This window comes from Polistes fuscatus, unplaced genomic scaffold (assembly GCF_010416935.1).
Source record: "Polistes fuscatus isolate 324 unplaced genomic scaffold, CU_Pfus_HIC Scaffold10, whole genome shotgun sequence".
In the NCBI taxonomy this organism is placed as follows: Eukaryota; Metazoa; Arthropoda; class Insecta; order Hymenoptera; family Vespidae; genus Polistes; species Polistes fuscatus.
Genome location: NW_025112998.1, coordinates 362,310 through 484,205, shown reverse-complemented (window position 1 = coordinate 484,205; position 121,896 = coordinate 362,310). Strand labels below are relative to the sequence as shown.

Here is a 121,896-nt window from a genome sequence, read left to right as displayed (position 1 = left end):
AAATAACGTTTCAGATTGATAATCGGTGTGTCGATTGACATTGATTCGATTGAATATTCCATGCGATGGATTTACACTGCTTTATAAAATCTCAATTGAAATCAACGTTATTAAGAATATAAAATAATCTCATTAATTCGGGAAAATTAAAAAGAACAAAAGAAAAAAGAGATTACGACGAAATGTTTTCCAAGAGTTATCGGTGAAACAACCATCCAACCAACCAACCAACAAACCAACCGACAGACCGCGAGGAAACACACATATCTAACCGAACACCTACCTAATCCTACCTCATACACGTCCATCGCAATTTTATTTCGATTCCCCCTTTCGCCAAGGCACGCTACCTTTTCCCATCAGGAGGAAGGGCTAGGTCGGAGTGCGCCGTAGCCAGTCGTATAATAAAGGATGCCTGGAAACAATATAAAACAATAAAGGGTTCTTACCATAACCGCGTGGCTGAGTCGGTGCGATATTGTATCTGGTACACCGTGGTGAAGGAAAGAAAGAAAGAAGGAAGGAAGGAAGGAAGGAAGGAAAGAAAAAAAGAAAGAAAGAAAATAAGAGAGAGAGAGAGAGAGAAAGAGAGAACAGCCTGGTCTGGCGAATAGAAAGAGAGTGAAACGAGAGAGACAGAGAAAGAAACTCGAGGTAAGGGAGAAACGAAGGAGGGGAGGCTAGGGGTTAGGGGGGTGTGAAACGAAAGAAGAAGAAGAAGAAAAAGAAGAAGAAGGGTGTACGGGTCAGTTGTCTAATATATGTGATAATAACTTCGAGCCGGGAATCGAAGCCAGCGGCGTGCGAATCTCGGATCTGCATATATGGATTGCCAACCATCTTTCTCTCTCCCTTCCTTCCTTCCTCCCTACCCCCTTCTCTCTTTCCTATTCCTCTTTTTCCTTCGATCTATCTATCTCACTCCTTATTCCTTCCTTACTATCCTACACGAACGTATTTTTCATATTCGTATAGAGGAGGGATAGAACGTACGCGTGCGCGAGCCAATGCGCCAGCCGGGAATTTCAAGATTGAAATTTGAAATATGGAAATAACAGAAAACGATCTCGAGCATTCGCCATGGTAGCACCCCTATTCCACACTCACATCGGCGGGGGCGGGGGCGGGGGCTGCTTTCCAAAAAATGATGCGAGTTGTATCATATATATACGGCGAATAATATTACGTATATTTATACTTAAGTGGTTACAGAGTTACGAGTTTAAAGGAGATCGTGGTCAGAAGATATAAAGAAGAAGAGAAAAAAAACAAGGGGAGAAGAGAAAGAAATGATAGAAGAGAATAGGGGAGGGGGAAAGAAATGAAATAAAATATCTATTATTATTTCATTAGTATTTAAGATACAATACCTGGAGATTACTTTAAAGATCATCTTATTCTTATATTAGATTTGAATAAAAAATAAAATTGTCTGTAATTTTAGACCACACCGTATTATCATTCGCGTTTAAGTATGAAGAAGAAAATAATGATATGTATGTAAATTGTGAGTTGACTACTACTACTACTACTACTACCACTACTACTACTACCATCGTCATCATTTTTCTCTCTCTCTCTCTCTCTCTTTCTCTCTTCAGGTACATGCAAACAGTCTTTGTTTCGAGAGAAGACAGACCCCCGGTTAGAGTCCTGGCCACGGAACATTAACCAAGCACCGAGCATAACAGAAAAGATCGTAATGTTCCGCAGCGGAGGTTAGGTGCATAATGTGACGTAACGTAACATATAATGGCGACGAGAGCGTTCCATTGTATTGCACATAGAGAAAGAACGAAAGAGAGAGAGAGAGAGAGAGAGAGAGAGAGAAGGAGAGACTTGAAAGACCAAACGTGGAAACCATATAGAAAGAAGTACTCGAGGGGATGCCCGAGCTACCCGTTCGGAGAAAAATTTTGTCGAGCGAGCCAGCATTTACGTTACTCTACTTGCTCTCCACGTCCTAACGTTAGCTTCGTACACTTATGAAAATCTCCTTTTTCTCATACTAAAGAATAGACGGTACTATTCTGTTCTGAAAAGAAAAGAAAGAAAAAAGGACAAAAAAAAAACGAAAAAATAAAAAAATGATCGTACCTTTTGCCAGAAAAATATTGATCTCATATTATTTTGTTCACGATTATAATAGTCGACTCTTTTAGAAATATATTATTATAATATACCCTCTTTCCGGACGCGATTGTCCAGAAAATATATTTATTATATTTTGATAATCGTGAATAATTGATTAATTGTCATAGTCAACGTGTATAAAGAAAATTCTTCTTTTAGATAAGAAGAAGAAAGAAGGAACAACAACAATAACAATTATAGTCATTCAAAGTTCGTTTTGGTGCCATTATATTCACCCTTTTGACGAGACGAGAGAGTAATAAAACGATTTAACAAGCGATACTCTGTGGCGAATATTAATGAGAAAATTGCTTCGGCAATTTCAGGAAGAAAGAGAGAGACAGAGAGAGAGAGAGAGATTCAACGAAAGATTTTAAAGAAGCAGGTGGTAGTGGTGGTGGTAGTAGTAGTGAGAGTGCTGGTGGTGGTGGTGGTGGGTGTTCGCGCGCACGTGCCCACTATACCTTCGTAAATCCCATGGTCCGGGGAATATTCAAGTTGAAAGCCCTTACAATCGTGGAAAAGGGTGTAATCGAGTAGAATTCAATCCTTGTCTTTGGTCCCCATAGGCAAACGTTTATTTATTTCTTTTCATTTTTTTTTTCGTTCGGATACTGTCCCCCACCATAAATCAAAAGATTAAGAAAAGATCTTTCATATAAGTGTAGAAAATCGAGATTATTGTAAAATATACTTATATGAGTGGAAAATTTCTTTAATTATAATAGATATTTATATAAACGCGAGTTATTTGAAAACGTATTCAAAATAATAGTCTGATGTATCTATTAATTAGAATTTATTCAACGCATAAACGTGCCCATTAGTCATTCGACGAGAAACATAAATATGCTTTTCTTCCAATGAAGAGAAAAGATCGTGAGATATATTATTATTATTATTATTATTATTATTATTATTATTATTATTAGTAGTAGTAGTAGTAGTAGAAAAGACAGATAAAACGAACTATTGCGCGATCGTTAATAAATTGTACTTATGCAAGAAAACGATACTCATTCGTTTTATCAGTCTTTTAGTAACATAGGTCATTAGAAGGCTGTTGTTCCTAAGCGTTTATAATGTCTTCGAGCTTTGAACGTGGCTTACGTGAAAGAGTTTTCTTGCTTGTTCGCTTGCTACACCGTATCTTAACGAGTAATTATGCTTTCTCGATAGAAAGAGGGGAACGAACGAACGAACGAACGAACGAAAGAGATGGAAAATCAGAAACTAATGAAGAAAGTGAAATATGGTTGTATTAAGGAATGGGTATGATTAACTGAAAAACAACAAACAAAAAATCACAAATAAATATCAAGATAAATCGTTAATTGTGTAATACCTCGATAATATTATTTTCAATTAAAAAAAAAAAAAGAAAAAAAAAGAATTCCCAAAAAATCCTATCTAACGATAGATATTTTTATTTATTTCCTATTATATATCGTTTGATTATATTATATTAGAATTTGTGTCGTGAATACCGAGAATAATGATGCTCGATTTAAGACCAATAGAATAGGTTATACAAAAAGTATTTTATATAGATTCCTTTCGCAATAATATTAATAAAGAGAAAAACTAATTTACATAAGAGATACGAGCAACAAATTATAATCGTGATCTTATCAAACGTATAACGTTATAATAAAATCATTTGTCACACATTAAATACGTTCATTTGAAATGACAAATCAGGAAGAGGAAAGAATAATTGCATATCCCGATATTACCTACTATCCTCGATAATAAAAGAAAAAAGAAAAAAACTTTATCTTTCCACTCCTAAATCCAAAAAAAAAAAAAGAAAAGAAAAGAAAAGAAAAATCGAAGAGTTAAATCCCTCCTCCTCCCTCCTATTTGAATCGTTTGCTACTCGATTACATCATATCGGAATTAAACGGCCGATTTAAGAGTAAGAAAGGGAAAGAGAAAAGAAGAAATCGAAAGGGGCTTCGCGATCGTTTCTCAACGTCAGAAACCAAGAGCCATCGGATTTTCCTGACGGAGGAGAAAATACGAGCTCTTCCAGTTGCTGTTCTTTATCCCCCTTTGTCCCTCTTTTTCCTGAATCCCCTCTCTCATATACGCATGCTATACGCGCGACTTTGAAAAGCGAAGAAAGAGAGAGAGAGAGAGAGAGAGAGAGAGAGAGAGAAAAAGAGAACACAGACCGTTGTCCGGGTATAAAGAAGTTCGTTATCGTGACGTTTAATTATGTATTTATTTTTAAAACCCTTTGTCGAGCCAGAATCCTTTTACCAGAAAAAGAGTTACGCCGATTCTCGGTAACCATTCTCTTTTTCTCCCTCTCTCTCTCTCTTTCTCTCGTTGTCCATTGCTAGCTGACTGCTAATGAATTTTCACCTTTTTTCACCTTATTTGCTCATTAGTGCCTTACCCACGCTTTTGCCCCTCTCCGTTTCTCCCATTCTTTTCCTCCTTCATCTCTCCTAAACTCCCCCACCCCACTCTACCTCCCCACTCCTTTACTTCTCCTTCATCATTCTCTCATTCTTTCTTTTACTTCAGACTACCTCTTATATTTCTTCTTATTTTTTTTACCCTATTTACCCTCCTTCTCCTCCTCCTCCACCTCCTCCTCCTTCTTATTCCCCGTATTTTCTTACGTCAATTTCACTTTTTTTTTTTCAGTACGTATACCAAACTTAATTATTGTCAAAAAGAAGACTAAATACGAATTTTCTAATTAAACTAAACGTCACTTCGATTATATCCTGTGAACCATTTAACACGGTAATAAACAAAGATCGTGTTTTATCATACACAATCGTATCGATAAAATTGATATTATCCGCGAATCAATTATTTTTTAATTAATAGTATTCTACCATAAAACACGAAGAAAGAAAAATAAATGATTATTCATATAAATAAATCAAGATAAAATAACAAATAATAACAAATTGTAGATATGAATCTATGACGGTATGGGTAGAGATAATAAAGTAAGAAGAGAGAGAAAAAAAAGAGAAAGTTAAGGGCGAGGGGGTGGGCTGGGAGTATCAGAGTATAGTCCTCGAACCAAACCCTAACCCTAACCCTAACCCCTTTGATCTCGTTATCTCTCGCGACGCCTACGCGGCAAAGTAACGATGTCGCCGGAGAATCCCATCCGGTCCTATTAAAACGAGCTAGCATTCTACGAAAGAGAGTATACCCTTTCCTCCTCTTTCCCTCCCCCTCTACCCCCCTCTTCACCCATCTCTCTCTCCCATGTAGGATAGATCTCGCAATTACAGACGTCACTCCCCGTCGACGTTTCGACGATACAGATGAGTTGAATGAGAAAGAGAGATGGAGAGAAATAGAGGAAAGGTTGGTGGGGGTGGTTAGAGGGTTTGGGGGTTGGGGGTTGGGGGTTGGGAAAGGGTGGAAAGCCGAAATCCGTTCGATTTCGCTAGTGGCCGGCTGCTGACGATCGATTCTCTCTATCTCTCTCTATTTTACTTCGCGTGTATATCTCTTTCTCTCTCTTTACTGCACGAGTTCTCTCTAATTTCGACATTTTCACCCTGTCCGCTATATTTGTTATATTTTCGCCTCGGATCATTATTACGCGGCACCGCACGCAGTACGAGGGGATTACGGCTTAATCCGGTCTGCTATAAATTGGGCGGAATCGCAGTTCGTATTCTATCTATCTCTCTCTCTCTCTCTCTCTCTCTTTCTCTGTTTATATGTGTGTGTGTGTATTCCTCTCTTTCTCTTTCACGCTTCATAGCTTTCTCTATCGTTCACTCACAATGATTCCTCGCGTTCATTTGTTCATTCGAAAGTCGAAATTTGTAGTTCTCTTCATCGGAAATATTATAAGTATTACAACAAGTGGAACGTAAATAGGTATTACACGGTATGTTATATCCTTATGTCATTAGGATAAATATTTTATCTTACTTTCTATCTATCTTGTTATTAATATTTTATTATAAGAAAAAAGAGAAAAAAACATTGTCGATTATAATATTTAAATAATTTATCATTGCGAGAGTTATTCGAGAGATGATTATATAATATATATTATATTATATATTTGCAATAAATAGGAGAAATACTATTACTAACTTCGACATGTTTGAAAGTGTTTCCGAGAAAACAAGAAAATAAAGAAAAGAAGAAGAGAGGGTTTGAGAGACGAAGAGGGAAGGGAAAAGAAAAAAAATAGAAAAGAAAAGAAAAGAGAAGAGAAGAGAAGAGAAGAGAAGAGAGGAACATCGTCGGAAGGAATGAAGATGATCCAAAAATATCTAACATGTCGTAGCAGAAGGAGAAAGATAGGTAGAAAGAAAATGAGGATAAAGAAGAAGAAGAAGAAGAAGGAGAAGAAGAAGAAGAAGAATTTGGTAGGTCAAGCAAAATGAGAATCGAATCGCAGCAAGCAAGCAAAGAAATATCGTCGGTCAGCGAAGAAAATCCGTATCCTGGCAGTAACGACCAGGATGGACGAAGGAAGAAAGAAAAATAAAGATAGAGAAAGAAAGAGATAGAGATAGATAGATAGATAGATAGAGAGAGAGAGAGAGAGAGAGAGAGAGGGAGAGAGAGTGGGAGAGAAAGATGGAGAGGGTGGTACCCTTAGCTGGTTTCCCTCAGGAGGTTTTATAATGGCGTCCAGTTACTACCGACAGGACCTCGGGCAAGCCCACGGACACGATACGATCCTTCTCCAAAGGACGAAGGCCGATTTAACAAGTGCTCGAATATACGGCTACGAGTGGTCTGAGCATCCTACGAGAAAGAGATTTTTACAATGTACGGAAAGCAAAGAGGGTAAGAGAAAGAAAGAGAGAGAGAGAGGGAGAGGGAGGGAGTGGGAGGGAAGAAAAAATCGCGATAGTAACGATAGTGACGATAAGAATGATACGCGAAAAAAAATGTATGTATCTTTACGTATTTATAATGATTTATGTTTGTTAAAGAAAAAGTGTATAATTACGAGTAAATATTATTACAGCTAATTATTCTGATATACCAATTAATCGAGTGACACGGTTGTTCGTACCAATGTATTTTCATTTATATTTTTAAACTTTTCCCTGTTTTTTTTTTTGTCATTTCAACTTGTCAGTACTACACGTTTCCTTATACTGAAGCAATAAGAAAGATATATAATAATATCTTACAAAGAATGTATAATATTATTTATACTCGATTATTCGTTTTAATGATACATTATACCGAAAGAAAATTGTACACCTAATGTTCATATTAAAATCAAATTGTTTCGATAGTTATTGCATGTCCGATAATAATATGATAATACTAGATCATAGGATACTGTATTATTCAACTGTATTACTGTTACGTATATTATTAACGTAAATTTAAATCGATAGTTGCATTCTCGTTAAAAAATATATATCCTAATAGAGAGAAAAAGAGAGAGAGAGAGAGAGAGAGAGAGATAGAGAGAGAGGGACATACGTATCCCTTACAGAAAAGTTTTTTCCATTTAAGCGTTAAAAGAAAATTCAATCCTTGAATATATTTCACAACCACGAAACTCCCAACGTGTTTCCGTCAAAGAGCTTCCGTTTTATTTGTACTCGCCATCGCCGGAATTAATTCGGTTCTTGTAATTCTCTTGTTTCATCATGATATAATTGGTAACACGATATATTCTCTTCTCTCCCCCTCACGGCCCCTGTCCCCCTTCTCCCTTGAACCACCTACCCATCTGCCTGCCTGCCCACCCACCCACTCTCTCTCTCTCTATCATTCTCTCTCTCTCTCTCTCTCTCTCACTCACACTCTTTCTTTTTGTCTTTGTTTTTCGCGAATACGTTGAGCAGTGTCATTATGAATAAAGAGACGCGTTCGCGTCGGGAGTTAACGATTTTGCGACGTGATATTTTACCGGGCGATATCATAATAATATTAAAATCACGCTCGGCCGGCATACATTTAGCTCTGTTCTTGCAACGATCCAACTTCAAAGAAAAATTTCATATATATATATATATATATATTTTATTTTTGTTATATATCTTTCATTGTATTTTTCGTTTAAATTATTTCGATATATATTTATATGTGTATATGTATTAAATTTCCAAAAGAAACGAGGTAAAATAAATGAATTATCCTACCAAATAATTATTTAGGAAGAATGATTTGTTACACGCGTTTGTTTGAAATATAATTATATTTTTTTTTGTTTTCTCTTATTATTATCCAGTCAAAAAAATTGGCAAAAAGAAAGAAGGGTGAATACAGATTTACGGTGATCCGATGGAGATAAAAAATTCGTAGGAAAAAAAAGGGAGAAGGAGGTAACCGATTTAGACGAATTAGATTGAAATCAAAGTAGGATATTTCTTTTGAGGAATTTGAGTCTAGTATATTGGGTAGTTACTTGAAACGCGGTTAGAAGTTTAACCGAGTCGACGCACATAGCTTTCGTATTTGGCGCGTTTTAAAACAACGAAAGCGGCACCACACGTTCCTCGTCTATTTTCGCTAATTGGGTTCGATTCTTTGAGATTCGGAGTTGCCGTGGTATGCAGCCGAGCTCTTAAATCGAGCTTCTCGAGAAGAAGAGAAAAAAAAAAAAAGAAAATGAAAAGAAAATCAGAGAATGAGACGGAGAGAGAGAGAGAGAGAGAGAGAGAGAGAGAGAGAAAGATTTATTGTACCAAAGACTAACTCGTTTTTAACACACAAAATAAAAAGGTGATAATAATTGTAAGCTTATATTATGTAAAATAAACATTAAACAGAGTATTTTTTTAAAAAATACTGCATTTACATAAAAGCGAGATTTATCTTTAATGAGAATATCCGCGACGGTGGATAATACGTACCTATATTTTTTATTTTCGTAACAAAACAAGAGAAAAAGAAAATAATTAAATAGTTTGAAATAAATGTGTTACAACGTTTTATACGAGAGAATTAAAAAATACATATATTTTTTCTTTCCTTTCTTTTTTTTTTTATCTTTTATTTTTTTAAATCATTCGCATATAACAATATAATTTTTATATAATTACTTTTATCGATTTTTAAACTAATTTCGGCGTTTCTCTTTCTCTTTCTCTTTCTCTTTCTCCTTCTCTTTCTCTTTCCAAATATAAATGGAAAATAACGTAAATAAAAATAAAATTAAAAACTTATTCAATTATTAAATCCATATCGTTTCTTCTTTTATTATTTTTTGTAATAATCAAAACGATATAAAGGAAATAGCCGAAAATGTAAGGATAGATTTAACGAAAATTGATGTAACAATTTAAGGTCGATGAAAAATAAGAAGATGAAGAAAGATAAGACAGGTGGGAAGGGAAGGGAGGGATGAACCAACTCGTTGCTGAGGCAAATCGTACCCATACTTCTCCTTGATATACGAGATGTCAATTTAATTGCATCCACCAAAGTGGCCCTGAGCGACGTGCGAGTTCTCATTCTTTCTCTTTCACCAGACGAGAGATTGAAATTAGAACGAAACCCCCATAGGAAAGCTCGCTTAGATCTCGGAAAATCTTCAAACTTATTTACGTACACAAATGTAAACGAGATAATCGGTAAAACTTTATAAAAAGAAAACAGAAACCAATCACACAACCAAATGGTTACATTTTAACACTAAACTTATCGATGCTTTTAACGCATGCCTATTTTTATCGGAACTTCTTGCACTTATGTAATAAGAATTGTTATAGGTATCATCAAATATAATTATAACTTATACAAAATCTTGTTAAAAAACAAATTGTATAATCGATCATTCGATCAATTGGTTTTACGTTTTAACGTTAGATCGAATGATCCTATTTAAAAATAAAGAAAGTCAATTATTTTTTGTAACAAATGTCAAATAAAAGATCACGATCTCCCGTTTGTCTAAAGCCATCGAACGTTGCCAGACAAAAAAAGAATCATTATCGTTCTTCCGGCAAACCGAGAAAAAGCAGGTATATATTCCACGTTAGAAATAACGCTAAGATAAGAATCAAAAATAAGAATTCCTTGACGTAGAAGGGAGAAAAAAGAAAACATAGAAAGGGAAGACGGGAAGAAAGATAGAAAGAAAGAAAGAAAGAAAGAAAGAAAAAGAACAAAAAAGAAAGAAATAAAGAAAGAGAGAGAGAGAGAGAGAGAAGCAGAGACTGTTCCCCATTAAAGTGTCTCCGCAGGCGTTTAATCACCCAATTAAGAGGATTTTCACGTATGTTAATTAGTCGAAACACATGCAAAACGTTGTGTGTCCCTTCGCGTACCCTTCTCCCCCTCGAACGGTCCTCCCTTTGCCTCTTCAGCCTCCGGTGGTGCTTAAAGCCTTGCGGGAATGAGGGCCTCGATTGCACTCGAGGGCTAAAAAGAGATCAAAAGGAGGCTCCCACCGTCGCAAGAAATACCACATGTACTCCCATACATATGTATGCGAGTTGCGATGGTGGCTACATATGTACGGCCACCTACGCACACGAACGTTCATTTCTCTCTCTCTCTCTCTCTCTCTCTCTCTATCACCTTCTCGTACGCTCACGCGCACAAGGGTTGGAGACGCGTGTTAAACCATCCTCGTTAGTGCTCGACACGCGGAAAGGAAAGCTATCGCAAAGTTGGTAGGAACAAACGGGCTCGGTGCCCGGCCGTCGGTAAGGACATTAATGACCCTGCTCGTCTAGAAAATAATTGGGAGTAAAATCACGTTAAATTAAAAATAATTGGAGGTTCAATTAAATACCGCGACCTGGTCCCTCCGAGTGTATACTACGGAGGCCTATAATACCGGGGGTTAGCCCTTAACGCCAAATTCTTTCTCGAGTCTCGATTAATGTTGTTGTTGTTGTTGTTGTTGTTGTTGTTGGTAGTGGTGGTGTTCACGTAGGTTACTACTGTTCATCTATATAATCCGAATATACTTTATTGTTCCTAAGCTCGATTGTTACAGTCTTGGTATTTCTTTTAATTAGATCAAGTTGCATTTTCAAATTGATTGTTGGAAGCTAACAGAATTATTAATCTCACGCGTTGTCAGGTATGCAAATGATTATCGTAATAATTCTAAGAGACGAGGTATTTTAAAAAAGTTAACATACTCTTTGTATGTTTACTGATAACAATCTTAAAAAAATCCACGTGAAACAATTATTATATATTATATATATATATAGTGAAGAATCTTGGTAAATTATCTCTCGACTTTGATACAATCCGTAGTTAAACGGAAACGATCAGATAATTAAAACTTGACTTGGTTGCTTTGATAAGAGGAGACAAAAAAGTAAAGTTCCAGTGAGAAACGGTGGACACAGAAATATATCAAAGCGTTTGTTGAACTAAAGAAAAATCGACGAGTAGAATAAGAATAAGAATAAGAATAAGAATACAGTAAAGTAGAAAAGAAGAAGCGTGTCTATCTATTCAATTATCACCTCGGCCTCAGACCCCTCGGTGTTGCATATAAGTACAGAACAGGTAATCCCATTTCACGACTTCCGGCCATTCTACCAGCTTTGAGCGACGTGTCCTGTGACGTCATTTCGGCGCACTCATCCACGTCTGTACGGAATACGTTCCCTCCAAACGTGACCATCCAACCATTCAACCATCCCCCATCCCCCTTACCCTTTCCCCTCCCAATCCACCCAATTCTTAAGACGTCATATCGCAATCATTTTGAATACCTAAATTATATAGGTAAATTAACTTCGAACTAACACTTGCGAACTCGTGGAAATAATATCGACTCGCAAGCACTTAGTTGCAGTCGTTAACTCGTCGAGAGTTATGACGCAATTACTTACAGCTTAAGATTTCAAAAGTTCCAGTCCCTCCCGTCCTCCCCATGATTCTCGTTTCCTCTCTCTTTCTTTTTTGATTCTTTCTCTCTCTCTCTCTCTCTTTTCGTTATTTTTCTCTTTCAACAAGTACGAACGTCGGTAATATAAAACGACATGTTCCGTGTCATCGTTCTCTTATTGCGATATATTATTTCGAATATAATTATTTAAAAAGAAAAAAAAATAATTACGATTTGAACGAATTACTCGAAGTTTTTGATTAATGGATGAAACTTGTAACAATCCAAATTTCTTTTTAGCTCATGAATATTTTGTAATTAGGAGGTTGCATGTTGGTAGTAGCATTGCATGAGGTAGCATTTTAAACCTTGCCGTAAGTAATTAAGTGAAACGAAAAAGAAAGAAAGAAAAGGAAAGAAAAAAAAAGGGAAAAAGAATGTTTTATATTAGTACGTTCTCTAGTGGTGAAAAAAAAAAAATAAAATAATAATATTAATTTGAAGTAAGAAGAGAGAAGAATAAAAGAACGAAACATCCGAATTCCAAAAACGAAAAACAACGCGTTGATTTTCATTAAGAAGTCTTATAAACAATTTCCCAAAGAAGGCTTTGATCCGTGAAAAGAGACGACGACGACGACGACGACGACGACTAGGGGAAACCTTTTTTGTTTCTCGAAACGTGCCTTCTTCTTCCGGAGGATTCTCATACCGCGAAAGGAAGTTTCTAAGCTGGTACACGTACAGGAAGAAGAAAACTCGATCCCCAGGTGACTAAGAGACTCATTTGCGTAGCTTTTAATGCTTATAAATCTCTTAGTACCTCTCTCGTACGTTTCAGAATCATCTTTTCCTTCGTACGGTAACAACAACAACGAACAAACAAACAAAAAAATCAAATTTCATTCGTAATCATTACCATCTTTCGAGAGAGAAGTTTGTTGATTTATTTTTATATTAAACGTAACGTACAGTGATAAGAGTTTGAAATTTCGTTCTCGTACGAACACCCATCCTCGTCGTATGCATCACCATAGAGAGGTGGGTGTATCATTGATACTGTTGTGTAGTACCTGGAAAAGGGGGCTCCAATTTCTATCGCTTGGAATTTCGTCACGCGTAATTCTATCCGCGTGTACCGGCAATTGCCGTGTAATGCGCATAATATTGTTGGCCAGGAGCAACTTCGCTACATACGAGTGTACGTGCGTTCTCTCGGATTATTGGACGCTTGCATTATCACTGAATTTCTCTATCGTATATATATATATATGTGTGTGTATATATATATATATATATATATATATATATAGTTAGCAAGAGAGAGAGAGAGAGAGAGAGAGAGGGAAGGTTGGAAGACTGGCTTGTTAATAAACTGAGTACGTGGGTTGCCCGTAGGCATGCATCTGTCCTATAGAATAACAATTGCTCGCAACAATAGGTATTTAATCTTCCGTAATATCCCAATGCGCGTTATGCACTTCGAAATTTGAGGAAAGCAACCGTATTACGATCCGCAAGATTATCCTTCCGATACTACCGATATAAATTCTAAATAATATTTTATCGATCTGAATTTAATTTTGATTGAAGAATCTATTCGTAAGACAAAACGCGGGTATTCATTTGCGATCGTTGTAAACTGTGGATTTTTAGGAACATAATTTTTCGTTAGTGTTGTCTCGAGTTACGTATGGTATCAAGAAAATTATAGGAAAACGTAAGACAACAGGATCGAGTGTGCGTGTCGCGAAAAGGTGTAGAAAAGAATCTCGAGAAGAGAAGAAGAAGAAGAAGAAGAAAAGGTGAAGTAGAAGGAAGGTGAAGATGGCGATGGTGGTGAAGGTGGTGAAGGTGGTGGTGGTGGTGAAGCAGGATGAAGGTAGGTAGATACGTTGCAAAAGATAAGGGGAAGATACGGCTCGGTTTAAGGAAGCGGTTAATTACCAGAAGATGGAAGATTGCCGGGGGCACGGTCTTATGCTTCGCGTATAACCAAAAGAACCGATCCTTTAGCCCGGGATCGCGGATGCTTTCGAGTAATAATCTTACAAGCATTTACGGCCATTACCCTTCTTCTCTTCCACGTATTGATCTACGCTTGATCGAACTACACGCGGGAGACGAAGCAAAATCGAAGCGGGCCCGTTAAAGGTTCAACGCGTGTCTTGACAGAACGCGTTCCTAATCTCTTCTTCTACTAGTACTACTAGTCATATATCCTTTCACTAGCTATTCTAGTAGACACTCGTGGCTTTATTTCGCCTTAAATCGGTCTTATTCTCTTCTAAATGTAAGAGGGATGAAAATTTGTTTCTTCGAAATGAAATTGCTAATATTAAGGTGAAGCAAAAGTTCGTAAGTTTGTAAATGAATATTTTCAAATGAAATTTTACGCACACAAAAACAATCCATTTATGCAGTTTATAACACAATCGATGCAAGAACTTTTGGTTAATATACAACAATATTATAAATTATAATCAATCACGCGAGATAAAGAATTTAGGAATCAATTTAGCAAGTATATGATAAAGATAAAGAACAAGGTAATGGACATTACGAGCTCGCATTGTTCGGCATAATTAATTGAATACAATTCACTTCGATTGGCGAGTGCGCGCGTGTGTGTGTGTGTGTGCGCGCGCGTTCCACGACGTTTCGCCCACGACACGAGGTGGTGCCTTGGCACCCCCGGCACCCTCCCCCTTGGCACACCGACGAACCGAAACTTCCCCGTGATTGTTTTGAAACAAAAGTAAATTTAATTTACCGGCTAATTATCGCCCGCGCAAAGTTCCGAATTAAACTTGTAATTGGCTTTCGCTTGATTCGAAGAAATTGTACTAAGCTCTCTCTCTCTCTCTCTCTCTCTCTTGTTGCGTCTCTTTTCCTCCTCCCACAGTCTCATCCCAGAAACGACTGAGATGTTCCGTGTAATCCAACGTGAACGTGTAACAGTAAATGTATGTTTGTCTCTTTGCGTGTGTATGTGTGTTTAAATGTGGTATACACAGAGAAAGAGAGAGAGAGAGAGAGAGAGAGAGAGAGAGAGAGACGAGCATACAGAAGAGACGTAACAACCTTTCTACATAATTACAGTCACGTGTACGGTTTCCCAATTAAAATCATCTTCGCGTGCTATCCACTTACAGACCGGAGACAGATCGCTTTTCCCTTTATAGATCAACGGTATTCGTCTCTCTCATCGGCTTCCATGTTAACTACCAGTTTCCTCGACAACGAGCATGTCTCGTTCGTTGCTGATTTTAACGTTAAAAGATGATAGAAGACATTTATTTTAAACAAATAATATATATATATTGTGATTAATAATGATAAATCCTTGCTCCAAAAAAAAAAATAGAAAAAATATTATTCAATGAGTAGTATCATCAATCGTGAAAAGGATTAATCATGAGTAGATTACTAATAAGAAAATTTAAAGTTAGGTACTTCTTTCTCACCATTTCACTTTCCCTATCTCTCATTCTGACGTGAACATATTAATTTCGTTAGAACGAGAAACGAATTGCAGTGTCGCATTGCGTTATCGTAATGGACAACGTGGCCCTCTCCTAGGAGAGAGAGACCGAGACTCAGTATAATATACATTCAACCCTGTATTTGTATTCGTAACAGTAATTACCGGAACGCACGGATACATTCTCGGTGGGATTAATCGCGCTGGTATTGATCAACTCTCACAGTGGAAACGTGTAGTTTCGCTTTTACGCGCACGATTCAACTATGCAATGTGAGAAATAGAAAAATAGAAAGGAACGGAAGAAATACGAATGGAAGAGATAGAGAAATAGAAAGAAAAAAAAAATACACGTATACACACACACACATGAAGTCAAAAAGTTAGCTAATTTTTCTTAATCTTCGAGACGACGATGAATATATTATGAAATTCAATCGATGTTATACTTATCGTTCGAGACATATTAATTTAAGAGTAAACTAGGTAGATGGATGAACAATGATGATTCGCAAATAACTGTGTTATCCGAGTCGATGTCAAATATATCAACAACAAAAAAATAAAGGGGGAGAACATTTGATAAAAAGTTTTTTCCTTTTTTCTTTTTCTTCTTTTTAATACAGTCGATCTTGGTCATACAGGGAATAAATAAAAGGGGAGGGAAAAAGAGAAAAATGAAGAAGCCGAGAAAAAAATCGGACAAAGTGACAACGGTATATCGTGTATCGCGTGACTGAGGTCGGCGAGTGAGAAAGAAAGACGAAAAGGGTGAGAGAAAGAGAGAGAGAGAGAGAGAAAGAGAGTGAATGTATATAGAAGGGATGTGGAATTTCAATGGCGCATAAAAATGAGATGTTTAGATGAAAACAAGGAGATAAGGGACACCACACGAGAGGGAACGTACAGCGGTCATTTAAATTGTAATTTTCAGTAGGAGTTCTATGGGAGGGTTCGCGTGTCCGTAATGTATGCGCATCTCAAGATGTTCCGCGTTTGCACGATAGTCTTAGTCCCTGTGTAAGGTACGATGTACGGTTCACAGCATTAGTAGAAGCACACTCGTTGCTTCTCCTTTTTGTTTTAATCGTCTAGGATAGAAAATTTTTCAAACGAACTATAAATTTCTTTCCACTGTCCAAACGACGAATCTTTTCCATTTACAATTTTAATCGAATAAATATTTTCATTCTACAAAAAAATAAATATATATATATATATATATATATTTAAATAAAAATGGGGGGCCATATATTAGTTAGTTTAACATTAATATTAATTATTTACGATTTATCTCGACAAATATATTACCGGAAAAATATTATTAAATTTGAATTCTTTTAACACATCGGGAATATATTTAAAATGAACGTGAGGTGTAATCATTTCTTACGTGGAAAAATGTAAACTACTCCTCGTTCTACCTTAGTAAGGTCGAAAGTAGAGGCTCCCGGTTGTTCGTCTTAAACGAGCGCCCTGCGGTGAGATCGTATCTACAAAATAGAACACCGCAATCGGATAACATCTATTTTCTCCTTCTCTCTCACTCTCTCTCTCTCTCTCTCTCTCTCTCTCTCTCTTTCCCTTTTGAGTAGAATAAGGAAAAACAACAACTAGAGTCTACCAAAGAACGAGGACAACAATACGGAGAAGATACATTTTCTAATTTCTCAAAAAAGCCGTCTTTCTTTCTTTTACTTAAAAATAACAACTTAATGTATAACAACTTGATCTATGTAAACGAGAAAACGATAATACGAAAAAATCCTATAAACGACAATATTACATCGATATTCGAAAATTAATGATTAATGTTGTATTTTTTTTTGTAAAATATATTAAAACGAAATTAAAAAAAAACATTATACCTGCAATATAAATAATAGGTTGTAAAGTTTATCTCCCTCTCTACGAAGGGATTCGACCATGTTAAAAGTACAAAAGAAGACGAGGAGAAATAAGGTAGGAGGGATGAAGTTAAGGTAGAAGAGTTTGAAAGGCAAACACCATTGTACGTACACCACCATCATCCAACTCATTCTCCCGTGGCTGAAGGCACAAATGAAAATCTTGGTAACAGTTTTGCCCCGCGATCGTAAATTCCTCCAAATATTTTATTGTGTGACAATTTTTATGATAATTATCATTATAAATTTGCCAGGTTATTTATGTCACGTCGAGTATAAAGAAGGTATATAACCAATGCCGGGAATGAGGGTTGGTTGATGGTTCAAATAAGAGAGAGAGAGAGAGAGAAGATCCCTACATCATTCCAGAGAAGATTGGAGGATGCGTGAACCATAAGAAACATGATGAAAGAACGAGAGAGATAAAGAGAGAAGAAAAAAAAAAGGGTATTTCAATGAATCTCTCAGATTACCTGCTGAGATATTCATTAAAGCGTTCTCTTTAATGACACCTTCGTCAAGAAAATTTACAAGTCTTTCGTTAGATGATACTGACCAATCATGAATATCTTATCTTTTTTCAAAATAATAATCCGTTTCGTTTTAATATATTATACATATATATTATATATATTTCAAAACTTGTTACTCTATTTTATTCGTATCTTAATTGTAATTTACATCTCGCGTAAGAGTTTCTCGATAAGAATAGAAAAAAGAAGTTCTTATTTTTAATGGGAGCTGAAAAAAAAAAGAAATAAAGAAAATTTCGAATGGCATTGGGATGATAAAATCTGAAATGAACACGGGAAGAAGAAAAATCCGATGAATGAAGAAAGAAAAAGGAAAGATGAGTAAAAAGACGCTCGATAGGTTGGTTGATTCGAGCAAAGTAAAGCCAAAGAAAAAGGGGTGGGTAGGTGGTTGGTTGGTTGGTTGAAGGAAACGTAAATCAAGCGACAGCTCGAGGCACGGGCTCGGACTTTGTGTAAAAGAGAAGGCGGTATAAAGAGTGTAATGAGGAAGAGAACGGAGGCTGCGAAATGATCTCATTAGCACATTCCTAGCAGACCGCCTTCGTCGTCGTGTGTCAAGAACGAAATTCCCTACCCCACCGATATTGTTAGGAACGACTTAACTCCCACATAAATAATCTCCTATTCGCTCGTGGTCTGGTTCTTCTTCTTCTTCTTCTTCTTCTTCCTCTCCTCCTCCTTCTCTTCCTTTTTCCTTTTATCCACCTTCTTCACCTCATCCACCACCTTCGTCTCCCTTTTAACGAAGCGAAGCCACTTCGACGTGTCACGATACGCTTTTAGACACTACGACACGAATATATTTATATATTCCACTGTTCGACATTCCTCATCGGTTTTGTCGAGGAAAAAAAGTAATAGAAGGAAAATAATAATAATACGAGAGAAAAAACTATCAACACGTTTATTTCAACGACTTTTTATTTTCAATTAACGATTCTAAATTGACTAGAGAGGTGTGAATTATCATTTATAATTTATTTCTTTCAAATATAATACGCGATTAACATTTTCTAAAGAAATTTTATAAAAACAACCCATTCGATAATTTATAACACAATAAACGTAAGAAGAACTTTTAATTCATTCTATATAATATGTGTAATATTTTTTTAGAAATCATAGATAAACGCTATACCTACGTGAATTAAAGAATTTGTTTCTTTTTTTATTTATTTCCGATTTCGTATTGATTTTGTTTTCTCTCTCTTTTTTTCTTTGTGCTTTCCCTTTCGACGCAACGAAAAACAATGACATCGGTTGCATCGACTGGACAGCAAACCCGACGGGCAATAAGGTTCTACAAAGCAACAACGCCTTGTCTTTTTCTTTAACGTCTACTCTCTTGGGCTCACCAAGAATGTAATACCAGACCAATTACTTGGGATATCTAGCTCGACCCTGCTCGTATCCGACCCACAGACTCAAATATATTGCACACTAGAGAGCCCAACACTTTACGCTATTCTCATCAGTCCTTTAGAAACTTCGATGACCGATCATTGTAACTCTTAAGTGATTAGATAATTCCCTTCTCCCCTCCTCCCGCCCCCCGCCCCGAAAATACATGTTTTCGTATTCAAAGTCTCGTTAATTTTCATTCGTTTTAATCTCTAACAAAATTATTTTTTTGTACAAAATTTTCCTACCAAGAATCTTTCGCAAATCGTTGCGTAAATAGCTTAGCGAAAGCAACGAGTAAATATTATAAAAGAAATTCATTTTAATATGCGGAAAAATATTTGTTCGGATTTAAGCGAAACATGGCGAAATTAAAATTACAAAAATAAATATATATATATATATATGATATATATTTTTTCGTAACACCACAAGTACATAAACTGGTTGATGAAACATGCAAAATTTTCGTTGAGATTTCGAATGAAACTAACATAAAAAAAGAAAGAAAAAAAAAAAGAAAGAAAGAAAGAACTGTAGATACCATTGAGGCTGTAATTGGACACTTTTTTTTATAAAGTTCTAAATTACATTCAATTAGTAAAAACGTCGTCGCGCGCATTCAAAACCATGCAATGTAATCCGTCTTTAAAAATACTCGTGAATTAATGAAATCTAGTTGGTAAAAAAAAAAAAGAGAAAAAAAAAGGAAGAAAGAAAAAAGAGAGAAAAAGGAATAAGATAAATAAATAAATAAAATATATAAAAAAAGGAAGAAAAAGGAAAAAAGAAATTAAGAAAGGAAAAAAAATTGTATTCCACGTCGACGCATTAGTTTCCATCGTCGATTAATGTTTAGCAATAAGACGTAGACGGTAAGTTGCCTTACGATTCACGCACACACAAACACACTTATCGCATACAAGTAAATAGGACTAAGGGTGGTTCGACAATTTCGTCTTGGAGGGGTACTAATTTCGTAACATCTTCGTCTAATCATCCTAAAGGTCTCGCGGTGTGCACTGTAGTCCATGTGTATTTCTCTTCGTGCTGACACGCACACTTTTACTAAAGATAGAAAGAGATATTGAAACGCAGAAAGACAGAGAGAGAGAGAGAGAGAGAGAGAAACGGAGAAGGAAAATGTGCAACTAGCAAGAGAGCTTTAGTATAATTAAAACAGTACCGAGGAGAACGGAAAAGAGAAAGAGAGAGAGAGAGAGAGAGTTTGCGAGAGGAGACAGATACCGTGCTGATTTCATTAAACGTCTTACCTCGGTGCAACCTGGTTTCTGTTTAGTTCAAGAACCGAGCCTTTCATTTCGTTTTCCAAGCCCTAGAGAGAGAGAGAGAGAAGAGAGAGAGAGAGAGAGAGAGAAACTCACCCAAAGGAATTCAAACTGGAGGGAGAGAGATGATGGGGGGGGGGTGGTAGTACAGTGGTCGCTTGAAATAACGTCCCTGTGGTCTTTTTCGCATGAGTCTCTGAAAGCACGCTGCATTCTATACCCCCCCTCCCTCCACTTACTATTTTCCTTTACTTTACCCCTATTTCTAACATCTATTCTTACTTGTTCTTCTTTTGTATCCTATTTGTTTTATAATTAATATAATACAATTTGTAATTGATTGCAATATTATATTATCTTATTTTATATGCATCAATTATTTATACGAGTTTAAAGGTGGATACCGTTCCATCGAGAAAAGACAGAGGCATGATATTCTCCAATATATGATATCAAATGTCAAACGACGAGGGCGAGCGAGCAAGCATAAATAGGCGAGCATCGGGGTATAAAAGTTTAAGGGTGAACTGTGTGCAGACAGGCAAACTAAGTGGATGTTGTTTCCGAAGACGGAATCTCGTCTCGAGATCTTCATTGTTTAATCTGAATAGGAATACTTCAGGAATATCAAGGTTTGTTGATCGTCCTAGAATTGGGTTTTTGTTTTTAACTTAATTAATAAATAATTTTTTCTTTTTTCTTTTTTTTTCTTTTTTCTTCTTTTTCTTTTCATTTTCAAAGTTCACACCCGTAGCAACAAACAACGTTTGTTATCTTGTTCATACATACTTATTTGTGAAGGAATAAAAAATAGAAAAAATAATAATAAATAAAAAAGATACGATAGTTAAGGTATCAAGGGAGATGTTCGGGGTCGTTAACTCTAGACGGTCTCGTTCTTAATTATCCTAAACAGTATTTGCATACCTTTCTCCTATACACTCACTTTTTTCTAGTAAATTAATGTTTGAAAAGGATAGCTCTCTTCATCCTGCCACGAAGCCACAGACCTCTTTCTCGATCCTTCTCTCTCTCTCTCTTTTGCTTTTCCTCTAGATTCCATCCCTCTTCACGCATCTACCTACCTACCTACTTCCTACCTACCACCCTTCTACACCCTCTCATTTTCTCTATTACATGGGCAAAGATCTTTTTATCTCTCTCTCTCTCTCTCTCTCTCTCTCTCATAGACACGCGAGAAGAAGAAGAAGAAGAATAAGAAGAAAATGACGGCAAGTTGTTGAATCGCGTGTGTTCTCTCTCTCTCTCTCTCTCTCTCTTTCTTACGAAATAAGTCCGCACACACGTAAGAGAGAAACATTAAGCGTTCTATACTCGAGCGCTAGGCGGATTTAATCCTAGCAAATTAATTCCATTTTCTCGGAGCATCGCGCATTCTCTGTGTTTCGTCCTTCATCAGCTCGGCTATGCGCGCGGAGCTACTATTCACCTACCCCCACTACCACCACCATCACCACCACCACCACCCACATCTCCCAACATCCCTACTAACAGCACCCCCCACACCATCATTCCCTCTCCTTATTCTCTCAGAGCGCCCTCTCGTGGGCCACCCAACCCTCTTACGTCCTCTCTCTCTCTCTCTTTCTCTCTCTTTTGATTCTACACCTTACCGAAGCATCCACTTCTCCTTCTCCTTCTCCTTCTTCTCCTCCTCCTACTCAACCTTCTCAACCACCCCCTCTCCACCTTTCCCTCCAACCACCTTCTCTGTCTTTCTCTTCTCTCTTCTCTCTCTCTCTCTCTCTTTCTTTCTCTCTTCCTCCTTCAAAAGCTATACTCGCCCTGGTCTACAAGGAATTGTTAATTGCTCGTGCAGCGCCAATTTGCATAAATCAATTTTAAATCAACCCTCCAGACGTGGAAGAGCAAAACTTCGCGAATGCGCGCTCACGTCCTATGGCCCTGCCGCCCTGCCTGCCTGCCTTGTCTCGTCTACGTCTCTACTACTCGCGTAAAGGAATTCGAAACTGAAAAAACATTACTTTCTTTTCGGATTGGTTGATCGATTGCTATGATTGATATGTTAAGAAACATCGGTAAACATTTTCTCGTTCGTTCGTCTGTTTTATCAGTCTTATATCAAAGAAGATACAATTTTGTTTTCGTTTAATTCGACGAATACAAATTTTATATCTCCCGTGTATATCAAATTTATTAATTAAACAAAATATTAATTAACGAATAAATAAAATGTTATATATTTGAATCTTTGATATGTGTGAATGACTTTGTATAATTCTCTTGCAAAATTGGTCCGAAGAAAATTTGCATACATCTTCTCGCGTTTTCCTGATGTCAACTATTACTCGCCCCCACCCCCCCCACTCGCTCTTCCTCGTACGTACCTATGCAATTTTATTCCTCGCATTAGATTTGCCCATTTGCACTATGGCAGAAATATTTGGACGAGAAATATCGACGTTAATGTTTCTACGCGTATGTTCGCGAAGAGAAGGATTACTAAAAGGGAAGTAGTGCATTTCGTTAAATTTAAATCACCGCATACGGATATTGCAATATAGAAGCACCACCGCTCTCGTCGGTTGTAACTAAAATGTTTTAAAATTTATTTAACTAATGGAAACAAACATTCGCGAAACCAATAACTACTTCACTTTTACATAACTAATAATGTCATTTTTATTGAAAATTTCGTGTATTATTACAACACCGTACCGAAGAACAATCTTTCATCATTAAACGAGATACCATTGTTCTTACAATTGTCTAAAACATTATCTCAACTGTTACATATTTCGATTAATTTCAAAATTCAATTAAACACAATTTTCACAAGTTTATACTAGAATGAAAAGATTTTCCACGTATACAAATAATTAGTTTCATAAATACCAATTGGAGATGAAAATCTCGACTGATTAGAGGAGAATGCTTGATTAAGCATTTTCCTTGCAAATCATTCGCGGAGTTCGTGAATCTAACCTAGACGAGGAAGAAAAGAAGAAAAAAGAAAAAAAAAGAAAACAAAAAAATGAATGGGGGAATTTAAGGGTGGTGGCACGTGAAAGAGAGAGGGGTAGAGAAACAGTGAACGAATGAATGGAAGAGAGAAAGAGTGGTACGTACAACATCGTGTAGGACAAGGGTGAGGGGGAAAGAGGGAGGAAGGGGGGAAGAGGGGGGTGCCCCGGTACCTAGAACAGCAACCCTCGGGCATTGTATCCCGAAGGCCGTTATTCAGAGGAGTCGGCTCGATTTGAGAGCCGCGGCGGCGATGCAGCTGGCATTTAGCAGGCATTCAATTAAATATTGATCCAGCTCCGTTTAGCGCCGGTAAACAATTATACACGCTAATTAATGCTCGCCGTTGTCGGCGCAATCAAACCGTATCGTCGTCCTCGAGAGCGTCGGCCTGAATCCGCTTCGGCACCCTTTCCCCCATCCTCGAACTATCACATCACCTTCCCTCCCCACTCAACCCAATCCCACCCTACTCCTTTATATGGATCATCATCGATCCGACCAATCTCGATCCTAATTAAAAATGAGAAAAAAAGAAGCTCCGACTAAAGTATCGGTGGTTGTACTCGATCGAGAAATGAAACACTACTATGAAGATTAATTTTCTAAATCAAATTTATGCCTTTTTTTCGGATCTTTTTGCAGAAAAGAAAAATTGGATTTGTTTATGTATATATTAATATTGTCTCTTTTAAAAATACATATTCTCGTATCGTACGGATTTTCGTTCTTACGTTTAATAAGCTAGATATTCGATTGGAAAAAAAAAATGAAAGATTCGTTTTAAAATAACAACACATTTTACAAGAGCGCGCGTACGTTTTGTTTCGTAAAAAAACAAAAGAAGAAAAAAGAAGAGAGAGAGAGAGAGAGAGAAGGGGGGAAAAAATTGATTCTGTCGAGTCACTAAATTGATTTGGAAAATGCTAGGTAACGTTATTTATTAAATTGTTTGAATACGTTGAACAAATCTATTTGGAAACCGATAGAAACAATGCGCCGCAACTGAATTTTTTAACGCAATAACTATCTACAAATTTGATCAACCTATTAAAATTCTGAATCTTTCTCTCTCTCTCTCTCTCTCTCTCGACTCGATACATATATTCATGTTATCAACGAAAAAAATCAGGCGAACCTATCGATACAATACTTTTACTTCACGTACGATATCTAAATTTAGAAATATTATTGAAAATTCAATTCTAAGAATCATTAATCTAGGGGAATAAAAATTGGTCGAAATTAGCAGCGTATCATTGATTAATCTCAAATCAAAAAGAAAATGATAGAAAAGTATTTGACGTAACGAAGCTATCACCCTTTAATGTGTCCATGTTTTAACGATGAACTCATCTCAAATGAACGTTATAATATGCTATAGGTATATATATGTATATGTATATATATATATATATATTGATCGAAATATTCAAATCGATAGAAGTGCCGTCAATTGAATCGTTTGCAATCGGTTTCTCGGTTGTCGCGTAGTGGTCTACGGTTAAATTAGGAGTTGGTGTTAGAGAGGGAAAGGTAAAAGGTGGTAAAGACAAAAGGACGAGAGCTACCAACACGCGACTAATATCGTTTCTAAGTACACGCGGCTGTCGATGCCGCACACAACATACAATTTTCCATGGTGGCATTTTGGTCCTGTACACGTTGCTCGGTGTACCTGCACTGTGCTTTAACTATCCCCCCGATCTAAATGCACTCTAATGGACTGCATTAAACAGAGAGGTTGGAGGGAGGGAGAGAGGGAGAGAGAGAGAGGGAAGGGATGGTTGGGGTAGGTAGATCGGGTAGGACTGGATAGCCGAGTGCTTTGAAAGGGTCCCTCACAGGCACGTTGGAAGGAATTTTTAAGCAAATCCAATCCACTACTTCCCATCTCACTGAAAACTTTCCCTAATCTGTGTACGTTCTTCTTCAACATGCTTTATCGCCTGTTTTATAGCTTGATTATTTTTTTCAAAGTCATCTACGTATAAGGATCATTTTATTAATAAACATGGTCAGACTATGGGGGTAATAATTTAATGCGAAGATTTGAAAAGATACCTATTTTGACTGTGTTATCGGATAACACTATCAACATCGTTTGATGTCACAACTTTTTCAAAGTTGGGTTTTTGATATACCGTTGGTAGGTATATGAAGTACAAATTGTGGATGGATAGAAAGAAATAGATAAAAGTTTCATTATTTTAATTATACTCAGAGATGTTTGCGCGTTGGTTATAAATAATTATAAGTATAGTTAGATAGAGAAAGAAAATAGTTTTGTAAATTAATTTGCAGTTTTAGATTATATGCGTCACCCCAAGCGGTCTATGTATTTGTTATTTAATTAATTGCAATAGTACTAGTAACACTTCCTGCCCTTTCTTCGATCATTAAAAAGTGTGCTTAATCGCTTCTCGATTAAACCGTGAGCCTTTCTTTACTCAATGTAGACTCATTATCTCGAAAACGAGGCGAGAAAGAGAATTTAAAAAGTAGCGAAGGAAGGCATGAACAATGAGAAGAAGAAGAAAAAAAGTAAAAAGAAAAAAAGAGAGTGAAAGAGAGAGAGAGAGAGAGAAGCAAAAGGGAAGGGAAGGAAAGGAAAGAGAATTTATTTGAGGAAGGGAGCAAAATTTATATATAACAATGATGAAAAATAGAAAATGTAAAAACTATATGTGAATTCAATATTATCCAATCAAATATAACCAAATAAGTATATACCCTTATTTTTAACATCAAGAATTTAATAAAACAATCGACGTGTCATATACGATAAAGGTTCTAAATCGATTTTAGCGAAAAATAAGCGAGCGTTTTTTGGCACTTCGCGTTTCCGAACGATTTAAATGTAGGTACTATCGGCAATACCAGAATACGAGAATGAATCGGAACGATAGAAGAGTGGAATGAAGAAAGAGAGGGGAAAGAAAAGAGAGAGAGAGAAAGAAAGAGAGAGAGAGAGAGAGAGGGATCGATCGATCGACGTCGTTCCCTGTCCATCTGCCCGATTGGTCCACACTCACTTCTCTACCGCGAGTAAACCAGAGTAAAAAGTCTGTGTCCGAACAATCGGTAAGAATAAAGTTTCACTTGCGTTTCCTAGTGCTACTCAACAACCCCTCGTCGTCCAGTATGATGACGAATCGGAAGGTGAAAAAAAGAAATTCCACAAAGAGTGTGGCTGGGGGAGGAGGGGGAGGGGGGTGGTCTGGATGGAAGAAAAAGTACAAGTAAGAAGAAGAAGAAGAAGAAGAAGAAGAAGGAAGAGTAACAGTGAGACAAAAAGCAAAAGTAAAAAAAAAGAAAGAAGAGAGAGAGAGAGATAAAAGAAGGAAAAAAAGGGAAAGCAAGAAAGAAAAGAAGAAAAAGATAGAAGAAGAATAAGAAGAAGTAAGGATGGCGACGATGGAGAATACTTGGATGGCTGAATGCTACTGATTCCTACCTACTACTACCTTCGCGAAACACTCGAAAATCCCCAAGGCAAATAGTTTTTCTTCGATATCCATCGGCCAGAAACAAACAAGATTCTTTATAGACGGAGCAAAGCACTCTTCTATAAGTATGCCCACCGCGTCTCTCATCTTCTTTTTATTCTCTAGAATCGAATGTATGTACGTATATACGTACGTGTATATATATTTGTGTGAGAATCTGCCATCCTATTTCTGCCTTTGTTTCACTCTTCTAAACCACACACACACATACACACATACATATATACGTACGTATAGCGCTTTTTACAAATTCCTCTTTCTCTCTCTCTCTCTCTCTCTCTCTCCTTCTCTTCGAATCTTTTTTTCTTTCTCTTTTTCACATACACACGTGTTTGTGTATATGTGTAGATATGTGAACGCGTGTACGTATTCGCTCGCGCACGCGTCCCTGCTTGTTTGCACGCGTTCGCAAGAGCTCGCCAAAGTAAAGTAAGCTTTTAGCGGAGTGGCTGATTTATCAATGTATTTATTCCGAGATATTGAATTCATTTAGTTAAGTAGCTACCGAGACGCGGACGCCCACGTTTTCTATAGCTATTTGCACCTACCGCCGACGCGACTCGTTTCATCTCTCTCCTTTTCTCTCTCTCTCTCTTTCTTTCTCTCTCTCTATTACTCTTTACTTCTCTTTCCCTCAACCAGCATTTTTCCCTTTGCATCTTTATCGCACTTGTTCTATCAATCTTTTCCCTCAATATTTATAACGGTTTCTCTTAACACAATTTATGTTTATTTTAACTTTTATCTTTCACTACCACCACCACTCTACTTTTCCCTTTGGTTTTTCTTCTTCTCTTTTTCTTTTTATTATTATTATTATTTCATCTTACTCGTTTTAGTTTGCCGAGCTTATTTTTACGGCCGATAATACAAACACAAAGTGCCTCTTTTTTTTAATAATAATAATAATAATAATAATAATAATAATAATAATAATAATAATAAGCGAAACAACAGAAATAAAGTAAGGAAAAATAATGCCACTTAATTATTCGCTATCTTAATCTTTAAGCGTGTTCCGCGATAGTACCGTGTGCATATCGTAAAGAAAATAAAACTCCTAAAGAAATCCACGGAATTCGTGGAATTTCTTCGTTCGCATAAACAGCCCGATTTGCGGTGTCGTGTGATCCCGTGGGTGAAAGGAAAGAAAGGGAAAGGAAAAAGGGAATGAAAAAAAGAAAAGGGAAAAAAAGACAAAAAAAAAATTAAGAGAGAGAGTGTAAGAAAGAGAGAGAGAGAAAGAGAGAGAAAAGAGAGAGAGACAGTTAACTCTGATTAAAGAAAAATCCGCAACTTGTTGAACGTCTTAAATATTCATCCACCGATGTAGTATCTACTTAATAACCAGCGTTGCCGACATCCCTCGGAACGAAACGCCAACCCCACTCTCTCTTTTTCTCACCCCTTTGCAACGGCAGATCACTGCCACGCAATTCTCTCCCTCTCTTACTCTTACTCACTCTCTCTCACTCTCATTCTCTCTCTCACTCTCTCTCTCTCTTTCTCTCTCTCTTATTCTCTTTCTCTGTTCGTCTCTTGTTCCACCGTATCCCTTCTAAGATCCATCGTCTCAGGACCCCTCTATTCCCCAGGCCGCGACGACGGGCAAATGAAATCCGCTAAAACGTTTTCTTAGCGGTATCGCCCGGGCTAAAAGCTAAAAGCGCTTTTAAATTCCACCAACTTCTTCCTCCTCCCTTATCCCCACCTTTCCATCCCTTTCTTAAACCCCTGCTGCCCCCCTTCACCCCACTACCATCTCTGTCTCGTGTTAACTCACACGACGCCAATCTCGGATCTCGTTCGAGGAATAAATTGCTAACTAAATTGATATAATCGTGATTATTATTATTGTTGTTATTATTATATAATCTTTTAATAATCCATTAATTGTTAAGAATATTTTTCTACGTATTCTTGTATAAAATGTTTCATTTAATGTGACAATGATTTTTCTATTTCTACAAAAGTTATTTATTTATTGTTGCAATAGCATGCAGGTTCATTGTTTTAAAGGAAAATTATTGTAAAGTAATAAATAAAAAGGAAAGAAAGGAAAAAAAAGGAAAGAAAAAAGAAAATAAAAGAAAGTACGAATGAATTCGTATCGTCGATTCATCGGGGGTAAGAAGTTTTGGATTAAAAAGTTCGACAATAACGACGACGACGACGACGACGACGACGAGGAAGAGGAAGAGGAAGAGGAAGAGGAGGTGGAGGAAGAGGAACGCGTCCAAGTTTCCACGAAGCCGTACGTCGATAGATTACTATACGACAGACTCGACCTATTGTAAGATAAAAATAGTTTTTTAATGGCAAACGAATGGAATGCGTTGCTTTTGTTTCTTCGATAATCCAATCGACTAATGCGCACGAATGTACCTTTTTTTTCTTTTCTTTTTTTTTTACGTAAGATCGATACGTGGCTATTTTATAATATCTTACACTTAATCTAATAACACACATTGATATTTATTAAGAGAGAACGATAACGACATATAACGACGTCATAACGAATGCAATAAAACAAAAAGGAACAAGTGACGAGTAGTAGTAGTAGTAGTAGTAGGCAGAACAGGGTAGAACAGGGCAGGGCGAACGAGTAAACAGGCCAACGTGTAACCGAAATAAAGATACAAAAGTGTGACAGAGGTGGTCCTTAACTAGGTATGGTGACAGGAGGTTGGGGTTGGAGGTAAGGTTTCCGATGGTAAAAGAAGTTAAGTGGACGCACCTCCTCTACGGTAAAACAGAACGGTCTCCGAATCGAGCCTGGCAGCGGTCCAGCCTAATGGAGACTCTTAGCGTAATTAAACGTAAACACATTCGAGGCGTCATGCTAATCTGAATGCTTATCGAGGTCCGCCGGTGTTGCCTCAGGGCCGTGTCTACCTGCTGCGTTCGTTCTTGGGAATCGGTCCGTCCGTAACATCCACGATATACTCGAGAATGTATATTGTAGTATGTATCTATAAGTGTGTGAGAGAGTAAGATATATATATATATATATATATATTGTTCAGTGTTCTAGCCTGCTCGTACGAGACTACTACGATAGCTCTTACGACAACAATGCCGACGATTGTTCTCGTGCAAATTGATTCAGTCCACCAACTCTACCACCAGTTCGTTGATTCTGCGTTGCGAGACTCGAAAGAGATATATGCTAACAATAAGAAATAGATAATATTAATTGACACTTTTTCCATTATTTTTTTTTCTTTTTAATAACGTTAATTCATCTTATCATAAGTATATAATTGCATTGATCGAAAATTTATTTTCTAATGCGTGACGATAATTTGGAAAAAAGAAAGATAGAAGAAAAAAGGCCGGGAAAATACAAGAAAAGCATAGGTTTCTCGGAGAGATCAAAAGGTGAGGAAGATCAAGGTGAAACATCGGAAACGGACGTGAAAGGGACACTTAATTGAATGGGTAAAAGTAGAATGAGAGAACAGTTGATTGGAGAAGTGAAAGAAAGATATATATATAGAAATAGAGAGAGAGAGAGAGAGAGAGAGAGAGAGAGAGAGAAAGAGAGAGAGAAAGAAATAAGGTCCGAATCTACGATGCTAATCGAGACTTCCGAGTAGTTTCGATTAGTGCCGGTATCGATAGAAAACAAACCTGTCGTCTCTCTCCATCTCGTTTTCTCTTCTATATTTCTCTCTCTCTCTTTTTCTCGTTCTCTTAAGATCGAGACACGGAACGGCTGTCCAAACAAATGAGAGCTAATGGAAGGTGGAAGGTGGAAGAGAAAGTAACCCCTAAGCTGCCTTCTGTCTTTCTCATTGATCGAATCCATCGATTCAAACTCTCTCCCTCTCTCTCTCTCTCTCTCTCTCTCTTTCGCTTCTATCCTTTTATCCTTAGGTTTAAAATTAAAATTTAAAAAGAAAAAAAAAAAAAGAAAAAATATAAATGTTGATATTTACGTTGGATAATTCAATGAAGATTAGCTTTGAGTTGAAAGTTTCTAACAACTTTTACGTAATATCGTTAACAATAATCGATGGTTATTATTTGGTTTGACTAACAGAATATAGTAGTAGCTAATAGCCCTTCTACGTTTCCTCCCCCCCTACGTTTCTACCCCTACCCCTACCCTTACACTCCTATCACATTGTAAGCTATAAGACCCTAATGGACGTTTTTCATTATGCAGATGCAGCAGGTGAGTTCGTAGGTTTTAAACGCTTTTAAGATCTCAATCGGTTACTCGTTTAATCTCTCGTATCTTGTCTCTCTCTTTCTCTGCTCTCTCTCTCTCTCTCTCTTTGTCTGTTTTTATCTCTCTCGGTTCTATTTTTCAAACGATAAGTATACCCTCTCTCTCGTGCCGTGCTTCAATAAAAATTGAACGTATTTAGAAACGCAATAAGAATAAAATTAAACGTTAAACTATAAAATACCGATCGTTAAGCACGCGAATAAAAAGAAATAATAATAATAATAACAACTAAAAAACGTGATATTTTTTTTAAATCTCGGATCAAGTTATACGTTGAATAAATATTTATTGCGAGAATATTTTTTATACAATTAAGAAACGTATATCGTAGAACCGGGACAAAGAGATGAAGTAATTTATATCCTATAATTTCCATTAATTCCAATTATGAATATTAATAAACTGTTTACCGAGCAAGTGAACAATCTTAAAAGAATATCAATGCATCCAATAAAAATAATTAATCTGTTTAATAATTAATAAAGAAAAATTGTCTCTACTGACCAGAAGTTGGTAATTAACAGTAATGCGAATAGTTATCCGTCAGAGTTTGCGACATAATACGAGTTGTTGGCTAGCGAAACTCAAAATACCGAGAAGAGGGTAGCGGTTTGAGCAAGAGTTTTGTGGAAGGAGAAAAGGGGTGGTGAGGGAGGGAGGTAGGGAGGGGTGGTCGGGGGTGGTAGTAGGGAGTCCGCACTTCTACAAGTCGAGAGGAGCCTTTGACTGGTCGTTGTAATACAACAGCAATTAGCAGTAAACCTGGCCCTTTCTACCCGAGCTTCCACCCCTTCGTTCGCTCGGTTGCCCCCTTCGCTCCCTGTCCCTGTCCCTACTCCTGGCCCTTATCTCACCAACCCCTGTAACACTTCTCCTGGCGCTTGCGTCGTCAACGAGGAGAATCAAGATGAGGAAGAGAAGGAGTAACAGGATGAGGAGAGGTCCTGCTGAGGCCGAGGAATATATGTGAAGAGGTTTAAGCCTTGTTTAACTCTACAATACGCAATTAGCAATTTCTGCACCGGCAAGCAAATAGTTTATATATCTCATTAGACCGCTAGGAGGTTTATATATATATATATGTTGTATATCTACGTCTTGTCATCGTTATCATATTTCGTTTTAATCGTAACGATAATTAAATGTAATACCAACTACTAGTTATTATTTATTTTTCTTTCTTCTTCTTCTTCTTCTTCTTCTTTTTCTTTTTCTTCTTTGTATTTCTTTCTTTCTTTCGCAAAGAAAATATTTTTAAATAAATAAATAAAAAAGAAAGATTAATTTTGGGATGTAGTTAATTGTGAAATAAATAAAAAAGATTATATCGCGGTGATCGCTGTTAAATCAAATAATTCATTCATAAATCAATAATCTTCCATTGTCGAAAATTAAACTACGAGACAAAAGGATTCTTCGGTCAAGAAACTCATTTATTGAAATCCTTAAAAGCTTATAACAATAATCGGAAGAATACCTCGATCCACCTTCCTACTCGATACAAAGTCTCGCTTACAAGAGTACCTATTCACGAGAGTAAAGAGATAAAAAGGAAGATAGAAGAGAAAGCTGAGAGGAAGAAGAGAGAGAGAGAGAGAGAGAGGATAGGGAGAGGGGAAGGGAGATTCATTTAATTTCATAGCTGTTAGGTCGGCGTCACGCGGAATAATGCGGCGTATCGACCCTCCTCCTTATATTCTAATACGAGAACCGAGATGAAAAAAAATTCCTCCTTTTAACGAGCTAATTTTGCTCGTACGCGACGATGCGTGTTAATCGTCTGCAAAAATGCTGCTAATGGATCCTCCTAGTCTCTCTTCGAATTTTGCATTGTCCTTGACAATTTACAATGATCCACATCTAACCGTATTCTATTTTATTTTTTTTCTTCTCTATTTTTCAGGGTAAGGTGGGAGGGGGTATGGGGATCGGCGGTGGTGGCGGCAGCGGCAGTTTTCGAAAGGGGCTTTTGTTAATTAATTTAATAAGGTAAAATAATTAAATTACAAGAATAAAATAATTGAACGAATAATATATGCGTATATAAGCTTTGTAAGTTTAAATATATATATATATATGTATATATTATTATAATATATATTGTTATGTTTTTCAAAAAGCATAAATAAACTTTTACCAAATTCCTATATCGATCGTCTTTCCTTCAGCTTGTTTTAAATAGTAATTTCGGGTCTCCGCGGTTGGATAAATAATGCGAATAAATGAAATAAATGAACGTACGAACGAATGAACAAATAAATAAATAAAATCGTCCAATTTGTAATGTAGCTTTGTGCTCCAATAAAACGTGCACTCCATTTCACCCTTCTATCGTATTCGCAGGGGTAATGTATGTACATATATGCGCGTATACGTGTATATTTTATCGTATCTTACGCGAATACATATTTAAAATCAACGTTGATTATTCTGGTAAAATATCCAGTGTTTAATTTCAATGTATAATTCTTTATTTGCGTAATGGAGTGTTACACTTTCGGCATTTCCGTTATTTTGTTTTGCGAAATTCTTTATCGTTCGCTCGTTTCTCCTTTTTTTTTTCTTTTTTTTTTTTACAAGATAACAAACATCGTTATTGCAAAAAAAAATAACGATAAGTTCATTTTCTCAATCGCATTACTATAATTCGCGAAAGAAAATACGGGAAATAAAAGTAAAATGATAGTTCGGAAAGTTAATCGGAATATATTCTTGATTAAAGAGAAGGTGTATGTGCGCGCGCGTGTGGCTTTTATGGAAATGAAAAGAGCTCGAAAGATATCTCATCGGTTTTTTTCGTTCGTTCGTTTTTTATTTTTTTTTTTTCTGTATTCAATCTGAAAAATGTTTCAACCGTTAGATCTAACCGACGACGTCGTTTTGATCTGACCCAGATCACCATTGATTATGTTGTAATCTAATGTGACAAACATGACTGACTACCACAACATGATGATACCACCATGTCAGCCGCGGTACGGAACGTTTCCCATGAGTTGAGGGGAAAAAAAAAAGAAAGTTGATATTAAATGTTTCCAGTTTTTTATAGATATTTTTTTTTGTTACAAGCCACGCGCTTCTATCCAGCGTTTGTTTATTCTTCTGGCAATAAAAAAAAAAAAGAGAAGTAATAAAAAAATAGGACGAGCGAATAACACTATTAACACTTTATTTATTTTATATTACTTTTTATCGAAATTTCATTTCTCAACGCCTACTACTTTCTCTCGCGTATAACCCATTTGTTTTATTTTTTTTTTATCGCATCTGAAAATACGCGAAAATATAATACATCCGTCCAAATGTCTCTGCATTAATATCTAAATTAAATATTAAATTTAATCTAATATAAATAAAATATTAAATCTCTCTAAAATTAATATTTCACCCACCCATGCGAGGGGAATTAAGAAATAGAAATAAATGGAAATAAATAGAAATAAATAAAAATAAAATAAAATAAAATAAAATAAAATAAATAAAATAAATAAAATAAATGAAATAAAAATAAATAGAAATAAAAAGAAACGGTTGACAGGCGTAGGTTTAATTTGGAAGATCGTAACGAGTGGCCGCCGCCGCCACTGCCGCCACCGCTGCCGCCGTTTCGAAATGGGCTATGTTAAATGTAAATCCAAAGCAATCCTTCGACTCACAAAGGGCATTAGAGATTGCTAGGACTGGGGGATTCGGAAGAAGCGAAGGAATAGAAAATCGAGCAAAATGGGGGGATGGGGGATGGGAGACGGGTCGTTTGGCTATTTACTAAACACAGCAACACGGAACAGGCGCGTCGGTCCATACATCAGTGTCCTTTTTTATCGAACGTTTCTCGGAACGCACTTTTGAAGGTAACGTTTTAAATTCGCCGTCTCAATTTTACTCGAGCCAACCGTAGATATATAAAAAAAAAAAAAGGAAAATAAGCGTGTAAGAAGATTATATATCTCGCGTTTTCTTTGTTGTCTTTTACGTTACGATCTAAATGAAAAAAATGATCGATAAAAAATAAAAATTGTGTATTATAAAAATCTTTGCGAGAACTTATTATTACCACGATTAATCAAATCGATATTATGTTCACCGATAACATTTCTTTTTCTCACGATATCGGCCAAATGAAATACAAAAAAAGATCATAGTATTAGTAGTAGTAGTAGTAAGTAGTAGTCGTAATGGTAGTGGTAGTAGTCGTTGTCGTCGTTAGGAAAGTGGCGATGTAAATAGAAAGCTCTTTAACAGCATAACTTGGTGCACACCGTCTGTGAAAGATGCATGGGGTCGAGAAAAAGAGAAAGAGATGAAGAAAGAGAGAAAGAGAAAGTGAAAGAGTGAGAGAGAAAAGGAGGGCGTCGCCCATACAACATTGCGCACACTTCGCTTCTGTCTTCCTAAGCAGCTCTGACGGATAGCGCCGGAAATAGCGAAAAGGGATGGCCGAGACTCAAGCCGAGCTATCGTCAAAGGTTAGAAGTTTCTACGGTCCGTTTCTCACTCTCTCTCACTCTCTTCCTCTCTCTTTCTTTCTTTCCAAGTCGTCTGGGAATCCGAATACTCGTTAGAATTAGACCTTTTAGAAAACAAGATTGATACTCTGGTAAAGAATGATGATGATATCTATCGGATATAAATTTATATTTGTTAATATTAAACGATCGCGTGTAAACAAAAAGTATCCAATTTGAAATTGATTATTTTTATACGAGACTACCATCGGGATGAAGAAACAAATTTTTTTCTTTTTTTATATTCATTTTTCGCTTTACTATTTTTTCGCGAACATCAGTTAAACTTTCTCTATTCGTTCAGTTTAAATAACACGTTGGGGTGGTAATTACTACCTTAATGGTTATCGTTTTCTTTTACAATTTTTCTATACACGAGTCAACCGAATGTGTTTTTTTTTTTAATCCGAGTTGATTGAGGTGTACACTGCAGTTCTCTCTTTGTATTTTGTTGTGAAATTTTTTTCCTTTTTTTATTTCGTTCATTCGAAGAAAAAAAAATTCTGTCGACATTTTCTACCATGTTTCAATCGAAAGTTAATAACATTAATTTGGATGGTAAAATAAATATAAAAGGTAATCGCGATATGTCAGAACAATTTTGAGAAATGTTTTAGACTTTACGATCACGTTCACGGTGGTGTTGGTTCGTGTCTAAAAGGAGTATCCAAAGTCACGTATTTTCGAATAGTCCAATTAAGCGTGGGTCTTTATACGTTCGTGAAATCGATAAAACCGAAAAAGAAGTTTAAAGTCAGATCATGGAAACAGCTATATTGAAATGGTTTTAAGTTTTAAACGGAACCTCCAGTACAATATGTGCATTTGTACGAATACATTTGTTAAGGATCGGGAAGAAATTATTTAAAATAATTTCGTACGCGGATGCGATCGACGAACTTTTGACGAAAAAATTCTCAGACACTTTTGGACCGTGTTTGCCCATCCAGAAATTTATGACATTTACATTTGATAACGTAATTCGTTAAAAAAGCCGCACACGATGCGCGCGGTATCGTGTGCTCGGGCTCGTGCGTATACGGGTTATTACTTTGAAATTGAAATGCCTAGGAGAGAAATGAAACAAAAAAAAAAGAGAGAGAGAGAAAAAAGATAGGAAAAAAAAGAAAAACAAGAAAATAAAAAATAAAATCAAGTAAACACCGACAAATGAAAATATACGTTCGTGCGTGAGTTAAAGTTACGCCGCGCGTGATGTTTCATGACGTGACCGTGATGTTTAATGAATTTACGAGTTTACAACTGAAAGGTAAAAAGATATATCTAATTTTTCCATAGAATATTATAAGCATGTATCGATCTGCTATTAAAAATCGATCAATTGTTTGAACTTACGTTGCTGTACGATGAAAATGACGAACTGTCTTGAATCTTCTATCTTGAATCATGTAGATGTTATTGCACACAAATTGATAAAAATATTTATTTATTTATATATGACAGTGTTAATTTGTCAAATATCTAACTATTAAGTGAAATAAAGAAACCGAACAGTTGAAATATAAAACAAAGGCAGTATTAAATATTTCAATTAGATAATATATAAATTCACAAGAGGCGAGTAGTTAAAGTATAAAATTGAAATTTGATCCTAAATATAAGAAAAATTATTGTTTAATTTCTTTTCGATACTTTTATATCTTACACTGTTGTAAATTCGGAAATAGAAAATATGTGTTTCTTCGGTTTAAGGCTTATCTAATCTCGAGATAAAGTTTCTCTATTGATTTAAAGGATTAAATTACATTTCTTTAGAAAGCTATAAAAAAGAAAATCAAATAAACGCGAACGATGAATGCTTATTATAGATACTCTTTAAGAATACTTTTAGATTTTAAATATTAATCTCACATTTTAATTATATTCGTCTCTTGTAAATTCACATATAAACTCGTTATTTCCTAAAACTACTATTTTTAGTATATAATACAAATATTTTTATATATTTACTCTATCTTTTCCAAAAACGCTCAATTATATTGTATAAGAATTATTTCCATAATTTACAAGAAGTAAAAAATTTAACAATGGCATATACACGTATCCACATATATATCGCTCATTAACACTACACACACTCGCGCACAAACGCATATCACATTTGTATATGCATAAAACACGCGAGGAGACACGTATACGCGAAATAAATTAATATCGTTTATATTATACATCTTCCAAAGTTCGAAGAAGACTGACTGATGTGAGTGTAAAAGCAGCTGCGCAATATACTCGACAGATACCGAACGTTCACGAAGGTCAATGTGTTTACAAGTTCCACGACGAAATTCTTAATAGAAAAAGAACGACAACATTGGAATATAAAGACCTGCCGAGGAGTGGAGCACGTGTAAATAAAAATTTTAACGATCTAGAGAGTATTATATATAAGCATTATCCTTTTTTATTTCTTCTACTATTTATCTTCTCATTAACGTTGAATACAATTATTATTTCATATCCTTTTCTTTTTAACGATATACTCTAATTATTAATAATTTAATTAATCGTGTTAGATCGTCTTATATACGATGCTCATATATATACACGTATACGTATATAATTTTCCAGCAGCACACAAATACGTACACACATATGTATGGTATACGTATGTATAATAAAATTGATTTAAATTCTTAATGTATTACTGCTGCACATTAAATTATAAATAATCTATTTCTTGATAAATATATCGACCAAAAACAAATCCCGAGTTGGATCGATTCGAACGTGTTCCATACAAAGATCGTAGATACAGGATAGAACGTGGAAAAAGAGGGAAAGTAAAGTCATAGAAAATCGCATACAATTTTCTCCGTATAACGACGACGTATATGTATATATATATATATGTATGCGTGTACGCATATCTATCGTATGTATGCAGATGTGTGCACGAAGCCCATCTGTCTGCCACAGAAAGGACGCGTATTATCCGAGCACTTGTACACCGTGCATTAGCAGGAACAGAGTGCTAATGCAGAAATCTGGTATCGGTTAATTAATAACCGTAAAACTCAAACCTCGCGTGTAGTACGCGCGTTATTCGATTTCCTCGAGATATTCTTCTCGTCCTTTACCTGCAAACATAGTCCATGCAAATGGCATGAAACTCGACGCTGGAAATATCTTTTCTTTTCATTCCCAGTTCTTTTCCTACCCCCGTTTACGAAAAGAGTTCCTTTCTCGTGTCATTTTCGATTCGTGAATTTACCTATTATTACATATACCTTAAGGTATTCTCAACTTTTTATTTTCTTCATTTCTCTCTCTCTTTCTGATACATACGTATATATATATATATACATAACTACATTTTATAAACATATCTGATACGTACTTAAGTATATAATCATTTTTCCTCTCTCTCTCTTTTTTTTTACATCAGTTAATGTCGAATAATAAACGAAAGCGTGTACGCTCGTTAATAACTGCAAAATCGTGGAAAGACAGGCTCCGGTGTTGCGTATACACTCACCGGCATATATATATATATAAAATATGTATATATTAATACATACGAATACACCCTTAATAAGAAAGAACGAGAGAGAAAAAGTGTGGTAGGGGGGGTTGGGAGCGGGGACAAGGGGGAGGGGGACATTGGTCGTACTTGACGACACATTCGCGCGTAGCCCTCGCCTCGAGCTGCGGAGGAGCCTCGCAATTTAACCGGTTCGACATTCGCCTCGAGCTCGTAATTGGCAGGACGAATGAAAGAGCCCCACGACTACGACTACGACGACTACGACGACTACGACGACGATGGTGACGACGACGACGACGACGATGACGACGACGACGACGACGACGACGAGTGGTCGGGATTAACGATGGCGAATGGATCAGAAATTCTCCGCGAAAATAAAGTAGGTAGGTAGTTAGGTGCCTTGGTTATAGTACAGTCCGTTCCCACCACCAGCACCAGCTCCAGTACTACTACCACCACCACCACCACCACCAACTGGGAGAACGTAGGTACGAGCCTTTGTTTGTCGTTCGCTCCAATTACCTCCGGCCTCTCCCGGTAGCTTCATAATTAACTCCCACTCATTTAACAAACTTTACTTTTAATGTTTTAAAAATAGTAATTAGCAGTGGCGGCAAGAGAAGAAGAAGGAAGAGGAAGAGGAAGAGGAGGAGGAGGAAGAGGAGGAGGAGGTGGTGGTGGTGGTGGAGGAAGAGGAGAATGTAGAGAAGGAAAAGAGAGATGGTAAGGTTTAGTGGGGTGAGTGAAGAGAGAAAGAAGAGGCTTGCTGCCGGCGAAGGAGAGAGGGAAAGGGTTGGATGTTGGTGCCGGTACTGGTACTGGTACTGCTGCTGCTGCTGCTGCTGCTGCTGGTTGTGATGGTGGTGCTGGTGGTGGTGGTGGTGGTACTGCTCTGCTGGTGGTAGTGGTACTGGCAGGGGCTGTAGAGGGGGTGTAATTAACTATCATGCAACCCCTTCCCAACAGCAGCAGCCGGCGTAGCAAGGAGGTAATTGGACCGGAGTCTTATACGTGTGGAGCTCATAGTAGAGGGGAGAGAAGAGGCTGCCAGGATAAAGGGTTGCTTAAAATTGCACACAGTGCTGCATTATGGAACCTCTGACGAGCTTCCAGGGAACGACCGTACGGATGGCGGCGTGGAAATCCATTAACTCACCCCACCACACTATCCTTCTACCCCTACCTCCCCCCCACCGCCGCCACCACCACCCACCAACCTCATACTCCCACCTACTCCAGTCGCGAATTAATTGCGATCGTCTAAAGGCGAGTCTTTGTTGTAGTATGCCTCTAAATGACTACTTGCGCGACTTGGTGTTAAGGCTCAATTTTACGAATATGCTCTGAATATATGCTAGGAAGAAACGAGTTTCCTAGCCTTCAATATTCGCACTCGGAACAGGACCTATACGGATTCTTATTTTTACAGACATCTACCTTTTCGATCGAGCACGATCCGCAAATAAATATCTACATTGTCGAAATATCTTTTTGGTAGATCATTACATTTCTTCTTAAAAAAAAAAAGAGAAAAAAAAAAGAATTGGTTTAATTTATGTTACAAAAATATTGTATTTAATAAACGTCAAATTTCTTTTACGAAAAGAACCTTCGTAGTCGTATATCATCAAACGCAACATTCTAACATCTAACCACAATTTCCACGAATAGTACTACTAATGAGAACAGTCATATACTCTATTTCAGAAAACTGGATTTACGATTAGCAGATGCACAGTTTTAAATGAGATCGTGCACTATATTAATCCTTTAGATTTATTAAGAAAGGGAGAGTAGGTACACCTGTACTCGCAAATTATGACGATATAATAGTTCCCAAAATGGCCTTATCAAAGGGATTATGACATTGGTAGAGAGTTCAGACCGTGTTAATCAGGACTTAAAGACCTTCTGCTGGCTGAGGGTACGCGGTGTCGTAAGGGCTTCCCCGTAGGGAAGAGAAACCCCAACGGTGCTGCCAACTAATCAGCACCAAGACACCAATCTGCGTCTCTGTGTATCTATATGGGGTCGTACTGTACGGAATTCATTCTGCCTAAAGACAATTCCTTCCTTCTCCTACTCTCTCTCTCTCTCTCTCTTTCTATGAACTGCGAAGAACATACTTACATGATTAACAACTGGCTTCGTTTTCAAAGGTTCTTCCTTAAGAATATTTTCTAAACCTGGAAATGAACATTTTGTTCACAGCATGACCTGATCTTTTAATATCAACTACTTACACGTATATGCATATATAAAAAAAGAGAAGAGAATATAAAAGAAAAGGAAAAAAAAAGAAGCGCCATTTGTAAAGAGAAAATTGAATGTAAAATACTTTAAATAATTTTAAAACCTTCACAAAAGATTAGTCTGTTCTGAGAAAACCTTTTGGCTTCTTTTCTGTATGCAGATTCAAACTAATTATCCTAATTTAATTACCTAGTACGGACTGCGAGGTAAAAAGAAACGATAATAATTTCATAATTTCGAAAGCCACGTGAATCATTGGATAATGCATTAAAGAAAAGCTAATTAGTCCTGTTCCACGTATGCGTCCTAATTAACTATACTTAATTTATTACCTTCAATTAGCTAAGATAAGCAATAATGCTGTAATAATTTCGATAACGTCGGGAATAATATGAAATATTAAATTTTAGATAAACGTTCGATAGTAAATATAATGCATACATTTTCTCATTATCCTGGTAAACGCAATAATCATTCAAAAATGACGAATAAAATAAGAAAATGCGATATCGAATAACGTAGTAAATGATTGCAATCATTATCAAAGTTAAAAGTACGCACGTAATTAACGTATTAATTAATTCATTCATTCAAATCAATCGTCGAGTCAAGACAGGTAACCTTTTATAAATTTCCAACTGTAAAACTTCAAAGGCAGACGCGGAACGGGATAGACTTTTAAAAGAAAATAGAAAATCCATTGGTGAAAAGTGCATTTCTCAGGTATCTCACGAGAGCACAACGCGAAACATTGGACTTTGATTAGCTTCTTTACAGATTAAGACGCTTAGCCACGTTGTTGAGAGAGAACACCGCCGATTTAGGAGGCATAATTAACGAAATTAATTATCCCCGGAGGCGAAACTAATTTTGCACAACACCCCGCTTGGCCTCCTTCCTCCTCTAGCTCTCCTCCCGTAGGTCCCTTAATCGCGAAAAACCGTGAAATTTAATTAAATTTAGGAAAGCGAAAGTGAACGGAGTAGGGAAGGATGAAAGAGCGAACGAAGGGAAAGGACGCGCGGTGGTCGATGCTAATAACGTTCTTGTCGTGCCGTAAAGGTATTAAACCGCTGATATAACGATATTTTACATTATTACGCGAATCCACAGAGATCGATTTAGGGCTATATAGACGCATACACTGTCATTATTAAGTTATTGACTAAGTTGACACTTCGCGTCTATCTAATACGATATGAACTAAATCAATAAACAATTTTCTTCTTCGAGATAAACGTTTTACCAATCGTTACGAGTAAAAATACGATTCAAATTCGTATATAATTATATCTACAAATTACTTTATATACTTGTGACCAACGAAAGTGTCTTACCCGTGCACGAGGAATCTTATTTCTTCAAAGTACAACAAAATACATTAACATTTATCGTAAGTTCATTCGTACATATTATAAAATATTTCTTTCCACTCGTATGATTTAAACCCATCAAACATATGACGCGCAAATTTTCATTTAACGAATATTATTTTTTTTCATCGATTTTTACTTACAAGTAAAATATATATCTATATGCGATCAGCGCGTATGTACATTTAATCGATTAATATATGATCGTAATAAAAAAAAAAAATTGCAGTTAGGGTTTTATCGTTTCGCACCTTCTATCCCTTTGGTAATAAGTAGAAGAAACATATGCATAAACACACGGACGTATAATAAACACACAAGCAGCGTATTCCCTTTTACAAGCAGATACGCGTGCGCGTGCACACACACACGAACATCCCTCGTAGAGAAAGAGAGAGAGAGAGAGAGAGAGAGAGAGAGATACATGTTGCGCGTCATAAGATTGGACTTCCACGAAGCTGCGTTTCCTAATTAATTAAAGTAATTAAGGCCCGGCCGAGTTATTGCTCGGGCGTCCGTACGATGGCGCATCACGGTCATATTATATAAACCTCGTAACGAAGGTGAAACAGTCTTCGAGTGTACGTATACTTGTGTTTGTTGGTGAACTACTCTCGAAAGAGATGAAAAGAGAGGGAGGGGGTGAGGAGATAAAAAAGCGTTCTTGCGTAAGTATTCTTTTTTGTTACTTTTTTTCTTTTCTTTCGTGCTTCCTTGTATTTTTTGCCCAACCCCTTGCCCCCTGCCCAGTTTCCCACCCCCCCCCATTCCGCTATTTTTTTTACTTCTTTTCCTTTTTTGTTTGCTTGCTTTTCCTATTATCTTTGTGTGCTCGTTATCAAAGAAAAATGATGATACTTATGTGAAGTCATTAAAATTATTACCTATAAAATGGACATAAAGGTATTTGTGCCTCGTATTTAAAAAGTTATTCTCTCCCTCGCTCTCTTTATTTTTCATATCATTTATGTATCGTTTATATATCTCGATATGGTAAAGAATACAGGAACGGTTCGTACCTGTTAAACAAAATTTCAAACCGTATGAACATTATCTGCGCACCGTTAAACACGCTAATACACGGCGCATACGTCAACGATAGTGCCTCTAAACGTTAGCTGAAAATTCTTCGCTTTCCACATTTTTCGACGTGCGTATTTTTTAATCTCCACTTCAACAAAAGCAGCAAACAGTAGGAGGACCGTTGGTAACACTGCCAAGCTATCCATGCTCGTTTCTACTCTCTCTCTCTCTCTCTTTCACTCTCTACACATATATATATCTTTCTCTCTCCATTTTTTTTAAATATTTCTACATTATTATATCCGCTTTTCATTTGTTTTGCCAGTGCAGACCCGCTTAGGCAGATACACGTTCACTCGAGTCGAGTGGGTTTAACAGTTCGGATGGGGAAACAGAGCACAATGTATATAGATATATGAGTAGACGGAATAGCAGAGGGGGGAGAGAGAGTGAGAGCCTGTTCTGGGGTGGGGGGAGTGGGAAGGAAAGAAGTTACGAGTACACATGTACACGTCCGCACATATACACATACCATACGTATACCATACTCTTACATATATATATATATATATGTATATATATGTATACCGGTTGTACGTTCAATATTTGAGAGGATTTAAATTCGGACGTTGGACGTCCGGACGAATTTCAGTTGGACCGTTTAAAGGTACGCTCGCCGACAGAATCTCTTGAATGATTAAAATCCTGCCTTCTCTAAAGAAGCACGCGAGGAAAAAGAGACGGGCCTTATACAAGTCTTATCGAGACTTTCGAGAATTGTCTACGCGCGAGCCTAGCTTAAACTCCGACGAAAAATATCAGCCTAGACGTTTTCCTTTCTAGGGTCGAAATAAAAAAAAAAAGGATACAGGGTCCATTCGTTGTTCGGGATACTGCGACGACAATCTTCGAAGGAAACGATTGTAACATTTTTATTTAAACACACACACACACGCACACACAGGTTGTTTATTTTTAAACCCATTTGTTAGATATGTGTTCTGTTAAATTAAAAATCAAAAGTAACACATACCATCGTATTATTAATATGTGTCCGAGAACCCGAAATTACGGATACCCGTGGTGGCTTCTGTTGAATCGGATCAAGTTGCGATCAGAATAAGTCAGGTGTCAGGGATACCTGACAATTTTTCGATGCATAAATATATTCAGTTAACCGATATTTTGCGACACGATTTATCGACACGGGAATCACGAAATTCAATTTTGAAAATCATTTTCTACGATCTGTTCTTGTATTTAAAGTAACAAACGTGATCTAATGTATTAATTTTTAACCATCGTATCTCGAAATGAAATGAAAAATCGATTACTATTAGAAAATGGATTAAATATGACGATAAACTTTAATGATTTAATAGAATGATTAATTATTGTATCACAGATAATCTGAAAGTATCTAAACTAGTATAGTTCTTTGGTGTATGTAAGCATAGGCGTTTTAAGAAGGTCGAAGTAAAACACGAAGTCATCCAGGTTTGTACAAGACTTAGTCCCATCTCTTGGTGAATGGAGACCCCATTATCGGTAAGGGAGAAGGGGGAAAGACTCTGGCCAACAATGGTCTCCTTTGAGTAATTCGACTCTGTCGACAAATTACAAAACTACACGCTGGCGACGGGGCGCCTTCACGGTGAAAACAATAAACGCTTAAAAGCAAAACTCTCGGGTTAACTTCTCTCTCTTTCTCTCTCTTTCTCTCTCCTTTCTTTTCACGTTTCTGATTCTTCATTCTCTCCATAAGTTCTCGCCTGGCTTGAGGATACACAAGAAGACTATGACAGACGTACTAACAATAACAGAATAGGGAAAAAGTTTTCGTAAAAATTGATCCCCGCAAATATTGACGAATAAGATATTTACGAAAGATTCGAAAGATACGATAGATTGTTTCGTCCCATTTCATTATTCTTCCAATATTTTACTTGCATACGTAACGTAAGATAATTTATTTTTACCTTTAAAATCGAAGAACTTATTTCTATGTATTAGATACGCGTATATGTAGTTGAGAAGTATAGATAAATCGAAAATTTTTTATTTTATCGAAATCACGTCAAGAATTTACCCTGCTATAACTGGGAATAATTTCACAGGTTACTCTATATACAACTCAAGAGAAATTTGATTTCGAAAGAAAACAGAGCAGACATATTGTATTAACCGGAATCGCAATGATATCAGTATCGATTGCACGAAATCAGATAGATGGATAAAGATACTCTTGCGACTCGTTCGTAATTCGAACTCGAATAAACGAATTTCCATCCTGTCGATCAGCCTGGTGCAAACGTCGGGAATAAATATTCACGTTCGCGAAGAATCCGTTATTTTTGTCAATTTTTCAAAACCGAATACGATCAGAAATCCTCACAGATTTATTCACGATCGATAATAATGTTATTTATACTACGGTCTGAGAAGTTAGTGATATCGCGATAATTGAAAAAGAAACGCATGGGCTCCGCCATGTTGTTTCCAACTATTTTCAAACGTATCGCAATGCGATTGAGTTGCATTTATAAGGACGTAAAGTGTAAAATAAGTATAAGCTCGGAGCAATAAGTTTCCGTCTGTTTCGTAGAGAGTAAAAAAAGAGAGAAAAAGAGAAAGAGAGAGAGAGAGAAAAGAAAAGAAAAAAATAACGCAAAAATAACAAACGAGCGGCGCGTGTAAAATCGGTAAACCAATGCGCATCGTCGAAGGTGGCGCCACCACCCGTTCCATTACCGTTTCCGACGTGTCCACATTTTTTTTCTCATTCCTTTTCGAAAAACCAGCCGCGCACACCTAACTATACAAAACCATCTCTCACTCGCCACACCTCCTCTCCTCTCCTCTCCACGAAATCCGCGGCACGCCGGACAAATATAAATAACGGAATGATAATGAATCAAATCGCACGTGAAAAACCAATAAGTTATTGGCAGGCTGGCGCGAATGATTGGACGAAACACAGTGGTATGGCGACGCACGGGTTTCTTTCTCTCTCTCTTTCTCTTTTCTCTTTTTCTCTTGATTCACCAAACGCGTTTGATGCTGCTATTCCGAATAACTGTCCCTCTCTTTCTCTCTTTCTCTCTTTCTCGCGGACGAGCACGATCGGACAACACACACAGTGCATATTTTTCAATTAATTTAAATTACAAAACATCACGGTAACGGTCCTGCACAAGCCCACACTCATCTACACTCGGGCCAATATCTGTAGCCGCGCATAAACGCTATATACGCTCCAGGACACGCAGTGCACGTTCATCGGGAACGTGGGGTGGGTCCTGAAAGGGGTAGGGGTTGTACGTAATCATTTTTATTTTCGTGCGTGTCACTGACATTTTTTTCCACGGCGTTATTCCACCTTCCCTATACCCGCCCTCCACCTATCCCCTCCTACTCTCTCTCTCTCACTCTTTCGTTCTGATTTTCTATCTCTTTCTTTTTCATTTCACCATCTCTTTCTCTTTGGTGTTTGTGATTTTTTGCAGTCAAAATTACGCAACGATCATAAATTCGTGACCCCCTACGCCGGATATCTTCTAGCGTTAACGCCCTCAGCGTACGATTTCGATTTCGATCGTGATCGGCGTTTTAGTTCGCGGTTTTCCCGTTCGGGTATGGTAAAAGAGAGATAGAAAATAATGGGGTGAGAGAGTAAAAAAGATTTACATAGGAAGTACTCTGGTAATTTATCGTTTTGCATTTTTCGATAACCATGGTATTATAGCTATTAATTTTGGATTTTTTGTCAATAATAATGTAAAATCCTGATTTGTATATCGAAGAAAGGAAAGGAATACAGATCGACGACAATTATGAATCCTAGAAAGGACGAGTTCCTTTGAATTACGTCGATCAAATCCTCTTTTCCCTTTGGTTTGAAATCAGTTACAATATTTTTTGTTGTCCGTCGGTCGTGATTCCTTTGTAATTTATTCGCATTACGAGTAAATTACGTAGTTACGTTGGTGTGGTACCGATCAACCAATTAAACTCTTCCGTTACCACATGGTGCTCTCGATAAATCACGCGGTTCTCACAGTACAGTCGTTGCAAGCGAAAGGATTACTCGGCTTCATACACGCCGCGCGATTGTGTGTGTTTGTGCACAAGTACGCGTTTACATATATGTATTTATACATATATTTCTTCTAAAGTAATTGCCTTGGCTTACGTACGCTTTGTTTAAAATATATCACATAATGTTTGAGTCAATCTGTACTAGGTTATTTAAGTATCCGAGCAATCTGTCTTCAATTTTCCAACTTTTAATTAATTCCATGAATTTCAATATATTATTACAGATTTGTCATTGCTATTGTATTTTATTGAAAAAAAGAAAAAAAAAGAAAAAAAAGAAAAAATATAATCGTATAAATATATCATTTAAATATTTTGATATTTAAGAGTAAATAAAATAAAATTCAAGTTGGCAGGTACGAGAAGAAAGGTAATAACATTACTAATATTGTGGTCGACTAAAGGCTCGTTAAATCCTCGGAAACTTACTTTGAAGCATTTTCGGAAACTCCGGAGTACTTATGAGACCAGAGGATAACCGAGAGTGGGGATAGGGTGCTCGCTCGTGGGAATACGATTACGATCGTTATACCTAGTCGTATATTAGCATAGACGAAAAACAGACTCGTAAAACGGCGCGCCAACACTCTCTACTACCAGTTCTGTTTCCATGGAAATCGTACGTTGCGTGCTTCTGACACTTCCGGTCGAATCGCTTTCGACGAAAAAAAGGAAAAAAGAAAAAAAATAAAAGAGAGAAATGATATTTACTTTATAGATGCCACAGACAACGGCGGAGTCACACGTTTCGTTTATTTTCGAATTTGTCTACGGTAAAAATGCAGCGTTCCAAACGTTCGTTTGGAAACAAAAGAATATAGAACTGAATTATAATACTTGATTTTTTTTTTCTTTTCGAATAGAATAACAAACGTTTTTTGCCCCATTTGATCCTTTTTTAATTTGACGTTTATTTTATTTTATTTTATTTTATTTTTTTTTTTTTGAAATATATTTCCAACGTTTATCTCTTACGATCCGAGTCATTATAATTTCCGGTTAAATTGAAAAATAGTCGAAGGGAAAAGAAAATAAAATGAAAAAAAAAGAAAAAATAAAGGAAAGTAAAAAAAATGTCTTTTCAACTTAACAATGGATAAAAACGCAAACGACCACTCATGAAAAGTCCCATAGCGATTTCGACCGCACTCTTAACAAGCGTAGAAACAAGCTTAGCTATCGTTCACCCTCGCAATTATTCGCCGAAGTATCCTGTATTAACGAGCAAAAGTCTTCACGACTTATTAACGAGGGAGAAAGGGTGAAGAGAAAGAGAGAGAGAGGGTCGCGTCGGGAGAATAACAAGTAAGGAACTTATTCAAGGTAGGGAACGAAGTGGTTAATGTCAAAGAAACACTCTCGCATTGGGATGAAATCACGTGGTAGATTTATAAATTTACAAAACTTTATATATTTCTATTATTATATATATTTCATTGAATAAATTAAATATTTAAACACCGTTAAAATATCACGATTTATAGAAACTGAAGTCACGAAAAAGCAATAATAAATAAACCGTTAAAAAGGAATCCAAACAGTTGAGCATTTTTTGAGCTACTACAACCACGAAATGCAGTAAGGGTGGTGGGGGTGGTAGTCTCCTAAATAAATCGACGATCGACCTTTAACCCGCTGTCGCCTTCCGATAATTTAGCTGTATCTCCCAACTCGGAGGGATTTCGACTCCCCTTGTAGGTGTAAGGTGTGCCTTAGCTTGTAGTAGTGTTGGTGTTGTTGCTGGTGGTTGTGGTGGTGGTTGTAGTGGAAGGTGGATGGGGTGAACGGAAGTCAAAAAATCGTCCCCACAAATCACAGCACACAATAGACCCGATTGTGTACGCTACTGCTGCGTTCTCGTCGTTGTAACCACCCCACCCTTTTCCTCCTAACTAACTACCCTCTCGTATACCCGTCCATCTCTACCGTTCCCCTCACCCTCTCATCCTTTTTATCTCTCTGATTCTGTCGGTAAGGCAACAAAAATTAACACAACTACTATTGCGTAGGTATAATTTTCACTATGCAATAAACAGTCTATGATAAAACGAATTTTATAATTTAACAACGGATGCAACATTTGTTAATTTGTTTAATAATTAATAAACACTATATATATATATATATATATATATATACTCTCGAACGAATAAAATGAAATAAATAGATAGATATAGATAGATATAGATAGATAGAATATTATTATTTAAAAAAGGATAGCCATTTCCTATAATATCACGTGTTAATAATTAATTATATTACTATAGGTATATATATATATATATATAAATATATTTATGTAATTACTTAAAAATATTAAAAAAAAAGAAAGAGAGGGAAAGAGAGAGGTCCCCAGGAGACCTGTAGGTTTTTATTAAAGTAACCACACTCACTTATAGTTGCCAACGAAGAAATCCGCAATCACTTAGTTGCCAACCAAATATTATCGAATTACCAACCGCTTATATCTTTCTGATCACACTGGGCTATTTGCCCATGGCAATAAACTTAACTTTCTATCTCTAACTATTTCTCTCCGTCTCGTTCATTCTACAAACGGAGAATTGGATGCTGGCTGGGGAAGAAAAAGGGGTTGAGGGCAAGGGGGAGGAGGACGCGAAGGGGGCAAACAGGCGAGTAAGGATTGGCGAGGAGGGTGGTGGCGTCAACGGGGTGTGACTCGCAAAAGGAGGAAATCTATTGCCGGAAGTGAGTATATTCAAGCGGTAGTCTGCGGTGCGTGTATGGAAATTCGAGACCGCCCTACCACGAAAGGGTCCTTCCCGAAACCCAAGGGAAGCCGCACGCGACGACGATTTGCTCGAAGAAGAAGAAGAAGAAGAAGAAGGAAAGAAGAAAAAATAAAAGAGAAGAAGAAGAAGAAGAAACTGAGAGAGAAAAAGAGAGAGAGAGAGAGAGACTGCAAAGAGAAAAAGAGAAAGGAGTTAGGTTGGTTTGGTAAGGGAAAGGGAGAAAGGGAAAACGAGCGGTGCTGCGCTCGGCGATTTGTAGCGGAACGTTCCGTTTCTGTTCCATCCCTGATTGTGCTTTTGCCAACGATTGATTTGTAGCGGATAAACGGAATTAGAAATAGAGACACGATTCATCCAGCCTTTATTTTCTTTTTTATTATCCCCTTTTTCTATCTCTCCTATATAGTTTCTACAAAAATCGGGACTGAGGGGGGGCGAAGGGGGGTGATTCGAGAACACGAGAATTCATCGCGAATCGATATTATGCGCATTCATTTCATCGTTAGTTTTATAATTCTTATATCTCGGAAAATGAAAATATTTGTAAGAGATATTAGATCAGATTGGAATAAATTGTTATAAGATATATATATATAATACAATTTGAAAAATTTTAAATAATCTAAACGACGAACGGGGGGGGAGGAGTAGGAGGAAGATTCGTGGTATTGCGTGCGAAAAAACACGTTGGTTGAGTCCCACGGGTCGGTCCATGGATCGGAGTCTAATAATCGCGAGAGATACAGTGCTCATGCGAGGTAATTCCAATCAGAAATTAAGTCGAGGCCTATCGGAGATCGCAAGATGAATCGTGCCTCTCTCTCTCTCTCTTTCTCTTCAACAAAGAAGTAAAAGAAGAAGAAGAAGAAGAAGAAGAAGAAGAAGAAGGAGAAGAAGAAGCGTTGCGGAGGTGAAAGAGGTAGACGATATGAAAAGAGGAGGATAGGAGAAAGGGAAAGGGTGGGTGGGGCAGGAGGGGGGAGTATGGTGGCAGGATGCTGTGCTCTTGTCTGATTCATATAATGAAATGTCTGCGAGTTGATGAGCTCGGAGGCCCGGTAAGTATAGCGTTGAGTCCTGGCCCGTGACCCTCGTCCTGTAAAAAGAAAAAGAGCCGAGGGCAAGAAAGGAATACGAACGGGGATGGAGATGGTAAAAAAAAAGAAAAGAGAGGGAAAGAAAGAGGTAAGGAAGTTGGAAGAGAAAAAGATAGAATCGTATATATATATATATATACGTCACGTCGCGTACGTACGAGATTCATCTCATAGTTCTCACCTAACAATAAATACTTACCATTTCACGAATGTATTTCTCTCGTTAATGGTATATTACTCTACTTTAGGCTATACTTATTCCGTTATTTTCCATGATATTATATTACAGTAGACATTTATAAATATTTTTCCATGCATGAAATTACACTATAAAGTGGTACCCCATTTAAACGTGGCAATCGTAAAAATTATCGTAGTCAATGCAGGTGGTATACATTCCTCTAGCTATTTATCAAAAATATTTTTTATTCTACATTATACGAAACTTATTTTTTAAATCTTTAACGAAAAACAAATGTTTTTCTTTCTTTTTTCTTTTTTTCCTTCTTCTTCTTCTTCTTCTTCGATGTTTTAAGTAAGGTTGAAAATAAAAAAAAGTAAATAAAAAAAACAAAAAAAAAAAGAACAGGAAAATAAAAAGGAAACAACAAAAATGGTCTATCTCTTCGATATTTTTCCTAACCATTGTACAACAACGAAAATAGGAACGGAGAAAAGCGGGCGAGAAAAAAAAGAAAAACAAGGGGGGACGGAGGAGGGGGAGGGGGGCCGAAAGAGTAGTAGGATATTGGAAAGCCTTTAGACATCAGCGTGCACCAAAAGCAGTGCTTCTTTAAAAATTGAAATCGAAGATGTGCACACGAGATACTACGCTATCAAAAAGGACTTAAAAGGAGAAACAAATCGATGTAGACGATCGATTAACGGCTTTGGCGCAAGCATTATGTGTTGTGTGGTGTGTGGGAGTTAAAGAGAGAGAGGGATAGGGAGAGAGAGAGAGATAGGACGAGTATGCGCGAACCTGTGGAGCTCGTACGCATCTAGGTTAATGTACATACGCGTGATTGCACGTTGTGCACCACATCGTAGGTAGGTGCACGTGTAATCAGTGCTAATGCGTCCCTAATGGTGACTAAATACCAAATCATAGTTTGATGTGCTCCCATCAACGGTGGTCCATCAGCGGAGTGTTATGCGCCGACAAACAAAATCAAACCGATCGTCGTCGTGTCCGCTTGCCTAATAACAAAAATTATATATCATTTTGCCCCTTCAAGCAATTACCCCACCACCGACCGCTATAATTATCGCATATAATAATTAAGAGCGAAATGCCTTTGCGAGTTGCGCACTATCAACGAAAGCCTTCAAAACTCACCCCCCAGCCTCTCACCCTCTTCTCACTCACTCTCTAGCCTAATAACGATCTAACAAGCGCAATACGCGAACTTAGAAAGAGGTTCTTCGTTTGAGAGTACGTACCACCTAGTCAAAGCAGTCCAAAAATAACGATTGGCAAATCAATTAGTTTAGATGAAAATTAGCGATTCAAAGGAACCGGTGACGTGAAGGAGATACTGTTTACATCAAGGGTTTTGATAATTTACATCGAACGATATATAGTTTTTGATGTAAGGTATCGTCGTTGAAGAAACTTTATTGTTATACGTAATTAGATTAATTCTAATATTCGAAAGAGTATATCAAATATAATGAATAATTATATATTGGTTATAGTAATATCGATAATATAGGTATACATTACCGTAATCCATATGAAGGAACATTGGAACGTAATTACATGATAGCATACTAATGTCAGATCAAACGAACATGATAACATAGCTATTTCTCTGACATATGATCGATAACTGAGAGTAGAGATAACAAACAATTTGCGGTCATGTTGTAATAATAAATAGATAATATCGTAGATGTTGTGTAATTTTGCCAAATATAACATAATAATAATAATAATAATTTACGTTATTCGTGGTAATGAGAAATTGTTAGTTTCATTCATATACTTATTAATAATAAAAAAAAAAAAAAAGAAAAAACAAAGAATTTTATATAACCTAGATATACGTTGAGAGGATAAGTTTTGCCACATGGGGAAGCGGGGTATCATTAGGCTCATAGCTTACGGAATCCACCCACGCACGCGCGTGTTCCCATACTATTTACATTCGGTCGTGCGTATCTACGCGTTAGGACGTGCACACGTAGTAGACATGCTCTCTCGCTTCAAAACGAGAAGCTATGAGCCCACGATATTAACCCATAACCGTGATATTCATCGAATAAGTCCGTGGTGGATGCTCGCCAAACCTAATGTTCTTTACATTCTCCTACTTTATTATCAAAAGATACGATCGGCAGATGGTTGTTTACACATTATCCACAATGATCTTAATAATTTCCTACATCAAACTCTAATGCAACGAACTAATAACAGTCGACTATACGTATAACAAATAATAATAATAATAATAATAGTAATAATAACATTGCTGTTAGAACTTTTTCACAATTTTGTTAATATTTAAAGATGTAGATACTTTTGTCGAAAGATATTGATAGAAGAAAAAGCCAATGAAATCATTCGAATTGAAAATAAGAGTATTAAACCTTTAATATTTTATATATATATATATGCAATCGTATTAATTTAAAAAAATCAAAGTTAATGATTATTTTATTTTATTTTATTTTTTTTTTTTTTTTTCAATACAGATAACGAATAGCAAGAGTATATCGAAGGCCATGGTAGGATTCTTGGACGATGTTATTAAACGTAAGGCCGATGGGTCGTCGTCCCGGGAGACGTATCGTTCCAATACCGCGTTAACGAGTTCTAATGGGAGTTGGGAACGATAATCGTCGCCTCGGAGCGAGTCAAAGTTTTCTTTCTAATTAAGAAACAAATAACCGGAGTTCACGCTTGGCCCGCTTTCGGGACAGCTTCGTTAATAAACGCGGCCCGGTTATTAAACCAGAAAATTAACGTCTGCCTCGTACGAAGAGAAATAGAAAGGAGAGAGAAAGAGAAAGAGAGAAAGAGAGAGAGAAAGAGAGAGAAGGAGAGAGAGAGAGAGAGAGAGAAAAGGAACGGGAGGAAAGTGAGCTCGCGAAGATGGCGGATCAGCAGTGTGATGGTGGTGGAGATGGTGATCGCAGTAAGGGCGAGCAGACGAGCACAAGAGAAACGGAGAAAGGGAGGGTCGGACAGGGGGTAGGGGGAGGGCAGGGGGGTAGAAGTTCGCAGAAAGAGAAAAAGATAGTGAAAGAGAGACAGACGGTTAGACGTCGTCATCGTTGTCGACCGATTCGTCTATTCATCAGAGATTTTATTCTTCGAGGTAGCTAATCTTTTGAACGCCGACGATGAGGACGATGAGAACGACGAGAGAACGACGAGGACGACGAGGACGAGGACGAGGACGAGGACGAGGAGGACGATGATGGCGATCTTAGAAAAAGTGAAAAAAAAAGAAGGAAAAAAAAAACTTGCATACGATCGCGCACTCATTCATACCCCCCATTCGATTTTCTAACTAATATTACTTCTTCCTCATTACTTATATTACTTCCAACAAGAGAGAGAAGAAAAACTAGAGAAAAGATGAACAAGGAAAATGACAATGGGCAAAATTGAAACACTAGATTCTCAACACATACGAAAGCTTTCTGTTATTGCATCCGTCGAGGGTGTGCGGGATAGGAGGGTGGGAAAAGTAATTTTTAAATATAATGAAGAACGATGAATGAGAAACGTCAACTTCTAGATGGAGATAATTAAAAGTAAATAATAATTTTCAGTAGAAATTCTTAATTTAGAAACCGTGAGCGAGCGAGCCAGCGAACGAACGAAAGAATGAAAGAACGAACGAATGCGCGCGCACGCACACACACCACACACACACACACACACACGAAAAGAGAAAAGGGGACAGTAATTTCTTTAAGGATATTTCCAATTGTGTGACGGCGTTAAGCGTTAGCAAAGTAAAAGAGACGTTCCTGCCGCGCCGTAGTCGTTTACGACCACGGAGTTGGTTGGGTTAGGATAAGGCACGTTCTCTGTAATTACGTTGGATGTGATAATTATGAGGATACCGGGCACTTGTCACAGTGTAACGAGCTTTCTTTTAACCGCCCGGTATCCTGCAACCTCGTCCTTCTTCTTTTGCATCCAGAAACGTAAGCAGTTTGCTTAACAAACCAGCAAACTGATACGCTTTAAACCCAACGTCTCCTCCACCAATTAATCTCACCGCATTTTCTTGTAACATAATTATGATGTAAAGTTAACGCGAAACAGTGTCCATTGTTTTATTACGAGTTATTTTTAGAAGTTCATAGAATATTATTATAATATACTCTACCGCGAGGACACTCGGTTGATGATAAGTAATGTTCTCTCTCTCTCTCTCTCTCTCTCTCTCTACTACGAGAATCGTATAACAAAGAATTGTATATTTCTTATATATATTTTTATTTAACCGACATAATAAGTAATTAATTAACAGATTTCGTGAAATAAAATCTTGTACTTATTTATTTCTAATTATAAAGTTTCTAAAAAAATACTTATGTACGCACATAAGAAGTTATACTTCTTTTGTGTACCAAAACAAATATAACCTCAATAACCTCAAAAATAACTTTAAAAAAAAAAGAAAGGAAATATATTTTCAATCGATCGATATATTATATATATAAGAAAGAATACAAAACAAAAAAAACAAAAATATCAAAATATAGATATCAGTCCATACTAAATATAAGGGAGATATATCGAATTACTTTATGCGGCAACGGCCATGGCGCTGTGATAGCATTGGTTCCCGCTCGATCTTTTAAGTCAAGCAGCGCTGAGTACAATTAGTACTTGGATGGGTGACCCGCTTGAGAAAAAATGGGAAGAAGAAGAGAGAAGACAACTTCACGCCGTAAACTTGAAATCGTTTTGCCGCGCGTCATAAATACCGACAAACTTCATGGTGTCGTTTTTCCAGATGCTCGGAACAAAATCACTCCCCATTACATTTTCCCCAACGCGCCAAAAGAAGTATAACTTCAAAAACTGGTGTGTGTACTTATGTACGCACGTAAGAAGTTATACTTCTTTGCCGTACCAAAACGAATATAACCTCAATAACCTCAAAAATAACTTCAAAAAATAAACTTCAAAGAAAAAAAATAACTTAAAAAAAAAATAATTATTATATATATATATAGAAAGAATAAAAAAAAGAAAAAGAAAATATCAAAATATAGATATCAGTCCACACTAAATATAAGAGAGATATATCGAATTACTTCACGCGTTAACAGTCATGGCGCGGTTACAGCATTATTTCTCGCTTCGATCATTTAAGTAAAGCAGCGCTGACTACGATTAGTATTTGGATGGGTAATCCGCTTGAGAAAAAATGGGGAAGAAGAAGAGAAGACAACTTCATGCCGTATACTTGAAATCGCTTTGCCGTGCGTCGTAAATACTGACAAACTTCATGGTGTCGTTTTCCCAGACGGTTCGAACAAAATCACTCCCCATTACATTTTCCCGAACGCGCCAAAAGAAGTATAATTTCAATAATGATCATCTCGTAGGGAATACAAGAGACAACCCACCCTTCCCACCCACAATTTTGTACAAAAGTACAAAACTTGACGTATTGGATAAATCTATCGAGAGATTTAATTCTATCATCATCATTCTGTCATCGGAAAATAATTATTTGCAAAATGTACGTAATACTTACGCGATAGAGAAGATGAACGATACGACACCCTGAAACGAACAAATTCTCGCTCGGTGAAGAGAGAAAGGGGAGACAAAATAACGAGGAAACGAAAATGAAGAGAAACAAAGAAAAATAGAAAGAGAAAAAGAGACGAAAAAAAACAGGGGAGAAAGAGAGAGTGTCGTTCGTGGCATCCTTCTTCCTGGAAGCGTCTCACGAGTCGCTCGCAAATAAACCGATCGTAAACCGTACTCGATTCGAGTTTGTCGGTACATAACGCGAGTACTTTTCGTGCCGTATGCATGCGACCGCGTCGCATCGCATAGTTTGTGAGCGCGAATAAGAGCAAGAAGAAGAACGAGAAAGTGAGAAAGAAAAAGAAAAAGAAAAAGAAAGAAAGAGAGAGAGAGAGAGAAAGGGGAAACCGTATAAAAAAGTGAGAAAAGCGTGCTGGGGTGGTCTTTTTACGAGCAGTGTAGCGAATGTGATCACGTACGGCATGTGTACATTCGAATATATATATATATATGTATGCGCATACATACAATATAAACCAATAACTAATCCAGAATAATTTGTTTTATAGTAATTTAGTAATAATGTTTTAACATAAATATAGATAATTTAATCAGACGATTCATTAATCGAGAATACCAATATATTATGTATTATATAATACATATGTATACATAAGAAAAGTAATGGATTTTTTTGATAAAATAAAAAAATAAATAGAGGCGGTGTGTAATTGTTAGTTTAATGCGCCCACAAAATGTAGTTGAAATAGTTGAAAATGTATGTACGTACATGCATTTAGGAACGCGTTAGTAGATTTACCCCCTCTCCCCCTTTCACCCTCCCCCCTGTTGCGAAGCTACTAGTATTCCTCGTACCAGCAACAGCAACAGCAACAGCAACAGCAGCAGCCATCTCCAAATGCCCCACGATGGAAATCGCGGTCTGTAAGCACCACCGCGGACGACTTTAATATCCCTATGTGCACTTTTTTTTATTAGCGTTACGGCGCTATGAATAAAAGCCACCGGAAGAGCCAGCGAAGAAGGGTGGGAAGGCGTTTCTTTCTCCGACACCATAGTTCTCGGATAGACGTTTCAGAACGAACGATGAGAGAGAGAGAGAGAGAGAAAGAGATATAGAATGAGTGAGAATGAGCGAAGAAGAGAAGGGTAGAAGCTTTTACGACTACTCTTAGAAGAGTATGGGTCCTGTGGTTACTTCTTTTTCATAGGAGGTAAGGACAATCGAGGTGTGAGATACAAAAATAGCGCCTGTCTCCCTCTGTAGGTTTATTTTAAAGTAGGTACGTAGACCAAAAAAATTGTGGTTTTTAAATTTAATTATTATTTCTTCCTTTTTCTTACCTTTTTTCCCCTTCTTTTCGTGTTATTCATAAATTGCTTAACACCTAATGTTATCTCGGAGACAAGAGGAAGTTAAAAGAAAAAACAAAAAAAAACAAAACAAAAATCCTCAACTTCATTAGTCTTTTCGCGCGAATGATGAATAACCTGACAATGTGGGTATCGATGTGGGTATCTGGGAAAACGTATAATTCCAGACTTTCACCTTACACCCGTGAAACCATTAATTTTCTACTTCGGGGAAAATAACCGATTAAAAAGAACAAAAATTCGCGATAAAGGAGAACCGAACAATCCTATCGTCTTTTTCAAGGCCCTTCTTCTACAACCACCCACCCACCCCTCCCTTCCTCTCGACAAAATTTCTCGATCCTAAGTATAAGGGAGTTACTTTGGCACGGCACATTTACTTCGCTCTTCATATTCCAACCATTTTCCTTCGAGAAACCATAAAATATCGTTTAGTGTTTCGTAGTTTTCGTTGAAACACCTATAACCAATCCGACGAGCGATCAAAATATTTAACATCGTGTTTCGAATGAAAGGAAAACGAAAAAATAAGAAGAAAATAATAAACTTCGAGAAATGAGAACCTCCGTCAGCGGGAGTACTACGACCTCCGACGATTTTACCGTTCATCTCGCGTAATTAACAATGTAATTAATATCCATACAAATGCTATGCCATTAACATTCATTTACGTTTTAGTTTGGGATAAAGAGCAAGGTACTTTTATTTTTTTACGAAAAAAAGTACACGGCGAAACTTTTCATATTTATGATTTTTTACTCAAACACCATATCATAGTTACGTTTTCCAAGTTACAAACAAAATCATTTTCGATATTAATTATTTTTTTCCCCCATCCCTTAATACGAGAGTTGTCCGAGTGAAGAAAAAAAAAAGAAAAAGAAAAAGTTACTTCGGAAGTAAAATTTCAATACGGTGTCGTATAACTTATTTAATAAATCTACGTTACACGGATTATTATGAAATTATCGATAAATAACTCGGATAATAACGTTAATGTTAATTAAATGATTATTGACCATACGTAAAGACGATAGATATTTATTTTAACAATCATATTGTTACGTTAATAAAATTCTCATCTAGTTTGTCCAGTTTTCGTTGAGAATTTTCGTTGAGAATCAGAGAGAAGAACGTTTAAAGGGGGGTAGTAGTACCTCCTATGCGATCACACGTAAACTGTACGTCGGATGTGGCACGGGGTGCGTTGGAGCAAGTGCTGTGTGCTGTTCGTTTACTAATTATTAATAAACTAATTGCGGCTTCCGTTCGGGGCACGCCTTTCTCGCGTAAATCAAGATGTGCCGTCGCGATGAACACACCGGGGCTCCCTTTAAGCAATCCTCTCTGTCTCACTTTCGCATTAACTGTATGCTCGTTACGCACGCCACGTGTGAAATATTTATAAGCGTGTGTCTTCTACCAAACGAATTTGGTTACTAAAACGATAGTATGTACAATATATATATATTATATAATATATCTTTTACACGAATACGTTTTACACAGGATTCGAAAGTAATTTTATCGGAATAAAATCGATATAAAGAATAATAACGGGGTTTAATGATAGCACGAACTAGATTGTTTTAATTTGCCGTGTATCCACAGGCACACATTTGATAGATCGTAAAGTCAATAATTTTCTATAGTCCTTCTTTCCTCTATAACTCAGGAACATAAACAGGCGATCATAATAAGCCACGTTGAGTCGATGATTTATCGTTCGGCCAATACGTATATATATATACTTCTAACGTTATAAACGGCTGTGCAATTACAGTTATATCGAACTCAAGAGACTGGTTTCCACTCCTTAAACATTGCTCCCATTGAAACATCATTTATTTTATTGATTATATTCCCGATGCACAACGAATAATATCGAGATGTACAAATTTCAAATAGAATAAACCCAAGTTGATTTTTCTACACGGTACGTGTACTTCTTTTTTTCTTTTTTTTTTCCTACATGTGGGGAAAGAAGGAGAAAAAAATTGATAAAATCAGATACAACGTCGCCAATTTCAAAAGAACAAGAGAACGCGTATAGCATTTTCAACGGTTGAATTCTCAAAAGATAACGAAAAAAAAAAGCAAAGGGGGAGTATCATACACCAGTAGTAGTAGTAGTATTAGTGGTGGTGGTGTGGTAAAAAAAAGGTACTAGATATCCATGGCGAAAAACACAGCCCCTGACGTCACGTACCACGTGATATTAGTTCATATATCGCGAGTAAACATGCAGCGACGCATAGAGAGTGTAAAAGTATAGCTGTGGTCTCGTACGGCTTTGGAGAAAACGAGTAAGAGAGAGAAAGAGAAAGAGAGAGAGAGAGAGAGAGGAGGAGAAAAAGTGAACGAACGAGAGCGAGTAAGAAGGGAAGAAGGGCACGTATTTGATGTAAACTATAAAAGCAACCCCTTCTTCGTGCCACTTGCTACCCCTTGTCCCACCATTCTCTCTCTTTCTCTATCTCTTTCTCTTTCTATTCTTTAGCAACCTGCTCGCTCGCGTAGCATATTGAATCTTATGAATCCACAGGCCGTGCGGTTGGGGGAAGGTGTGGGAGGTGGGGGTGGAGGCGGCCACCTTTGCGAAGAAAAATTTAATTTCCAACGATTTCAGGCTTTACGCTGACACGGGCAGCAATGATTGCCATGATTAAGCTACGATCCATCTGTTCCTCGAACGAAACGGGAGACAAGTGATATGTAATTGGAAATATATATATGTTGTTTCGTGTTTATTTTCTTCTCGGTAAACGCGTGCATAAAAGAAATTTAACGATTGTTACGATTTTCTTTCGAATAATACCGTTCATATATTATGCAACGTTTGTAAATAATATTGCATCAGCAAATATTTATGAATCATCGTAATACGATGTTTTAATCATTTTGGTTTCTCATCCACGATGAACGAACACGTACGTTTATTAATAAAAAAATAGTTAATTGGTTAAACCTTTTTAACCTGAACGATAGTTACTAAATGAGAAGAACGCCGCTCTTCGTTGTACGTATTCGTAGCCAACGAATCAAAACAACGACGGCTGTATTTCGAAAATAGCGAGAAAAGAAGAAAGAAAGAAATAAATAAAGAAAGAAAGGAAGGAAGAAAGAAATGAAGAAAGGTAGAGAAAACGAAAACTACGTGGTTAATCCTGCCTTTCAATCGTACCGGAAGACCGAGAACGCACGCACCGTACTTTTCCGTTCACTTTTTGAATTCCCCGATCCTTCACTCTCTAGTCCTGTTCGTTTTTTTTTCTTTTTCGTTTTTTCTTTTTTTTTCTTCTTCTCTCTTTTCGATTCGACGTAATGCGAAGGCTGTTTCATGCCGCCAGAAAAAAGGCAACTCCTTCCCCACCCCTCTCTCTCTCCCTCTCTCTCTCTCTCAACCTGGCGCATTGGTTACAGCGGAAATAATGTCGGTGCACTTTGAAAGTCGGTGAGAGAGCGGAGAAGAGAAGCTTCGGAGGATAACAGGAAAGTGGTGAGACGCAGGGGTGGTTTCGAAGGGTGGTGCTCGGAGAAAGAGAAGGGTTGGAAAACAAAGAGAAAGAGAGAAAGAATGAGAAAGGAAGAGAGAGAGAAAGAGAGAGAGAGAGAAGGAGGGAGAGAAAGGATGCTGGTGGAAGGGATTCGAGGTTGGGGGGTGGAAAGATGGTTGGAGGGAGGCAGAACGGGGGCGAGAATATTGGTTGACTTGTAATACCGAGAGTGGAGGAGGCAGGGACCCGGCGAATATTAAATATATTATTACATTCATTCTCATTTCCCTTTTAGCTACGGCATACTTGCTTGTTCCCTTCATTCTGGCGATAACTTCGAGCTGACTTTGAGCGCAAACAAATAAGTAACTCTAAAGTATATAAACATATATCTATTCCTTTATCGTACTTTATTAATATGTTAAAATGTAATAAATTAATTAAACGAACCAACATAACAACGATAATCATTATCGATATATATATTCTTTCTATATTATAAAGAACAAACAAGAACCTATAGCACTACATTTATAGTTTAAAATAATAAAATGAAAATATAAGGATGAATAAAAAAACTAGTTAAACAAATCCCATCGTCTTGTGTACAAACATGCACTTGAAAATTTCTCATTACTCTCTCTCTCTTTCTCTCTCTTTTAACAGTTGCTCATCGTAGATAGGAATCGCGACTAAGGGAGAGAGAGAGAGAGAGAGAGCTATAAAGCATCACGGAATGTGTGTACGATGCAAACACATAATCGAGGATATTAAACGTAATTAGCTACTCCTGTAAGCATGCGCCGCAGATACATGGAATGGAATATGTATCGATATATCGATCGATGGTTACGCGTTCATAGACGACGAGCTGGACTGAATGTGTATCGAAGGCCTTTCCATTAGCGTACCACCGACTCTCTCTCTATCGTTTCTCCCCCAACCCTCTCAGCTCACCCTACTCTTTTATCTTTACTCGTCTCCCGTAGTCTCTGATTTCTCTCATGGGAAATACATCCTCTCGTTTCTAATTATTTTGCCTCTTCCAACGAGTGATCCATCTCTTCATAAGTCTCAAACATCGCTCACCTTACACCTGAAATAAAATAAACATAAGGTTTAGAAATGATTTTTTTATCTTTTTAATTTAATTCAATTTTTTTTCTTTTTTTATACATATATATATTTAACGAATTTAAAAACTTTTCTGTTGGAACCGAAAAAAAGAAAAAGAAGAAAGAAAGAAAGAGAGTAGTCACGTAAGATTTGACGAGCAGATGAAAATGGATGCTAAAAATAACGTTTTCTTAGAAATGACGTAATTACTTTCAATGGCGTTTTAAAAACGGTGTGTCGTTTAAATTCTAAACGTTGAATAATAACGGACACTCGACGACTACCATACCAGGATACTTTCGGTCGCAAGTGTCTCTTGCCACTAGAGATATTCGGGCTATCATTATGCACGTGTGTATGTGTGCGCGTGTGTATTCCCGAGTACGAAAGCATAAGATGTATCCTCCCACATATACAGGATGGTGTTTTACAACGGAACCTAACACGACTTGCGAGAATCACAAAACACGTGGGCGTACGTAGATGTCTCTCTTTTGGTACCTTGCACGGATGTTTATCTCAATGGCGTAACGCATTCGATCCACGATCTATTTTTCTTTCTTTCCTTCTTACTTACTATATTCATCCATGATGGAAATTAAACGTACGAAAAATAATCGTATCAAAAATTATTTACAACATTGTTTTATACGTACAAATAATTAATATAAATATCGTCATGGGGAAAATTTGATAAATAAAACCTATGAGATTTCGTTTCGTGATATTAGAATTTTTGTTTTTTCTTTCCTTCTCCTTCTCCTTCCACCCCCCCCTCCGAACATTGAAAAGTAATATAAAATTTATAGAACTTCGTTAGCTTATAAAGTTTCGATCTTTTCTTCTATTCTTTTGCTTGTTTTTTTTCTTCTTTTTATATATATTCTTAACGATATATTAATAACAGTTTCATATAAGGTTTCAAGAAGAAAAGAGATAAATTGGTAGCTACGCTAGTGGAACTCATACAATCTACGTATTTCTGCCCACGCGTTCTCATCGTACGATCGATGGAAATCGATACTATCTCGTTAGGTATCTTATGAACCATTCTCGAAAGCGATCTGGATGATCCAGAGACATCGATAACCTTTCCCTTTTGTTGGCTTCATTTTATATATATGTATGAGAAAGAGAGAGAGAGAGAGAGAACTTACATTATAATAATAATAATAATAATAATAATAGATCTTTTAACAGAAAATTTTGATTTCGATAATAATCATATTAATACGTATAGAATTTATTAAATTAAAAATTAATTATAATACTAATTAATTAATTTATTATTCATCATACGTCATTTTACTTTACTTTAGATTTTTTGAAACACGTGTTCAACGTATTAGATTGTCCTATAAGTTCCCTTTTTTTTTTTCATGCGAAATCAAACTCACATCTACCAGGGAAATATAATTAACCTCATAAAATAATTCGTAGCTTGATGAGATGAAAATATATGTTGATTTGAAATATTTTGATTTTCCTATAACTAAAATTGTAAAAATTATTCAGGTGACGACCGGTCTTAGCTGATTCACCCTGTATACCTACTGAATTTGACCGTTCTGTAAATAGAGTGCTTTCACCATGGTATTCGCATGCCTTTCGTAAATAACTTTTTTCGAAAATGGTCTAGATGGTCTACGCTTTTTCACAGAGCTATGAAAAGCTTGTTGCCATGTAACGTATATCAACGATTTTTGAAACATTGCAAATGGACGTAACAATGGTAAAAAGCGAAAATGCATTTTTCGTAAGATTTATTTTTTCTCCTTTTATTCTATTAAATTCAAAAATATTGCATATATATATTTTTTTCATAGATAGTCGTATACACTTGTATACTTCTTTCGTGAAATTCTTCCTAAAAAAAAAAAAAATTATTCTACGATTAATCGTCTTCGAAAGTCTACAAGTTTGATAGAAAAATTCTTCGAAAAAAATTCGCGCGTAAAACTAAATTAAAAGGGACATTTAAAAAAAAAAAAACAGAGAAAAATCGTAAAGAAAAATCATTAAAATTCGTTCAACCGGCAGTCACATTTGTTCGAATGTATAGAAACGAAACGAAACGAAACGGAAAAAAAGGAAAAAAAATAAAAGTGTACTTGCGGAGACGTAATATCGGCGGTTAAGAGAGAAAAGCCTAGCCAAATCAGGGATGATTGCCACGGCAAATCACGCGCTACGCGCGCTTGACTAATGCGCGGCTGCATCGGATAAATAATGCAGCGAGAGTGCGATTAGCTAATGCACACCCCCACCCACCCAAAGCCTCGTTTATATCCCTATCTGCAAGCGCCCCACCCCTCCAACCCCTCGTTTCTCCACTCGTCTTCAACCATTCCCCCTTCATATGCACCTCACCCCCTTCTCCACCTCCTCATCATCCTCCTCCTCCCATCACGAGCTAACCTCTCACCGTGCGAATTTCCGTCGTTTACGATCATATTTTTTTTCAAAGCTAATGTCAATGTCCCCTCAACGATGGGATATTCCCAACCTAACCAACCAACCAACGATTACGTTTTTCAAATAGATCCTTGCCTATCATACTTTTCTTTCGTATCGTTTTTATACGTTTCATCCGTCTGATTCTCACTTAATAAGTGCTCGACGTCGTAGTCGTCCGAGGACGACGGACATTTTCATTTTGCTATATTTCAATCAGCAGTTTATTCGGGAATGTTCTATCACGTCTGTGTTACCGAATTCAATCTTCTTGGATTTCAAATTTGATTATTTTCAATCAAACCAGAGCTGCTTTCTTTTTTTTATTTTTCTCTAACTTTTTTTCCAATGGGATATACGAGCCCGAGCGAAAAACTTTTTAATAACGTACAAAATGGTAGACTAATAATACGATTCATTAAAAACAAAACAAAACGAATACAAACAAAAAAAATATGAAAAATAGAAGCAAAAAGAAAAAAAAGAAAAAAAAAGAAAAAAAGAAAAGAGAGAGAGAGAGAAGAATTATTTATTATTATTATCCCAATATCGAGGTTCATTGGTAGAGAAGATCGATTCGTCGTAGAGAGTAGGAGATGTTACCAAAGTCAATTGAAATTCATAGCTTATCGCTCGAACTTTCGAATTTCCCCAGCAATTTCCCGTGCGTGCGAGCGGGAACGAGTGACGCGCGTACCGGAAGTACTGAATGTAGCATGTCGGAAATCGCGACGGGAATTACTTGAACGCGTGCAAGTTAACGCGCGAACTTTGTCCTCTCTCTCATCTTTCCTAGAACATTTCGTTCGTACGAGAAAAATTGAAGAAAAGCAAGGAGAAGATAAAAGAAACGAAACGAAACGAAACGAAACGAAATTAAACGGAACGGAACGGAACGGAACAAGTGACTATCAGAAATACTGAGAAGATCGATGAAACTAAATTGAAATTTTCCCGCGTTTTTCTTGCTGTGCCAGGGAAATTCGTGCAATATCGCAGAAGAAGTACGACGATAACGTGGTTGGCAGTTGAAAGAAGGGTAGAATGAGGAGGAGGAAAGGGAGGAGGAGGAGGAGGATAACTGGGGGGAGGGAAGAACCTCAATGGTGGTAACGTGCGCTTGGTTTCGCACCAACGGATATCCCGACGAAATCCGATAAACCGCAAAAGGCTATTTGTTAGAATGAAAAAATCACTTCCTACGCGTACGTCCACGTCCTGATAAACTCGACGGATCGTATCACCGGCTGCGATACGTCAAAACAGAAACGGCGTGAATTCAATATCCCGATTTCAAAGTCCACCGACATATACGTTACTCGATCCACCACCACCACCACCACCACCCTCCACCACCAACTCTCGGAAATCTCACCGTCCCTCTTCACTCTTTCTCTATCCGTCTATCTCTGTCTCTGTCTCTTCTTCTGGAACCTTCATTTTCATCCTTCTGACTGAATACTGAAGAGCAGACAGTTATCCTAGAGGGAGCTTACGCCCGTCCCAAAGATTTTTCAAATTGTATCGAATGATTTTTTATTTTATCCTATAATACGACAACCCGTTGATTCTTCTAAAAAAATAATACAATTGATTATTAAAATCAAATTATACGAATCTAACCGATTTAACAAGAAGAACATGAAAATGTTGTAATATTTATAAAACCGCATTATATCCTTGCTTTTAATGGAAATACCACAAAATGCAATTATTTGCTAACGTAAAATATCATCACATCATTATCGCAATTATTAAACACATAGTGAGATTAATTTCGTGGTTGTTATCACTAGCGATCCTCGGTGGATCGTTATGGCAAATAATAGAAGGGTTAGAACGCGTGTGTATGTGTGTGTGTGTTAGAGAATGAGAAAGACAGAAGGGTGGGGGTGGAGAAAAGATGGAGGTGGAAGTGTCAGGCGGCAAGGAACGACCGAGGCAAAGATAATGGAGGTATTCATAAGGGTTGCTGGCTCCTTATCGTATAAATGACGCGAGAAGCCGCACTCCGATACGTTATACACGCCTCGTTCGAGCTGTGGTTTGATAACGGATGTGGACGATGTACCGGTCTTTTCCGGTATCCTCGGTTAGGCGAATACGTCTCTTGCTTCAATGATTACTATGCCGACTGCGAGACCATAAATGTTACTGCAATAACAGTCTGTGTTATCATATCGTGCTACTACTACCAATTCGCAAAGCATATCATCTACGCGTTTTCACCCCAATTTTAGGGAAGCTTAGAAAATACATTATATATATAGTAATCAAGTATGTTATAAAATAAAGAAATGTCTCGACGCGAGGTATCAATGCACAAATTCGTAACAATTCGGTCGCCGTATTAAGTATAACCCATTACCGCAGGAAGAATGACCAACTCTAAACGCGGAATGAAGTGAAAAGCGAAAACAGGCAAACAGCCCAGTGAACGAGGGCGACGTGGATGCAGAGGCAGGTGTCATTAAATCACAGAAACAGCCTCTGTTATTGACTCCACGGACAAATTTATCGTCGGTGGGCTATGCGTTTCGTTGTGTAGTGGGTCCTCGACGTTCCAGCCCCCATACCACCGGTCAGTACGGTCACCAGTGATGGTTCTCTTCCCTTGGACCACCAGCAGACTCACAAGCTACTCCTTCTCTACCCACCACCCGTCATTGTTCTGGTTTATTCGGTGATTTGTGGATTTTACTGACCATCCACCACCACCACCTCCTCCTCTTCCACGTACTTTCTATCAACCCTCTTTTCCTACGCGTACTCCCCTTCTTCTCTCTTTGCTCGATCTTAATCGTATTCTCCCACATTTCCTTGCCTTATCCAATTTAAAACTAAAAAAATGTATTATCATATCGAACTATACTCTTTTCGCGCTATATCATCGATTGCAAAAATTCCGAAAAAAGAATGATCGATAATAATTTTAAATCAATGGTTTCACCGCACATTGTCACAGGAGTTGATATCGTAAATTCAACTTTCTGAGCAACGCGTATTAAAATTCCATTTTTGGTACTACCTTGTCACAATGACGTACGTACTCTATCATAGAATCTGATTTGTACATGGACAAATATGGACGACGAAGTCTGTTTTGGAACTGTCACCTATCAGTTTCCGTTTGTTATACGAGTTTCGCGTGCTGCTTGGTAATTGGACTATACTCCATTTTTTCTGGCACCCTGTGAATATCAACGTAACTCTGATTTTAGTCGATGTACCCAACAATTACTACGTTTTTTTTTTCTTCTCTTTTTTTCCTTTTTTTTTGTCACGCTAACCTTATCGAAGTATCGATAAAATCCCCTTCTCATAGAATGACAATTTTTCTATCTACTTTTTTTTGTTGTCTCATAAAACAAACAACCAACGATGTAACGTTACAAATCGTATTTTAAGCTATTATATACAAAAAAAAAAAAAGAAAAAACTCATAACCCCAACCGTACTGTAAAACTTCCAACTGGATAGCAACAATAAGTTCATTAGAATCAACAATTTTTGTTTAATTTAAATCTCTCGACAAGAGTCTTTTAAGCGCGAGCAAAAATTCGAAAGCAAAGTCTCGAGTACGGAAAGAATAAGAAAAACAAAAAAAAATGAAAGAAAGAGAAATAAAGTAGAATAATAAGAAGAAAAAGAAGAAGAAGAAAAAAAAATGTAGTTTCGATTCTTCGTTCGGGAAGAGGAAAAGCCATGCGATTATCAAGCTATTTTGTTCGAGCTTCCGAGAACTCTCGTTGGTTTTCGCTCTTTTACTCGCTAGATTTCAACTCGCGTATTTCGCGAATGGCCGATCGCTATTAAACGGAACGAAACAGAAAAGGAAGAGAAGGAGGAGGAGGAGGAAGAACACGGACGGATGGAGGTTGTGATAGTGGTGGTGGTAGTGGTGCTGGTGGTGGTGGTGGTGGTGAGAGTTGAGGATAAGCATAAAGAGAGGGAAAGAGAGAAATAGAAAGAGAAGGAAGACCCGTAGTAGAAGAGGGTGAAAGGGGTGATAGGGGGGAATGGGTTAGAGAGAGAAAAAGCGAGGTGTCTGTTAGTGCGAGAAAGAGATAGAAAGAGATAGAAAGAGAGAGAAAGATAGAAAAAGAGAGAGATAAAGAGAGAGAGAGAGAGAGAGAGAGAGAACGCATCGCGCCGGCACTTAGGCCTGGCTTTTAATCTTCGAGCCTCGAGAAGAGCTCTAATTAGAGCTGGCTCTAGCTCTAGCTACGAGCCCGAGCTCCGTTATAAGCAGGAGTTAGAGTAGGTACCCCGGTGGTGGTAGGAGGTGGAGGTATGTTTAGTTTTTAGCCGAGCGCGCAGTTACACGCGGTGGTAATTAAAATCTTGATTAATGCACGTGTCCATCAGGGCCGCCTCTAATGAACTTTCACGTCGCCTGCACTCTTAAGTCCACACACGAAAGCATCCAGCGATCGTCTTCTTATTATTCTTCTTATTCTTATTCTTCCTACTCTTCCTTCTCTCTTCCTTCTTCTTCTTCTTCTTCTTCTTATAAGGTTGGGATACGATCCCTAATCGTTCTATCTCGATCAGTGAAAGACCACTCTTGGATGAGTTTAACGATCAAGAGGTAAATGCGAGAAGTGGTGTCCTACATCGTTCTAACTCATGCTTTCATCTATACTTACATTTATTTTGCATTATAACGCGCATTTGCGAAAGAATCAATTCATATTTTAGTTATTATTAATGATGGTAATGATTATTATTATTATTATTATTATTATTATTATTATGCATCATCGCACTTTAGGATTAATTAATAAAAAAAAAGATAAGTAAGCAAATTGCACTCTTATTTCTAAGTACAAGTATCTCTATCCATTCGAATAACATTGCGTTGTGAAGAAAAAAAAAAGAAAAGTGATCTCTCTCTCTCTTTCTCTCTCTCTCTCATTCTCTCTCCAATTTTTTGCGCACGCACGCTTTCATCGACTCCCTAACTATGAAATTGTACGCGTATCGTCGCGTTTGAAAATTTTGATGAAACAAATTCCACATCGGGGAAGCTCTCTTTCTCTCTATCCATCTATCTCTACGTCTCTCTCTTTCTCTTTCTCGTTTGCTCGTCCGCTATTCGCCGATCCGGTTCGTCCGAGCAAGGTGGAATTCGTTTAATGAAATTTAAAATGTTGTTTGCTTCGTTTATTGAATTTATGAAGATATTACGTGGAGTTGAAGTAGTTTGTCGAATGGAATAAAATAAAATAAGCGATATGTGCTTGTTCGACCGCGATACGAATGAGAAAAAAAGAGGAAGAGAGAGAGAGAAAGAGAAAGAGAGAGGGAAAGGGAGAGGAATACGGTTAGACGAAAAAAAGTGGTGGAAAGAGGGTTGAATGAGGTAGAAATGGAACATAATGAGACTCGGTTAAAAAAGAGATACATTGGAAAATAAGTTTGTAATAACGAGGCGAGGCCACATCGATTGCCGTTAATTAATTTGCGGTGGGAGTGATCAATAAGTGGGAGATATAAAACGATTCCCGACAAAAAGAGAATCGCAACCAATGGGAACTGGCAAAATGGGCTTGCATATGAGCTTACCGGAATCGTTGGAAATTAAATCGAAGCATCCTATTGATATCTCTCTACCTACTTTCTCCCCTATTTTTTTTTCCTTTCTTTCTTTCTTTCTTTCTTTCTTTCTTTCTTTCTTTCCTTTCATCGAGTTTCACCCATCTACTATATATATATATATAATAATTAACTTCCATTTCTTGTACGCTCAATAGTCTTTCCTATTTAAACCACGACCCAGTAAAATATTCCCGTTAATAATTAATAATCTGTCAGTAACGATAACTTCCTCGAAATACTGTTTTCTCGATTTATTAATTGACAAATGTTCATGAAAAGAAATCTAATTAATTTACCCCGAGAGCGATATCGCGTTAATTCTCTGATTTAAATGTACAAATATGAAAAAACAATGATCAATCAAATCTCAACGCGTATAAAATCATTTACCTATTTCAGATAACAAATTTTCAGGTACACTTTTCTTTACTCTCTAAAGTTCCGTTTAATTCGTTAACAACAGGAACATTTCTTTACAAATAAGAAGAAGAATAAGAAGAAAAAAAAGGAAACGTGGGTCCCGATAATGATTATACGAAGGTATCTCGTAATTATGCTCGTAATAATTACTCGTACAAATTCATCTTGCGGACGGTAGGTTAAATAATCTTCCATATCTCGGTTCGGAACCATCGTCCTCGTCGTCTTGGTCGTCATCGTTGTCGTCATAGTCGTCGTCGTTGTAGTTGTACTCCTCGTCGTACTCGTTCTACCGTGCTCCCACACTTTTCCCCTTAATTAAAAATCATGAATTAATCAGATCGTTAGTAATCAGGCGCTCGTCTTCTCGCGTGGACGCTCTTTCGTCTCTAAATTTCTCTCACTCGTCTCGCCTCAAATAGACGTCGTAGTGCTTTTACGGTCCCTTTAGCCTTCCAACCTCCCCCCAACCTCCCTCCAACCTCCCACCACCCCCATCGAGGCGGCGCGCCGTTCGTTAAGGGTGGATTCATCCCCCAAATTAAATCAATTACCATACTAAGGCGGATTTTCGGAAAGCTCGACTTCTACCAACACCCATCCCCTTATATATCTCTATCTTCTTCCTTCCTTCCTTCCTTTTCTCTCTCTCTCTCTCTCTCTCTCTCTCTTTCTAACAACGTCTATTTCAACCCTATTCGCGTCTTTCCTTTTAACCTTGTCTTTTGACAACATTTCGTATACTCGTTACTCTAGCGCGCAAAATACATTTTAACCCCTTATCGAGAAGAAGTCGTGTTTTGTTTAATGGAAAACTACTCGAGAATGGTGTTTGAAATATCCTCGAAAACAAATAAATTTATTGTTAAACACTTAAATCGCTTTTTTTTGTAAAATTTAGTAGTGAAATAATTCGTATGATGCTTTATGATTGTATCCGTAAATCTCGTAAAAATGTGTGTAGTTATAAAACAAAAGCAAGCAAACGAATTGATAATAACGAAATTTGATTTGGTTACTTTTCCTTCGGAAGAAATATTTCGCGAATTGTCGGGATTGCAAATAGGAAAAATAAAAAGTATCGAGCCACGACGAGAGATGCATCGGCAAAGCGGAAAAAAAGTAAGCACTAAGAGATAGATCGTGGCGAGCGTTAGACATTTCTCTCCATCTTGGACCGTTCCTCGAACTTCGTTTGAATTTCACTTGAGGAGACGCTAAAAGGTTCCGAGGTTGTATCAGAAAGATTTTGCTTTTAGCACATTCACGATAAAACGCGTCCATCGACTTCGACGACTACGTCGGGGTAGTCCACGGTCTTCGCGTTTCGTCCTTTTCACGAGTACTTCCGTCATTTTATGATAGGCTTCTTCTTCTTCTTTTTTTCTCTTTTTTTTTTTTATATAACAACGGTAATGCATTTTCTTCGGTAAAGAAAACAAGAAAAATAAAAGAAGAGGTAAAAAAAAGAAAGATCCACCAAACTATATACGCTTATATATAGGTTATTATTATTAAGGGTTAATCAAAAGTTCGTGTGTTTTTATTCATTCGCATATTAGCTTCGAAAAAATTGCGTTATCTGAAACAACAGAATGATGAAATCATGATATTCTATATCGTCAAATTCTTACGCACACAAAACTTATATATATATATATATATATGTATACTTTTTTACATTTGAAGATAATCTATCAAATTAGAAATCTTAATACGAAAATGGTTGGATAGGAAAACTTAAGCTGGGCGCATTATCGTCTCATAGTTAAACTAGGAGAAGAAGCCAAACTGGGCTGGTTCGATTAAAAGCGCCAAGTGTCGCTGGAACGGGCAATAAATAACGTCTCGTCGTTAGAGAGACCTTCCGATCTACCGAATGAAAAAGAATGGCCGCTCTTAATCGCTCTTCCAATCGGTTAATGCACCGCTCGTGGCGCTGCGGTAAGCTGAATAAATGGTCCTGTTCGCTCTCTTTTTCTCTTTCTCATTTCTGACCGTACTTCGTTCGTATTACTCCTACTACTACTATTACTACTATTACTATTACTACTACAACTACTACTACTACTACTGCTGCTGCTGCCCACCACCTTCTCTGCTTCGAGTTGATTTTTTTCGTTTTCCTTTTGTTTTTTCTTTTTATCAATCAACCATCGGCTTTCGACTTCGTCGGTAACTAACATAGAGACACCGCCATGTTAACCGTACGAGCGATTACTTCCTTCAGATAACTAACACCATTTTCAAATCAAAAGTATCCCACTTGGAAAGTTTATCAGAACATTTGTTGCTCGATACTGATGTATTATGCGATAACTACAACGAAACTTTGAACAAGTTTCAATGGCAACCTTAAAGGATAAACTTTTCCAAAGTAAAGGGAAGATCCCGATGGCAAATCGGTTTATCTATACTATCTCGTTCAAACTTATTGCTTTTTCAAAGTAATCATTAAGAATCAACTAAATATTTCTAACAATTGTTCATACTTAGTAATATAATCGTTGAAATCCGGAAAAATGATATATCTAACCTCGATAAAATTCGTTCGATAAGTCTTAGAGCATCGAACATTATCAGCCCTTGACACCGAGGTACTCTCTGCTTAGCAACGAAATCAGATCGTTATCCAATCGGAAAAGGAAGAACCTAGGATCTAGAAGGAGACGGAAAAATCAAGATCAAGAAGGAAAGAGAAAAAAAGGTCTACACGAAAATCCCTACCGATCCTATAACGACCACCTTTAGGCGTATCTCCAACGGGTAACAGCAAGTACAACACCAAGTCCATTCAATCTAATACTTCTAGAGGTGGGGAGGGGGTGGTGGTGGTGGGTTCGGAGTAGGGAGGAGGTGGAAGAGAAGGAAGAGGGGGAGTGAGGAGGAGGAGGAAGAGGAGAAGGAGGGTTAGCAACAACCATTTGAACTCACACAGCCAAAGGGGTCGACACGAGCGTGGTTAGGGGCAGTTTAATATCGGATAATTGAATCCGAGCCACCCACCCTCTATCCACACGAGGCCTCTGCCTCGCTCTGAGCCCGGAGGAACGAGGGAGAGAGTGAGAGAGAGAAATAGAGAGGGAGAGAGAAAGATGAACAAACTGGTCGAGTAGAAGGTGCCAAGCTAGAAAGAGACGGGTAGATGATTGGCGACAGCGTGGGAGGGTCGGTAAACGACTTTTGGTGGGGATAGAAAGTTGGATAAAAAAAAAGACAGCAATAGAAAAAGAGTAGCAGCTACCTAGCTGGACTCTTATTGCGAGTCTGTTAAATAATAGTGAAAGAAAGAGATAGAAGGAGGACCAAAGTAAAAGAGTCCGTTCGTTTCCTAATTTCTGATACGAATCGTCCCGAATGCGTAGAAACCACCGTTTCTGAGAATAACCTTGAGTAACTTCATTCTCGGATGGCAAGAAACAGAGAAAGAGAGAGAGATATATATATATATATATGGACTTGGTGGTGGATGCCTTGGAGATGGGTTTGGGAGGATAAGTTTAACCCCACGATGCTTTCGCGATGCAATACCACTCGGGGCAATAAGGCTAAATTAAACCCGAACTAAAGTGCCTTGTGCCGATTCGAACTGTCCAAACCCCTATGTGTAAATGGGAGGCTGGATTGTTTTTTCGTCTATACTTTTTTAAGGGAAAGGGCGGAGGGGAGTACTGGTAGATACCATTAGTGGGGTTACTTTTTTTCTTTTTTTTTTTTTGCATTTTCCTTTTCTTCGACATTTTATGGTTTTCGGGAAAATAAGTCGCTCACCTCTAAACGGCATAGTTTCGAACGGTGGCCAGCGGTCGGTGGTAATGGAATGCGAAAACGGATAGCCTAATTTATTGGTGCCGCTATAAATTCATAGTGGTTTACTCGAGACAAATGTAATTGTATTTCGAAGAGAGGAGAGGAGAGGTGGGAAAAAAATTCTTTCGGGGGATATAAGGTGGTTGGTTCCGTGATGTTTCGGTTAGGTTCAGTTTTATTTTCGGGATCTCGTTTCTGTGGTATATTAAAAAATGTTATGTTATAGGAAAATATCTTATGGGATATGGGATAGATACGTTGAAAAAATATAATTAGTGATTTCAAAAGGACTACACCCTGGTGCCACCCCTCATCTTCGAGATAACAGATAACTTTGCTATCTTTGATCATATTTTCGGAAACTTTTTGGTGGGCCGTTTTATATGTTTGCCTCTCTTTTTGTTTCTTTCTTTCTTTCTCCCTCCCTCCCTCCCCCTCACTTCTATTCTTCCTTGCTTCTCATTCTATCTCCCTCCTTCTTTCTACTTTCTGTCACCTTCTGGATTTGATTGAATTTTTTCCCGAGAAAGAAATGTTTCCACCAAATGAATCCGTCGAAATATTGCATTCCGACAAGCACGATCCAATTTTTCGTTTAATAAAAGAGACCTACTGTCTGTCTGTCTTCCTCTCTTTCTCTCTCTCTCTCTTTCTCCCTCCCCTACGTTCTCTCCTACTCTCTTTCTCGTCGGTTTCTTCTTTCTTCCAGCCTCTGAAAGAGGCTTCTTTTCTACCCTGTAACCGATAACCCTTAACTTCTTACTACGATGCTCATTTTTCATCCTACCTATACAGGCAAAATACCATTTCCCATAAATCTTAATCCACTTAATGATTTTGTTTTGATGATAACTATAACGTATAAAATGTTTGAGATATTGTATAATAATAATTATAATAATAATAATAATAATAAAAAAATGTGTAAAATCACTATATCAAAGATAATAGGACGAATAATGAAAATTTGAACGTATAAAAGATATTATAAAAAAACAGAAAAAAATGTGAGTTTATTTAAATTTGCTCAAATAGAATATCAAGATACAAATAAATAAAAAATATAACAGCTATAAAATAAACGTTACAGGTAATTACGTACAAATGAGATAAAATTTCCGGGGCTGAATAATCGAAGAGAGAAAGAGCTGCTCTCATACGTACGTACGAGAGAGGGAGAGAGAGAGAGAGAGAGAGACGAAAGCACGTGTACAAATACACTTCTGCTACATCCCAATTTCCCCTACTTTAAAAAACAAAAAAGGAAAAAAATAAAAAGAATACCGAAAAAAAAAAGAAAAATAAAATAAAATAAAATAAAATAAAATAAAATAAAATAAAATAAAATAAAATAAATAAAGAAAAAAAAAACAAGGAGAGTGGGAAGGGAAGGGAAGGGAAGAGAAAGGGGGGAAAAATGTACACAAGGAAAACTTTACAACGATGCTGGGAAACGATTTTGTACGAATAAAATTCAAATGGGGATGGCGGAACAAGCAAAACGCGAGAGAAATAATTTCTGTAAAATTATTAATAATCACGACGCGATCTCTACCACCGTCTCCCTTCCTCCCCCCTGAATCCACTCCCCCCTCGCGCTCGTTCGCTGCCCACGTAGGTGTGGTATTTCACATGTAAAAATAAAAAGAGAAGAAAAAAGACAAAAAATAATAATAAAAAAAGAAGAGGAAAAAAAAAAGAAATAAATGGAAGAAAAAAGAGTAAAAAAAGGAAGGAAAAAAAAAATTCCATAGCCATCGAGAGAGAAAGAGAGAGAGAGAGTCGTTTGCATTGCGCGATACCGGTCGACTCATCGCGATGAGACTTGTAATTAAAAAATTAATTAAACGAATCTCGATCGGGGGATGATTTTTTGGTGCATATTGCGATCGTCATTGTGTGTACACTCGCACCACGTATCATCCGGGGTCATTATGGCGGTTGAGTTTCGACGATTTCAAACTTCCCCCTGCCCTTCCCCCTACACCTCGATCCCCACTTCGTCCTCCTCCATTCTTTCTCCTACCCCCACTCTCTCTCTCTCTCTCTCACTCTCTTTCTCACTCTATCTTTCTCTTTGTTTTTTTTTTATCTACCCCTCTCACTTCGTCGTCCACCGAGCTCAACGTATGTACATACACATGTTTGTACGTATGTATGTTTGTATGTATGTACGTGTGCGCAATTGCACATCGTCGATTTATTCGAACCTTCCATGAAACGATCACAACGTTCTCTTTCTCTTTCTCTTTGTCCCTTCTCTCTCTCTCTCTCTCTCGCTCACTTTTTCTCCCGGTTTTTTATTCGACCAATACCCATTTCATCGTCTGTTTGCGTTATATAGATAAAATATGGAGTGAGTATTCGTATTTGGCGGGGTTATACGAAAATGGCGGAGTTATTTCCTTGTTAAAACTATAAAAAACTAATTAGTCAATGATTACGTTTAAATAAATTTATCTAATCGAAATATTTAATAGCCTATTATCGAAAAACAAAAGTCTTGAAATAACATAAAAATGTAATGTTTAATTTCAAATGATTTCAACTTTCGAAATATTGTAATACGGATCGATTGACTTTTCGTACTTTAATTGTACACGTATTTGATCTTAAATTATGATTACGTTTATGAAATTAATTATTGCAGTATCTAATCAAAGAAAAATCTAAGGATAGACATAATGACTTAATGAGAAACGAAAGAAGATAAAAATAAGATAGAAAAAGAAAGAAAGAGAGAGAGATAGAGAGAGAGAAATAGTCGCGTGCTCACACGTATCTCGATGTTTTAATCTCACCGGCTCGGATTTCCGGCTCTACAAAGGGATAACTCACCCTTAGAACTGTAACCCCACCTTATTCACTAGTCCATGGGGGAATTTTCACTTTGGCCGGAGCTGCGACGATGGTGATTTACTTAATGAGGACTGCGAAAGAAAAGAAAAGAAAAGAAAAGAAGAGAAGAGAGAAAGGAAGAGAGGAAGATGGAAGAGTTAAGGAATCGAGTCGAGGTACGCATTGTCTTCCTTATAAACAGAGGAGGGTGAGAGAAAGTGTGTCGAAAAACAATGGGGGTTGCGTTATACCCTTGCGAGCAAGAAACGAAAAGAGAAAGAGAATCAAAGTCAAACCAAGCCCCTCCCCCACTCGTCCCCGCCTAGTCGTCTTCGTGAAAACGTGACCCAGTATAATTCTTACAACACGTAGGTAGGACCTTTGAGTTACCCAGAAAAATAAAAAATAAAAACTCACCCCCTCTCGAGAGAGCAACTCTTTCTCTTTCTCTCTCTTTCTCTCTCTCTCTCTCTCTCTTTCTTTATTTGTTATTCTGTATTCTTCCTTCTCTTAAGGGAGAAGTGACTTAGTGGTAGTAATACTGGCGATTCTATGTTTCTTCCTCAGAAGACAATAACTTTTTACCATTTTGTTTACCTCCTCCCTTCTGACAGTTCCTTCCTTCCTTTCTTTCTTTCTTCCTTTCTCTATTTCTTCGCAAGGCTATCCCCCTCCTATATCCCTTCCATTTGATAGCTTTGTAGTTAGCAATTTTGAGAAATCTCTTCTCAGCAAGAAAGATTTCCAACTCGTAAATTCCGATCTCAATGAAACTCTTTAGAAGTCGTAGAATACGATGTTAATGAGGATGGAATAATTTATGATTCCAACCTGGAATGGGTTTATAGTTTATAGTTTGCCCTTTTTCCTTCAATATTTTTCGCAAACTATAGAAAATGTAAATCAATCTATCTATCTATCTATTTATCTATCTATCGAGACAGAGAAAGAGAAAACTAATAACAATATAAAGAAAAGAATAAAATAATCTTATCGAATTCTACCAGCAAACAGCGAAGTGACAAAATTTTTCTGAGAATACATAATGCAATTTGGTTAAAACCCGCATAAACGCGAATCCACCGAATTCGACAAACGCAGGGGTAAAGTCTAAAGTCTTCGTTTCTTCTTAGTAAGTTGTGCCAGTTATTGAAAGTTTGCCCACCACCGGAATGTGCTACATTGTAAACAATTCCGAGTAGGAAGAATTAGAGCAGACGTTAAAAGGATAGTTGGTACCAACTAGCACGGATCAATTTATTCCTTGATTTATGTTTCTTTAAAGACCCTCATGCTACACCCTCCTCCCCCTCCATCACCCCCACCCACCCCAGCCCACCTATCTCTATCCTCCACCCATCTCATCGTTATTTACGACATGTCGTGATAGCATGTCCGCGTGCCGTGGTTAGGATTAACGTCATGCCCTTAATTCATCGCCGAAGCATAGCTTTGTTTCTCCCTCGAAGACCTTTTTAACTATTCAGGTGTACCTACCACCCAACCAACCCCCCACTCCCACCCATCACCATCAACGACCTTTTCTTTCAAGAATAATGTCCTACCCGTAGTTTCCTTCGGAAACAAAAAGTACGGTAACGAGAAACAACTCTTTGATTAAAAAGACCAAAGTAACTTTTATAACTCTTAAGCCTTTTATATTATTGTATCAATATATTATAATATTATTTTCCTCGCGTGCTACAATGTCGTATTGTTTTGATACGTTATTTAATAAGATATTAAAAATGCATCGATCGTAATTCAAAAAAAAACAAAAAACAAAAAAGACCAATAGTATAAAAGATAATCCTTTTTCTTTCTTTTTTTTTGTTTAGTCAACTAAACAACAAATATCAGATATTTGTATAAAATATATTATCATTAATCAAAACCTCGTCATCGGTTACAACCAACCTGTACGTTCTTCGATCATTAACGATCTGTACTCGTAAAAATCAAAAGATAAAAATCAAAACAAGTAAACAAAGATAAAGAAAATATAAAAATATAGACATAAAATAGAGAAAAAAAAGAAAAAAAAAGAAAAGGGCAGAATGAAAAAGAGAGATGCTCTTGTATGCGATTCATTGGTTCGCTAGCGAGCGATCCTCGCGAAAGAGACTTGCACTCGCTCGCTAGCTCGCGTCGACGGGTTTTCCCTACGTTTCGAGCCCTTTCGAGAGTGTCTTTCGAAGGGTTGTAGAACATTCCCACTAAAATATAAAGTGGCTTTCGGGGTGGCATAGCAATGGGGGTGCCTATCGCATGCATTCAGCCGGGGAGGAAAGGTGGGTGAGAGGGAGGGAGGGAGGGAGGGCTATTGATCGAGTGGAGAGCCCAGTCAACCCTCTCACAGTTTGCCCATACCTACACGCAAATCTTCTGTATATAAAATCATACAAGTATAAGTGTATAAGGTACTTGCATGATTTCACTGTGCATCCTTGTATCATCTGTGTTTTCTATATATGTGTATGTACGTATGCATGTATATGACTCTTGCGGGCTTGTATCTACAAACGAATACCTTCGGGATAAAGGCTTAATTTTTAACTTTTGTCGGCTCGAGCGTCAACGACGAAATACCGACCACTTTTCATACCCTACGTGTTGCTTTTTTTAACCGAAATAATTTGATTTCTTTTCCCAAAACGTATATTATCTAATTGTTATGTGAGAATTTTTTCCCTCCTTTCCCCCTCCGACCCCTCCGTATGATATCTTTTGTAATTTTACGAAATAATTACTTCTTTCTTTGTTTTTATCTTTTTTTTTTATTTTTGGTTAATTATACTTTTTTACTTTTTATATTATTTACTCGTATATATACTTTTGTATTAATTAAATATTAAATATATAAATATACAAATATGTAGAAAATCTTTTTCCACGTTAATAGATAAGTAATTAAATCGTGTAAATATGTATATATTTGCAGCTCCTCTGTCAATTTATTAGTTTCAACCATTTATGTGCAATTTAATATGCCTAAATTCGATATTGACATAGTTTATTTGTTACCAATTATCTATAATATTGCTTATCGGTAATATTCGTCGATTGGCATTGATATGCATAACCCATAATTTTAAATACATTTTGTAATTTACTATTTTACAGGAGGAAATAACGTCGCGTTCAAATTGCGGTTACGTTTTCGTTTTAATAAGTTTGTTTGATTAGCCTATAAACTAGTATTACGTTAAAGGAAAAATCTCATTTTTCAAGGTAAATCGTAACTTTTGGAAAAACAATGAACGAATACACACGAGCGGACAACTGAAGAGTTCAGACATTCCTTGAAAATTGTTCGAAGATATGATTATTCGAATGGCCGATTTTTGTTAGGGAACAATTTATTACGCGACGACATAACGAATCTGTTCAGGCACAGAAGCAAGTTACAAAACGTGATAGAGAAGGACGAAGAAGGTTGGAGGGTAATGAAATTGCACTCATCGTGTGAAATTTAATATTAATCTCGGATGTAATATGAGATGATGCAGCGGTGCTCAAGCGTCGCGAAAACAAGTTCCAGCTTCGTGAGGCAAGCTTGTTGTTGATGGACGATGAGAAACGAACGGATCGATTCGTTTATCCCATTAACGATCAAATGGCAATCTGTAAAGCAATTATTGCACGATCGTATTGCTTAATTATTGCAGTCGGTTGCTGTTTTAATCGCCATTGAATCATGCTGTCTTGTTTTTTTCGATAATAGTAAAATCGTTATAACGCAGTAAAGCTAATGTGTTTTATTTTAAACTAAACTAAATTGCAAATAGATATATTAATAAAAATGATTCTAGTTACGGACGAATGTTACATGTTCAAATATTAATTTTACCTCTAGAAAAATATACGAGGGTGCAAATTTGTGATGTAAATTTGAATTAAATCATTGAACACACACATCTCTTCTCTTGTTTTAATGTAAAAATAAAGTAAGTTGGGCACCATCGTCGCGTTCAAATGATAAGCGTTCGTTAAAATATTAATACTCGACTTTTAATGAGAGTTGCTCATCTTCTCTCTCTTATAGAGTGCCAGTGCCAGTGCCCTATACCCTACCTCCTTATCATTCTCTCGTCCTTCGACCTTCTCCCTTTCTCAGTTTTCTCCAATAAACGCTACGCGATGAATCTTGAGTCGTGACTTTGTCGTCTCATATCTTCTTTGTATGCGAATGTCATCGGCCGATGTAAGGGTAAGTGCGATCAAAAAAAAATCAGACTTACGTTTATAATATTTTTTTCTTTTTATACATATATATGTTCGATTAAATTCTTAGACAATTATCGTTTTGTTATTTCTTCGAAGAAATCTTTAAGCACGAATTACAATTTAAAAAAGAAAACCAATGGATTTATAATATATTTCAATATTTTATAAATCGTAAGAAACAGAACGAGCAAAGATTACAAAAATATGTCACATATATAAAATGATCAATTAAATCGATTTCTATGAAAAAAAAAAGAAAAAACAAAAAAAATCACCTAAAATAAGTAATATGCATCAATCGCAAGCCATGTACGACGAAACACGACAATACTTTCACGTAAATTTTCGAATCCATGAAAGATCGAACGAAGACTTTTTATAATCTGCAAAATCACGATGAAAAGAAAGAAAGAAAGAAAGAAAGGAAAAGAACACGTCCTTGTTAGTTTGAATCTGAACAGTTTGGAGAAAAGTTTTTCGGACGTTGCGATTATGCGTTCCATCGAATGATCCAGGTATACATCCTGTATCTTCGTTTCGCGCACGTTCAAGGACTGTGCACGACTATGTTACACACACGCAAACGTGCATATGTATATATATATGTGCATATACTCGACATTCTTCCTTCTCTTCTCCTTTCTCCTCGTGTCTCTCTCTCTCTCACACTCACACACTCTCGCTCTCTTTCTCTCTCTCTTTCTTTGTTCGCGTGTAGAACCACTGCCGCCACTGGTGAGATGGCTATGCCAGTGGCGGCATCGTCGCCAACTGTTAGTCCTGTGCCACCTTCTAGCATACTCTGCACGCCTGATTATGCCAGGACGTTACCGCGCCTTCATGGCTCGCCGCTGGCGCCGACTCCATAAATCCCCCATTTTCCTAGGGATGTTCAATGGTACATCCCTTTTCTCCCGTCATCTTCCGAATTACACTTAAAATCAATGCTACCCATTACCGAACCCTTGCTTCCGCTCTTTTTCTCCTTTTATTTTTTGCTTGTTTGTTTGTTTGTTTGTTTGTTTCTCGTTTATATTTCATTTTTTATACCTATTTTTATCAACGTTTTTTTTGTTTTGTTTTTTTTTTCTCAATTGAACGAAGTTTTAATTGTTCCGCAATATTTTGATATAACGTGACACGTCAGACATTTATTTGATGTAGGACCACGATCGATTAAAATCTTTTGCATTAACGAAATGTATATATATATATATATATATATATATATTTTTTTATTTTTATTTTATATTTTTTTTATTCGCGTCACCTGTAAAAACCATTAAATTTTCCGCATACTTTTGCTACGACGGTCAATGATAACTGCTTGTTTCCATCCATTTATCACGTTTATAATATAAAAGCAAACATACTACGAAACTCATCAATCAAGTTTTTAATTAGATCTTAAAATTATTATTAGCGATAATTATAATTTTATGTACATATAATATCTAATTATAACCTATAAAACCATAAGACATAAGAATATTGTGAAATAGAACGATGAATAATACGATACTTAGAAAATGTTTAACCCAACGTAATTCTATTCAACAATTTTAGATAAAATCAACGGTAGTATATAAAAACGTATTTTAATGGAATCTGTACTTTAAACTGAATTACGGTTTCAGAACCTAAAGCTTTTAAGTCTGTTATTTACTTATTGACCGTACGAATTTACTAGCTAATTTTAGTCGTAATTTATCAGAAACAAAGCTGGCAATCAGAGATCAGTTACACAGTTAAATATACGCGACGAACAGGCGATCCAATGAATGGGGTAACGAACGATTAACTGCAAAGTGTGTACATGCATATGTACATTTAGAAAATAAGAGTAGGAAAAAGTCAATTAACTAACAATTACGAGTATAACTCGATTCGCGTTAGCTTGTTATTTTGTCGATATTTACTTCTTTTTTTTCTTTTGTACAACATATTTTTATGCAAATAATAGTAAAATCGTCTCTTTAACGATAAATTACATTAATTAACATAATCTTAATGAGATGATCTCATCTTAATGCGATCTATTCGATATCGCGAATGTCTCAATGTCCTTGTACGTGTAACAATTAAGAAAGACCGTGAGCATGTATGTGTAAGCAAGTGAACGAGTCTGTGTGTGTGTATGTGTGTGAGAGAGAGAAATACACGACATATCTACATACACTATACAATCGCACGAACGTTGACATAGACACAGACACACATACAGACACACACATACATGAACACATGCTCTGTATATTACTGACAAGATAGGTCGAACAATGGCTTCCATTACGGCTAAAGGCTGCCTGAGTTAATGGGCAAATTGTCTGCTAAGTCATTTAAAGGCCTAAGCTCACCGTACGAGAAGCTTGGTTCCAACCTCTTTACGCGGTTTGCTGACAATCGATGCAATTAGATCGATGCCTTCTCATTAAAGTCTAATACCATCGTTAACAGAAATCTAATCGAACTCGAAGACAACTCGTTGTCAGAACTCTGAGAAATAATATTTCTTTTTTATTCGTTTTGTTTTTCAACGATTTTTTTCTCTAACTGTTTTCATTTCTTTCATTATTAATATTACCGACAAAACTAACGAATGAAACTAAACTGTCTCTTATCGAATTATTTTACAAATTATTGGTAATATTCTTGATCCAATACTATTCTAAAAAGAACAAGGTTAACAGATATGAAAAAAAAAGAAACTGTGTTTACATATTGCACGAGACTATGACTGATATAAAACATTCGTAAACAAAGATGTTGTCGCTTTATCTTAATAAAATATGTAAAATGAAATCATTAAATTCGTTCTTAACAGATGCATATGCTTGATCTTATATTAGAAATTAATTGCAAATAAATAATTACTCACCACGATTCGGTAGATCTGGTACCTGAGTGCCCCCCCAGTCCTTGAAAGATCCAGAGTTCCTCCTCGCGAAACGTCGTCCTTAAAGAGTTGGATCGTAGTTCTTTATTTTTTCAAGTCTTTCTATTTCCCTCCCCGTTCGAGAGTCTTTTTCACAATACACCACTTATGACGACACGGTATGAGCACGTGGTCGATCGCAACCAATCACCGGGAACGCTCCGAACGAAGAATCCCGCCTTTTTTTTTCCACGAAGCTTTTAAATATAATTTCATCAAATATAATATAAAACATAAAACAAAGAAACAACGTTAATCTCTAATAACAAATTCTTAAATATTAACAATATTTTACGTTAGATCGATCAATTTACGAATGATCACGTTCATCTTTGGCGCGTGTATTTACGGTAATTTCTTTTTAAACGTGCAAGCATATAAATACGATTGATGGGGAAGGGAAAAAAGATACGAGGAAAATACGAACGTATACGATAGAATCACTTCTAAGTTTTCCTTCTATCCGAATATAATTTTAAATTTAACAATCAACCAATCAACCAACCAACCAACCAACCAACGATAATAACAAAATTCGTGGATTCAAAAAAATACGTTGAAGAAGAGAATAAAATACACGTGACTCCGCGCGATGCCTGCTTGCGGCTAACTGATGTCGAGAGAATCGAGGAGCCGGGCGTGCGCCTCTCTCATATCCCCAGGGACCGCGACTGACTCGAGCCACGAGTGCGCAAAGGGCGAATTTCTTTCCTTCGTATTTTCTCTCCCCGTTTTTTTACCCCATCACTTGCTTTTATTTCTTTCTCTTTTCCTTTTTTTTTTTTTATTTATTTACCTATCTCCTTTCCTAAACTTTATCTTATCTCTTAACGAGCTTATTCTTAAATGAAACGACATTTGCATTTGTTTACTACATTTATTCTCATCTGACCTTATCGCGACTCATTTTTGGATTTGATGTTAAATATATATATATTTGTTTTTTTTTTTAATTTTTTAATTTAGAAGAATATAAATAAATAAAGGAATATTAAATTTGGTCGAAACGTGGTCTCTCTCTTTTTTTCTTTCTCTTATTTTATTTATTATTATTGGCCGCTGCTTGTGGCGGGCTCTCTCACCCAAAAAAGACAACCTTACGGTAGGAGCGCCGCAACGCGACTGACAAGGCAACGTGCGATAAAGACGCAACGCCATCTGTCGACTACCAAAGGAACGAATAAGGTCTTACCCTTTTCTCTGTTAGCGATTCAATGAGAAATGATTAACTTAAATTAATGTTAAAGAAGAAAAATGTTCTTCTTTGAACTATGTTGGGAATGGTAACTACGATCTTAAAGCATACAAATATTATACAATTTAATGAATTTAAGTTGACGTAATGTAATCTTCCAAGTTTGAAACATTCATTAATATGTAAGATAGTAAATATAATTACATTTATTGCTTTATACCCCTCTTTATACCCCTTACATTTATAAACACATTATTAAGATTAAAGAATACATTTTTAATATATAAGCTCAATATAATTCGACTTTATTTTTACAAATAATATTAATACTTTTTCATAAAAAGTTGAATAATTTAAGAACGTTTAATATGTATTTACAAACTACCCTATTTTACATATAAACGATAACATACTTTGAATCATAAACGAAAAACTGCGTTTATCGTTCAAGAATCATACTATAATACAACATTATACAAACGATATTATTCTTAGAATTTTATCGTAATGCATCGTTAAACAATTAAATGAAACATTGGGGAAAAAAACACAACATAATAAAAAATGTAAAAACGAAAGAAATTCAATGGTAAGCAGAAATAAACTTTGGATCAAGGATTTCGTTGAATAATAGAAACTTTGACAAAAATCAAAGTATCTTTGTACGTAGGAACATATACGTATAGAAAAGAATACCTAGTTATCCTTTCTATTGGCCGATCAGTTGACTATCGAAAGAAAACGAAGGCGGAAGGTCATAAGAGTCGAGCGTAAAAGCCGCAGGTGCATATGGGCGGGACATGCAGCGCAAGCGCAGGTGCAAACCACACCTCCGAAAGCTCGGATAGGGAGGAGCAAGACACGAAAACGTGCAACTACTAGTACGCCATTGGGTGTTCCTATTCACCTGCTTGGCCCCATATTTTTGCCACGTTCGAGTCTCTCCTCCTACGAGTACTACCCTTTCACTCTGTCTCTCTTTATCTTTCTCTATCTCTCTTTTTCAACCGAGAAGGGACCTATTAATGCACCTGCATGACGTCAGTAATCACCTTTCCCCACACTGAGTTCTCGTTCTCCTACTTCTTCCATCTTTACACTGTCTCTCTTCCTTTCTCTCTCTTTCCCTTTCCCTTACCCACTCTCTCTCTCTCTCTGCCTTTCTCTCTCCCTTTTTTATATGTTTTCATCATACATTTTCCTTGAAATATTTTCCTTATTCATATGCGATGTAAAAATATGTTACATTTTATAATTTTTCGTTGTTTTTAAAATAACATTTTTGATCGACGCATAAAAAATTAGACGTTTCAATAGAATTCTTTTTGAAATATTTCTTTCGAAAGTGAACCAATTAGATTGAATTTGTAACTTAATGAATATCTGAGGTAACAATGAGGTATATAGATAGCGATGATATCCACTATGGAATTTATGAGCGAATTAATTAACCACGAAGCCACGTAAAGCACTTTGATGTTTCGACAGGCTTCCCACAGAATATGTAAGGTCCGAGATAATAAACGCTACTACTATAACCACATAATGCAATACTTGGGCTTATTGTTGGAACAATGTATATCTTACGTTATTACAAAACTATGAATATTAAAAGAAAATAAAAACACTGGGTAATTATAATTAAGCATTAGAACAAATAGATATTGCAAGACTAACAGTAGCCATTGTTCGAACTTTAATTTTTAATTAGCGCAAGAAACTGAATTTCTATTATTAAAAGAAAAGATCGTATGAAACGTATATGCGAAGCAAAAATATTGTAAATAATTAAAATTAAATATAAGTAAAAAATCGTATTACTCTGAAAGAACACAAGAAAATATATCATACACAAAGTCAAATAAGGAAATGGTTTTCTCCAACTACTTACTCTACACGATGCCTAGAGAGTGGAGTAAGAATGGCGCATGAAAAGACATTTACAAAACAACAAGAGAAAAGCTTGGAGAGCTTTTTCTTCTGGTTGTTCGAAGATTCTTTTGTAACGTGTTGTCAATCCCGTCTCGAATGCTTGAGTTTATTGTGCGTCATCATCCGAGCGCAACTCACCGCACATTTCATCTTGTGGAATACAGCGGATGAACGTTTTGTCTTTCACGTGATTTTAAAAACATCCTATGCACTTGGCTGAAAGAATAAAAGAAAAAAATGCAGCAAAATATGAGAGTTTTTTTACTTTTTTTTTTTATTTTTTGTTTCTTTTAATTTTTTTTAAAAACTCTATTTTCTTACGAAGTTGGAAAGACGCTCGCTACAGATGTTCAGTTGTTGAATGACTCTAAATGCAAGTTTAATGTATCTCCTCTAATTAAGTTCTTCAATATTTATTTTACATTTGGAAAAAAGTATGTGTATTTTTTTGTTTTGTTTTTAGATATAACGCATTAAATTTAATAAACGTACATTATACTGCAATTAAAAAAAAATTCTTAAAAGTAAAGAAAAAGGCTTATCTCGAAGACCAATTGATTTTACCTCGAGTAACAACGGATGCAAATCGAATAGATATCAAAAAAAAGAAAAAAAAGAAAAAAAGAAAGAAGGAAGAAGAAAATGAAGAAAAAGAAAAAAAGTAGATTAGAGGGAGTATAGTTTAAACAAATGCGGAAGTTTCTTAGGAAAGATAATATCTGGCATTAAACAACTTCAAGAAGTAATCTCGTTAACGATGTCTTTTGCGGTGAAACCTGCATGTCTCTTTCGTGTAACACATAAAAACACACATACGCGAGCAAACGTTTACATCTTATCTCCGTCTCCGTCGTTAGTCCTCTCGTTATCGTCGAATCGCTCGTAAATCGAGCGAACCAGAAGGGGCAAAGGGCTCCATTCCGCTCGCTCGCTTCACGAGCAATCGATTCCGACTCTGTGTCTACTCTAAATCGCAAGGAGAGATCACTCGAAAGCCTTTCAAGAGGAATCGCTCGAAATCACGTATCTCTCTCTCTCTCTCTCTCTCCCACACACACACACACACACACACAGAGATCTTCCTCGTAACGTCGATCGATGGATATACTTTTGGATTGAGGAGATTCTCTGTGCAAACTGTTCTACTACTACTACTACTACTACTACTACTGTACTGACAAGAATACCGATAAATAAACAGAATCCAAAGTGGATATACTCCTTGATAGCCAAGTGATTTATTATGAATGTAATGTAAGCTGAATTTCTCTACGTTTTCGAGTAAAATTATGAAAGAGAGAGAGAGAGAGAGAAAAAGGACACAGGAGAGTTTTAAGTGGCGCTTAAAAAAGGCAAAAACATTGGAACAATGCTTCGTGAGTAGAAAACCCTCGTGGGTCAGCCCCGTTCGAGAAAAAGGCAATGAAGAACATTATGGATCAAGTACGAACGGTGGATACGAAGTTGGTCGGGTGGGAGGGAGGGGGTGGGGGGTTTAAAAATGAAAGGAGAAACTTTAGCCTTCCCATTCTCGACGTTATCGCGATTATCATTGTCGGGAGCTGTGTGCCACGGCTTATTAGAATAATACGCTTCCAGTATGTCATGGAACGGGACGATGGCCAACTAAATACGGAGGTAATTGTTCAAGGGATTGTTGTTCCAGGTTATTCTTATGTAAATCTTGACCAAGCACGGTGTTCGCCACTGCCAGAGAGTATACTCACTCTCTCTCTCTCTCTCTCTCTCTCTCTCTCTCTTTCTCTCATTTTACGTCTCTGTCTTTGTTAGCTGTATCTGCTTCTATACGTTTCGGAATGTGCGAGGATGGGAAAGAGAAAGATAGAAAGCAAGAGAGATAGAGAGAGAGAGAGAGAGAGAGAGAGAACGTCACTGCCGTAAGCGTCTACGAATATTTGCACGGGGTAATTATTTCGTCCCTCGAGGAAAAGCCGGATTTCCGTCAGGGAGTTTTCCACGTGTTATTTCACGCCGAGCTGCGCTCCGCTTCTCGTTATAACAGCTATTGTTCTTTCCTTCGGTAGAGCCTAGTGCCCACGACGACTACGACGACTACGACGACTACGAGGAAGACAAAAACGATGAAGAAAAAATCATAACGATGTCCAAAAATTCGAACGAGATCTCTAATTCTGTTGGATAACCAAAAAAAAAAAAGAAAACAACAACAACAAAATATCGATTGTAATTGTTTAAAGATTTGATCAAGTGTTTCGATTAAAACGTGAATATATTGTACTACCTAATTAACGAGTCTTTTTGTTTCATTGAATTGATTCGAAATCGACGAACCAAGCAACCTCTTTTCCTAACCAAAGTCAATTACAAGAAAGTAGAAAAACGAGAACGAGACAACCTGTGCACCCAAGCAGCAGCAGCAGCATCAACGAAAGCACAACGGTGCACCACCACCACTACAACCACCACCACCCGTTTCCCAACTACCGATGTCGAGTAAACAAATACGACAAAAAAAAAGACAAAAAGCAAACGAAAAAGCTAAAAAGTGATTTAAAAAAAAAAAGAGAGAGAGAAAAACAAGAGACTAGAAGAGAGGAAATCGTCGAGGCAGGATTCGAGCGCGAATTTGACAATAAAGCGTACCCCGGGCTGAGCAGAAAAAAACGAGTGAGACAGTACGAGACGAAGACGAGGGGATAGGTGGTGGTTGCGGGGGGATGGGAGGGGGCGGGAGGGATAGATCGAGGATTAACGTCGCGAAATATCACAAAAATATGTAAATATATCGAGACACGGGCAGTCGGCACAGATAGAAGAGGGATAAAGTTTCGATAGGGTTTTACAGAATCACTCGAGATTGGTGAGAGAGAGAGAGAGAGAGAGAAAAAGAGAGAAATGGCAAGAGTAAAGAGAGAAAGAGAGATAGATTTCCAGAGCAGAGGAGCCCCATTGAAAGATTAAAAAACTCGCTCGTGTACTCCATGTCGAATCTATACTCACGTCTCTCCTCCCCCTCCTCTCCCCCTTTCTCCTTCATCCCTCCGTACCCTCCAACTTTTTTTATCCCTGGACGTACAAATGCGCGCGTAAACGGACCGTCCCGAGGAAAAGTGTAGGAAGAGTATGAGAAGCAGAGAGATAGGCGGTGGGTGGTTGGGTGGTGAATGAGGGGTAGAGAGAAAGAGAAAGAGCCTCAGGTATTTAACTACGAAAATGTTCTGGCAAAAGCCACCATTCTGATCTCAGGCATAACCTAAGCTCCGCTCGCATTCGGTTACGTGGACGTCGTGAAAATACATATACACATACATGGACATAGGCACGTACGAGTGTACCAAACGGAGAAGGGAAAAAGCAGACGGCGTAGGTAGAGGGTCGGGAACGTTTTACTTCATTTTATTCCCCGGAACTCTCGGTTCAGTAGATACGTATACTAGTAGGTAGGTTGTAGGTACCGCAGCATCGCATAAAATCTGCCCATTGTTCTTCCTTTCCACGAAAGAAGAGCCACGTAGTAAAGAGAAGGCTTAGTTTTCTCTCTCTCTCTCTCTTTCTGTCTCTCATCTTTCTCGTTAGCTCTCTCTCTCACTCTTTATCTCTTTTTATTTCTCTTTATCTGTATCTGCCTAAATATTTCTATCTCTCTCATTTGCATTCGAGTACCGATCTATTCGTCTCTCTCTCGTACTCTTATTTTCCATGTTTTGCTAGGTCGTTTTAGAAAACGTTTAATACGCCCGCCATGATCCAAACCGGCGTAGAATTATAACGCAAAGCGTCTCGCGTTGGGAAATACCCGGGTTACCGCTTTTTGCCGAACGCTAAGACCACGCTTGAAAAGGAAAAGGAAAAAGAAGTAGAAAAAAGAAATGGAAGAACTGGTAAAGAGGTGCACCTCACCGAGATGCTGTCTTCTTAACGCGTGCGCGCGTGCCGTGTTTCCGCGATTGGAAGGGCTCGAGGCCTTTTACTTGTTTTTACTTTTTTTTTCTCTCTCTCTCTCTCTCTTTCTTTCCCCAACCCCTTTTTCTTCTGCCTACTTCCTTTTTCCTTTATTTTTTATTTTCAATTTATTTTTATTCCGGTGGATCCACTTTTTATTTCCCCTTTCAGACGCGCCGACGAACTCATTCGCTCACATTTTTCGTTGCGGCTCCATCATTTATTTCAGTCCGTTTCCAACGTTTCTACGGTTCTTGAATGAGGTAAGGGAGAGAGAGAGAGAGAGAGAGAGAGAGAGAAGGATAGTTTATTCTCGTGTGTACAAAATCGGCAGAGGTTCAGAATACGGTAAAATTTAATGATAAGGGCGAGCTGTTCAAAAAAACAAGAGCAATTAAGCAAATGTCTGAGAATGATCGAGAAATGCATAAATTTTCTCATCTCTTTCGGAATAAAAAAGCTGTACCACGGTTAAGTACATTAATGAGTTATTCCACTTATTATTAAAAAAAAAAAAAAAAAAAAAACGCTCGTTATTCAATATTATCGTTCATAAAGAAGAAGAAGAAGAAAAAAAAGAAAAAAGTAGTCTAATTATTTGTCATCGTTCGAGCGCATTAATGACATGTTTACATAGAGGTAATGAAACGTTGTTTATGAAGAAACAACTAGTATACGTGTTGTTTCGCAAAAAAATTACCAGGTTAACGGGAAAACAAGGGGAAGAAGGGAAGGTAAAAAGTATTATGTGAGAATCGCAGGAAGAGCGAATGAGAGAGAAGGATAAAAAAAAAGTGCGTGAGAGAGTGTGTGAGAAAGAGAGAGAGAGAGAGAGAGAAAGAGACGGAAAATGATTCGATAACGCAATCAATCGTATCAGACAGATCGTTCGTTAGGTTCTACGTTACCATCGCCTCTCGAATTGCAAATAATCAAAGTCAGGGAAAAACGTGTTTGAAATATAATATCGTGTACGAGTTTGTTCGCATAGTCCACCCTTTGGCGAGTGCAGGGGTGTCAAAGTGAGCCCCTCGAGCATTTTTTCCTATATTCTGTTCAATTTTTCTTTATTCGCTCTATATTTCACGTGCGAAAACGGGCGCGCGCACGCTTCCATCCATCCAACTTTCTCCCACATCTCCTCTCACCAAGCTACAACATGGTTTGAAATACCGATCCGCGAAATTTTTAGCATCGCACTTTGTGCTCGCGCGCGAGAGAGAGAGAAAGAGAGAGAGAGAAAGAGATTTAATAGGATAGAAGGCAATGGGATCGGTTTATCGAATGACCATGAGGGTACGTGCGTCGATCGTGTATTCTACGCTTTGCTTTTGAAATCGTGTCGAACAATATGTTTCTCCTTTCTTTTTTTTTTTTTTATGTTTTAATTAATTAAATTTTATACAAATAAATATAAAAATGCATCCTGTTCTTTTTCTTTTCTCTTTTCTCTTTTTTTTTGCCTCCTCCTCCTCCTCCCCCCATGACAACGAGTTACACAGTTCCTTGCTTAAATATTCTTTAATTTGTTTCACAAAAAAGAAAAGAATAAAAAAGAATAAAAAAAAACGAATGAAAAGTTTCGAGATACAGATACGGGTTAGAATATAGTGGAGGGGAAAAAAAGGGCAAAGAAGAGAAGCGAAGAGAAGAGAAGAGAAGAGAAGAGAAGAGCGGAACGTCGAAGGGCAATACCGCGAGGTACGTAATTACGGTTCGACGCTTGCGTCAGAAATCTCGGACTGGAGAGAAGCTATGTAATGCGTGTGCCTGTGTGTTGGTATGGACTTCAGTCTCTCTGTTTCTCAGCACGGCCCTGCCCGAAGGGACGATTTCGATCTCTCCGACTATCATCCACGACGTATAACCTTAGTTCTCTCTCTCTCTTTCTCTCTCTCTCACTCACTCACTCTCTATCTCTTTCTTTCTCTTTCCTATGTATGTGTACACGTAGATCTGTGTGCACCTGTGTGTATATAACATCACCTCATCCCTTCTTCTCCGATTCTCTTTCCCAACATCACTACCAACATAGTCACGCGTAATAACCGCGAACGATTCGTTCCAGGCATTCCGTCGATCAGATTAGAGAATCCCAAGCTATACGTGCGTTCGCGTATTAGATCCTCGTGAGTGCGGCTTACCCAGATCTTATCGACAATGATCCCGAAGAGAAAACGCTTTCCGCATGGTCCCCGACCATTCTTCGTTACCAATGTCCTCCCTAACAACACGATAAGTTGGAATTTCGGTACACCCATAAGCATTGAACCTGTCAGATACGTACTACAAAGTGTCCTTTTTCGTATTTTATTTGACAATAGTCTAGAGGATTTGTAGTCCAGGTGATGGTTGGATAATAAAATATATCACCCGCCCACGCGAACACAATGTGGAATTTGAATCGGAAGGATTTTGTAAAATATCATTCTTAGAACGCATCGTTCTCTGCGTAAGGAATAAAATTAATCAACGATTCTATATCAACGTAATTACAAACCTAGTTTCGCAGTTAGTAGGATTAATGAATGATTATTCATGAATAGATTGAATCGTAAAGATGAGGAAATTTTATATAAACCAGCGAATTGCGATAAATTCATCGAAGATAAGATCTTACATGTTAAAGTAATGATTTAGTTGTTATAGTTGAGGAACGAAGAATTGTATGCACTACTCGTTCCACATCGGTTTCTGAATATGAACGAGATGAAGGAACAGGATGAGGAAGAGAGGGAGGAAGGTTGGTTGGTGCGTTCCTCGCTTATGGTATGCGCAAGGAGGGCATAAACCGAGACAATAGTCGCCTTAGGGTATTCGAGATGACCGCCATTAGGTGCACGTCCCTCAACTCCCTCACCTCTCTCTTTCTCTCATCTCCCTGATCTCTTTCCGCCCTTCTCTCATCTCCACATCTCCACCTTTACTCCTCGTCCTTTAACTTACGAACGTAGGTAACAACCAGAAAGGACAAACTCTCCTTTCGCCTGGTTGGAATTTCACGCTGGTACTTCAACTTATATACATCCTATCTATTTTCCTCTTTGTAAGTTATTACCATCTCGAGAATGATGAAAACATTTTAATGATTCACGGTTGTAATCATTGTTTATCCAATTTCTCGAGTCAAGTATTTCCATAGGTACTCGGCACAAATGGATCTCATCAATTACAAGATCATTCGATGCAATCAGCACGAACGATCCTGCCTAATCTACCAACAAATCACCAATCGTTAGGAAGTATATACTCACTCCGGAAGCTTAGAAAGCAGAGATTACGAAGGTAGTTTAGACGCGTGAAACTTTGCCCACAGAGAACACATTATTCTCGGATGCGATAATCGGCATATTCTCTCTCTCTCTCTCTCTTTCTCTTACAGGAAGAGGCAGAAAGGGAGGTTACGATCTCAAGTCTGTTTTCAACGTGTTCCTTTCGAACGTGGATAGAGGAGGAGTTTCGGAGTTTCAGGGGCCGAAGGGAGGTTTCCGTGCGATATATGAAAGTGAGGCTAACAGGATGGTGGTGGAGGGGGCTTACAACGAGAACCTTCTTCTCTCTATCTATCTATCTCTTTCTCGCTCCTACCACAAGTGAGTAATAAGTACCTGCCCGCCTTGAAAGCAGAGACTTGATTCATTTCGCGGTAAGTACAGAGCACGGCACACCGGCATGACGCCTTAGGCTCTCTTTCTGTCTCTCTCTCTCTCTCTCCATCTAACTTGTTTTATGTTTCTTTCTTTGTTTTCACTCCGTACCGTCCCACAGAAACGTAGTTATTCTCTTCCGAAGCGTACAACTCGGCACTTCGGAGGTGGAACCGCGTATTTCTTGGATCTTGGTATGCTAATGTTGTCTGCTTGGAAAAGAATTCTTTGCACGTGTATATCTTACATACTTCTAAGGGTTCTCTTAACTGTTTTTATATTTTTTTATTATATTTTACAGTTAGTCATATACCCCACCATAATAGGCCTACAAAATGTTGAATGTTAAAATATATACAGTCTGATTGCAGAACTGTTTGGTTATCAATAAATCGGATTATCGTTAAACGAAAAATTCTCGAAATAACGAGATCACGAAGCAGTCAATAAAAATGCTCTATCTTTTCTCTAAGGGACTTTCCAAACGATTAGCCATTTGGAGTGTTCACGTAGGAACATTTTGACGTTCCCTGATACGATTTTGCTAAATGAAAAAAGAAAAAGAAAAAGGAAAAGGAAAAAAGGAAAACAGAAGAAAAAAGGAAGACACGAAAATGTGGAAAACGAACGAGGAGGGAGAAAAAAAATTGGGTAGAACGAGGTGGAAATATATAAAGAAATAAAGAGGGAAAAAGACAGGTAGAAAACAGGGATAAAAGAAGGGCAATGTAGCAAAGAGGGGATTGCGGGGTGGGCGAAGGTAATTCGATTATGGCAGGTAGACGGACTACGATCGTACGTAGAGAGTTCGCGAAACTCGCATATGTGTGGGTGGGAGGAGGACGTGCTAGAGAGAAGGACAGGAAGATGAGCAACGAAAAGAGAAAGAGATAGAAGAGAGAGAGAAGAGCGTTTGGAGGAGTACACGTAAAGTGGTCTGAAACGAGGTTATCATTTTCTCTGGGAAAAGCCGTCAGTCGAGGACCTGCGGGGATAGGATGCCGTTAGATGCACTGAAACTCGATGGGAGAAACGTTTGACGGACGAATATACCAAGTTTTCACGTTGGGGAAAACGTATACGCCGATATCCATGAATTAGGAATGAATCTCTTCTGTCCTGTATCTCTTTTTCTCTCTTTCTCACATAACATGTGCTTCGAAGAGTAAAAAGTCGAGGTGTTTGGTGGTTGAGGTAGAGAATGCTAGCTAGAGTCCCGTTACTAAAACTACTGTGAGTCTTCCTACTTCATAGTCCGTTTCCTGCGTTCGTGGTCCCTTTTTATCATCCAATGTATATACACCTATATACTACACCTATATACTAGAAAATGTTCTTCATTGAGATGAGACGAGTAAGGGTTTCGGTAAATACGTGCAACACTTGTATTTAACTTGTTTCGTACTGGTGAGAATTAAAACGAATGATTAAACGATCATATTGCTTTCTGAAAAAAAAACAAAAAAATATATATATATAATAAAAAGAGCGTGAGATACTTTAAATAAAAGCACAATATTCAGATTTTGTTCTTTTTATTACAGTTTACCCTCGCGTAAAGCATTCGCAAGAATACTTGGAAGAAGAACAATAATGTTGGTAGTAATAAAAGATAAGACAAACCGTTATGGATTGAAGCGTTTGCTTTTGGCGAAAGTACGCGATAAAGGCTTCCTTGGCCGAACGTATACCTTTCCCGATCGTTTCACGAAATCGTGAAATATTCTAGAGTTTTGGGTAAGCCAGCTGCTACTACTCCTCTACGAGTAAAGTCGTAGCCAAAGCCGAGTAGGAGTTACATGCGCGATCGTCTTGGTCGTTTAGTACTCGCGGGACTCTGAACGTGTAGAAGAAGAGAAGAAGAGAGAGAGAGAAATAGAGGAAAGGAGAAAAGTTTTGAATTTTACAAAATATACCAGCAATAAAGTTTTCAAATATGTCGTACTGTGAGCTTCTTAAAACGTTAAAAGAAATGCTTCGTTTCTTCTATCCTACGTTGGTACGGTAAAACTCTACTTTTAAAAATATGGCGAACTATAGACAAAATGGAAATCTTCTTTTATGTCTTTTGTCTCTAATAAGATAATAGATAATAAAACTATATATATATATATAAGCAAATGTTCAACTGGAATATTCTCCTTTTCTAAAGAACGACAAAAATAAAAAAAAATAAAAGGAATGCTAAAGAAAGGTAAGATTGTGTACGTAGATCGTTACTAATAGTCTCGCCTCTTTTCTCGGCAGAAAACTTAAGCGAAAGTTTACTGCTGTAGACGAAAATAAAGCCTCTCTCTTCTCGGAGAAGAAGTATCAAACTAAATATTCGTAGAAACAGAAACGGGAATATAAAGATATCTCGAAGAGAAGCACGAAACATTTAACGCGGCGTGCTTGGGGTATCGTGGCTAAGAACGACGTGAATATATGTAATGGTGCTCGGTGGTAGGGATAAAATGGCGGGAAATGGTATGAAATACGAAAATGATGAAAAGCGAATCTCACGTTTTATTCAGTTTTCTCCAAGTATTGCGATGAATGAGCAAAGAGTAAAATTCGCAACATTTCCAAATGAAAATTTATTAGTTTTATATATACGTACACCTAAACGGAGTTGCAGACGTATAGAGTATATATAATTTTCAACACTTGAGAAAAAAGAATATCGTGTTTGTTTTCGCACTAGGTGGTACTGATAGCTGGAAGCTCTGGCAACTCTGGGATTTTTATGAGGATAATTTGACACTTGTTTTATCCCGGCATTTGCCGAACGAGGCGTTTCGAAGAGCTTCTGAAGCGCGATATGCGAACGACCAAACGTTTGCTACGAAGGTTTACGAGCGTACGTGTGTATACGTGTAAGTACGCGCGTGTTCGTATTCGTAGAGAGAGAGAGAGAGAACGACGACCCGCACGAAAACCCTTCTTTTTATTTTATCGTCTTTTGTCCGCGCGTAGGGTACATAGCACGACGACAAAGCACGCAGTTTGCCGCTCGCATTACGCTCGTTATACCTTCCACTATAGCTCGTTAATCTCATGGTAATGTTTTTCATCTCGCTTTCCGCGCTAGCGTTCGCTAATTTTCTAAAATAACATCTGTCGACAGATTTGTTTAATACCTATCATTCATTTTTTAATTTTGCATTAAGAGATGATAGGCGCTCAATGAGAATATAGAAAAGTGCGTGGTACCTAAACTCGACTGAAGTGTAAGTATTTTTAATATAGCTAAATTTTATACACTTAATTACTAGATTATTAATTATTTTTTTCTGCAGATCTACACCGTACTCGAAAACTAAAACTATTCAAAATATCTGTGCCCACATATAATATTTATTTTTTTTTATGAATAATTTCAATAGCAATAATTTATAATGCGAAATAAAAGACTCAATGGGATTATAATATGTGTTAATTACGTGTCATTACGAAGACTGTAGGTTTTTCATATTTTTACATATATATATTATACATACATATACATATATACATACATATATATTTTTTTACATATATATATATATATATATTAAAGATATTACTTCTCTGAAATAAAGAAAAATAAAAATAAAATTAGAATCATTCTTGATTGGTCCCTGTAATATATGTAAAAATATGAAATTTATTAATACACATTATAATGTAATTAGTTTCTGTTGATAAAATGAATAGGAGGGATCAAGGAAAGCAATACAAAAAATATAATATTAATTAGGGATTCAAAAGAAACTAATTACAATTATAATGTTTGTGGTAAGCGGTCTTTAGCTAGTTTTTACTTGCAATGGAATGTATAACATATAAAATATGTTAAACATTATACTGAAAGTAAAATACCATTGCCCAGGTCTAACTACGAGGAGGTAACCGCTTCTGAAGACCTGGGATGTGCATCCTGAAGATGTCCCCATCCGAAATAAATCGAAACCATAGAAAATGAAAGCCCCAAGAACGTTTTTTGATGAGCCCCACTCTTAGGCCCCATCCTAAGAGTTTAATTCGGAAAATCCTTACAATTACTATCGAGAAGGAAGAGAAAAGTTGAAATACCAGATAATAAATTATAAACGGGGAGTGAAACATGAATAGAATCAAGAAAACATAGAACCTATGAACAAATAAAATACATTACAAATACATTAAAAATAATTATTCCACGCCTGCGATTCTAAGGGGAGAAGAATAAATAGATTAAAATTATACATTTAATTATCTTATACTATATTTTATTATACCGAAGTCTTCGCGTGGTCCTCCCCCTATGTTACCTGCAACAAAAAAACAAAGGGGTAGGGAAGAAGAGGAAAAGTGGGCCTTTCAAAGTGAAACTTTTTACATCCGAATAAAATTGAAATGAAAGAAAATAATCTAACAGAGAACGGTTTTTAAAGAACCTCATTCTTAGGCCCCCACCCTATAAGTTACATTCAAAAAATCTTACATAAATTATCGAGAATGAAGAAAAAAGTTGGAATACTAAATAACAAAATTAAGAACGATGAGTGCATCTAAATAGAATTGAAGTAACATCGGTGATTTTACTGAAAAGTAACATCCCATAGTACAATTTTCAATAAATGCACATATGGGGATTAAAAGTTACGAATATTTTATATTTAATAATTTCCAATCCATCTAAATTATAGTATTAATTACAGTATAATTTGCACTGATCCATGGTATCTGTAAAACCATGAAAGTGCATAACAAGTATTTTTCTCACGAGAGAGAGCGATGCAATATTAAAGTAATAAACATATTAAAATACTACCGTTTACCATAATTCAGTCGACTTCTGGTCCCCGTTTCACATAATTTATCCTACCAACAAAATATTAAAAATAGGATCGTTTGGAGTAGGTGGAATTTTAGATAAGGACATGATTCTATCCTTGGGAGTAAGATAGAATCAAGGCTCGCGTGGGCAGGGTCGCATCCCTGAAGTTGACCTTTCTTCGCAAAGAAACAATCTATCCGCTACCCATTGAAAAAAAAAATACTGGAAACGAACCTGACAAAAAAAAAGAAAGATTAATTTAGATTTGTGAAGAACCAATGAATGCATCGAAAGCATGTTCCTTTTTTAGATCAAAATCGAATACTTACAAATGCATTTGAATTAATCATATCCTAAAACAAAATAAAATGAAAATGAATTAAATATATAATATAATAATTGATTAAATCTTAATACCTAAAACAATAAAAGAGACATTAAAAAACATTATAAGATAATTAGTTTCTACTAATGAAATGAAGAATGAAAAGTGGGGAAACTGTGTGTAATAGGAAATCAGAAAATGATATGATATGGGAGGGGGAATTCGGGAATGGTATTGTACTCTATCATGATTCTAAAGTATTTTCTGTCTTTTAAATGAAATATCAATTAAAATCAAATTTTGCTAATATTCGATTTATTTTTAGGAAAAATTATATATGATGTTTGGTGGGTGGTATGGCAAATCCAACGATGTTCACCTGTAACAGAAAGAAGACTATTTTAATTATTACCATTCTTAATAACCATTATAAATTATTGACGAGCAAAACAAGAAATAAAGTAATAAAAATATCAAATGACCAACGAGCTATCTTCAAAAAATTCAACCATGCTGTTGAATTTGAAAATAACTCATTAAGTCTGTAGTTGTCCTCTCGAGCCACAATTAAGTGGGGGCCTCTTCGGCTTTTAGCCTCTTCTTTCTTCAAGCCTACTGTCGGACATTCCCTACGTGCGAGCACGAAAAGAATCTTTGACCAAAAACGTCAATCGTTCCAAAAAGTATTCACATAATTTGGCATATTACAACGATTAATGATATAGAATTAGTATCGTCCCTGATTCTATATTATAAAAAAAAACCTAACCGACCCTAACACAACCCTGAAAAAGAAAAATGTGATTAGTAAAACATCCTGAGCTTTTTACATAGAAAATAATTATTACCTTTTGGTCGAGAGATATCTCATCGCCGAAAGGAATATTATTAACAATGTAAAGTATCGATTCTATTCTAATACCAAACCGTTATAATATGCCAAATTATGGTCGTACAATTTCGAAACGACTTCAAGACATTTTCACCCAATTACTCTCAACTGCTTATAACACTAATATAAATAAAATACATTTCACATTACAATATATATATGAAATAATTCCATTTATTTTCTTTCATCAGACATCTTTTGCAAATAATTCCGATGTTCATTAAGGGGGTGACTCTATTTATTAATTATTACAAAATGCATTCGCGTTTCCCGTTAGCTATCCTAGTTCGTGGACAATCAACGAACTTAAAAGTTCATCGACTGTGCACATTTAATCGAATGTCCGAGCAGTTAATTATGCTAATCGATGACCTAATAACACTTCGCACTTTTACTATCGAGTAATATAATCGAATTGAAATAAAAATAATACTAAAAATGCAATGCATTTCTTTGCAATATTTTTATTTAAATTATTCTTTATATTAAATTATATGAAACATTTCTAAGATTAAATCACGATAGTGCGAAGTGCTAGTTATAATACTTAAAACTAAGTATCAATTCATCAAAGGTTTTGCGGATTTAATTTCGACTCTATCTCATTCGAGATAGAATCGAAATAGAAATGAATTTCTTAAATGGTTGCAAATCCCTTTGAATCATGATACATAATGCATATTACAGAATTGTCACAAAAAAGACAAGTCAAGCAAGATAGAATAAAAAAAAACTGGTGTGTGTACTTATGTACGCACGTAAGAAGTTATACTTCTTTGTCGTACCAAAACGAATATAACCTCAATAACCTCAAAAATAACTTTAAAAAAAAAAGAAAGGAAACATATTTTCAATCGATCGATATATTACATATATACGAAAGAATACAAAACAAAAAAAAATAAAAATATCAAAATATAGATATCAGTCCATACTAAATATAAGAGATATATATCGAATTACTTCACGCGACAACAGCCATGGCGCGGTGATAGCATTGGTTCCCGCTCGATCATTTAAGTCAAGCAGCACTTGAGTACGATTAGTACTTGGATGGGTGACCCGCTTGAGAAAAAATGGGAAGAAGAAGAGAAGACAACTTCATGCCGTAAACTTGAAATCGTTTTGCCGCGCGTCATAAATACCGACAAACTTCATGGTGTCGTTTTTACAGACGCTCGGAAAAAAATCACTCCCATCACATTTTCCCAAACGCGCAAAAAGAAGTATAACTTCAAAAATTTCGTATCTTACGCGTGACTCTATAAGTTATTTTTATTAAATAACTTTATAAAGTAATAAGCGCGATATTTACGTATCACGAAACGATGTACAATGCACATTCCTAACCGCACACACATGTGCAATGTACACCGTGCAATCACTAGCACAATGACAGACGCCAAATGGGGGGAAAAACTTAAAACTAAACCCATACTAACCGTTTCTCACCCATACGTGTAACACCTGGGCACACGCATAAATGAGAACGCAGAAAGTATAGGGGGGAGAAACGGGGATTAGTATATTAATTGCTGAAAATCCTAATCTAAGATTTGATTATTATATAAAAATGTTCTCTCAATTAATCTAAGCGGGCTATGACTCTACAAGTCATTTATAATGACTTTTAAAAAAGATTTTAAGAATTTAAAAAAAAATAATAAAAATCTCGGACGGCTCTTTCGTTAAATGGCTGTTCTAATGAAAGAACTGGGCTTTGAGCCACCATATAACAGCCAGAGTCTATCCGTCGCGAATGGGTTTGTCTTCTTGCTCATTTTTTTAATATATGGAAAAATAAAATCGCGATTAAATAAACTATGTACGAAACAATGCATGTAAGACATTTATTACATGCTTTATTGGACGAAAACGAGTAAATTCATACTCGATTTCACCACTACTAAACGCGAACGAAACACGTAATAAAAAAGAAAAGTGCATTAATTAATTGCACTGTTAATTACATGAATTTAACCGATGAGACAAGAAGACCTATCCTAAACTAATAATATAACATACAATAAAATATACAGTTTTCATGAGCAATTTCAAAAAAGGAATAATCCTTTTTTGGAATAACTCATGTGCTCGTCAATAATTTTTTGGAACAATTACAACCAGTAACTCGTGCCGATTGGAACCTTTCATCCTCGGCATGATTGAGCACCGGAGGGACTTTAAATTTTTACTCACGACCTGCTAACTGTTATATTACATATATGTGGCATTTTAAAATAAAATGACGCATGTATGCAATATGAACAGATAGCATTAGAAGTTCTGCGGTGGCTCCAAAACACTCCTACTTCGTAGCAGATGGTGCAGCTGCATCCCTCGTCCATCAGACCCATGGGAGAATTCCTCAATGCACTTTTCCTCGCACTCCCGTGACTCTAATATCGCGGTAAACGAATATAAGAAACTATAAAAAAGTTTCTTATCGCGAAACCGAAATTTTTCTTATACGGCGAACAACACTGAATCTACATACGCGATACGATTTGAATTTAATTTACGCCCAGTCACTGACTCTACTTCGCGATTAAAATGTTACTTTAATTATTCGTACAAACACTGATTCTACAACTACTACAAAGACTGCATTGTACGCAGTCAATGCAAAGAAAAATTTCACTCCCGATATGCGGTCACTTCATTGATGCACTTCACTGATGCACTTCACTGACTCTACTTCGCGAACAGTCTGTGCGACTGTTTTAAAATTAAAAAACTATAACTTTGTATGAACAAACTCTAAATGCAATTAACTGCATTGCTCGCAGTTAATTGAATATATAAATCTCAAAAATAACGCGAACGCGAACGCGAACACGAAACGCGACCGAATTTTAATTAACGAACGATCGTGCTTCTAATCCGTGATTTTAAATTATAATTATAAACGATCAAACACTCCCGTTACATTGCTTCGCGCACGAATTGCAATGATGTTCTGAAACAGAAAATGAAAAAGAACGATTAATATCGTGGTCGTAATCAAAAACTATTGAAAATTTATCATAGAAAATGTTTCATAGAAAAATATACTTACTTCTAATCTTCATTGATGAATGCACGATGGGTCTCCTACCCTTACGACTCTACTTCGCGATAAAAATTGTATTTTAATTATTCGAACAAACATGACTCTACTTTGCGATAAAAATTGTATTTTAATTATTCGAACAAACATGACTTTACTTCGCGATAAAAATTGTATTTTAATTATTCGCACAAACACTGATTCTAATTTTTTGCAACTGCATTGCGCGCAGTTCAAAAATCAAACACCAACACTTGTTTACCTTTCTGAAAAGAAAGAAAATAAGAAAACTATTAGTATCATTGTTACCATTTAAAAATTACAAGTAATTATTAAAGAAATGCTTAATAGAAAAATGAATTTACCTTCTATCTTGATTGATGAATGCCCGATGGGTCTCCTATCCTTAAGATGACGATGCCGTAGACGGTTCCAACGAAAATCAGAAACTTACGTGTTTCTTATCGCGACCACGACACTGATTCTAATTTTTACAACTGCATTGCACGCAGTTCAAACACTAACACAAACACTTAGCCTTCTGGAAAAAGAAAAAGAAAAAACAAAACTATTAATATCATTGTTACCATTTAAAAATTACAAGTAACTATTAAAGAAATGTTTAATAGAAAAATTAATTTACCTTTTATCTTCAGTGAAAATTCAGAAAAATGAATTTACCTTCTATCTTGATTGATGAATGCCCGTTGGGTCTCCTACCCTTAGAATGACGATGGCACACGTATAAACCGAATAAAAGAAACTTTCGGAGTTTCTTTACCCGAAAAATTTACGATTTTTGTTTAACGATGCAAACACTCGAGTACCTCATTGCCTACGCGCTCGATTGCAATGATGTTCTGAAACAGAAAATGAAAAAGAACGATTAATATCTTCGTCGTAATCAAAAACTATTAAAAATTTATCATAGAAAATGTTTTATAGAAAAATTATACTTACTTTTAATCTTCAGTGATGAATGCAAGATGGGTCTCCTACCCTTAGGATGACGATGAGTAGTAGACGGTAACGAAAATAAAAAAACTATAAAAAAGTTTTTTATCGCGACCACGACTGCGAACGCGAACGCGACCGGGACGTGCTTTACCGACCGCAGTGCACGTCAAAAAAGACTGAAAGAATGCACATGATTAGTATTCCTATAAAATAAATCGAGTATTTTAATGTGGGATATAATATAAAGGTAGTATTAAAGGGAAAACAATGAAATGATAATTATTAGGAAAATGAAAGAAACTAATTATCATTACAATGTTTATGGTAAGCGGTCTTTAGCTGGATTTTACTTGCAATGGAATGTTTAGCATGTAAAACATGTTAAACATTATACTGAAAGTAAAATACCATTGCCCGGGTCTAACCACGAGGAGGTAACCGCTTCCGAAGACCCAAAAATTGATTAAAAAACAATATAAGTAATCGGTATATTTTATATTTATGTATTGGCTCAAACTCCGCCTGCATGATCGCTGGACGGATCAAGGTCAGCGATCATGTTGCCGGTCCTAAGCCCGGGAAAAGGAGGAAGGTTGTTGGATCAGGTTAGCTCCCTACCCAACGTAAAAAAATTTGCGGCTCATAGAAACGACACTCTGTCTATTAGCAGAATGGACAACAAGAATCGGCAGAATTGCACGGTATAAATCACCGATTGGCCGCAGAAGTGCGGGGCGCCCACGAAAACGATGGTGCGACAATTTAACAGTGCAATAGGCAGAAAAACGTCGTTACGAAACAGGCAACTTGCCTAAATTAAAAAATGAAGAAGAAGAAGAAGAAGTATTGGCTCAGTAACGAAATTAAGTTTAAAAAAGTCATCTAAAGAAACATAAAATAAAAATATATTAAAATTATTTCTATTGAAAGTACGTTAATATGTATGTAATGTTTAAACCAGTAGATATGTAGTTAAAAAATCTGAAACATAAAGAGAGTGCATTAAAATATTAAAATAATTGTTAATTAATCGATAGAAGTGTCTATTGTTGTTAAAAAGTTCGTAATATATGTTCGGAGCTCCGTCCTCTTCGAAATTCCCCTTCAGACTGGGCCTTTGTCCTCTATGTAAATTACTTTTATTGAAAGTTGTTTATATGACTTTCCGAACGTTACGCATGTGTATAAAGGGTGTCATACATCTAATACATAAAATTTAAAATTGTAACGTTATGATTTCAGCATTTTTATCATTTTTACGTAATTATTTTAATGCTCTTGTATAGAGATGACTTCCAGAGTAAAATTAAGCTGTAACATAAGAAAAGTGCATTAGTGCATTCGCTGTTAGTGTCCATGCAATTTTTATACAATTTTTTAAATAAAACTACACTATAAAGATGTAATTATTATATATAAATTACAGTTATACACAATTGCAAATACTGAATGAATTCTAACTAACAGAGTAACGTCTAAGAATTAAATTACTTTTTCTCGCATTTATTAACGTATATGTAACTGAAAAAAGAAAGTACATTTCTCTTAACAATTATACAACCAATATATTGAAACAATGTATTAATAATATACTAATGTAAAATGTGAATTATTGAAGTTTACCATTATTATAGAAGAAAGCTGAGGTGTTTGCTCGTTCAAATACCAAAACATATTTACTGGATTCTTTTTAAAATCTTGTAAGTTCTTCTTTTATATATGTACTTTATACATGAAACGATAAGAAAGCCTAATTTATGCTGTGCTTTTCCAAATCTTCAAATACTTGCAAATCTGCAAATCATAAGATTGTATTAGTAAAGTATCATGTAAACTGAATGAGTCTTAATATGTATATTTATGATTTGTGTATAAAATGTCACTCTCTCTCTCTCTCTTTCCCCTTATTATACTTTTTATATTACTCTTCCTTATGTTATAAAAGAAAAGGGATAAACCTACCCCAAGGAATATGAAGAAGATATGTAATATAAAATGTAAATATAATTATAAGGTTAGGTATATGTAATCACACTGTATTCTCTCAATGTTTAGAAAACTAAAAAAAGTAAAACAGTAACAATGCATTTGTATAATATAAACAAATCAAATATAAGTATGTCAACAAATAACGAGGAGAATAAAGACAACATACACAAAAAACTATATCACACCGCATAGAAAAACACAATCATATAGAAAAGAAACCTCGTCGCAGATATTTTTAAAATAATTGACATAAGGCACTGTAACCATCCTTAAAGAATTAAAACAACAAAAATTTTTCCATATCGATGCAGAATATGGGAATTTATACTTTCATAGTTGGCATGAGAGATGTCAATTGTTTTATTTCAATTGATTTATAGTGCTTTATATCATTTGTTTTAAAGATGTCTATAACCTGGTTTCTTTTCTATACCATTGTGTTTTTCTGTGCAGATTTTTGTGTATACTCTCTTTATTTTATTCCTTATTTTTTTAAATTTTATCAAGGAACGTGCAAACCTAATAGTAAAATAAAATTGATTTTTGATTTATTAAATAAATAAATTATATGTTTTTCTGTGCGTTTGTAGTACATATTGGCATTATTCTTTTCGTTATTTTTTAAATATTAACAAGATACGTGTACCTTAAATAGAAAAATAGAATAAGTTTTTTATTTGCTTAATAAAAAAATTATCATATCAACTTTGACTTGGGTGGTCATGAAGAAAACCGAGTTACGTACGTGTGACGGGACAAGCTTGTGTGCGTGAAATACATTTCTATTGGTTATTCGGAATTTCTAATCGGTCACTTCACGAGTAAATAATTATCAGCCAATCAGCTTATCAGCCGAAATAATTATAAGCCAATCAGGGCTATTTGCTAATGTTCTTTCTTCCTTTTCCACGGCGTCGGTGCTGGAGATCGCACGGATACTATGTCGTCTCGTTAATCTCAGGTAATTAAAAAATATTTTCTAACGTAAATAATTTTCCTATGTACTAACAGATTCTTCTAGCAAATGACTTCCGAATGATATAATCGAAAGATTACGATAATGTCGAGGATAAAACATATTTGCGTAGAAAAAAATTCTATGTACATTGGTATGCATTTTTCTAGGCAGTTACATATATATATATTTATCTTGTTTAACGGCATAATTTCTATAGATATCGACTTATAATGATCAATTTTGATTGTTAGGATTAATAAAGTATATATTTCGACAATTTTTATGTTCCTATATCCTATTTTTAACTATTCGATATTTTTCTATAATAGATGGAAAAATGCAAAATCATCAAGCAGCCGTGACGTCATCAGATGACGATATGTCTTTTTGCGGGTGACTACCCCGTATACAACTACATGCATGGACTGTACGTCACAGCGGCGGTCACTGTAACGTAGGCACCGCCATATTGAGGACCTGTCAGCTGTATATGTTCCAGCGTACTGCGTTATCTCGTTTAATTCAGGTAATTGAAAAGTATTTTTCACCTTCCTATTACATATCAAACGATAGAGCTACATACAAGATTTTCATACGTGAGTGTTTTTAAAACGAAATATTGAAAAGTTCGATAGATATCTGTGAGAATATAACATCGATATATCTCGACGTCCCGCCAATTTCACCAATGTTACTTAACAATATTTCTTCTAATTTCCAGCTTTTCTCATGGTATCGATAATTACTACCATCTCTAATGATGCTCTAATTAATTATTTTTCATAATTATGTATTCAAAGATCGTATTTCGTATTAAATTCGATTCCTGTCACATTCACACACATACAGGCATATATGCATAAGTATAGGTATCTCGTACACATACACTCATATATTTGATTTTCTTTATGTTATACTAATGTAATTTTTTTTTCCTTTTTTAGGAAATGTATAGAAAGAGTGAGAACGAGAGTGTGAGAGAGAGTGAGAGAGAATAAGAAAACAAAACATTCGATCTACAGGCAATAACGAATGTGTACGTATATTTCAGGAATTTCTCGAGTTGAAAACAAAAGAGTAACCGCCAAAGACAAAACGTAAACAGTCAAGCACCGAACGTTAGGACACTCTCAAGGATAAGCAGTATGAGATCATCATTCCCCTTCCGTCCTTCAACGAGTAAAGATCTAACGAACGTGACGTATTAAACTATTTATTGATTTTATTTCTAACGTTGTCTAACGTTTAATACTTCTACATTCTAACATTAAATACTTTAATAAGTTTCTCATTAGATAGAATAGTATAAAAAAGTTTTATTTTTTAGATTACTCTTTATTGAGTTATATATTATAACTTAAAAAATTTTCAATAAATATTTTAAATAACATTACATACTTTGTATGTAATATTATACAAGTAGTGAGATTAAGGCAATTAATATTGCTTGAATTTATATTGATTCTTTATGATAAAATATCTTTGAAAGTGTGCAATGCCTTCAGGAATGATTTCAGGAAATATTGTAATATTTAATTGTATGTAATATAATTTTTAGTATGTTTCAGCTTTTCAGAGTTTTATTTAATTTTATTTTATTCATCGTCATCCTAAGGGTAGGATACCCATCCTGCAGTCATCAATGAAGACTAAAAGTAAGTATATTTTTCTATCAAACACTTCTATGATAACTTTAATGGATTTTTATTATAACGATGATATTAATTGTTCTTTTTCTTTTTCTGTTTCAGAACATCATTGCAATCGAGCGCGTAGGCAATGAAGTACTCGTGTGTTGCATCGATAAAATAAAACATAAAAAAGTCGGAAAGTAGAATCAGTGTTGTTCGCCGTGTGTAAAAGTTTCGTTTGTCGGTAAAGAAACTCCGTAAGTTTCTTTTATTTGGTTTAAACGTGTGCCCATCGTCATCCTAAGGGTAGGAGACCCATCATGCATTCATCACTGAAGGATAAACGTAAGTCAATTTTTATATTAAACATTTTCTCGATACTTATAATAATGTTTTTATATCAATAGTCTATATAATCTTGTTTTTATTTTTGTTTCAGATCATCGTTAGAATAGTGTTATAATTTATTAAATTAATTAAATTCATTTGGAAATTCGTTTAACACTAGATTTTTTCATTATTGTTTCGTTTACTATTTTTTAAAAACTTACAAAAATTGTTTGCATGAAGAAATGGGTAGAGGGAAGGAATTAATATTTACATATATTTCATTACGGTATTAAAAATCAATATATGTTTTAAGAAAATAATATTTAAATTTTATATATATGTAGCATATGTAGCAAAGAAATTTAAAATGGAGAGTCAAATTGGTTTATTGTTAGTTCATTAATCTAGTGTTAATTGAATTAACTGCATGTAATGCAGTTGTAGAATCAGTGTTAGTGCATTGTCATCGTCATCCTAAGGGTAGGAGACCCATCGTGCATTCATCGATGGAGATACAAAGTGAGTATATTTTTGTATTTAATAATTCAACAAATATTTTAATTGTTTTTAGTAATAGTAATGATATTAATAGTATTGTTTTTTATTTCTGTTTCAGATTGCAATCGTGCGCGAAGCAATATACGGGAGTGTTGTATCGATTGAATATAATTAAAATCACGGATTAGAAGCACGTTCGTTCGCTCATTTCAATTCGTTCGTGTTACGCGATTGTATTAGAAATTTTTCATATTAAATTAACTGCGACCAAAGCAGTAATTGCATTAGAGTTTGTTCGAGTAAAGTTGTATTTTTATCTTTAAACAGTCGCACAGACTGTTCGCGTATTAGAGCCAGTGCATCAATGAAGATTTTTCTACTTGCATTGACTGTGTGCAAAGCAGTCTTTGAATTAGTTGTGTAGAATCAGTGATCGGGCGTAAAACAAATTAAAATCAAACGCGAATTAGAATCAGTGTTGTTCGCCGTATAATAAAATTTCGGTTTCGCGATAAGAAACTCATCTATAGTTTCTTATTTTCGCTTATACCGCGTTTTTAGATTCACGCGAGGTGCATCGCCATGGTGCAATTGAATTTCATCCCATTGGAATGCATTGTAAGTATTCATTTTTATTAACATTTTATTCGTTTTTGTTTACTATAAGTTTGGATCATATTACATATAACTTATCGTTTTGTTCTATTTTATTTTACAGTTATGACGACGGACTTTCTACCTTATCAAAGATGTGGGATGAATTCTTCGATGGATCATCGATGGATCTTCGGTGGATCTTCGATGGATCTTCGATGCATCTTCTCCTATATACCATATTGAGGCATTCTTCGATGATGAGACCAAAAAATTTAAAGTCCCTCCGGTGCTCAATCATGCCGAGGATGAAAGGTCCTAATCGGCACGAGTTACTGGTTGTAATTATTTAAAAAAATTATTGACGAGCACATGAGTAATTTCTTTTTAGTAGTTACTCATGAAAATTGTATGTTGTAATGTATGTTGTATTGTATATTTTATGATATTAGTTCAGGATAGGTTTTCTTGTCTCACCGGTTAAATTCATTTAATTAACAGTGCAATTAATTAATGCACTTTCTTTTTTATTACGTGTTTTGTTTGTGGTTAGTAGTGGCGAAACCGAGCATTAATTTACTCGTTTTCGTCCAGAAAAGCATGTAATAAATGTCTTACATGCATTTCTTCGTACTTAATTTATCTAATCGCGATTAATTTCGATATATCGATACTTCAATATTACAAATAAATGAGCAAGAAAACAAACTCATTCGCGACGGATAGATTCTAGCAGTTAAGTGGTGGCTCAAAGCTCAGTTCTTTTATTAGAGCAGCCAACTTAATGAAAGGAGTCGTCCGAGGTTTTTAAATATATTAAAATATATTAAAAGATATTAAAAGATATTAAAAATTAATATTTATCAAATAAATTGTAGAGTCCTTAGCCGCTTAGATAAATTTCTATAAGAATGTATTTATATGTTATGTATATATGTGTTTTTAATCATATTTTTTAGATCAGGATTTTCAGCTTCTAATGTACTAATCTCTCGTTTCTCCCCCCTATACTTTCTGCGTTCTCATCTATACGTGTGCCCAGATGCTACTCGTATGGGTGAGAAACGGTTAGTATAGGTTTAGTTTTAAGTTTTTCCCCTATTGGCGGCTGTCATTGTGCTAGTGGTTGCGCGATGTACTTTACGCCTGTATGTGCTAATTAGGTAGTGTACTGTACATCGTTTCGTGATAATTTTTAATTAATGCATTATTTATCACTTCGAATACTACTTAGTATAGCACACCTAGAATTAAGTGTGATATGAAAAATACTTATGATTGTATTTTTCTATTTATATTAAATTTTTCTCATTTTTTTTTTCGAATCGTTTTGAATAGTAGACTTCTCACATTTATTTGTGGAAATATGACAATACTTGTATTATATTAGTATGCATATATACTAATATGTACCAGTATTTTTGCTTTAGTCATCATTGCAATAATCATTAGCCTTGGCAGTCGATTACAGCATTGGTACGTACTCCCATAAGTTTAGAAAACACGCGTTTGAACTAGGGTTTCGGAGGTGCCCCGGGGCATGCTCTCTAGTTTAGGCTTTTGCACCCTGGTGGTATGTGAGAGAATCGTGGAGTGAGTGGGTGGGTATGTATGTATATTTGCTCTTTTTAAATATGGGTAATTGGCAGGCAGGTAGCATATTTCTCTGAGAGAATGTGAAAAATTTAATTTTAAATAGGTAGGATCCAGGATTGGCACTAGGCTTGCTTTCACTCCGGAGTGGAAATTCCTCCTCCTGGTTTATACAGAATTGTTACAATAATTTTTTTTTTTATTCATTCTATTATGCTTACTTTGTAAATTTATTTTGTAACTCTTCTGTAATTTTTATTATGTATCATGAGATTCAAAGGAATTTGCAACGATTTGAAAGATTCATTTCTATTTCGATTCTATCTCGAACGAGATAGAGTCGAATAAATTCGCAAATACTTTGATGAATTTGATACTTAGTTTTAAGTATTATAACTAACATTTCGCACTATCGCGATTTAGTATTTGAAATATTTGATATAATTCAGTATAAAGAATAAATTGAATGAAAATATTGCAAGAAAATGCATAACATTTATTGCTTTATTTATTTCAATTCTATTTTATTTTTTGACATTAAAAGTGCGACGTGTTATTAGGTCATCGATAATTGTCTGCTTGGACATTCGTTTAAATGTGCTCGTGTATATGTCAATGAACTCTAAGTTCATTGATAGTTCACGAGCTTTACTATTCAACAGAAAATGTAAATTAATTTTTTAATAATTGAGAATTAGAATTGTAACATAATATAAGTTAATTTGCAAAAGTAGTATGAAAGATCTTATCTCTCTCGCTCGTAGAAAATGTCCAATGCAGTTTTCAGGGAATGAAGAAAGAAGAGGCTAAATGCCGAAGAGGCGAATGCCGAAGAGGCCCCCACTTAATTGTGGCTGAAGAGGGCAACTACTATAGAGCTATTAAGTTATTTTCAAAGGTTCAACAATAAGTTCTAACTTTTCGAAAATATCTCTTTAGTCATATTTTATATTCTATTGTATTATTTATTTGCTCGTCATTAATTTGTAATTGTAATTGAAGATGATGGACCATTCCATCTCCTTGGCAGATCAAATCTGTGTGCCATATCGTCCAAAAGATGCATATGTGTTTAGTTAGAGTCAGAAATATTAAAATTTTTGTATTATTAAATTTTAAAGCTTAAATAACGTTCGGTAAATACTTCAGTAATTTCTCTTTTTTTGTTTCGTCTTTAAAATGTTTTACTGTGATCGTATTTTATTCAAATTGCTATTTTTCTTTTCTATATAAAGCAGTTTAAAAGACTTTCATAATAATTAATGGATATTATTTTGTTTAGTAACTTAGTATTTTTACTTTTTTTATTTCTTTATATATATTTCTATTTTTTTTATGTAAATGTAAAATCACACGTTTACATTTAATTTTATTGCTACGGTATAATTAGAGATTTGATAAAAATTAATAGAGAATTCAATTGAAAAGTGCATCTGAGAACTGGACGATTTATATGTCAGGCTATTGTATCACTTGATTGTATGATTAATATAGTTTTCTTTTTGTTGCAGGTGATCATCGTTGGATTTAACTTATATCCTCTTCAATTTTCTTGCATTAAAGTACCTAAAATTGCTATTATTGAAAATACATATATACATGCATTTCTGAAGGCAGATACACAAACATAAAATGTAAAATATAATTTTAGAAAATTCTATCAAAATATCTATCAAAAATATAATAATCTTTGAATTACTTCTAGAAATAGGATTTTGGAGCCATCGTTGGACTTCTTATACTAACTGTTCGTGTTTCATATATGCGGTATTTTAATTTTAAAATGCTTCATGTATGTGATATAACAATTGATAACGAGTAAGTAAAAAAATTTAAAGTTCCTCCGTATTTAATTCGACCAATAAGCCGGACAATGTACGAAATGCGCGTCTTGGATATAAAATCATTGTCACAAGGAGTATAAAATGAATTAACGTGTTTTCTTCATAAATATTAAGCCTTTACACTCGAGATCTTTTTCGTTCAAGCGAACCATGAAGACATCATACTTTTTCCTAGAATACGTCAATCATATAAATTATTTTAATTTATTCCTGGTAGTTAAATAAATGATATTCTACTTATGTTTAGAAAAAATACGCAATGACAAATAATTTTTTAAATAATTATTTATTCGCGACATCCCATGAAAATGATTTCAGAAGTAGAGTTTCATCATTAAAAGCACGGGATAAATTTTGATGCTTAGTTGGGTTTTATTTTCTGTTAATTTTATTCTCTTACTCTCTACTATTGTACTAGTAAAATATTTTTTTAATCATTCTTATCAATGACATTGTTGCACTTTTCGTGTCGCGTTTTAAATTGTTTGTGCCCGCTGCACGACTGTCTCGTATCTCCCCTGTCGTCTCCCACAAGTCTTGCCCGATCGATATTTCCCCGTTTCTGCCCCCACCGTTCAAATAACGCGCTCCCTCAAAACCTTTCATTTTTTGTCTCGTTTGGAAAATTTTCGATACCCTCTCAAAAATAATTTCATTTCCAAAATTTTCATTGTATTTATCGAGATTTATTCTAACTCGTAGCTTTTCTTGAAGTTTTCTTCGAATAGTCATTATACTTAAATCGTATTATGTATTTTCTCGAAGTCTTCAAAAAAAGTCATGTTGATCGGAATAAAAAAGAAACGAAAAAAACAAGAAAATAAAATAAAACGATAAACAAGTTCGATGTTTGCGTTAAATGCTTGCCAGCCAATACCTTGGAAAATACTAAAAGACGTATCAATAATTAACGATTTGACGTCTTCTCTGAAGTACGTGACAGCGTATCTTTTCCCTTGAGGGACACAGAGAAATTCCTGACGAGTCTCCGAAATGGTCTGAATAAAGAAGAAGAAACGCGTGATGTTAGTATACGGTACCACCAGTTTCCCCAAGACCTCACGATACTCCTCGTATATTTTTAATACACGCCTCCTGTAACTCATGATACTAGGAAAAACCGCGAAAATATTTACGGGAAAGAGCAGATCGCATTTTATTATTATTACCGAGATGATGAATCGCGTAAATAACAAAAGATAGTTGAAAAAGAAAGAAAAAGAAATAGATCTTGAGAGAAAACTTTTTTACCTTTTATCCGTAAATTCGAAATAGATGACGTATGGCAACGGAAAACTAAATTAAAACGTTTTCAAATGAAATTTCTATTTCTCTTTGATATAAATTCGTTTTCAAAATCACTTTAAAGAGTCTTCCTGGAGAGAAAGAGAAAGAAAGACAGACAGACAGACAGAAGATATGGTATTTAAAAATAATTTTGAGTTAATAATTAACTACTTCAACTTGTACGAACACAATGATCTGCGATCGACAAAGCAAAACAAAAAAAGGCAAGGGAGGAAGAGAGAGATTATAAAGCTGAACCAGAGACAGGTCAATATTAATAGCAAAACGGTTCGTTCGAATGATTCGGTCAAATCGCACGAAAGAGACTCGTACCTATAGATGTTTGAAAATACATATGCATATATGTATAAATGCGAGCGTGTACATATACGTATGAAAGCAGGTAGAATGAGTGAAAAAGCTGCCGGCGGGCGTGATAAGAGAAAGAGAGATATAAAGTGAGAGAGGGAGAACTCAACTCGTGAAGCTGATCGAATAGGAGGATCAGAGAATGAGAGAGAGATAGAGTATGAGTGAAAAAGGGGTGGGGATTGGGTAAAGAGAATTGATTTTAGCATCGGGCTTTGTGAAATGAAACCTGGTCGAGCCATCGCCATTAACAACGATAAAAATAATCCAATCCGACATTTGTTTGATCTATCAACGCCTCTACCTTTCGTTCACTCTACTCGACCAATTGCGATCGCTTTCTATCTTTCTTTCTCTCTCCCTCTATTTCGATAAAAATATATACAAATGTAGTTGGTGTATGGGAAAAATATTCAATCAGATCTGGTTAATCGTATATTTTAAGATTTGGCCGATCTAAAGAATGTAAAGGTGTGCGGGAGAGTTTCCGAATATTTGTCAAACAATTGTTGAAGATTATAATTGGTTAATCCGTAGGAATTATAAACCGTTCTACACTTGGCTCGAAAAAAGTTCAGTCGCAAAATTTCTCAGTCGATCGTCATTTTCCAATCACAATAGGCCGTCTGAGAGTATCGGATATTGGCACTGATTTGACCAAAGTCGAATCGATAACGCCATTCATTGAAATCGCCTGGGGCAAACTCGGAGGACAATCGTCGTTAATAATTTGTCGACAAAGACAAAGGTGACACCGCGATCGGGTGCCGCGGTCTGCCGTGTGTCAACAGGAGCCTTGCCGATGGAAGACAAACAGTCAAATGTTTGACGCGAATCGTCGAATTTCGAAAAATGTCTTTCACCGCACTACCCAATGAATTCGGCTATGAAACACTATAGTTCGATTCGATAGAATGATTAATAAAGGAAAAAGGAATTTTCGGGAGTCAATATCAATTTGAAAATTTCATTTGCCCTCGTATTTCGTTTTTACTAACTTGCTATTATTATACTTTTTTTCAAAAGGAAAGGAAACAAAAAAAACACATACGGAAAGAGGTAGGAAGGGCGGGAAGACTAAAAGACGGGAATGAAATGAAAAATCACATTACAAGGACTAAACGAAAAGTGGGAGTCGTGCGCGCAGACGAGTCCGAACTCGAAATTACAGTAATTACACAATTGTTATATGTAATTGGCCGACTTCTTAATTTACTTATATGCTAATTCCTCTCATATTTCGCTCGACCCACCGTATAGAGAGAAAGAAAGAAAAAGAGATAGGTACACCTACCCATAACGAATACACATGAATTATTAATTGGAAAGTTATAGGCCCCAAATGACTCTATTATTTATAATATATGATTTAAAAATCAATAAGACACACTTACACATACACACACAATGACAGAAACTATAATTTATTTCTTTTACTCTTTCTTTTTCTTTTTTAATCTGCAAATTATATTTCTAATGATATACGTTAAATGTATGATAATAAATATTTTCGAATTAATCATAAGATACATGTTAAACGCGTATAACTTTAAACGTATAATATTTTCTACTTTATTTTAATATCTTAACTTTAAAACAATTAGAACTATTTTTTTCTACTGTACATATATAATGATCAACATTTAATTTGACACGTAGAACGCATACTGTAATTGACTGGTAATTAAGAATTAGTAATTATTCTTGGTCTGACGAGTAGCATTTTAGCCTCCTCTCTACTCTTTCTACTCTTCTGAGACCTCTTTTGCTAGGTATCATAATGAGAAGGCCGGACCACGCTCGGAGATCTGCAACTTTAACGTAGACTGCTACTACAGTAGGAGAGACGTATTATTATTACCTAATTGGGCTATTATTCAGAAACTAAAGCCACGTGACTTACAATAAAGTAGGTAACGAATAAGTATGCATAAAAGATTAACATTTTTTACGTTATTATATTATATTATATTATACGTATTAAGCAATCTGAAATTTAAGTCAAATTTAAAATTATATATATATATAATTGACAATAATACAAATACATAATATTGCAAAAAGAAAATTAGAATTTCTCCGGATATGAAAAATCGATTTTTGAACAAGTCAATTTACGTTGTACAAAAAAAACTAGTAAAACAATGCCGTCGAAGAAGTATGAAGCACGGAATTGAGTAGAGATTTCAAGAGAAGGGATGACAATCACAAAAGGAAGAAAAAAAAAAAGAAAAATCTCAAAATGCCACGTTCGAGTTCTGGTCGTAGGAACGAGCAAGCTATTCGTTCCATGGAAACCTAATTTCAACGTGTACCATCTCTCTCTCTCTCTCATTCTCTCTTTCTCTCTCTCTCTCTCTCTTTTACACACTAACTCTACGTCTACGTTTCTCGTTTCTCAACACGTAGGCGGGTACCAACACATCTATACATCTGGATACCCTCCGTCATTGCCGCAGCCTTAATTAAACGGCGTTCCACGGATAATTAGCAATGAGTTTCGCTACTTTTGCCGCGTGCGGCCCCAAGATCCACTTCATAGACAATCGGGGTCGTGAGAACACCAAGGTAGTCATTCAAATACGAACGCTCGCGCTTATGACTTGAGCCGCTAATTATATTTGCAATTAACCCCGGAGAGAGAGAAAGAGAGATGGAGAGCAAGCGAGCAAACTAGAGAGAAAGAGAGAGTGAATGAGAGAAGGAGAGAAAGAGTGAGTGAGTGAGTGAGAGAGTGAGAGAGAGAGAGAGGAAAGGTCTTTCTCGTGAATACGCGCGCGCGCACGCAGCCTCAGCTTAATGTCTCGCGCACGAATTCCAGTTTATGATTGCAAATGAAAGCCGACCTCCATTGTGTCTCGAATTAAGCAAGTATGGCGGGCAAGTAAGTAAGTAATTAGTCCGTCAAGAGCGTGCGTACGTTTATGTACCCATCCACCCGCTCGAGCGCTCGCGCGTCACGGAGTTAATTAGCCGGATTGTGTGCCAGGCAGCATTATAATGACGATTGAATTAGACATTGATTGCAAGTCCTTACTTCACCCTCGCTCGCTATTGCCCTCTCTCTTTCTCTCTCTTTCTCTATTTCATTCTTTATCTGCCTCTGTCTTTCCTCATCTATTTCTATACTTTCATTTCGTTTCTCGAGAGTCACTGGATTTTTACATCGATAATAATTTAAGCTAGATTCGTATATATATATTTGTATGTTATATACGCGATAGATTGATCTTATCTTATGTGTTAGATTACTTTTACAAGATAAACTAGAATATTATTTGTAAAACAGAATATGTATTTATCATTTTTATTTTTTTCTCCAAATGTACATCAGCGCTACGCCATATCGGGATATCGTTTGAACAGGAACTCAAACATTTTCTGCACGTGTTCATGCGTTCCGATATAAAAAAGGATAGATAAATGCATCCATTTCCACTTCTTTCTCTTTCAATCCCATCAGTTCTCTATCCCTTTAACCACCCCTCGATCTGTACCATCATTGCTTTCTCTCTCTTCTTATCCCCGCTATTCTTTTCCTCCCACTCTCCCTCTCTCTCTCTCTCTTTCCCTGTTTCTCTCTCTGTTTCTCTCTGTCTCTCTCTCTCACTTCACTTCTCTGGCTCGACCACTTAAGGGCACTTAACCTGTTTGCTAAAAATATTAAGCGCCGGCAAATATCGTCAAATAGAACAAATTCGTGCCGAGTGCTTTTGCGTGTGACTGGCTGGTGCGAGTCTCTTTGTGGAAAGGTATTTTTTTTTAACCGACGCCGGTGTGCTTCCACCCTTTTAAACTTTCGACCTAACTCGACCGTCGTCGTGATTATATAGAGAGGTAGACCCTCAAACTTTGCATATGTGAATGTGTATTTGTGTATTTATGTAAACGTACACGTATACGCACCTTCGTATTATATTAACGTTCGTTAAGCGTAGTTTAAAGGAGATCCCACGACATGATAATTCTCTACCCTCTCTTCTAAAATCAACTTTTTCACTCAATACCTTCTAATATATATAATACACCAAACAATAATACATTTTTCTTTTATTCTTTTTCCTATGAATTACAATAAATATCAAAGTTTTGCTTTCTTCGATTTTGTTCGATCTATTTGTTCAGATATCATTTTACGTACGCGAGTATAGGTAAAAGAAAAAAAGGAATAATTTGCATTGATAAAAGTTG

The 121,896-nt window shown here is 36.3% G+C and overlaps 1 long non-coding RNA gene across 1 annotated transcript; it reads right to left on the bottom strand.

The window, feature by feature from the left end:
• Positions 1–289: 289 nt before the first annotated feature.
• Positions 290–86,572, bottom strand: LOC122525901. Its single transcript, XR_006305910.1, has 3 exons — positions 85,852–86,572; positions 63,597–63,603; positions 290–415 (listed from the first exon to the last, which is right to left on the bottom strand). It is a non-coding gene; the product is annotated as an uncharacterized LOC122525901 (long non-coding RNA).
• Positions 86,573–121,896: the final 35,324 nt, after the last annotated feature.